This window comes from Schistocerca americana, chromosome 3 (genome assembly GCF_021461395.2).
Source record: "Schistocerca americana isolate TAMUIC-IGC-003095 chromosome 3, iqSchAmer2.1, whole genome shotgun sequence".
NCBI classification, from domain to species: domain Eukaryota; kingdom Metazoa; phylum Arthropoda; class Insecta; order Orthoptera; family Acrididae; genus Schistocerca; species Schistocerca americana.
Window position 1 is genome coordinate 618,361,915 of NC_060121.1, and position 144,179 is coordinate 618,506,093.

At 43.1% G+C, this 144,179-nt stretch overlaps 1 protein-coding gene across 1 annotated transcript; it reads right to left on the reverse strand.

Moving 5' to 3' along the window:
- Positions 1-21,355: 21,355 nt before the first annotated feature.
- Positions 21,356-95,841, reverse strand: LOC124606257 (ATP-dependent translocase ABCB1-like). The gene is made up of 20 exons (XM_047138234.1): positions 95,606-95,841; positions 95,356-95,500; positions 89,459-89,559; positions 85,601-85,897; positions 82,456-82,648; positions 80,422-80,646; positions 80,147-80,272; positions 76,045-76,248; positions 73,432-73,602; positions 70,586-70,790; positions 63,680-63,945; positions 61,521-61,625; positions 61,180-61,341; positions 52,584-52,787; positions 42,506-42,747; positions 37,168-37,327; positions 31,815-32,009; positions 30,101-30,307; positions 26,795-26,941; positions 21,356-21,556 (listed from the first exon to the last, which is right to left on the reverse strand). Exons 1-20 carry the CDS (start codon positions 95,839-95,841, stop codon positions 21,356-21,358), a joined length of 3,792 nt encoding a protein of 1,263 aa, XP_046994190.1.
- Positions 95,842-144,179: the final 48,338 nt, after the last annotated feature.

A 144,179-nucleotide genomic window follows, 5' to 3' on the forward strand; every position in this document is an offset into this window, starting at 1 on the left:
ATGAGGCCACGTTTAGATGCAATTGAAGCAACAACACGCGTAATAATCATCGATTGTCTCCGGAAGAAAAATCTGTTATCGTAGAAACCAAATTTCCAGGTTCTTTCTTCGATCACTGTTTGATGCGGCATGACTGATAATACACCGATGTCACCAGAGCTCATGACATCAGATTTTTGTTTAAGGAGTTGCTTGAAGTCTAAGATATGCAAACCAGTTGTGAATACGCGAAATGAACTGCTTAGTCGCATCATGGACACTGCTGCCCTCATTAGCGAACGTGCAGAGACACTCAGGCAAGCAACTGAACTCATTCTTCCAAGAGTGCAATCATGTACTGAAGTTGTCCGCGGGCTATTCGAACACTTGCTGCGAACTGTTCAACACCAGTAATGCGACGAGCACGGTAACGCTTGCGGTCAATATGTTACAAATATGTATTTTTTCAACAGATACTTTGCAAAACGCATATTTTAATGTTTGCTAATTGTTGTATATATATATACACTTGTAAACATGACAGCGTAATGAATAATACAGAAACTAAATAACAACGTATATTAAATGTGTTCTGAAAACTATTCTGAAGAGAGCACAGGTCCATATGAAGTTTTTTGCTGGGAATGATCGTTTCTGTCATATCCCCGGATTTTCGTGGGATACAAATCGTAATGTGATTATTACAAAATGAGTCTTTTTAGGCTTCAAAATATAAAACCCAACTTGGCGTTTGTTTTCAATTGGACGGTCATAGCTAAGCACTGATGACCTAACGTAATCGCCACCTAGGGTACAAGATATTTAACGTAATTACTATTGCTGCTCGCTTGATTGGCAGCAGTTTAAGCTATGCTACAATGTACCAGCCTAAGCAACATCTCTGAGAAAAATTTAGAAAGAGCGGATAGCTGTGGCTCGCTTCAGTTTAAATTATGAGGGCGATTAAGTTTTGAAACGAAAGTTTGATGTCATGCATCTTGTGATGAGAACAGCTGCTGACAAGCAAATCTAATAATCGTAATATTGTATCACATCATTGCGAAACTTAAGCTCATTTTCGGTAGTCTTCATATAACATTTGTCCAACGAATATTTGATGGTGACTGTATGTACACACGTCTTACCAACAAGACATACGGAACAGGTAATCCATAGGAACCAGCATTAAGAATATTGCTCATGTTGTTTACTAATTCCTGATTGCCGTACTTACTTATCCATTAACTTAATCTGGTAACATCAGGGCCTTCAGGACTTCATTTGACGTTACGTATTTTCCACGTGCGTCACTTTCAAACTTCGCAGTGCACGAAACGCAACAGGAACTAGCTGCGGCATGAGCTCGAATTTGTATTATAATTACCACCAAGTCCATAAGATGAAAGACACATACCACATGGTATATATTTAAATATTATTCTTGAACAATTTGACCCATACATGGTGTAAGGCAATAAAACTTCTTCATAGCATGCTGGAATGAAACAGGGTACCAGTTTATTACATTTAATTAATCCGTGTTTTAACCTAAATACGACAGCAAAAATATCTATGAAAACAGGTATGGAAGACTGATGTAAAAGTGCTGCCGTTCACCTGTAGCAACTGTCTTTAGGCTCCTGTTGTACACTACTGGCTATTAAAATTGCTACACCACGAAGATGACGTGCTACAGACGCGAAATTTAACCGACAGGAAGAAGATGCTGTGACATGCAAATGATTAGCTTTTCAGAGTATTCACACAAGGCTGGCGCCGGTGGCGACACATACGACGTGCTGACATGAAGAAAGTTTCCAACCAATTTCTCATACACAAACAGCAGTTGACCTGCGTTGCCTGGTGAAACGTTATTGTGATGCCTCGTGTAAGGAGGATATATGGGTACCATCACGTTTCCAACTTTGATAAAGATCGGATTGTAGCCTATCGCGCTTGCGGTTTATCGTATCGTCACAATGCTGCTCGCGTTGGTCGAGATCCAATGACAGTTAGCAGAATATGGAATCGGTAGGTTCAGGAGGGTAATACGGAACGCCGTGCTGGATGCCAACGGCCTCGTATCACTAGCAGTAGAGATGACAGGCATCTTATCCGCGTGGCTGTAACGGATCGTGCAGCCACGTCTCGATCCCTGAGTCAACAGATGGGGACTTTTGCAAGAAAACAACCATCTGCACGAACAGTTCGTCGACGTTTGCAGCAGCATGGACTATCAGCTCGGAGACCATGGCTGCGGTCACCCTTCACGCTGCATCACAGACAGGAGCGCCTGCGATGGTGTACTCAACGACGAACCTGGGTGCATGAATGGCAAAACGTAATTTTTTGTATGAATCCAGGTTCTGTTTACAGCATCTTGATGGTCGCATCCGTGTTTGGCGACATCGCGGTGAACGCACATTGGAAGCGTGTATTCTTCATCGCCATACTGGCGTATCACCCGGCGTGATGGTATGTGGCGCCATTGATTACACGTCTCGGTCAAAATGGTGCAAATGGCTCTGAGCACTATGGGACTGAACATCTGTGGTCATCAGTCCCCTAGAACTTAGAACTACTTAAACCTAACTAACCTAAGGACATCATACACAACCATGCCCGAGGCAGGATTCGAACCTACGACCGTAGCGGTCACGCGATTCCACACTGAAGCGCCCAGAACTGCACGGCCACACCGGCTGGCTACGTCTCGGTCACCTCTTGTTCGCATTGACGGCACTTTGAACAGTGGACGTTACACTTCAGATGTGTTACGACCCGTGGCTCTACCCTTCATTCGATCCCTGCAAGACCCTACATTTCAGTAGTATAATGCACGACCGCATGTTGCAAGTCCTGTACGGGTTTTTCTGGATACCATAAATGTTAGACTGCTGCCCTGGCCAGCACATTCTCTCACCAATTGAAAACGTCTGGTCAATGTTGGTCGAGCAACTGGCTCGTCACAATACGCCAGTCACTACTGGTGATGAACCGTGGTATCGTGTTGAAGCCGAATGGGCAGCTGTACCTGTAGACGCCATCCAAGCTCTGTTTGACTCAATGCCCAGGCGTATCAAGGCCGTTATTACGGCCAGAGGTGGTTGTTCTGGGTACTGATTTCTCAGGATTTATACTCCCAAATTGCGTGAAAATGTAATCACATGTCAGTTCTAGTATAATATATTTGCCCAACGAATACACGTTTATCATCTGTATTTCTTCTTGGTGTAGCAATTTTAATGGCCAGTAGTGTAGTTCCAGTGAGCGCTGTTTCGTCCACTCCAAGTAAAAAGTGTACCTTAATGCTAGTGCTGCATCATTCTCTTATCGAAAACACTTCCTACTCCAAACAACAACAACAAACGGTTCTTCTGTCTAGTTCGTACTGCCGTTGCTGAATTGGGTCTAACATACTGGCCGACTGCTTTAAGAGAAAATATTCTGCCAGAAATTTTTCACTTTGCAGCTGCATTTAACGCATTGTTTTTCTCAGGAACTATCAATATAACATTTATTTTTCACGTATTGTTTCTAATACAACATTCGGCTTCATACTCCCTAGCACAAGACCGAAAGAGGGAAGGAAAACTGTATTTTAAGTATCGATAAAGAGGACATTAGGCAGCGACGTTACAACATTCATCTGAGAAAGCAGGCAGCAGCAAGTCGACAATGGCATTTTTCTTGAAGCGTGCTGTTTTAACCACAAAACAACTGAACAAATAAATAAAGTAAAACCGCAATGGTCCTACAGATACCTGACCTCCGCTTCTCCCGAACAACAGCGCAATGTTGTAATTACTGCGCCATCTCGTAGGTTTCCAAGTATGAAAGTACAGTACTGGAGTACGGCCTGTTGATAACAGATGCCGCAAGCTTCTATAACTCACTTCAACTTTATTACTATCAGCATGACTCACGTACAAACTGCAAAACATGATAGAGAGAGAGAGGGGGGGGGGGGGGGCAGATTAAAATCTTAAGGGCCGTCAACCTGGTAATCTAGGTAGCGAAATCACCTGCAATCGGTCGCTCATATCGACTCCATCACACAGGTGCAATTGTCATACAGTTTCGAACACCACTGTTCCTTGAAGTTTAGCTATGGAAAATAAAGTGTTATGAAAACGGAGGCTAAAATTTATTAAACTTTTTGTAAGGTATGAGAAATTTAATCTGTGTTACAAAATACACTCCTGGAAATTGAAATAAGAACACCGTGAATTCATTGTCCCAGGAAGGGGAAACTTTATTGACACATTCCTGGGGTCAGATACATCACATGATCACACTGACAGAACCACAGGCACATAGACACAGGCAACAGACCATGCACAATGTCGGCACTAGTACAGTGTATATCCACCTTTCGCAGCAATGCAGGCTGCTATTCTCCCATGGAGACGATCGTAGAGATGCTGGATGTAGTCCTGTGGAGCGGCTTGCCATGCCATTTCCACCTGGCGCCTCAGTTGGACCTGCGTTCGTGCTGGACGTGCAGACCGCGTGAGACGACGCTTCATCCAGGCCCAAACATGCTCAATGGGGGACAGATCCGGAGATCTTGCTGGCCAGGATAGTTGACTTACACCTTCTAGAGCACGTTGGGTGGCACGGGACACATGCGGACGTGCATTGTCCTGTTGGAACAGCAAGTTCCCTTGCCGGTCTAGGAACGGTAGAACGATGGGTTCGATGACGGTTTGGATGTACCGTGCTCTATTCAGTGTCCCCTCGACGATCACCAGTGGTGTACGGCCAGTGTAGGAGATCGCTCCCCACACCATGTTGCCGGGTGTTGGCCCTGTGTGCCTCGGTCGTATGCAGTCCTGATTGTGGCGCTCACCTGCACGGCGCCAAACACGCATACGACCATCATTGGCACCAAGGCAGAAGCGACTCTCATCGCTAAAGACGACACGTCTCCATTCGTCCCTCCATTCACGCCTGTCGCGACACCACTGGAGGCGGGCTGCACGATGTTGGGGCGTGAGCGGAAGACGGCCTAACGGTGTGCGGGACCGTAGCCCAGCTTCATGGAGACGGTTGCGAATGGTCCTCGCCGATACCCCAGGAGCAACAGTGTCCCTAATTTGCTGGGAAGTGGCGGTGCGGTCCCCTATGGCACTGCGTAGGATCCTACGATCTTGGCGTGCATCCGTGCGTCGCTGCGGTCCGGTCCCAGGTCGACGGGCACGTGCACCTTCCGCCCACCACTGGCGACAACATCGATGTACTGTGGAGACCTCACGCCCCACGTGTTGAGCAATTCGGCGGTACGTCCACCCGGCCTCCCGCATGCCCACTATACGCCCTCGCTCAAAGTCCGTCAACTGCACATACGGTTCACGTCCACGCTGTCGCGGCATGCTACCAGTGTTAAAGACTGCGATGGAGCTCCGTATGCCACGGCTAACTGGCTGACACTGACGGCGGCGGTGCACAAATGCTGCGCAGCTAGCGCCATTCGACGGCCAACACTGCGCTTCCTGGTGTGTCCGCTGTGCCGTGCGTGTGATCATTGCTTGTACAGCCCTCTCGCAGTGTCCGGAGCAAGTATGGTGGGTCTGACACACAGGTGTCAATGTGTTCTTTTTTCCATTTCCAGGAGTGTACATTACATTTAGCACTGACAAAGAGTGTGATCGTCTGTATTTCGGGAATACCCCTTAAAGACCTAATTCGTTTTTCATTTGTGCTTCTTGTAGTTTAAGTGTAACTATTTTCACGGTGGCTTTGCAGTCTCGATGTGTCTACAAACATAAGTGGTAGCGCCTGGGTACGACCATTGTTCCGTAGAAAATCGCAAACATTTATCCATGGATGTATTAATTGTCTTGTCTCACTGTGAAATAACTGTATTAACAGCTATGGCGATTACTTTTGAAATAAATAACATTTACTTACCTTTTTCCCATGTCTCGTTTGCATTTGACTGCTGCTTATGGATTGTTGAATGATGTTCGAAATTCTAAGAAAAACAGGAGTAAGCTGTAGGTGAAGATAGGTAATATATGGTATATGTAATAACCTAGGAGGAACGTTAGTAACGGGAGGCCAAGAACGAAGTTATCAGATTAACAAGGATGTCAGACTGTAACGCAGTCTTTCCCCCTATGGTTTAGTCTACAAACTGAAATGGGAATGACGGAAATAAAAGATAGTTTTAGGAGTGGGATTAAAATTCAGGATGAAAGAATATGATAAGACCGCTGATGACATGGTTATCTTTAAGTGAAAATGAAGTAGAGTTACAGAACACGTTGAATGAAGTGAGCAGTCTACTGGGAATTAACCAAAGAAAGACGACAGTAACAAAGAGTAGAAGAAATGAGATTAGTGACAAAGTTAAATTCAAAACTGGGGAGAATTTTCGTACAGGGCATCAATCGGTTTCATGTTCTAAACAGATAATCCCTAAATTCTGAATACTGTAATTTCTGCGAAACTGCTAATGAGAAACGGCATTGAATTCATTTCTTTTAGACGTACGGTAGCAGTAGCAGAAAATACTATTGTACTAAAAGGTGCAGTCAAATGTAATGCCGCCTTCTTTTTCTTTGTGAATCAAGTGCGATTACATGGATGGAAAACCACAACACTGATGATTAACTTATAACTTTTCTATATGATCTACTTGCATTTCCGCAATTTTGAATCACGTTTTAACAATGTATTCCAGTGTGGCAAAAGGCACAGTCCTGCTTGCCGAATCCAACGACGCAAGGGCGTTTTCAAGGCCTCATCTTAAAAGTCAATCCCACGATGAGCTTCTTTTAGCAGTCCGAACAATTGGAAATCTGATGGTGCCAGGTCAGGACTGTATGGGAAATAAGGCAAGACTTCCCTCCAGTTTTCAGAATCTTTTTAGTGGTTAATGATTGGTATGTGGTCCTGCGTTGTAATACAAAAGAACAACATCCGCCATACCTTTTATTGGGCAAACTCGCTGAAGACGTGCTTTAAACTGTTTGAAGTTTCTAAAGTATTGGGCGGAACTTATTTTGCATCCCCGCTCCAAGACGTCAACCATAACAACACCCTCTGCATCCTGGGATACTATAGTCGTAACTTTCCCTGCCAGTCGCACAGTTTTTAACTTTTCCTTCTTCGGCGAGTTTCTGTGATACTATTCCACTGACTGCCTCTTTGATTCTGGATCAAAAAAATTAACATATGTTTCTTGTCAACTCAATTGCAATTGCTTTTCTTGTCTCTTTATTGTGGACGGTTAACATTTTTGGTACCCAAGTTGCACAAACTTTTGGGTATCCCAGTTGTTGAATAACTGTCATCACACTGCATTTACTGAGGGAGGCAATGAAACACAACTCGTCTTCACCTGCCGTTCACCGTGAATGATATCATGGACTCGCTGAATGTAGCCCAAAGTCGCAGCAGTGACTGGTCTGCTGCTGCGCGTTTCAATAGCCAGCCTTTTGCCCTTCAACTTCTTTACAAGCCCATCGTGTAACAATGCTGATACCCACTGCTTGCATCACTGCACACATTTTTCAGTCTTTCACGAATGCAAATGGGGTTTAAACTTCTGCATTCTAGAATTCTATCGGACAAGGCTGTCTATTACGAACATCGATGTCCACCATTTCGCAAGTGACTGCAGTACTGGTACTTGTTGATGCAGAAAGGTATTATGGCAGTGGATTGGAGAAGGAGCTTTGCGGAATAGCATGAAATTGAAATTTTTCATTTAACGAACCATATTTGAGAAAAAAAATGGGAGGCCTTACTTTTTGACCAACCCTCATACTGAAAAAAAGGGAAGTTGAAACGGATCTCTCCGTAATTAATCTAATTATGAAGAGAGACTATAGGCCGTTTTTGTGATAGCTTATTCACAAGTTCTCTGTGTAAAAAAAAGTACAATGTCTTAAACGGTTCGAGAAATTTCTGACGTGAGCAGTTCGCTGAATCACCCAGTATGTTTTTAAAAACAAAATTTCTTTAATTTCATATAATTGAAAGTGTTTTACATATGTAGAAAGTTTGGCTGAGGAACGGTTAATTTATTTTAAACACGTTATTGTGTATGCTGTAGTGTTCATGTAAAAACCGTCAAATGACGGTACATATTTGAAAGAGGGGACAGACAGTAATTATAAGCTTCAGAAGCCACATAGCTCTCCAGCCTGAAAGGAAGAAAGGAAACTGATTGTTGAACGTCATGGGAAGTTTACACAGTTTGAGTAAGTAAAAAAGAAAGTAATGGAGGAAGATTAATACATGAGACATACTTTCTGCGAAGTGAGGACGATATGCTTCACGTATCGTGGCGACAGATAGAAAAGCGGTAGTTTATTATTCCTGCGGGAATTTTTGCGAGCCAATAAATTGTACACATCGCTCCAACCCATAGCGAGTGTGCAATAGCCATTATGTCGACTAGGGAAAGATTAACGTTGTACAGAATGCAGAAAAGTTATGACTGAATGAATTCAGTCAAAGCCAGAGTAGGGAATTAGCGTTTCAGATCGAGCACAGACATAACGCCATTGCAGATGCCGCTTGGTAAAGTACCATTACGCATTAGGCCACAGAAAATGTTGAGTGTAGACTTTGGTCACTCCAACTTGCGTACTCATTGACCATTGAATACCAAAAGCTAGGATAATAACCTACACTCTACAAGAGAGTTTTTTTTCATTGGTTCAAAAAGTAAATTCATTCTCCACCAACTCAGTGCATTGACCAGCATCGACAATGTAGATTTAAATGAGCAGATGAGGATTTTAATAGTCATTCTTTCCTGTGATAAAAAATTTTGATGTGGAAAGATAACAATTTCAATAAGCGTCATTTCAATATGTCCAAAAATTAAATATTTTTCAAAAGTAATTGAACATGATTGTTGACCTCTCAAAGCAACAGTTGATAAATTATATGTAGAAAAAAAAGGGGAATAGCTGCTTGGTTTTTCTACAATAGATCCAAACTTTCACTTTTATTAATTCATGCATTCTAGGTAGGTGACAGCAGCATTTCTAATGCTTTTTGTTACGATCTACACCTGATATTAGCTGCCTTATCGAACCAGGGTAATATTTATTTAGAATGTCTGTCTTGAAAAGACAGTTCAGATGTTTCGTCCATTTGCGGGCTAAGTGGTAAGCTAGGTTTGCACACATTTGTGCACTCACTGTGCAGATACACAGGTCGAATGTACGACATCCTGAGAATTGAGGAAATAACTTATTGATTTTGTGATCTTGTCACTCGCCTGCAGTGGCCCATTCCTGCTTAGGAGACTGACATTAGCACCAACTAATCGAGCTTATGAGCCTACAACATCACATCACTGAGTTTTGCTTGACGTCAGAAATTCCTTGAAAGGTATCGAGTCATTCCAAGAAGCGATTCTTTATTCCAGACGTCGTAAGTATTATTATTTGAATAGAAACACATATGTAAAATATCCAGTCTCTGAGTCTGTAACTCACAGTGGACACTGAGAAGAAGAAATGCGGATGAGCAGGAAAATCAAATCCGTAATGTTCGTCTTTAGTTATGACTTACTTGACAAAACCACGTCGTTTACATATCTAGGAGTAACGCTGCAAACTGATTTTAAATGTTACGATCCTGTGGGGATTGTAGTAGGAAAGACGGATGCACGGTTTCATTTTAGTGGGAGAAATCTAGGAAAGTGTTGTTCATCTGTAAAGGAGACCGCAATTAGGATGCTAGTGCGACTCAGAGGCAGGCTGCTAGACTTTTTATCAGTAGGTGCAAACAACATACAGCTGTCATGGACATGCTTTGGGAACTCAAGTGGAATCCCTAGAGAGAAGATGGAATTTTTCTCGAGGAACACTGTTGCGAAAATGTAGAGAACCGGCATTAGAAGCTGTCTGTAGAACGATTCCGTTGTCTTCAACATACATTGCACCTAAGCACCTCGAAGATAAGGTACGAGAAATTAGGTCTTATACGGAGACATATAGATAGTCGTTTTTCCCTCGTTCTATTTGCGAGTGGAACAGGAAAGGAAATGACTAGTAGTGGTACGGTGTACCCTCCGCCACGCACCGTAATATGAATTGCGGAGTATCGATGTAGATGTAGAAAACAATGTATAAATCATTTATTAGCAATGCTTGAATTTAATTACCTTTAAGGGCAGTTCACTCCAGAGTAATTTTTATGGTGTGGGGTAATAGCGACCTCAGTTCCATTTGTGCAATAGATAGTACCTGTAAATCATTCGGTTAGCACGTAGTGTTTTTAATGTAGAGCTACCTTTCCGAAACAGAGTTGATATACGAGAGGCAATACGGAGAGGCAACATGATGCTTCAGTTCAAAGATCCAATTTACCGAACGTTATTGGAAAAACTTTCATTACAAGGGTTGCGCGTCAGGAACGTGGAAATCTGAATCGCTAAAAACGCTCTATAACAGGCAGTATATTCTTGGTGGCTCAGTGACTTTACATCACTATGAGGTTTCATTGTTCTGAGCGTCAGGTTTGGTCCTCGGAACTACTTTCTCAGAGATAATATCAATGCAACTCTTGTGATTGTTCGTGACCGTCGGAAAGGTAATATTTCGTACACACTCCAAGACGAAACAACGACGCAACACGAAGGAATTATCAGAAGGGGTCGGAAATCGGTAGTGTGAAGTACAAGTAGATGTACAGAAAAAAAATATTACTATTTCAGATTAATTGGCTGATTTATACAAGACAAAGAGCTTCACAAATTGTGAAGCCAATACCGCGTTAGTCCACCTCTGGCCCATATGCAGACTATTATTCAGCTTGGCAGTGAGTGATTAAGTCGTTGGACGTCCTCATGAGGTGTATAGTGCCTAATTCTTTCCAGTTGATCGAGTTATATCCTCAGACTCCCGATCAGGTTGAAGCATATTGCCCATAATGCTCCAAAAGTTGGAGAGAGTTCTGGCTGTCCTGCTAGCCATGTTAAGGTTTGGCAAGCACGAAAACAAGCAGTAGGAACTTTCTTGCTGAAATATAATTACAGTATGGCTTGTTATGAAGGGTAACAAAATGGGGCGTAGAATATCGTCGACGTACCGTTGTGCTATAAGGATGATGCGGATGACAACCAAAGTGATCCTATTATGAAAAGAAACGGCAGCCCAGACCATTGATCGTGGTTGTCGGGACTTATGGATGGCGACAGTCAGGCTGTCTGGTGCGCTCTAGGCACATCTTCGCTGGTTACCAGGCTCAATTTGAAGCGAGAGTCATCACCGAAAACAGTTCCGCTACAGTCAATGCAATTCCAGGCAGGGATAATCAGCGATGACGTGTCTGGAGACGCCCCGGAGAGCGGTGGTGACTGTCACCTGCCAAACGATGGTCTGTCCTACCATTTAATTTTATAGCAGGACCCATTTGGTTGTCATCCGTGCCATCTTTACAGCACAGCGGTACGTCGACGAAATTCTATGTCCCGTTTTGTTGCCTTCATGGTAAGCCATCCCAGTCTTACATTTCAGCAAGATAATGCCCGCCCGCACAAAGCGAGAATTTCTACCGCTTGTCTACGTGCTTGCAAAACCCTGCCTTAGCCAGTTAGATCGCCGGATCTTTCCCAAAGTGAGAAAGTTTGGAGCATTGTGGGCAGGGCCCTCAACTGTCTCTGGGTTTTGACGATCTATCTCGTCAATTTAGAAGAATTTGGCATTATAACCCTCGTGAGGACATCCACCAATCTATCAATCAGTACCAAGCCGAATAATTGCTTGCGTAAAAGCCAGATGTGGACCAACGCTTTATTGACTTGCTCAATTTGTGAAGCTCTTTCTCTTGAATAAGTCATCGAGTTGTTCTGATAGTGTAATCATTTGTTTCTCTGTACATGTACATCATATCTACCGGTTTCTCTCCCATCCCGATAATTCCTTCGCGCTGCGTCTTTTCTTTCTTTTTGTTCATATGCAGCGTCCAGCGACATACACCATCGTCATATGAAGCGATTTCTACTTCTGTTACATTGTAAATTTGTCGACTCCTCAATCATAGCTTACCTGAACTCAAAAAAGGCAACATATTTTGTGTTTCTTCGCTGATGGGGAGCGGAGACGCTTTTCTATAATGGGTTACAATTTCTAACACGCTATCATATCACCACATATGAGAAAAGAAGCCAGCAGAGGAAAATTACGTAGTTTTAGAATAGTAAGGAAGACGGGAACTACTTTCTCATAATGATTACAATATACAACTAAAATTCTCACCATGTAGTTTCTTATGTCACGTCCGCTTTAAACGAAGTCGCCAATCTGGCAACGAATTACCTAATTCCTGTAATATACTTGTTTGTAGTATCCGACCTGTAGCTACGATATTGATGAACATGACATTCTCTTGTCGCTGCCAGTAAAGCCCAAGTTCTAGACAATGTCAACACTGAGTCAGAGTAAGTCTTTCTAGGCGAGCAGATCATTCAACAGTGCGGGTTTCAGACGAAATCTTTCACCCATTCCAAGACGTATTACGATAGCGACTGCTACTGTATAGATGAGAAACTTATTCCTGTAACTAGGAGGAACGTTGTATATTCATTAAGTGTATGTGATTTCTTCATGACAGTCAATAGAGTACAACTGCATTCTTCATATAGCATCATCTCCCTACGGCGTGGAGAAGGATGAGAAGACGGTAAGATGGTTACTATTTCGAGATTTATGGACCTGCTTGTATTGAATTATGGATGCACTAACACTGCGCATGGTAGCTTGCATCTGTCATCTCAACTCATAATGAGTTCCTCAAAATTTGATCACTGAATTAAGGCCTTATCCACACTGTAAACTTTAATGGAAATGACTAGCGCACTGCATTACTGTCGAAAGGAATTGCTAACTGCCATTTGAGGCACTGTAGCAAGCTGTCGTCAACTTTTGAGTTTTCCCTTTTCTCCCAATTTATCTGAATTCCTTCACACAAGGAGGAGGAAATTGTGCATGTCTGTTCTTGTATCAAAAGTGAGACGTTTAACTCTTTCTCCTGCAGACTGTTAAAATGCATACTGATGTGGGCCACTTAAAAAAATACATTTTTGTCGTAGTCCACTGATAGTTTTCGATATTAATAATAGCTCAATATCTGTCTACAAGCAGAGCACTCTATCTCCGTGTACGACTTTGAATAAGTTATCTGGATGAGATGTAGTAAGATGTCTATAACCCGTCACTGTTTTCCATTATCTTCTTCGATACACGTGATCAAAAGTCTTTGTATAACGTTGGCGCAGAATATTTGTGTCATTATTAAATTATGGCTTCGTTCTCGTTAGTTTCACTAAAGCGCCACTGTCTTTTTCTAAATTTATTCCGTCATCTAATATACGAGGGTTGTCAAGAAAGTAAGTTCTGATCGTTCGTGAAACGGACACCACAATAAAAACCCAATGAAACTTTGCACAGATGTGTTGGGTAGTGTCTCTAGTATGAGCGTCGATCGCATCAAGACTCTCTTTTCAGTTGTAAGTACACTGTGAGCGAGTAAAAGTGCCTAGAACAAAGATGTCTCTCGCCAAGTAGGAGGGCCCACTGGGAGGCTTCGCCTTAATGGATGCAACCCACCTAACACTTCTGTCACGCACTTCCTTCTTCATGGCAATTCTCAGCCGTACTCTGCAGGGGCAGTGAAGACGCTCCTGCAGCCTTTTCGATGGGAAGTGTTCGATCACCTACTACACAGCCCTAATTGGATCGTTCTGAGTATCATCTCTGTTCACATGAAACGCGCTATAGAGCAGCGTAGAGAATTATTGGAAATCACAGGCGGCTGCCTTCTATGACGCTGGCGTTGGAAATTTGGTATAACGCTCCGACAAATGTCTAAGACGGAGGGCGACTATGTAGAGAAGTATCTGGAAAGTGTAGCTAACTCTTGCAAATAAAATGTTTCTGATTTTCGCTGTGGTTTCCATTTGGTGAGCGATCGAAACTTATTTTTTGGACAACCGTCGTAATATGATACTTAACATTTATCAATTTGCCTCCTTTCGTCTTGCCATACGAATTATATACAGCGAGGAGGCTTGTTCCTCTATAATTCTTGCGCAGGTTTAACAAGGGGAAGATCTAAGACATGGACAGCCGATTCGGCTCAGATTTGGCAGGTCGCTTCTGCAAAACTTAAAAATTAAAGACTTACGTATTGTGGCCTAACAATTCATCCCCATCCCCCCTCCTCGTATTTGAGAAAACTCTTCCTATAGTTCGTGACTCGCAATCGGCTCAGAATTTACGGGATCGATAGATAATTGAAAACTGAGTGTTTTTTCATCCCCATATATGGCGTCTGCAAACGCATATTTTCCTAGAATTCAAAGAAAGAAACCTTTTCGATTTCCACTTACTTAAACCACAGCCTAAGGTAAAAGCTATTAACCGAAAGAGCAGTTGGAGTAGTGGCCAAGGCATCTGGCTATGGAGCGGAGAACCTCTCTTGGATTCCCGGTTGTATTCTGCGGGGTTTCTTTATTTTTATTTCTCCTCATAAAAATTGGCAGGTGTAAGAATGTTAATAAGATAAGTAAAGCAACAGGGTATATCAACTAGGTAGGTAATAAATTTCTCAAACGTTTTGGTTTAGTAAGAAATTAAAACCTTAATCCTGGTCGCTTTACAATTACTCTTTCACTCACTCTGTTAATTGTTTTCTACATCCTTCGAACAACTAGATGAATGGTACTTGTCATATAAACATTTGAATCAAAGACAACAAAAAACATATAACGAAAGCAATCTTCTCGCAACAACATTGTTCCTTCCAAAGATTTGGAGAAAAACAAACTGAGTTTTCGTTTAAAAATATTTCTTTCCCCGGAATTAATTTGATGCATGCCGCACATACGATAGAAATCGATGCTGAAAGTTAATCATGAATTATACTTTGAATATTTATTGCATCCATTTGGCTTTGCAGTTCCCACTGAGTTTCCAGACCTTGACTATAATTTTGAGGTCTCGAAATAAGAACTTGACTATAAAAATTAAAATCACATGGCTGGCACACAGGTGTTGTGCGATGGCTGCAACTGTATAAACATGTTGGCAGTACCTCCGCCACCTGGACTCGTGATATCACTGGCTAGGCAGGCTGTTTATCCGAGTGGCAAGGAGGAAGGAGAGATCCATTACGGAGCGGTTACCAGGAAGCGCTGGGTTTTGATGCCCCAGCGTTGGATGGGTGGTCCGATGGGTGATACTGGAGCTGTGGATTTGCTGTGTGTGTTGTGGAATGATGACAATCAAACGAAAGATCCGGTAAGAGGAAAGCGAGGTCACCTTTCCTGTGTCTCTTCGATCCTTACACAGATTCCTAGTATGTTTCGGAGTATTAGAGTTCCAAGACATTCGCGATCTTAAACAAAAGCTGTGCAAGAGTGAAGTGATACAGCCATTCATATTACAAGATAGGGTGGTGTGCTACAAACCGCGGAGACGAGGCCAGCCACAAAATAGTTGCTCGTGACGAACTGATCCGATTATTGCTCAAGTATTTTCAAAAGTCTCCGGTGGGAAACCACTTGGACTGAATAAGACACAGGAGAAAATTAGCCAGCTGTTTGTGTGGCGTAGACTGGATGACGAAATTCGGAAGAGAGTATCCAGCTATGGCATTTATTCCATTAGCAAACTGCGCACACTATTAATATAGGCCATTTAGCACCTAAACAGTTAGAAAGTACGTTCCAACGCTTTACATTGAATCCGTAGGGCCACTGCCAATGTCTAATAAGTATGTTTCGGTCTGTGTTGATGATTTTACTAGATTCGTTTGGCTGTTGCCAACTAAAGGGACAACAGCTCAAGTAATGATTCAGAATTTATGAAGAATTTTTGGATCCTTTAGACCTCCCCTCTTCATAGTAACAGACAGTCTAGCCATTTCACTGTTAGTAGCTGTAAACAATTTTGTGTGGGGATGGTGGTACGGTATCTAGCAGCCACACCGTATTATCCTACTCCGTTGTAATTTGGTTCAAATGGTTCAAATGGATCTGAGCACTATGGGACTTAACATCTGTGGTCATCAGTCCCCTAGAACTTAGAACTACTTAAACCTAACTAACCTAGGACATCACACACATCCATGCCCAAGGCAGGATTCGAACCTGCGACCGCAGCAGCCGCGCGGTTCCGGACTGCGCGCCTAGAACCGCTAGACCACCGCGGCCGGCCGTTGTAATTTGCGAACGACGGTTACTGAGTAGCAAAAACCAAGGCCTGGGCCTGAGACCGTTCGCTCCCCTGTCACTTTTAATACCGCGCCATGCGGCACACAAATCCACACCGGCCAGGTTATTTCTGTGATATTAGATGGCCACTCCACTTTACAGTCTATGGTCATCAGAGGACGTGTTGCCCGAAAATAAAGATGTACATAAGGTGATTGCTCAGGGGAGGCTGACCAGATAAAATCTTAGATAATAGCAAAGGGGGGAAGCAACGGGAGAAAGTAAGAGCCACCAGCCAAGTTCTTACAGGGTCGGGGATGAAGTGTGCATTATAAATCTTGAGAGTGTCAATAAGGCCTCTGAAAAGATTATGAAGAAATAGTTGCCGGTTGCAATGGTCCCTTTAAAATAAGGAGATTTGCCACCCTGGTCACGGTGTTATTAGGCGATTCACGAACGGGTAAAGAGCTTAGAGCTCAACTCACTCAGATTAAGCCGGTTGCTAAAGGCTATAGGACTTTAGTACCGAAATAAGAGGTGTAAGGAAGGGGGCCGGGGGAGAGGAAGTATGTGCCAATGTTGACACTTTATGTAGAGGTCGCACCACGTCCGCCTCCTGGGCTCGTTAAACCACTAGTGAGGCAGGTTGTTTATCAGAGTGAAAGGAGGGTTGAGTTAAGAAGCGGTGACGGTCAAGAGCTGGTGTCTGATGCCCCAGCGGTGGAAGTGCGGTAGATAGCTATTCGGACGGATGACACTGAAGCTGTGGGTTGCTGTGTGTGTTTTGGCGGTCACTAGTCCAGCGGGTCGTGAGAAATGAGAGCATGAATGTAGACGACGTGGAACTAGCCGTGCTGTTCCTACGCTCCATGTTAAAGGTACTGATATTCGTGACATTCTGGGAGGAACAGTGGTGAGCTATAGCGAGTCCACAGACAGCGTCTGGGCTGTGTGAAGTTCTGACAGCGTTGCTCGCAGGAGGCGTTATTTACCAACTAGTTTTGGTAGTCAAGTTAACACATGTTCTCTGACTGTTATGCAATGCATGTGAAACTGTACGCTGTTTCTTATTATCTTAACTAAAAGAAGAACAGAACTCCTTTGATAATAACATGTGTTATTTCTGCGTTTTATAATAATCTGTTCTCTTAGGTAAGGGTGAGATACAAATTCTAGCAGTATATGAAACAAGATTTCTGGACGAAAATGTTACAGAAACTAAAAACCACAGGATATTTTAGGGTAAATCAGCGATAAAAAATTATGAAATGTATGCCAGTACTTGGTGCCGTCTTCTATATTCAAATAACTTTCGTAAAAAACGTTACAGAATTCAAACCCAGTTCAGAAAGACTCTTTCTTCACACAGTGAAATGCAAAAATAAACAATATACCATTGTTAATTGCCATCCTCCAATTAATGATGACAATAAGAAATATCCGAGTAAATTAGAAGCATTCTGGGAACTCTTGGAAGGCGAAATGTCAGAAATTCCAAAATCAAATGTTGTGATACTGCTGGGGGATTCTGACGCACAAGTAGGGAGGGAAAAAAACTTTTAGAAAAATGGTAGGAGAATATTAGCCCATAAAAGAACGAACAAAAATTGCACAAGACTATTTAATCTTTGTAAACAATTTCAGTTGAAGTGAATGTCAACTTCCTTCAGATAATTGCGAAGAAAAGCAAAATCATGGATATCTCCGAATATAATACTACTGGGGCATGGGGCGGGGGTTCAAGTTAGGTCACGTGGCTATTTCTCAAAGCCACGTTAAAAAAATAATTAATGTAAAAGTAACAAGAAAGAAGGAATTTGACTCCTACAGGGTGTTACAAAAAGGTACGGCCAAATTTCAGGAAACATTCCTCACACACAAAGAAAGAAAATATGTTATGTGGACATGTATCCGGAAACGCTTACTTTCCATGTTAGAGCTCATTTCATTACTTCTCTTCCAATCACACTAATCACGGAATGGAAACACACAGCAACAGAACGTACCAGAGTGACTTCAAACACTTTGTTACAGGAAATGTTCAAAATGCCCTCCGTTAGCGAGGATACATGCATCCACCCTCCATCGCAAGGAATCCCTGATGCGCTGATGCAGCCCTGGAGAATGGCGTATTGTATCACAGCCGTCCACAATACGAGCACGAAGAGTCTCTACATTTGGTACCGGGGTTGCGTAGACAAGAGCTTTCAAATGCCCCCATAAATGGAATTCAAGAGGGTTGAGGTCAGGAGAGCGTGGAGGCCATGGAATTGGTCCGCCTCTACCAATCCATCGGTCACCGAATCTGTTGTTGAGAAGCGTACGAACATTTCGACTGAAATGTGCAGGAGCTCCATCGTGCATGAATCACATGTTGTGTCGTACTTGTAAAGGCATATGTTCTAGCAGCACAGGTAGAGTATCCCGTATGAAATCATGATAACGTGCTCCATTGAGCGCAGGTGGAAGAACATGGGGCCCAATCAAGACATCACCAACAATGCCTGCCCAAACGCTCAAAGAAAATCTGTGTTGATGACGTGATTGCACAATTGCGTGCGGATTCTCGTCAGCACACACATGTTAATTGTGAAAATTTACAATTTGATCATGTTGGAATGAAGCCTCATCCGTAAAGAGAACATCTGCACTGAAATGAGGATTGACACATTGTTGGATGAACCATTCGGAGAAGTGCACCCGTGGAGGCCAATCAGCTGCTGATAGTGCCTACACAAGCTGTACATGGTACGGAAAGAACTGGTTCTCCCGTAGCACTCTCCATACAGTGACGTGGTCAACGTTACCTTGTACAGCAGCAACTTCTCTGACGCTGACATTAGGGTTGTCGTCAACTGCACGAAGAATTGCCTCGTCCTTTGCAGGTGTCCTCGTCGTTCTAAGTCTTCCCCAGTCGCGAGTCATAGGCTGGAATGTTCCGTGCTCCCTAAGACGCCTATCAATTGCTGCGAACGTCTTCCTGTCGGGACACCTTTGTTCTGAAAATCTGTCTCGATACAAACGTACCGCGCCACGGCTATTGCCCCGTGCTAATCCATACATCAAATGAGCATCTGCCAACTCCGCATTTGTAAACATTGCACTGACTGCAAAACCACGTTCGTGATGAACCCTAACCTGTTGATGCTACGTACTGATGTGCTTGATGCTAGTACTGTAGAGCAATGAGTCGCATGTCAACACAAGCACTGAAGTCAACATTAACTTCCTTCAATTGGGCCAACTGGCGGTGAATCGAGGAAGTACAGTACATACTGACGAAAGTGAAATGAGCTCTAACATGGAAATTAAGCGTTTCTGGACACATGTCCACATAACATCTTTTCTTTATTTGTGTGTGAGGAATGTTTCCTGAAAGTTTGGCCTTACCTTTTCGTAACACCCTGTATACCGACGGCATACTGGACGAGTTCAATTTTTTGTCGATTAAATTTTAATGGGGCTACAGATAAGGTTCCACATCGGCTGCTGTTGCTCGAATTGCATGTATTTTTGTTTTACATGACTGGTCGATTTCTGGCATGCAAGCCATTCTCAAGTGCTATGAATATGAATAAATGCTGTCAATGTGAGACAGCAGTGGATAATGTCCTATAAGGTGGAAATAGGGCACTCGTGTAAAATTAGTTAAATAAAAATATTAGAAAATAAAGTTAAATAGTTAACAGAGCAATCAGTTAGACCTGAGGTGAAGATGCAAAGGCGGTGTTGGTGTTTCTGGTGGTGGTGATGCAAACTGTCTGTGAACATCTGCGATTCAAGTAACTTCGGAAATGATTAGTATTAGTCTGCTTGTTATCCTGGTGTTTTAGTAATTAATCAGGTCACAGTTTTCTAACGCTTCTCGCAAAACAGGTAGCCAGGAGAACATGTTTGACTGTATTGTTGGGAAGAATAACAGGAAAGTGTATATTAAAAATAATTTATTTATAAAATTATATAAATAAGAAACATTTAATTCTAATCTAATACATACAATAAATAATCCTCAAAATAAATATAAAGGAAAAATAGCGAAAGATGAGATTTATTCAGAAGCCGAGTTCATATCGTTGGTTTAGAAATATTGTCACAGTGAGGGTGCACACGCTGATGTACCATCGTAACAATGTATACGTTAAATAAGCGTTCTTTATATTGTACTGCACGGCTTTTATGAAAGACATTTTTGTGTGTACCACCACAAGCTGCTGAAATCTTTGTTGTTCTGGAATGAGTTTCGATATCGTGCCATTATATAACAGACTTGAGAAATTTAAAATGATGTATGCCACCGCCCGCATCTCGTGGTCGTGCGGTAGCGTTCTCGCTTCCCACGCACGGGTTCCCGGGTTCGATTCCCGCCGGGGTCAGGGATTTTCTCTACCTCGTGATGGCTGGGTGTTGTGTGCTGTCCTTAGGTTAGTTAGGTTTAAGTAGTTCTAAGTTCTAGGGGACTTATGACCACAGCAGTTGAGTCCCATAGTGCTCAGAGCCATTTGAACCATTTTTGATGTATGCCACAGGTACATAATTCTAAAATTTGTTGTATAACTACACACCCTGTGCTTTGAAATTGAGTGGACTGTGGCATGCCATGACATTGTCTGTCACACATCTACTTACTTTCACAGGACTGAGTACGTATGTAATTTATTTTAAAATTATGAACTCGTGGTACAGACTATTTTAAGATTTTGAGGTGTGACAAATGATTACGTAATGTCGAAACTAGTTACAGACCCACTTACTTTCACGGTACTGAGTAGCCATGTAATATATTATGAAATTATGGACATGTGATACAGACTATTTTATGAATCTAAAGTCTGACAGATGTTGTCGACACATGTTGTCGAAACTAGTTGCACTACAATAAAAATTATAGCAGGTTCTGTCGGCATATACAAGAATGTTAAATGTGTTGAGTCTCCAAAGCACTCACTTTATACTGCACAATATATAACGACGTAGTAGAAGATCCAACATTACACTTCTTTACAGCTATCAGTGTAGATCAGACGATTTGGAAAGAATCATTCTGTATGAATGAAATGCATTTCTCTGCGAGCAAGTGGAGTATGGTCCAGTTTTTCAAGTTACCGTCCTTGGGAGACGGGATCTCAGTAGAGAAGTAGAAAAATAAATTATTAGAGACGACAAAGACAGAGGGAGGAAGGAGCTAATGTGCTACCGGCGGCCTGCCTGCAGGCTGTGCAACTTGTGGTAGATGCCCCGTCGCTCCAACAGCTCTGCGTGTTTCCCGAGCTCGGCCACGCGGCCTTCGTTGATGACACAAATCACGTCGGCGTCCTGGATGGTCGTCAGTCGGTGAGCGATGGTGATGCACGTGCGTCCCTCCTTCGCCTTGTCCAGCGCTTCTTGCACCACCTGTTGAACAAAATCAAGAGTAGTAAGGTCACTAAGATATCCCCCCAGGTTCCTGGTAGTCAACCCGTATCATGCCAAAAATACAACAACCACTGTTCTCATCACCAATAAATGGGGACCTCAGATCCTGTTATTAAATTTCTGATCTGGAGTAGCCACTATCTCATTGGCTCAGTTCAGACCATACAAGGAGCGGATGCAGTTCTCAGTGAAAACTACTGTACTGTCCACTGAAATACATTCCTGGTGTGGTATTATGCCACGCTCCCAACACACAAGACGAGAGCTATTGGCAAGATGAGGAATGGCAGAGACAAAGCTCAATAGGACTTACATACTGTGTCAGTTTCAGAAAAAGCTTTATATTCCCAATGTCCTCGGTAAGTCGCAAACAAGTTCGTCGAAACCAAAGACAATGGTGAGCCAGAACCAGATGTCTCTGCAGAATGAATAATGTCTTCTGAACCTCGTTCTTATGAAATGAAGATAGAGTGGACAACGGGAGATAGACGACGTTACGAAGTTTTGAGTTAGTAGGTTTTTACAGTGCCTGATTTGTGACGGTACGCACCGGTACACTGTACGGGTACCTCTGAACAAAAAAAAAAAACACAAATTTTGTGATGAGGTAAGATAAAACTTATTTTTGGCCAGAATAAATATTGTATTCGCACTTTTAAAATGTGCAGAAAAGCGTGAAAATAGCGCTTTAAGAAGTCTAAAATTCAAACGCCGTCCCTTGAAGGTCGCAGTACCAGAACCTCTTTTTTTTTTATAAATGAAGCACAAGGTTTTTACTAGGGTGAGCCAGCGGACATTTATGACTGCAGGGGACTACAAACTATCGAAGGGAATTTACTGTGTTGGCTGTGCCCACTCCGACGCACGCATCTAGACTTTGTCAAGTGCGGAGAAAGGAAGGTTAGGTTTATCGTCCCATCGAGAACAAGGTCATTAGAGATGTAGCACAAGCCCTGATTGGGGAAGGATTTTATTGAAATCACGGAAAACTTAAATCAAGATGACCCGATTCTGGAATCTGGAACCTGCGCGCAGTAGTCGAGCCTTGGTCTCCCTCTACAATTTTTACGCCACATGCTTTCCTCTGTTACCTAACAGGCGATTCCTTGATGTCTCGGGGTGTGTCCTATCAATTGGTTCCTTCATTTAGTCAAGTTATGCCAGAATACCTTTTCTCCACAATTCTATTCGGTGCATCTTCATCAGTTACCCAATATTCACAGCTCATCATCCGCATTCTTCTAAAGAATCACTTTTCAAAGAACACTGTTCTCTTATTGCCTAAACTGTTTGTCGCCCACGTTTAACTTCCACGTAACACTACACTCTCTACAAATATCATTACAAAAGACGTCTTGTTATGGCCGGTTTTCTTACATGAGCCGCCGGCCGAAGTGGCCGTGCGGTTAAAGGCGCTGCAGTCTGGAACCGCAAGACCGCTACGGTCGCAAGTACGAATCCTGCCTCGGGCATGGATGTTTGTGATGCCCTTAGGTTAGTTAGGTTTAACTAGTTCTACGTTCTAGGGGACTAATGACCTCAGCAATTGAGTCCCATAGTGCTCAGAGCCATTTGAACCATTTTCTTACATGAGCCGTAGAAGTCGAAGAGGAACCTCAGCCTTGTATTTTTTTTTTTTTCGTTTTTAATTTCACAGGAACCCACCAAAGGAAGTCTTGTGATGTTTTGAACAACATAGTAAATGGAACAGTACAGCTAGGATTCTTAAACATTTTTTATTCCTTTATATTCCCTTTCAAGTACAAGTCAGTACATAACACAACAGTCTATTTAAACTCCGTTTTCTTTCATTCCTTTTATGATCGCAGACTCAGACATGGGGAAGATGAACATTTCGACGTCATGTTAACTCTGTGCGTGGTTAAATAATCGAAATATTGACAGAAACGCAGCGACATGAACAAAATTTAACGAAAGTAAATGCTTTTGAATTAATCTAAGAAATTATTTTATTGTAAAGAAAGCGACTGAAAGTATTTGTAATGATATGAAGATCGTATATATTTTGCATGTTATAAAAATGGATGTAAATGTGTGTGTTTGAGTGTGTGTGTGTGTGTGTATGTGTGTGTGTGTGTCCGCGCGCGTGGTTGCATGTATCCCACATCTCCTAAACCATGAGACCAATTATAACCAAACTTGGCACACACATCCCTTACTGTCAGACAACAATCGCTGCCGGAGTAAGGACCACCTACATATCATAGTTCAGGAAATATGATGTCATAAACAATGAGATGCGTGAAAATCTGCTGGATTATCCATTGCGTTTAAATTTATTACTGCTATGCACTACCTCTATTCGTAATAAATTTCGCAGATATTATTCACATAATCCGCTAAATGCATCCACAAAATTATATCGTGGTACTGTAACACTATTATCGATATTTCATAGAATTGTCTTATCTAACTTCTTTGTCTGTTTTCACTTAACGTTAATTCTGTACCACCAAGCTCTTTGATGTAGCATCTGCATAAGTGTTTTATTCATTATTTATGGCCATTTATGTAATTGTAATTAATCTATGAATGTAATTTTAAAAGTAATATACCGTACGAAAATGAAAATGTTAAAATTTGACTTGTAATACTGTAACATGCGCAGGGAAAGTAGGTTTGTTATCATATAAAATTTGGAGGTACGTCCCCCCGCAACAGAACTGGGTAGGAGCGAATAAAAACGGTGGATCTGACGATCTAACTGTAAGGTTCCTGTGTGGCATGAGTCAGATGGTGGCTAGCAGCCAAAGTGTGCCCATCTTGTGAACTCAACGAGGCAAGAATAACTGCAAGATTGTATAATATAGCCTCGGATGTGGACATAATTAGGCTTATTATTCACGACATACTTAGGCTGGCTCTGTACTACGAAAATTCAACGCTAAGAAGAGAATTTTCAGAGCTATGTACACAGCAAGAGCCATGGATGCTTTTGCCCCCTTTTTTGAATAACGTATGAGGCCAATACTGCCACCACCTTTATCTCAAATTACCAGTAGATTATTGAATAACTGCATGGATCAGTTATGCGATGTCTTTTTCAATAATAAGTTTGTGTTCTGTAATCTTTGTGCTGAACGATCATATTTTATCCTTATTCGTTTATCTAGACAGGGTCCTATACCAAGTGCTATGATAATTCCGAGTATCCTATTTTATTGCACTGAAAAGTAGTTACTTCTTTTAACAAAATTTCTCAGACTTTGTGGAGTAGTAAAGTATACAATTATTTAGTGAGCATAAGTTTTGAAATACTCCGCAAAATTTTCATAAAAGGATAGTTACAGTTTCGTCAAAGTATAATTGCTAAGAGAAGTTTTAAAACATTCAGTTTAAAGATACTTCTTGTTGGAATAACAGTGGTTATTATTTCATGTGTTACATACTCGTCGTTAAGAATTTCCACTATCGAGTTGTGAGTTAAATGTTGAGCCTAGATACGAGTCTAATGATAGGCAGGGTTTGAGAGACGATGGTAAAAAGAAAAAAACTAAAATACTTCCACTTGACAGCTCGCTGCAGTTGTTAATGTGTTTATCTTGGGACTTCTTACTATTCTCCGCTACTCAAGTGAAGTCATACATTCTAATTACACCGTGCAATATGTAAACTGTATGGAATAGTTAATTCTTACCAGTTCCAATGTGCTGTAACAAACGTAATGAAGAAAACTGAAACTTTGCTTTGGTTTTTGTTTTAGAGAACTTGTCATCCATAATGGAAAATAATATAAATTTATTATCAACGTATAATTGGTGTTATTTTTGTTCTAAAGTGATTTTTACAAAAATCATGCAAAATTTGGTAAAGAGGGCGAGGCTAATAAACAATTGAGGAAAAAATTGCCACGATTAAGTAAGCCAAAATTCAAAAGAGAATCTTCGTTGGCCCACGGATGTGAGTACTTTTCACTACAAGCAATTTGATGAAATGTTATATGGCGATGAGAAGGTTCGCTGAGAAAGTTTTTAAAAACGTTTATTTCAGTTTCTTAGAAAGTAGGAGATCACGAAGTAATGAGGAGTTTGTGGATGAACTGTAGTCATGTTATGAAGAGCTTGGGCAGTAAATCGCAAGCTTGACAAAGTTATTATTGTATTAACCAATTTCCTATTCGTAAACTTTTCCAGGGTATATCGACGCTTAAACAAGTATATTGATAGTATAAAATACTACACACATTTCTGAAGCTGGAGTTAAATGTTTCTTTTAATAGCTATTTTTCATCGTATTATATCTAAATAAGTGCAGAAACGCTAAATATGAGTAAATTACAATTTTCTATAAACTCTCGTTGCACATTTTACTGTTATTATCATTTTCTTACTGTATTTGCGCCCAATTTGTGGAAGTTTGCCTAGACTAACATAAAATAAGTCACTATTAGAACGTTTCTGTTGCGTGACTTGTGCGTGATGTATGTGTGTGTGAGTTCAATGTTTTACCTGCTATATTAATAGTGATTTTAAGCGCATTCCGTCATTCTCGTATTTTGGTACATAACAGTTCCGTGTCAATTAATTTATCATCCCAGAATTGCTTTTTTTATGTGTGAAATCTTATGGGACTTAACTGCTAAGGTCAGCAGTCCCTAAGCAGTCCTAAATTATCCTAAGGACAAACACACACACCCATGCCCGATGGAGGACTCGAGCCTCCGCCGGGACCAGCCGCACAGGCCATGAGAAATGCTATTATTGATTTTACCAGTATGCATGTTATAGTCCCTTCTTCGACTGTCGTCAGTTCTTGTGCTGCTCAGATAACAAAACTCATCCAGCAACTGCAATGTCTTATTTTGTAATCTAATTTTACTAATATGTTTCGGCTACAGACCGGTACCATTGTTTTGCTTATGTTGATGTTCATATTATAGCTTCTTTCCACGACACAATATCACGAGTAAACCTTGGAGTTTTTATTTCGTTCACCTGAACTTTTAATTCTTGTTCCAAATGGATAAAATAAGTACATGAAAATTTTTAACTGGTCAAAAGGTTCTCAACTTGTATGATCAATGTCGAATAAAATCTCAAGCGTTCGCGAGGGCTAAGAGTGATTAAGTCCCTGAAGACTGTGATGGAGTTGGTTTATCGAAAGCTTCGGATTTTATCAGAATTTGAGGCGGGAAGTTAAGCGACAACCTGTAACCAAGGACTCCGTCGCCAGAGGCTTTGTAGCCAAAATGCTTACCTTCTCACTCTCAACGTCGAGTGCAGATGTAGCTTCGTCGAGCAGCAGTATCTTGGGGTTCCGGACGAGCGCCCGGGCAATGGCCACGCGCTGCTTCTGCCCTCCAGACAGCTGCGTGCCCTTCTCCCCCATGCGCGTGTCGTAGCCCTGCAAAAACACACCAAGTGCTACTAACAAAAAGTCCTAAAACAGGGGGTGCTCGTTCGGTTTCACTTGTTTCGTCACTCTTACGATACTTCAGGTGATGAGTAAATCAAGTGAGTTGTTGTGTTGTGGTCTTCAGTCCTGAGACTGGTTTAATGCAGCTCTCCATGCTACTCTATCCTGTGCAAGCTTCTTCATCTCCCAGTACCTACTGCAGCCTACATCCTTCTGAATCTGCTTTGTGTATTCATCTCTTGGTCTCCCTCTACGATTTTTACCGTCTACGCTGCCCTCCAGTACTAAATTGGTGATCCCTTGATGCCTCAGAATATGCCCTACCAACCGATCCCTTCTTCTAGTCAAGTTGTGCCACAAACTCCTCTTCTCCCCAATTCTATTCAATACCTCCTGATTAGTTATGTGATCTACCCATCTAATCTTCAGCATTCTTCTTTAGCACCACATTTCGAAACCTTCTATTCTCTTCTTGTCTAAACTATTTATCGTCCATGTTTCACTTCCATACGTGGCTACAATCCAAACAAATACTTTCAGAAACGACTTCCTGACACTTAAATCAATACTCGATGTTAACAAATTTCTCTTCTTCAGAAACGCTTTCCTTGCCATTGCCAGATGCAAGCAATCAGGTTACCTTGCATTCGGAAAGTGGATGCACTGAGCGACTGTATGCGACGTATAAATTATAGAGTGGAGCAATCAGTTGTTCTTTTTAGATTTTATCATGCAAATCCAGATTTCGGCTAGTAGCTAGCCATTCTCAATGTGCTATTTTTTATTCTCAATGCATGTATGTCCCTGTTGTTCGGGCATTGAGAATGGCTAGCTACTAGTCGAAATCTGGATTTGCGTAATAAAATCTAAAAAGGACGACTGATTGTTGCACTCTGTAATTTATAAGATGCAAGAAAGGTAAATGAAATACCGATTAACATCAGTTTTCATCGACGAAGCTTACTATCGGGCTGGAAGTGAGGAAGCCGAAGAAAAAAATGGCCATCAAGAATGTAACTACTTAGCATGCAATTCGACTCAAGGAGAAAATAAGGGAAACGTGATTACTAGTGTTAATTTATCCATAACATTAATGGCTGAGCTCTGTGGTTGTGAATTAAATTACAGGAAGAAATGGAGCAACCATCCAATTTTATTTAACTTTATTTATTAGAAGTCGGCATACTGAATGCTGTGGTGAATCAGTTTACTGGTGAATCTCAAAGTGTGGATGTTACTCCATATAAATGAGAAACAAGGAGCTATAAGTTGCAGACAAAAATGTAGTCCTGATGAAGCATACGTATTATGCTTACTGAAGATACGCGAAACCCTAAACGCGTCTCGGAATAAATAAATTTATACGAAGGTAGTCGGCTGATGTATTTTTGAAAGTGATTAGTAATAACAGCAACGAGGATGTGGAAAAGCAAAGTTGAGGGCGGTACACGAAGAGAACAGAATAAACGTTTTTAAGTCGCAGGAGTTGATATGAAGTGACCAACATTAAGCAAACATAGAATCCTTCTGTTGCAGAACGTTGGTCTAGAACCAAGTAAGAATTATCCCAAACTCTTTGTCACGAAGCTCACACCTACAATACTAAGTCATTAAATGACAGAAACTACAGCGCAGCTTTGACACAGAAATAAATAGCATGTTGCGTTGTGAGACCAACAGTATTTCCTCTACAACGTACCACTAACATGTGGTAACTAGATAGTATTTCACTACACAGTAGTCCGTAAAATATGACAATGCTTTTGATTTAGTGGTCCGTACGCGTATAGCCAGGTGTCACTATCATCTCATTTACTTATTTTAGTTAGAATGAGTGTACCCATATGAGGTCACTGTCAGAGTGAAGGGTCAGCAGAGAAGCAATTATCATCATCGTCTCTTCACTCTCGTCATCATCTACTTCAAAGTAGCCACATTTTCCTTCTGGTTATTTTGAGAGTTGTCATTTCTGCTTACGTTTTTTTATGTTCTCTTTTTGAAAAGATATTCAGTACTCTTTTTATGCCTTTATTGCCAGTGTGATCCAGTGAACTGCAACCTCTGATCCCTCTAACAATCTCACGGCAATTAATAACTATATCATACAATACATGTTACTTAATTGCTTACTTTGCAAGTAGGCTGTTTAGGTTTTTATGTTGGTAGCTCGACGTAGCGCTCGATATTAAAATCGCTAACTGCGCTGTTTGCAGTCTGTGGCTGGTTGGACTCATTATTGGATCTTATTTGCTAGTGTAGTGTTGGGCAGTTGGATGTGAACAGCTCCTAGGGTTGGGCAGTTGGAGGTGAGCCGCCAGCAGTGGTGGATGTGGGAAGAGAGATGCCAGAGTTCTGAGATGCTAATATGAGCGGACTATCTGGACATGTGTCCTTCAGAAAAAGGAAATTTGTTAAACTGGATGTCACGAACATATATATATTATGACTTTTGAACACTACTAACGTAAATATATTGTGTGTTCTCTATCAAAATCTTTCATTTGCTAACTATGACTATTAACAGTTAGTGCCTTCAGTAGTTAGAATCCTTTATTTAGCTGGCAGTATTGGCGCTCGCTGTATTGCAGTAGTTCGAGTAACGAAGATTTTTGTGAGGTAAGTAATTCATGAACGGTATAGGTTATTGTTAGTCAGGGCTATTCTTTCGTAGGGATTATTGAAAGTCAGACTGCGTTGCGCAAAAATATTGTGTGCCCGTTTAGAAATGATCAGAATAAGTAAAGAGAAAACAGTCTTAGTACGTTCAGTTTCACTCTGCAGTTTGAAAATCAAGTAAGGTAGAAGTTTTACCAGCACAGTCATTCTTTACATTCAAAAGGGGAAGTTTCAACTTTCGTACGTATATGAAACCTAGGAAACGCAGAAAGAAGTAAAGAGAGAAGTGTAGTTTCTTACGACATCTTAACTTGACGTTCATTCAAAAAAACATAAATGATCTTTTCTCACGTAATGAATCCTATTGAGACCTACTTTAAATCTTTTGTCTCACAATTTCTCAATGTCTACTGAGTCTGTTACGTCTTTCTCAATATTATTGGTTGAAATCATGGAAGTGATATCAGGAATGCACACGTTCCCTCAACTGTAAGTCGTTACGAACACAGGTAGCACGGCTGGTGTCCTCACCTGCGGCAGGGAGGCAACGAAGTTGTGTATGTTGGAATTCTTGGCTGCAGCGATAATCTCCGTCATGGGAACCTCCCTGGAGTTGTCGCCGTACGCGATGTTCTCCGCTATGGTCCGGTCAAACAGCACCGGCTCCTGAGACACGATGCCCATCTGCTCTCGCAGGTTCGCCATCTTCACCTTTGACACGTCTCGCTCGTCCACACGCTGCAACAGAAAATCTGCATTGAAGAAAATGTGATCCATACTAAATGAAGAGTCATGAAATTATCTGTGACACTTGTTATCTGAGATCGCCGAACCTATGTATGTAAAAGCGGTTTTACAGGTTGTATTACATGCCAAGATACGTGACTGTTATGTGACTTCAGATATTTGCCGGCCGAAGTGGCCGTGCGGTTAAAGGCGCTGCAGGCGCTGCAGTCTGGAACCGCAAGACCGCTACGGTCGCAGGTTCGAATCCTGCCTCGGGCATGGATGTTTGTGATGTCCTTAGGTTACTTAGGTTTAACTAGTTCTAAGTTCTAGGGGACTAATGACCTCAGCAGTTGAGTCCCATAGTGCTCAGAGCCATTTGAACCATTTTTGAACTTCAGATATTTTACTTTTATCTTTTCATGTAATGGGGAGAATGTGTGACGCCTTTGAAAACAGACTGCGATGCCGAATAAATGGTCATAATCTGTAATGCGTCGAAGGCCACCACCCCTCAGAGTATGTTGTCCCTCTTTATCTATGGGTCTTTGATTGTAATTTTTGTAACTGGATATGGTTCAAATGGCTCTGAGCACTATGGGACTCAACTGCTGTGGTCATAAGTCCCCTAGAACTTAGAACTACTTAAACCTAACTAACCTAAGGACATCACACACATCCATGCCCGAGGCAGGATTCGAACCTGCGACCGTAGCGGTCGTGCGGTTCCAGACTGTAGCGCCTTTAACCGCTCGGCCACTCCGTAACTGGATATGAATGGAACGTTTTTGAATGGAGTCCAGTTTATCAGATTAGGTGTTCACTCTAAGGTACGAGGGTTGTTACATAAAACAAATGTATTGCAGACTGAAAGAAAAAGTAATATTTGCTCTGGCATTGAGCGTATTGAAGCAAATTAGTTTTATCTAAAGAATATTCCAGACAGTGCACCGCAAAGAGAAAGACAGTGCAGACAGGTCTGATTTCTCTTGCATTATCCCGCTCAGCCACTGTTTTGCTTTGCTTTCCGAAAATAGCTGATGTAAACAAGTGGTAGAGCACTTGCCCGAGAAAGGCAAAGGTCCCGAGTTCGAGTCTCGGTCCGGCACACAGTTTTAATGTGCCAGGCAGTTTCATATCAGTGCACATTCCGCTGCAGAGTGAAAATCTCATTCTGATACAAACAACATTAAGAGATCTGATCTTCTTCTTTTTCTAGTTCCTTCGCATCGGCTCAGCGTCGACATGGTTAGTAAAAGGTTTGACAAGGTTAATTTAAGAGGTGGCCAGATACCGTTCCTATTGCCATCTCGTTACCTCCTAAGGCAACATATGTATATCCCTTCTGTCTGCTTGTCGCGTCATGCATGGGAAAGTGAGCGATGGTTTTCTAAATGTTTTCGAATATTGTAAGTGAGGCATGACTTGAGAACCAGACCGGTATTTACCTACTGGGATGTTGTAAACCGTCTAAAAACCACTTCCAGGCTCTCTGGCACACCGAGTCTCCTTTACTCACCACAACTCCAGCGGTGGGGTCGTAGAACCTCTCGAGCAGCTGTATACAGGTGGACTTGCCGCATCCAGAGGGCCCCACCAGCGCCACCGTCTGACCGGGCCGCACATCCAAGTTCAGACCACGCAGCACCAGGCTCCCCACACGGGTAGGGTATGCGAACTCCACACTTGAGTACTGCACCTCACCGCGGCTATCCTGTATACAAATATACTCTTATTGTACTGCTGTAGAACATAATTCAGCCAACCATCCAGAATTAAGTTCCATTTCCATTCCTAAGAACAGAAAGAGTTACAAAAATACCGACAACTAGCAATATATGTCGAATGAAACAAGTTTACTGTTAGCAGTCATTGTTTACTTATATCTACAACGCGTTTCGAAGATTTAAGTCTCCATCATCAGGTAGATTTACATGCATTAGTACGATATATGAGCGTGTTGTGTTACTGTGTTCGGGTAACTTGTAGCACTGTCTCCAGTTGTTACTGGCTCCTTTCTCCATCGTAACATATCACATGTAAACTGTCACATTTTGTTTACAAAATATAACTTTTTGCATGTGCTGTCTTACGACAGAGAAAGGAGTTTGTGACCACTGGAGACAGTGCCACAAGTTACCCCAAAATCGTAACACAAAATACAAGGTGGTCCATTGATGGTGACCGGGCCAAACATCTCACGAAATAAGCGTCAAACGAAAAAACTGCAAAGAACGAAACTCGTCTAGCTTGAAGGGGGAAACCAGATGGCGCTATGGTTGGCCCGCTAGATGGCGCTGCAATAGGTCAATTGATACAACTGCGTTTTTTTAGAATAGGAAACCTCATTTTTTATTACATATTCGTGTAGTACGTAAAGAAATATGAATGTTTTAGTTCGACCACTTTTTTCGCTTACTGATAGATGGTGCTGTAAAAGTAGTCACAAACGTATAAGTACGTGGTATCACGTTACATTCCGCCAATGCGGCCGGTATTTGCTTCGTGATACATTACCTGTGTTAAAATGGACCGTTAACCAATTGCGGAAAAGGTCGATATCGTGTAGATGTATGGCTATTGTGATCAAAATGCCCAACGGGCGTGTGCTATGTATGCTGCTCGGTATCTTGGACGACATCATCCAAGAGTCCGGACCGTTCGCCGGATAGTTACGTTATTTAAGGAAACAGGAAGTGTTCACCCATATGTGAAACGTCAACCACGACCTGCAACAAATGATGATGCCCAAGTAGGTTTTTTAGCTGCTGTCGCGACTAATCCGCACATCAGTAGCAGACAAACTGCGCGAGAATCGAGAATCTCAAAAATGTCGGTGTTGAGAATGCTACATCAACATCGATTGCACCCGTACCATATTTCTGTGCACCAGGAATTGCATGGCGACGACTTTGGACGTCGTGTACAGTTCTGCCACAGGGCACAAGAGAAATTATGGAACGATGACAGATTATTTGCACGCGTTCTATTTAGCGACGAAGCGTCATTCACCAACAGTGCTAACTTAAACCGGGATGATATGCACTATTCGGCAACGGAAATTCCTCTATGGCTGCAACAAGTGGAACATCAGCGACCTTGGCGGGTTAATGTATGGTGCGGCATCATGGGAGGAAGGATAATTGGACCCCATTTTATCGATGGCAATCTAAATGGTGTAATGTATGCTGGTTTCCTACGTAATGTTCTACCGATGTTACTACAAGATGTTTCACTGCATGACAGAATGGCGATGTGTTTCCAACATGATGGATGTCCGGCACATAGCTCGCGTGCGGTAGAAGCGGTATTGAATATCATATTTCATGACAGGTGGATAGGTCGTTGAAGCCGCAAGTTCACCGGATCTGACGTCCCCGGATTTCTTTCTGTGGGGAAAGTTGAAGGATATTTGCTACCGTGATCCACCGACAACGCCTGACTACATGCGTCAGCGCATTATCAATGCATGTGCGAACATTATGGAAGGCGAACTACTCGCTGTTGAGAGGAATGTCGTTACACGTGTTGCCAAATGCATTGAGGTTGACGGACATCAGTTTGAGCATTTATTGCATTAATGTGGTATTTACAGGTTCTCACGCTTTAACGGGATGCGTTGTCAGAAATGAAAAGTTCACAAAGGTACATGTAACACATTGGAACAACCAAAATAAAGTGTTCAAACGTACCTCACTTACCTAATTTAAAAAACCTACCTGTTACCAACTGATCGCCTAACATTATGAGCCATATGTTTGTGACTATTATAGCGCCATCTATCACAAAGCGAAAAAAGTGGTCCAACTAAAACATTCATATTTCTTTACGTACTACACGAATATGTAATAAAAATGGGGGTTCCTCATTAAAAAAAAACGGAGTTGTATTCGTTTGACCTATGGCAGCGCCATCTAGCGGGGCAACCATAGCGCCATCTGGTTTCCCCCTTCGTAGTTTTTTCGTTTGAGGCTTATTTTGTGAGATATTTGGCCCTGTCACGATTAATGGACCACCCTGTATACATATGCCATACTAACACATGTAAATGCACCTGCTGATGGAAGATTTGGTTAAAAATAAACAGTGATCGGTAACAGTAAATTTGTTATTTCATTCGACATGAATATCGGTCACGGTAAAGCCAAACAAAAAACGGTCGCATCTGAAGGAATCCTTGTATTACTCGATATTGTTACAGAGATCCAGGCTGTTGATAAAATCGCAGTTCATCAGTATAGTACAGTAGAGTTCATGTTTTGTTATTTAGCAATGTCAGAGTAGCAACTGGCAAAAGAAACTATCTTCATAGACAAATAGTGAGGTTTTCCTTTGAATTAATTAATGCAGAAAGACGAGAAAACAGAATTGCAAACGAAAGCGTGAGAGAAGAGCACAAGAGAAGCTTCAAATGACGGACTTGTTGCTGTTACCATATGTGACGACAAGAGAAAGGAGACAGAGTTACATACTTTAATGTACGACGGAATTGAAAATACAGTAATGCCAAACTGATCCACACAAGCTGTCATTTTAATCCAAAACTAAATATGCATAAGACAGTTTTGTGGTCATATGTCATCGTCACCTGCAGACTGCCAGCGAAATGTTTTCAGCCATTGTTCAGCAACGTTGGAACTAAGGAATCACTGCGTTCCTCTTGTAGCCCACTGGAAGAGTCCACCTAGTTTATATCTGAGCCCTTCTCACAGCAGTACTTCCAACTAGTTTATATTTGAGCCTGTCTTCCTTCTGTTGGATATAAGCACAGCAGTACTTACACTCTGGCTGGAATCACAGGTGGCCTTGTCGTATAATAACTACACACAAAACTTGCCATAAAAATAACGGTCAATGGATATACTGGCGGCAGGGGTCAGTATGCCCTTGAGCAGTAGATGACATTCACGGATCAGCAAAAACATTATGACCACTGTCCACCGCCTGACTGAATTCCACCTGGTGGAGTTTCGGGAACGTCACAAAGTAAGGGAAGCATGTAAGCGGAGCAGAAATAAGCGGGGAATGATTCTCCTGGGGAGCAGTTCGGGTTTTAGAAGTGTCTTCCAACGAGCGTCATCGCCCACAATTAGTGGAGGAGGCATTCGATGCTCCGGAGCGCCGCCAGTGTTTCGGGGCGGTGTTCCTCGACGTTCATAGGGTTCGACAGTGCAAGACAAGACGGCCTCTCTTTTAAGTAACTTGAGCATGGAGTGCCGGTGCCACATGTTGCCTTATCCGCTCCTATCTCGTATACAGGACCTGCCATATGCAGGCTGAAGCTGAACTGTCCCTAGTCGGTCGTATCCGTGCTGGTGTGCACAAGATCTATGCAACTGACACTCCAAAGACCGGCCGCATACATCTCGTGCTGTAAGCTGGTAATTTAGTGATCTTCAGGAGCAACACGAAAGCCAACACTCCCAACGTAAACTGCAGCTCTCCTCTGATAAACTGCACACATGGGCCGACAAATGACACCTGAAATTCAATGTGAGCAACATGCAGCTCTTGATATTGACTCGCCGCGACATTGCCGCAGCGCTGCCACCCATCACCATCGCAGGCAGCCCTGTCCCATGAAGTGATACGGTGCGATACCTTGGGTCACGCTAGACCCCCGCCTAGGCTTCAGGAACCAAGTCAACGATCAGCTCAGCAACTTGCATCTACTGTTGAATTTATCTTCCACTTTACCATCGTACCTTGGTATCACATTGGAAATGCTCCATTCTGCACTGTAATACTCTGCCATCGGTGGGAACAAGGCGCCGGAATGCAAATACAGATGCTACAGGAAGTGCAGAACCATGCACTGCGGTGGCTTGGCAGCCACCAAAGGCGGAAATGACTGAGACCCCACCGTTTTAGAGCGGCTGCGCGCACCTTCTACAAGAAAACACTGCGGTAGCAAAATGTGAAAATTCGGGTGCTACCCCAAAACATTCAGCGTACAGGATTGTCACAACATTTGTGATATTGACAAAGGACAGACTGTTATGGCTTGGCACCTAAGAACGAGCATATCGGAAATGGCGATGTTGGTCGGCGTGCTACAGTCATGAGTATTTATGGGAAGCTGTTAAATCACAGTAAAACCACGAGTAGGGGAGCAGGTACTCAGTGTCCACGCCTTAACACAGATCGCGCATCGGAGGCTTGCCTGCATTGTAGAGCACGATAGGCGGCAATCACAGGTAGACCTGACGGCAGAGCCTAGTGCTGATGCGCTCATCGCACATTGTTGAAGATGGGTATCAGTAGCTGACGAACCCTACATGTTACTTTCGTGACACAATGACATCTTCATCTACGGCTATAGTGGGTACGGAATCATGAAATTGGACTGTGGATCAATGGAAACGTGTTCCCTGGTCGGATGAATCATGTTTCTCGCTACACCAAGTCGATGGTCGTGTGCTCAACTGTCCCAAGTTCTGCTGAAAATAAGATGTACCATTCAGAACCGACGTCAGATATATTTGATGTCTCGTTTTGATCCTTAACAGTGCAACCAACAGTGTCTCCGTATAGTTGAGAAAACTTCGCATAACAGATTTCATAATGTCCACCTCCACCCTCTCTCCTTTTCTCTTACAGATTTTTTCTCACCTAGCGAAATTCTTACTTCTGAGTTTTTTTATGTTAGTAGAGAATGAAAAATTGTATTTCCTTACTGGCTGAAACGCTAGACACCGCAGTTTGGTGCAAGAAGTTTGAAAATTTTGTTATACACTATCAATATCACTGTGAAAATACAGCTTCTGCACGGGGGATAAATTGTACGGGAAGAAAGAGATTGGGTTCTACACAGTAAATAAATTTGTATAAATGTCCAGCAGTGTTAGCAGTGTTTGAAAGCTCTTACTCACCCACTTCTCGTCTGTGGCGTTTGGTGAATCTGTGATTCTAGGCTGTCTTTCCAGCAGGTGGAACGCGTTAGAGGCCGCCTCTATTCCTTTCTGGAAATTGGGAGCGAATGAGAGTATATTCGCCACCATACCAGTGCCCATGATTAGAGTCTGTGACACCCTGGAAAGAAGAGACGATTTTAATGGAACACATAAACAGGAAACGGCTACGTACAGTGTTGCTAAAACTGCAACACTCAAAACTAATAGTCTGGTATTTTTGTGGTGAGGTCTTATGGCATCAAACTGCTGAGGTCATCGGTCCTTAAGCTTACGCACTACTAAATCTAACTTAAACTAACTCAAGTTAAGGATAACACACACACACACCCATGCCCGAGGGAGGACTCGAACCCCCGACGGGGGCGGGCAGCGCGGAAGTAATAGTCTGAATGAACACAAATTCAGCAGAAGGGTGACCCGCAATAAGTGATTGAAGCTACAAAGAGAGACTCAAAACAGGTACTTCTTGTGCGAAAAAATAAAAAATCCCTCAGCGTAACGCCTAGTTTAGTAGACGTAAACTAAATGGAAACATGCAAAAGAGGCTGTAATATTTCCCACCTCCTACCTTGGACTCCCTCATGATGATCGGTGGTGCGAAACCGAATGAATGTTATGGCGTCTCAGTTGATTAAAATTGCTGTTTGTTAACAAAACGTACAGGTGACACCGTGGATAATTTGCACATAATAAATATTTTGCATCGCATTGCGCACGCAGAACTCAACAAAAAGTGTATCCTAACAAATTTCCTCCCGCTCGCAGTCTTGCAACTTCCAACACTTTTGAGAGGTCTTATCATCTCCTTTGAATCACAATTTATTGAATCTCCTTATATAATAAAGGCATTTTGACGAGCGCTAACATCAGAATTAGGAAAAATCCTTAGATAGAACATATCCTTTGAGGATTAGTGCTTCAGCGTACTGCATAGGATGTCTTTTTTTGAGGACACGTTTCATTTGCATACTACTCAGAACTCATTATCAGTGTATTGCATTAAAAATAAAATGACACCAAAAGCAGACTGACAGTCTTGTTGCTCACACGCCTAGGAAAAACTTTAGATGTGCCACGTTCCATAAAACCACGTGTCTGGTGAGTTCGTCAAATTCCAGCTTTGCCCACGGTTACCATAATACTAGCAGTAACGTGAAACAAGAAACAGTATTTGTATATTTTGCTGTCACATGTTCCTCAAACTACTGTGATACTTTTCTGTTACGCCGTCGCCAAGGTAGCCCCTGCGGGCCTGCAACACATCTAACACGACACAGGACCGAGGTTGCCTAAGCCCAAAGGCGTAAGCAATGGTAAATATCGGCTGTTTTGGAAACAGACATTCCGCGTACTACTTCCTGCAGAGGGAGTTAGTGATGGCCTGCAGAAAGTATTACTACACCTGATTGGCTGACCAATACTATTTAAATGCTAGAACCAACACCGGACGTCAGTTCACGCCGAATACCGACCTCAGGGACGTCCCCACGGAAGACAATTTCTTCGCCATCGGAACAGGACTTGGAGTTAAGTGTATGTGTGTTACAACGGCCTCTCGTGGGAAACTTAGAAGTTATCTTTTGTTGCCTCTAGTCGGAAATTCTTACTGGCTTTGTGATTGTGACTTTTCGTTGTTATTCAGTTATTTCCATGTAGACTCACGTAAATAAAAGTTGTGTTGTAAAAACGTTAGAATTGTCAGTTACAACATCTTCTAAACCATTTCCGTGTATACTAATCTTCTTCTCTTCATGTACCTAACTCACTGGAAGTTATCAATAATAATTTTTAATTTCCATCGCCCTCTATAGTTTTAATATTTTTACGCCACTTTTTTTACACATCCTGTGAAATCTTGATTCTACGTAGCATAATTCATTCATTTGTTTTAAAATATTCTTTACAATTCCGATATTTAGCTGGTTACTTTACTCCTCATGTTTGGTATCATTTCAATTTTTTTCCTTTTTTTTTTTCAAAAATATGGTTCAAATGGCTCTTAGCACTATGGGACTTAACATCTGAGGTCATCAGTCCCCTAGACTTAGAACTACTTAAACCTAAGGACATCACACACATACATGCCCGAGGCAGAATTCCAACCTGCGACCGTAGCAGCCGCGTGGTTCTGGACGGAAGCGCCTAGAGCCGCTCGGCCACCGCGGCCGGCCCTTGTTTTTTCCTGAAGTTCCTTGCTGACCTGGGACATTGTAGTGACCGATTTTTCTGAGTGCATCTTGCTTACACACAGAAAGGTACTATCGCCATCAGTCTTATTTTTGATCTGCATTCCATTTCCTCTTGGCTGCTATTATGACTGTTCCTTTATCCATTTCATCCCATCCGTCACACAAAAGTTACACGGCAGTGTTATTAATACTCGTACATCACAGACTCATGACTGCTTCCTGAGAAGGCCCACTTTAAGTTATTTGAAAAATCTGATCATACTATCTTTACTGTTGAAGTTGACTTACGTGGATTTGAGTTTTTATTCTTTCCTCTGGAATTAGATGGCAATGTGGCTCTGCAAACCATGAGAACCAACGGCAAAGAGCAAGTGAGGAATAGTGGGAGAAACTTTAAGGACGTCATACAATGTAAATCATTAACTAACAGAGAAAATGAATTCTTAACGACACTCTCAAATAGTGTCGATATAAGCTAAGTGATGAAACGTCGCGGGAAGCGTTGCTCAATTTGAATATGCGCTGCACATGACTCGCAAATAATGCCACTAGATGCGGGATATGGCGAGCTTGTAACAGTCTGTTACAGACACTTGTATGGTAAACGTGACAGCGCGTCGCGATTTAACCGAGTTTTAGCATGAGATACTAATCGGTGCAAGGCGCATCAGTCATAGCGTATCGAAGTAAATCAAGATCCGGATTTCCGAGGTCAACAGTGTGTATGATGGATCTTCAGCAACGCAGAGACGTTGCTTCGACACGTGTGAACCGACGCACAGGGCTACCAGAAGCGTCTGACGAGCAGGCGTCACGTCGCCTCAATCACAGTGCCATTCTGGGGCATCAACGGTCTGATACGAGCCAGCGAGCCAGATCGCCGTTGATTTGAATTGGGCGGGAGGGGGGAGGGGAGAGGGGGGGGGGAGGGCGCGTCAGGAATCCACTACTACCAGAACTACATGCAGGCTTCAGCAGCCGACGACTAGCGCCTGCCCGCAGCATTTGGTCACTCATTCATTTCATCTTCCCTACACGATTCGTGAACAATGTTTGCTTCAAATAATTGTTGACATCGTTAACGAACGCAGCTACTGCACTTCATACATTTTAGTAAACAGCAGTCCAGATCGCAATAAACCTCTTATTTTTAACTCTGGTTACCTATTTAGGTATATAAGACCATCCTCAAATCAGAGTTCCAAATAAGCATCGTGGCCAGTACCAGACGGTACTACACTCGGCTCTGTGAAGTGGCTTCTTACATCTGGAGCTAGGGTTTGAGGATGAACTTACAGGCCGAAACCAGAAACCAGAATTAAAAATTTATTGCGATCTGGACACCTTTTTATTAAAAATGAAGATATCTAATTCACTGTAATCCATTTAGCCTATTCTTATAAGACAGATGCAATGGATTTTGGGAAGACACGAGTTAACCTACAATAACAAAGGAAATACGAGTGGAATGACATCAAGTGACTACAATGTCATACACTATACCATCGCTGAAAAGTAAATCTGACACCACAGAAAACGTGCGCATAAGACCCAAACATATCATCAAGGATGCTAACTGGGAAGCACTAAGAGGGGTGTTTCAGTGTACGGTAAGTCCATCACGGTAAACCCGAAGCTCTAAAAATGTAAAGAAAATTCTTATTAAACTGTTCACACAAAATGTAATGTGCTCCTGCCCCCTATTTAGGTATTGTAAATTCACCATATTGGCTATCCACAAAGTAATATACACTACTGATTTATTTTTTACTCTCAAGCTCTCTAAACATACTTTCCACATACTGTGCTATCTGTGGAATAGGTTCGCCATATGCAGTTCACCTCCTGCATAATTCTTTCTGCTTGAGCAGGTTTATTTTCAGTTACCAATTCTTATCCCACTTCGTGCTTCTGTATAATCCACTGGATTTCCTTTTCTACAGCTTCGTTTGTTGACTGCAGGCTCGTGTACAGTATTACAAAGACTTGTTCATTATCTCCCGTCTGCATCTTACTTTCTGCCCTTTCTATCACACCTGGTTCACTCGAGAAAACCAGCTCATTCTTTCTCAGGATCTCTCTAAGGTCATTCATTTCGTAAGTTAATTAGTTTGTTCCACAGATCATTTGAACCATTCTTTTGTCTATATGATGTAAAACGAGCCAGTTTACAGGATATGTGCACATGATTAGTGTTAAGATTAATGGACGTACTATTATTTTTAACCCTACTCATGCAACTACATTTAATTTTTTTTAACTGGGAGATAATGCAGATATTAAAGCGCAAGAACTGACAGTGGCTAAACGTAGAGCAGTGGAGGCATCGATACCTGTTGGCAGAGGTCTTTCTAAAGTAGTATCTTGCATCTGTACTGGGGCACTGCAGAAAGTAAGATGTGAAACAAGAAGGGTCTGGAAGCTATACCAAAGCAGCATGACGCAAGAAGAAAGAGTCCAAAGGTTGCATAGATACAAATACGTTAAACAATTTTTTAAGGAAGAATTAGTGAGAACAAAAATGAAAGGCTGGAACAATTCGTAGAGACTAATTTAGAAACCGATCCGGGGGTTTACCATATAAAATAGTATGCGAGAAAATACGATAACCAACAGGCTTATCCATGCTCAAAACGAATAATGGGACGGTAACAGAAAGCTAGGAATAGTCAGCTGCCCAGCGAATGGAAACACTACTTTCTCACGATGGAGAAGAAAGAGAGACAGCTGATCAACGTAGGTTACCAGAAACAGTGATGGGAAGACTAAGAAACAGTAAACCCCTTCGCACAACAAGAAATCAGGCAAATTATTTTAAGACGTACTTGTCAAAAAATGTTCAACTGTGTGTGAAATCTTATGGGACTTAAGTACTGAGGTCATCAGTCCCTAAGCTTACACACTACTTAAAATAAATTATCCTAAGGACAAACACACACAACCATGCCCGAGGGAGGACTATACCTCCGCCGGGACCAGCCGCACAGTCCATGACTGCAGCGCCTTAGACCGCCTGGCTAATCCCACACGACAAGACGTACTTCTCACAGCCCGGCAGTTCGGAATTTCGCAGTCAGTTTCCGCCAGAGTGCAGCAGTGGGACTCACTTGAAGACGTTGTCATAGGGCATTCCCTCGTTGGCGACGAGCTGTCCACCGAACGCCATGGCGGCGGCGTAGGCGAAGAAGCCGATGCTGCGCGACAGCGAGTAGGTGATGGCGCGCAGGTGCACGTTCCGCTTGGCGGTGCGCAGCGCGGCCTGTAGCTCCTGCAGGTACTGCGCGTGGAACTGGCGCTCCCGGCACAGCCCCAGCACAGTGCGGATGTTGCCCACCGACTCCACAGCCACCTGCGTGCAGCACCACGCAGTTGAGGTGAGTCGGTTATAAATGGGGGTGCGGCCGTGACTGTTACAAAAAATTTGACTATATATGACGATAGTGTCTGTTCCCGAAAGAACAGTTGATGACCATGCAGCTTTGCTAGAAATGAAATGATCATTAAATGGACACCCTAGCTGCAAACAGGCGTTGATATACTTCATTGGGGACATGTTGAAAACATGTGCCCCGACCGGGAACAGACTCTACCGTCATATATAGATAAAATATGGCTTCCCGGCCATTGACCTTCTTGTGCGAACGCACACGCTATGCCCGAACTCGTACTGGACTTGGTAGATTAATCTGCCACTAGTAATGAGTACGATGGGCAAACATCTATTAGGCGAATGTGGGTCTCACGGGAAGCGTGCAGGTGATAAGTCCCTGCAGGCGCACTATTCTCTGTGCACTCGGTGGCTCAGATGGATAGAGCGTCTGCCATGTAAGCAGGAGATCCTGGGTTCGAGTCCCGGTGGGAGCACACATTTTCAACATGTCCCCAATGAAGTATATCAACGCCTGTTTGCAGCTAGGGTGTCCATTTAATTATCATTACAAAAAAAATTCACTATGGCTAAGGATGTTTCAGGAATTTATTGTCTGTCCACCTAGCAAACGCTAGCTCATTAATTCGCCCACACAAAATCGAAAATCAGCCATATTGATCGCTGAGGATCATTCTCCCCAAATTCTTACACGCAGTATTTCTAAAATCTCATCTACGCACCACACGGCCACGAGTCTCGCCCTACGTTGCCGACAAGTACCGGTTGACCGCAGGCTATCGCGTTTGTGCCTGTGTTCGATGTGTAACTGTCGGAAGTTTCATTGTTGTATGTCTGTTAGTTATTGTTCAGTGCTGTATTGAGTAGAACGTTGTGTAGCACAGTTTGCGAATTTCGATATGGCGGACTGAGAGGAGCAATGCGTCTGATTTAAATTTTCTGTGAAATACAAGGAAACCTTTACAGAGACACACTAAATAATGCAGGAAGCCTATTCTGATGCGTGATTAAGCCGAACTCGGTGTTATTAAAGGGCTCACAGGGCTTAAAAATAGCCGGGCGGAAGTTAAAGATGACCATCGATCAGGACGCCCTTCGACGCTCGTGTCAGGAACGCCGACGAAATTGTTTGTGCCAACCGAAGACTGACTGCCCGAGAGACTGCAGAAGAATGTAACATGTCAGTTGGATCAAAATGGTTCAAATGGCTCTGAGCGCTATGGGACTTAACTGCTGAGGTCATCAATCCCCTACAACTTAGAACTACTTAAGCCTAACTAATCTAAGGACATCACACACATCCATGCCCGAGGCAGGATTCGAACCTGCGACCGTAGCAGTCGCACGGTTTCAGACTGTAGCGCCTAGAACCACTCGGCCACACCGGCCGGCTTCAGTTGGATTATATCATGAAATCCTGTCATAGCATCTTGGTTCGCATCGTGTTGTCGCCAGGTTCGTCCCACGGCTCGTGAGTCAAGACCATAAAGGCTTTCGCCTCGCAATCCGTAATGAGCTTTGCGATGGCGCAAATGAGAACGAAATGTCCCTTAAGAGAATCATAACTGGTGATGAGATATGGGTCTATGGCTATGATGTTGAAATCAAGGTTATGTGAAATGTCAAAACCATGATGACAGTTTTCTTTGACTTTGAAGGATTCGTGTCACAGGGATAAACTGATAATCGATGATAGTATCGGGACGTGTAGCGATGCCTGCGAGAAAATGTGAGATAGAAACGGCCTCAAATGTGGCAAGACAGTTCATGGATCTTGCATCATGGTAACGCACCCACATATTCATTCCTGTTGGTGTGTGACTATTGCACAAAAAACGAAAGCATTGTTCTGCCTCATCCTCCGAACTCTCCACACCTAGCCCTGCGGACTTCTTTTTATTTCCAAAGTTGAAAACCCTGTTGGATGGACGAAGATTTGGAACGATAGACGAAATAGAAGAAAATTCGCAGACGGCGCTTCGCGCGATCCGGAGCGTTGTATCAATTGTAGAGGAGAGAATTTCGAAGACCATGAGCAATAAGAAAACCTAAGAGCCGAAAAATGTTGTGGATGAAGTGCTGGAATTTTATAAACACGCTTCGTACTGTAGCAAACCGAAAGAATAAAGGATTAAGGATATGGAATGAATAAATTTCGATCGCATTAACAGACAATTAATTAACTCATCGACAAGCGTTACAGCAACAAACAGATGAAACAAGAGAAATGTGTAAAGAAAAAACCAAATGAAGCGAAAAATATTGTAAGGGAAACTCATCAACAGTCTTGGGACAAATTTATAAGCTCCATAGAAGATGATATACATCGGAGGCAAATGCTAACCTATAATGTGGTTAAGCATCTAGATAGCGAGGAAAGAGATGCAGCAAAAAAAAGTAATCGAAGAAGAACGATGTTTGCTACTTCAGAGATATGTAGTCTAATAACTCCCTTGGAAAAGAAGAGGGAAATGATGAGCCTTTTTGCGATAGTGTTGATCCTGTTACCGTAGCGGAATTAAAAATACCGTTAAAAGAAATGAAGAATACGAAAACTACGAAGAAGACGGAATAAATGCAGAATTGTGGAGATATAGTGGCCCAATATTAAATCAGAGACTTCTGAATCTAATTAATAGATGTTGGAATGGATATCATATTCGAAGATGCATGCCCAAGTTGCGTTTATATTTTTAAAAAGTGCTAGAAACAGGTGTGAAAAATATAGGGGAATAAACGTTTTGAATACAGGATGTAAAATGTATGCAAGAATATCAAATAGAGTATGAGCGATCACAGGCGTTTTCTATTAGAGCAAAACAGCTTTAAAATGATAGATCCTGTACAGATATCAGTTTAACAGTTAAGCAGATAATAGAAAAAAAAGGGAACATAACATTGAAACTCATATACCTTTTACTGATTAGGAAAAAGAATTCGACCGGATAAATAGGGAAAAATTACGGGATATAATGACTCAAAGAGGATATCTGGAGCTCTTAATGAAAGTACCGTACTGAAAAGAATTTTTTATACACAACGATCAGCCATTCAGAAATGGAAGCTACAGTGACGAGTTACATATAACTCATTATGTAAGGCAGGATTGTAGCTTGTGTCCTATCTTGCTTACAATTTATGTAGATGATTTCGTTAGCGACTGGATATACAAAATTAACGGAGGCATTTGTATTGCAACAAATTTTACGCTTAAGAAGATGCTATTTGCTGGTGATCAGATTACTATATGTGTTACAGAAATTATGCGAGAATTATAATTTTAAAATTTTCATACATTAAACAAAAACAGTGGCCTTCAGAAGTAAGTATAATGCCGGAACTAAGATTATAATCAGTGATGCTATATTACAAAAATTCACAGGTATAAATTACTTAGATACATGTCAGTTGTAGATGTGAAAGTAATTTTGAAAACTATTTACCCTTGCTCCAGTAAACAAGCGGTACAATAAACAGAGGCGTACAAACTAAGACCACAAAAGAAACGTAGATGAAGTAATGGCTGTGCCTGTTTTTCTTTATGGGTCTCTGAAACACGGACATACACAAAAGCTGATAAAAACAAGACACAAGCTGCCGAAATAAGGTTCTTGAGGACAGTAAGAGGATGTACTCCTTCAAATAAAATTGAACATAAAAAAGTAAGACAAGAACTAGGAATAAATTCTTTGTAAGGAGAAATTGTAAACTATAGGAATGAGTAAGGGCATGTTCATACAATACCGAAGGCGCGGACCTCAATAAGAGTGTTTTACTATAAATCTAAGAAAAGAGGATATCCGAGAAAACCAAGGATACGATGGTGAAATGGGTTCTGATGTCGGGAGACCCAACTTTGCTTAATCCACGGAGTGCAGAACAAGAAGGAAATGGCGCAGAATGAAAGCACTTCAATTGGGTATTTAATGTTAACGCTGAAAGTACCTACTGCTAACACTCTGAGACGTTTCTTTTCCAGTGGGTACAGGAAAAAATCGTCTTCGAAAATAGTTTGGTCTGTCCATAATGCCACCAACATAGCCGTGTTATGGGAAGACAGACCCATTGTTTTAGAGAGGAGAATATGCACCGTCCTTAGGAACCCAAAAACCGGCGCTGGCGTCCCCAGTGGCGACCAAAACTGGCTCTGAACTCATGTTACATTATTAAATTATGAAACATATATTCGGTTCTTTCAAATAAACAATTTTAGATATAATGTTAGATCGTTATATAACGAGCATTGACTAAGAACGATGTAGCCAGCAGGAAACACAATAATGTAATAAACATAAGAACATGTACATCCAAATAGTATTCCACAAGCTACCAAACGATGTGTGGCGGAGGGTACATCTGCTCCCTCCTCCTCCCCCCCCCCTCTCTGTTCCATTCGCAAATGGCGAGTGGGAAGAACGTGTTTCGAAAGGCAAACTGCGATATCATCAGTCTATTGTTATGATATTCCATCTGAAGTTGCATCACCTGTCCAGCAGGAGCCGGCCGCGGTGGTCTCGCGGTTCTAGGCGCGCAGTCAGGAACCGTGCGACTGCTACGGTCGCAGGTTCGAATCCTGCCTCGGGCATGGATGTGTGTGATGTCCTTAGGTTAGTTAGGTTTAAGTAGTTCTAAGTTCTAGGGGACTGATGACCACAGCAGTTGAGTCCCATAGTGCTCAGAGCCATTTGAACCATTTGTCCAGCAGGAAGGTGTTGAGTGCAGCAGCAAGTCGCTGCAAATGGCAACAAGTCACATGGTCGTTAACGTAGCCACTGGACCTCGACGACCAGTTCTGGACATTGCTGCTCTCAGTATCTTGTTTATCCAACTAACCCATAATATATTTTATTTTGTACCGTCTACAAGAGTGATTTCGATTGCGATATTGCTCGCTTACGTCGACCCAGCTACTGACATAGAACTAGCTGTCTATCGTTCAGGTAAAGTTTCAAGTGCTGCAAGACCACAGCTGTGCTAGTCCATTTCCGTATGTATAACTGTCAAATGTACTACAACAGCCAGTCTATAATCCTGTGCAGTTTTTGTGAGAGTCCTGCTATCGCATACCGTGTTTTCTTTTGCGATCACTGTTTGTTTGTTAATGGAGACAGATAACTGCAGAGCAACTATCGTTAACCTGACAAGAGGAGGAAGAAGAACTGAGGTTTAGCCTCTACTCAACAAACACAGAATGGGCAAGGATCGGGAGACCAGCTCAGTAGCGTACTTTCCAAAGCAGCTGTTCTTACATTCGCCTTATGCGCTTTAGGGGAACCCTAAATCTGGATCGTCGAATTGGAATTTTAACTCCGGTCCTCTCTGCAACTCCTCGTTCGGCATTATCTGACGAATCTTCACAGGTAGCCACTTGACACGCTGGTGTTTGTTCACAAAAAAAAAAAAAAAAAATTTAACTGCAGTTCACTATGAAAATTAGCTGACAACGAGTGAATCACCGTACTTGACATGTGTTCGGGAGATTTTTACGCTGATTCGTAGTAAGTAGACCTTTTCTTGTGCTCTCCCGAACACTACAGTATACAAACATCAAACCAAAAACTCCCCAAATATGATCTCCTTTCGCTGCTCATAGCTCTTGCTGTTAACTTCAAACAAAGTCATCGATATAGATACTCCACACGGCTTACTTATCGGTTGACATAAACTCATTACTTGCTTCTCGTTATCGAGTCAGAAACATAAAAACACACAAACAGTCAAATAGAGAACTAAGATTGGGAAAATATATGTGGTGAATTGTATTTTCATATGACATTTGATCAGAAATTCGCAGGCTACAAGGCTAGTTGTACGTTATGATTATTCACTGAAGCATCTCGCTTATAATTCGCTCTTGTCCACATTCACAGTGCGTGTCATCAACATTAAATCCCAATTTCTCTTCGTATTGTCCGTGAAACTTTCAACTCCGAATCGTAATGTATTTAATGACTTCCGTACCAACCGGGTTTCGTTGTTTTCCAGGGAAAACAAGCTGTTGCTATCCATCTGCACAGATGAACTGTTTTGTTCTTGCACCCTTCGAATCCTCACCTTGTCGGGATGCGCGGAAAGCCGTATGAAGCTCTCCCTGGACGTCGTCCACTGTGCCGCAGGCATATGTGGATGCAATTATAAGCCTCACCACTTTTAAGCCTCACCTTTCAACCTCACATTTACGTCCATTTATCTGCGAACATTCTTTCAGTTAGGTAATAAAGTTTATATGTAGGAGAAGGCTTGAGACTTAATCAGTCTACGTGTTTGATTGGACCTTGCATACACGTGTCTAGTATAAGGTGATCTGCAGAAGACTGAAGACGCATATTCCTCTCTAGAAAAATGCAGTGCTGTTGATTATTCGCGGATTGTAGAAGGATATGAATCCGATTTTGTTTCGTGTAGAAATATTCCATTTTGTCTTTATTGTAACGATGTTTTAAGGTGCGAGTACTGTGAGGCTTGGTTCCCAGTGTCTGGGGCATTGCAGTTCTGTAATTACGATCCTGGTGGTACTGCATGTAGGTCACAACTAGCTACAGGCTTCTCTTTTAGAAGAGTTTGGACTTAGCTGGTTCCCATTACAGAAATCTGAGAGCTTTCTGAGCACAGTTGTCAGATTCCTCTCCACAGCGTATATTTTCCGCTCTATGAAGCTAGAACTGTCCTTTTTAGACAGGAATCTTCTTGTATTTGGAGTCAGCAGTTGGTTGTTAGTGTAGATATTGATGAGAAATTGAGCTATATTACCTCCTTGGGGCAGCTTTTTAGGGGGTACGCTCCCATGAATACGATATGCCTGGAAGTCAACTAAAAGCATACTATTTTGCCGAAGTATTCTGATAAAATCAGTGCATTGGAGGTCCATTAGCAGGTTGCAATATTTGACGTAAAGTAATCAAAAAATGGCTCTGAGCACTATGGGACTCAACATCTTAGGTCATAAGTCCCCTAGAACTTAGAACTACTTAAACCTAACTAACCTAAGGACATCACACACACCCATGTCTGAGGCAGGATTCGAACCTGCGACCGCAGCAGTCCCGCGGTTCCGGACTGCAGCGCCAGAACCGCACGGCCACTGCGGCCGGCGTAAAGTAATCGGTTCTGTACTTTGTCGTATGGTGCTCTCAGAGACAAGAAAGCCACAAAAGAAAGATATTGAGTTCCAAATGCATCCTCTAGGAACTGTATAAAGTTGTTTCCGCGTCGTAACCATTCCAATGTATATCTAGAGAGTCACTTATAAGTAGAATACGTAGAACTCTGTTAGTAATCGTGTCTTCTACCAGTTTGTAAGGATGTCTTAAAAGGCTAATTATCCTAAAGTTCTGGTTTAAGAAGAGCTATCACTCTGCACTATCACCATACCCTTGGTATTTGGCAGCTGCTCATATACACTCCTGGAAATTGAAATAAGAACACCGTGAATTCATTGTCCCAGGAAGGGGAAACTTTATTGACACATTCCTGGGGTCAGATACATCACATGATCACACTGACAGAACCACAGGCACATAGACACAGGCAACAGAGCATGCACAATGTCGGCACTAGTACAGTGTATATCCACCTTTCGCAGCAATGCAAGCTGCTATTCTCCCATGGAGACGATCGTAGAGATGCTGGATGTAGTCCTGTGGAACGGCTTGCCATGCCATTTCCACCTGGCACCTCAGTTGGACCAGCGTTCGTGCTGGACGTGCAGACCGCGTGAGACGACGCTTCATCCAGTCCCAAACATGCTCAATGGGGGACAGATCCGGAGATCTTGCTGGCCAGGGTAGTTGACTTACACCTTCTAGAGCACGTTGGGTGGCACGGGATACATGCGGACGTGCATTGTCCTGTTGGAACAGCAAGTTCCCTTGCCGGTCTAGGAATGGTAGAACGATGGGTTCGATGACGGTTTGGATGTACCGTGCACTATTCAGTGTCCCCTCGACGATCACCAGTGGTGTACGGCCAGTGTAGGAGATCGCTCCCCACACCATGATGCCGGGTGTTGGCCCTGTGTGCCTCGGTCGTATGCAGTCCTGATTTTGGCGCTCACCTGCACGGCGCCAAACACGCATACGACCATCATTGGCACCAAGGCAGAAGCGACTCTCATCGCTGAAGACGACACGTCTCCATTCGTCCCTCCATTCACGCCTGTCGCGACACCACTGGAGGCGGGCTGCACGATGTTGGGGCGTGAACGGAAGACGGCCTAACGGTGTGCGGGACTGTAGCCCAGCTTCATGGAGACGGTTGCGAATGGTCCTCGCCGATACCCCAGGAGCAACAGTGTCCCTAATTTGCTGGGAAGTGGCGGTGCGGTCCCCTACGGCACTGCGTAGGATCCTACGGTCTTGGCGTGCATCCGTGCGTCGCTGCGGTCCGGTCCCAGGTCGACGGGCACGTGCACCTTCCGCCGACCACTGGCGACAACATCGATGTACTGTGGAGACCTCACGCCCCACGTGTTGAGCAATTCGGCGGTACGTCCACCCTGCCTCCCGCATGCCCACTATACGCCCTCGCTCAAAGTCCGTCAACTGAACATACGGTTCACGTCCACGCTGTCGCGGCATGCTACCAGTGTTAAAGACTGCGATGGAGCTCCGTATGCCACGGCAAACTGGCTGACACTGACGGCGGCGGTGCACAAATGCTGCGCAGCTAGCGCCATTCGACGGCCAACACCGCGGTTCCTGGTGTGTCCGCTGTGCCGTGCGTGTGATCATTGCTTGTACAGCCCTCTCGCAGTGTCCGGAGCAAGTATGGTGGGTCTGACACACCGGTGTCAATGTGCTCTTTTTTCCATTTCCAGGAGTGTAATTGTTGAAGAGTTTGTAATGAATTTGTGTAGCGAAAGACGATCAGTGGCTCATCTACGCACAGAGCTTGCCAATACTATTAAGAAAAGGATTACGCTATACACATCGTACATTTATTATACGATAGAAACAAATTTAGAATTATTGTTTTGTATTTCTCATAGTTTTACACAAATAATACTAATTTCAGTATTCTTCAGGTAAAGTAATTTTTTCATCGAATTTATTTCGAAGTTTACCTGTCTACTTTTATTTCCAAATGAAGCTACCAAAGTTAAAATGGTTAATTATTCATTTTCAAATCAACGTAATAGAAAATATCGTCAATAGGGACGTCAGTTGTTATGTAAAATCTATTGAACTGGGAACCTAGAAACGACGGAGAGGCTTCGTCCCCGCCGTAGCCTCTGTGGTACACAACCCCCAACAGGCTACAGCAGTCCACTCAGCCTCCGCCACCCCACACCGAACCCAGGTTAATTGTGCGGTTCGGCCCCCTGTGGTGCCCCCCGGGAACGTCTCACACCAGACGAGTGTAAATCCAAATGTTTGGGTGGTAGAGTAATTGGTGTACGCATACGTGGAGACAGTGTTTGCACAGCATACGCCTACATAGTGTAACTGAGGCGAAATTAGGGGAACCAGCTCGCATTCGCCGAGGCAGATGGAAAACCGACTTAAAAACCACCCACATACTGGCCGGCACATCGGATCTCGACACTAATCTGCTGGGCGGATTCGTGCCGGGGACCGGCACGCCTTTCTGCCCGGAAAGCAGTGCGTTAGACAGCACGGTTAACCGGGCAGGCTCAGCCAGTAATATTACTTTCACTAAAATATGTAAAATAAGAAGTAAGCAGTGTTCACTACGATGAGATGAAATGACTCCAGTTAGAGCCGCCTTGACGCACATAATCTCACCAACAAGCTGTCCCACCTTCGGCAAGACTGTTGCAGCCGCGAGCAGTGGCCTACCTTGGTGGCCTTCTCCACGGACGAGGCGTTTCCCAGGAACTCGCCGCGCTGTAGCTTCCCCTGGATGAAGAAGACGGCGAAGAGCGGCGGCACGAACGCCAGCACGAGCAGGCCCAGCCGCCATTCGTAGTACAGCGACAGCGCCACGGACAGCACCAGCGTGCCCAGCGACTGCGTGATGGTGCCGATGCGCTGCCCAGTCGCCTGCACCAGTAAAAAAACACAGGGTTCAGCTCATCCGGCACTTTGTCTATGAAGCATACCTTACCACTGACCTATGCTCTACCCTGACCTAGTCTGCTTTCTGTGGATGCTTATACGATGTAGCGTATGTGGATATACACTATCAGTCAGAACATTATGACCACCTACCTAATAGCCTGTATATCCATCTTTGGCACGTATAACCGCGGGGCGCGTCGTTGCATGGAAACACTGAGTCGCTGGAGGGAGTTGGCACAACATCTGAAAACACAAGTCACCTAATTCCCGCAATTTCCAGCAAGAGTGCTGATGAGGTCCGACGCCACTTTCAGTCACATCCCAGACGTGTTCGATAGGATTCCAGATCTGTGGGAGATGGGGTGCCAGCACATCAACTGGAACTCGCCTCTATGTTCCTCGAACCACTCCATCACACTCCTGGCCTTGTAACGTAGCGCATTATTTTACTGCAAAATGCCATTACCTTCGGTAAACATGATCGCCATGAAGGGGTGTACGTGGTCTGCAACCAGTACGCGACACTCCGTCATGGTGCATTGCACGAACTCAACTGGACCCATGGATCCCAGATGAATGTTCACCAGAGCATAATGGAACCGCCGCCAGCTTGTCTCAGTCCCACAGTATAGGTATCAGGGAGCTGTTCCCCTGGAAGACGACGAATTCGCGCTCAACATTCGGCCTTATGAAGAAGGTATCGGGCATCATCAGACTATGCAACGGTTTTCCACTGTGCCAACGTCCAGCGCCGATTGTCACCTGCCCACTTCAGTAGTAGCTGCCGATGTCGTGGTGTTAACATTGGCACACACACGAGTCGTTGGCTGCGGAGGCCCATCGTTAGGGGTGTTCGGTACACTGTGTGTTCAGACACACCTCTGCTCTGCCCAGAATCAAAGGCTGATTTTAGTTCTGCCACAGTTCGCCGCCTGTCCCGTTTTATCAGTCTGCCCAACCTACGACGTCCGTCATCTGTAACGAGGGGTGGCCGCCCAACGCCACGGCATCTGGGCGTGGTCTCACCTTGGTTTCGCCACGTGTTGAAGACACTCACCATAGCACTCCTTGAACACCCGACTCGACAAATTGTGCAGTTTCCGAATGCTCGTGTCGAACTTCCGGGCCATCACAATCTGCCTCGGTCAAAGATAAATCTCGCATTGCCCTTTCTACACGCCGACAGCACTGATACTACGTGCACCGTGCGTACGACTAGCAATCACTCCTCGCCAGATGACTCTTCTGTCACCTGCACGGGTTTATATCGATACTAGGTCGGTGGTCGTAATACTCTGGTCGATCAGTGTGTAGTTGTTCGTAACTATGGAAGCAAAATATCTGCAGGAAAAATGTGGAGAGATCGGAAATGAAACTGTCGTCGGGATATCGGACAAGTTTGTGCGACCTTGTTGCGATGATGACAGACGCTTCGCCCAAAAACTCACCGTGATTTTGCTATCTGTCATGTCTCTGTAGACATTCTGCAAGCGCGTATGAATACCTGATATGCTCTGATTTTCCGCCAAAAGAAATTCAGTCACAGCTCTCTGCTTGGAGCGCACTTCCGATACAGACGTTATTGTAAAGGCTACGTATAGCGCCACCACCTACCGAAACTTCATGAGACAATAGGGGCAGAAGCGGGAACGATAAATTCCGCATTTTTTCAACCAAAATCTGCGGAGAAAAAATGTGTTGCATTGTTAACTGAAATCCTCTAGCAATTTTTCATTAAACAGAAACACATCTTACAATTCACGCGCTCCTCAAGTTCAGAAACTATTTCTTGATATGTTCCGTGGCATACTTTATTTCTGTATAACAGTTTTCATACTTTATTTCCATATAACAACTTGATACTTCGTTACGCACGATTAATACTGCTAAATACAATCGCTTTGAACTATTTCTTGGGTCCATTATCTATCAGATCTTGCTGCTATCGAGTAACTTGATCATTCTCGAGCATTTTCGACAATGATATATACACAATGATATATACACACTGGTGTGTCAGACCCACCATACTTGCTCCGGACACTGCGAGAGGGCTGTACAAGCAATGATCACACGCACGGCACAGCGGACACACCAGGAACCGCGGTGTTGGCCGTCGAATGGCGCTAGCTGCGCAGCATTTGTGCACCGCCGCCGTCAGTGGCAGCCAGTTTGCCGTGGCATACGGAGCTCCATCGCAGTCTTTAACACTGGTAGCATGCCGCGACAGCGTGGACGTGAACCGTATGTGCAGTTGACGGACTTTGAGCGAGGGCGTATAGTGGGCATGCGGGAGGCCGGGTGGACGTACCGCCGAATTGCTCAACACGTGGGGCGTGAGGTCTCCACAGTACATCGATGTTGTCGCCAGTGGTCGGCGGAAGGTGCACGTGCCCGTCGACCTGGGACCGGACCGCAGCGACGCACGGATGCACGCCAAGACCGTAGGATCCTACGCAGTGCCGTAGGGGACCGCACCGCCACTTCCCAGCAAATTAGGGACACTGTTGCTCCTGGGGTATCGGCGAGGACCATTCGCAATCGTCTCCATGAAGCTGGACTACGGTCCCGCACACCGTTAGGCCGTCTTCCGCTCACGCCCCAACATCGTGTAGCCCGCCTCCAGTGGTGTCGCGACAGGCGTGAATGGAGGGACGAATGGAGACGTGTCGTCTTCAGCGATGAGAGTCGCTTCTGCCTTGGTGCCAATGATGGTCGTATGCGTGTTTGGCGCCGTGCAGGTGAGCGCCACAATCAGAACTGCATACGACCGAGGCACACAGGGCCAACACCCGGCATCATGGTGTGGGGAGCGATCTCCTACACTGGCCGTACACCACTGGTGATCGTCGACGGGACACTGAATAGTGCACGGTACATCCAAACCGTCATCGAGCCCATCGTTCTACCATTCCTAGACCGGCAAGGGAACTTGCTGTTCCAACAGGACAATGCACGTCCGCATGTATCCCGTGCCACCCAACGTGCTCTAGAAGGTGTAAGTCAACTACCCTGGCCAGCAAGATCTCCGGATCTGTCCCCCATTGAGCATGTTTGGGACTGGATGAAGCGTCGTCTCACGCGGTTTGCACGTCCAGCACGAACGCTGGTCCAACTGAGGCGCCAGGTGGAAATGGCATGGCAAGCCGTTCCACAGGACTACATCCAGCATCTCTACGATCGTCTCCATGGGAGAATAGCAGCCTGCATTGCTGCGAAAGGTGGATATACACTGTACTAGTGCCGACATTGTGCATGATCTGTTGCCTGTGTCTATGTGCCTGTGGTTCTGTCAGTGTGATCATGTGATGTATCTGACCCCAGGAATGTGTCAATAAAGTTTCCCCTTCCTGGGACAATGAATTCACGGTGTTCTTATTTCAATTTCCATGAGTGTATGAACTTGGATGAATATGTAGCTGAAAAGTATTGCAAGCTCTCTGTTGAAACTTCATGTTGAAATGGATACACTATGTGATCAAAAGTATACAGACGCCCCCAAATATTAGGTGCATTAGGCTGCCACCTACTGCCAGGTACTCGATATCAGCGACCTCTATAGTCATTACACACCGTAAGAGAGCAGAATGTGGCGCTCCGGGGAACTCACGGACTTCGAACGTGGTCAGGAGATTGGGTGTCACTTGTGTCATACGTCTGTATGCGAGATTTCCACACTCCTAAACATCCCTAGGTCTACTGTTTCCGATATGATAGTGAAGAGGAAGCGTGAAGGGACACGAACAGCACAAAAGTGTACAGGCTGACCTCGTCTGTTGACTGACAGAGACCGCCGACAGCTGAAGAGCACATAATATGTGATAAGCAGACATCTATCCAGACCATCAAACAGGACTTCCAAACTGCATCAAGACCCACTGCAAGTACTATGACAATTAGGCGGGAGGTCAGAAAACTTGGATTTCACGATCGAGCGGCTGCTCATAAGCCACACATCACGCCGGTAAATGCCAAACGACGCCTCGCTTGGTGTAAGGAGCGTAAACATTGGATTATTGAACAGTGGAAAAATGCTTTGTGGAGTGAAGAATCACGGTACACAATGTGGCGATCCGATGGCACGATGTGGGTATGGCGAATGCGCGGTGAACGTCATCTGCCAGCGTGTATAGTGCCAACGTTAAAATTCGGAGGCGGTGGCTTTATGGTGTGGTCGTGTTTTTCAGGGAGGAGGCTTGCACCCCTTGTTGTTTTGCGTGACACTATCACAGTACAGGCCTGCATTGATGTTTTAAGCACCTTCTTGCTTCCCATTGTTGAAGAGCGATTTAGGGATGGCGATTGCATCTTTTAACACTCCTATGACGGAGTGGTTACACGACAAAAATATTCCTGTAACGGACTGGCTTGCACAGAGTCCTGATCTGAATCCTATAGAACTCGTCTGGGATGTTTTGGAACGCCGACTTCGTGCCACGTCTCACCGACCGACATCGATAGCTCTGCTCAGTGCAGCACTCCGTGGAGAATGGGCTGCCATTCGCCAAGAAAACTTCCAGCACCTGATTGAACGTATGCCTGCGAGAGTGGAAGCTGTCATCAAGATATGGGTGGGCCAACACCCTACTGAATTCCAGCGTTACCGATGACGCCACGGACTTGTAAGTCATTTTCAGTCAGGTGTCTGGATACTTTTGATCACACAGTGTATCTGCATTAGACAAAATATGCTGTAATGAATCACAAGCTATCAGTCTATTTTAATGAGACATTTAAATCTATCCCATGAACAGACATCGTCCACTGCCATACACGATACACATTCAACATACCTGAATGGAGTAGATAGTACGCTAATACGTGCTGCCGTGAGGGACAACGGACTTCAAACACTGTCTCCTATGTGAAGAAATGGTGAGTGAATAGAGGAAAGCAACTGCATGTTTTGAGCCAAAGTCATACCTGGGAATGAGAACAAGTGCGGGAAAAACTCGGAAGCAGTATTCAGATAACCCATCTTCGTAGCCGAAGTCGCTAAGCCTTGTCTGTCTGGTGGGACTCTACTAAGAAGTACTCGATTCGAAATCTGCTCATTTTCATCACAAATTTTTCACCACTGGAAAGAGGAGGAAATTGGGTGGTTCAGTCTTTCTGATCCCAGCCATCCCATGAGTTAAATTCTAAATGTTTCCGTAGTATTTCTGGGAGCGATGGGATTTCACACCGTTGATGGTGATCCTTCCGTGGGTCAAGAACGTTGACACTGGCAGCGCGCATTGAAAAGTGGAGTAGGTTCTCTCACCGTCTCCGTTCCTTTCTACAAAAAACACTGCACTAAACAATCCTCATCACAATGAGCCATATGACAGACGTATGAGTGTTCCCATTCATTATAGGGAGCAGGAAAACAATGATAAACCATGTCTATTCTGCTCTTTCCAAGGGCCGCATTTAAGGTAGTGCTCTGTCTCATATATCAAATATCAATACTAACCAGCACCGAACAGTAGTTTTCAGCAGGAAGAATTGATTCTTAATACTCATATTATCACTGACGACTTGAGACGTTGTGCCGTAAGGATCAACGGTCTCAGAATATTACTTACGTCAGGAGAGTTAAATAATTACGAAATCATATTATTACATTGTAAGACAAAAAAGAAACGACGCACCACGGAAGTAGTTAGATGTGATGTATATGTACGGACAAGCAAACGCTGACAATTTCAGAAAAACTGGATGATTTGTTCAAGAGAAGGAGCTTTGCAAATTGAGTAAGTAAGTATGTGGATGCAGTTATTCGGCTTGGCATTGATTGATAGAGCTGATGGATATCCTCCTGAGAGGTATCGTCCCAAATTCTGTCCAATTGGTGGTTAGATCATCAATAGCCCGAGCTGGTTGGAGGATCCTGCCCGTAATACTCCAGGCATTCCCAGTTCGATAGAATTTGGCGTGATGTCCCTCAGGAGGACATCCAACAACTCAGTCAGTCAATATCATGCTGAATAACTGTTTGCATAAGGACTAGACATGAGCCAAGGCGTTACTGACGCAATTTGTAAATCTCTTTCTCTTGAATAAATCATCCAGTTTTCCTGTAACTGTTATCATTTGCTTGTCTGTACACCTACTGATTTCCGTCCCGTTTAGGTAATTCCATCGTCACATCGTTTTTCTTTCTGCTAGAGTGTAGTTGTAACTATCGTGTCGCAGTATTGTACAAATTTTATATGTTCAATGTCTGCCACAGCAGGACTGAAAATGGGAAAATTTGAAAGTACCAAAATTGGATATACATACATTTTTTAACCTATAAACCATTAACCATGTTATGGCTAATATCTTCAGGTAGGTTTGAAGTACCGGTGAAGCCTCCTAGCACTTCGAAGTACCTTCGGCACATTAAACAGTGTGAAAGTTTATATGATAATGACAAGGGAAAGCTCAGTGTGCTGACCATGTTTAACCGCAGTGGTAAACGTGTTATTGCCTCTTTGTCCCCCGCTTCCTACGAATAAGAAGCAATAGTGCATTTTACTTCATTTGAGCTATTTTCAGCGTGAATGTAACAACCAAAGGATAGGCTGCTGATCAGAAAGAGCCATTACAACGTGATGTAAACTGAAACGATTGGAATTTAACTGAGTATTGCGCAGAATAATGAAATAAAACAAAATATTGCTCAGTTCTGATCTTCCCATCCTAGGAACTATTCCTCGCCTTCTATTTACCAAAAAATTTAAGTGCTGAAAGAAAAGAAGGACTTATTAGCCACGGTCAATTTTCTTAAAGTGAAGTACAAGGAGTCTCATTTCTGTGTGTGTCAGTGGTGTCAGTACTGTATTCTACGTTACCGCTCAAAATTAAGTGAAGTGATGCTGTGAAGATTAAGCGATTCATTGGTAATGGAGCAGTGCACTTACATCTTTACCTGAATTTTCATTTTTATATTTCTTAAACGCTTTTTATATCGACTTTACAAATGATTTGAAAATGTCAGAATTTCCATTCCTTCGAATAACATGTGTTCTAACGTCATGTTTTTTACCTGTTTTCTTTAATTTTAACGTTTCGCAGTTCCAGTCTACAACTGTCTATGATCATGCATCTCTTGTCAGCCATGCTGTAAACTACACGGCCTTTTTAGTATCCACATTAGAAAGATTTCGGGAGAATGTCTTAAGAGAAGACAAAAACTGACTACTCGATGCATACGTTCTGATTGTTGCTATCATTATCTGTCAGAAATTTAATTTTTACCAACATTATAACATTTTACTGAATGAAAAATAAATTTTAGAGTCAGTGAAAATATGTACGATATTGCAGTGCCTGTGTTGCTCTCAGTTACTATGCAAAGTCCCTCTGGACATGCATGCGTGCATGTATGCATGTCCAAAGGTACAGGTACTGCGGTGATTACAGCCGTCAGGGAATGCATTCAATGTATTCGCAATTGCGAATATGGACAACCATCAACTGTAGAATGAAATGACAACGAAAATTTGTGTCACACCGAGACTTGAACCCGGATTTGTCACTTACTGCAAGCGGTCGCCTTATCATTTGGCTGTACCTGCACGGTTCACTGCCAGACCCAAACTTCCATATGAAGTGAAACATCTGTCAGAGGCACTGCAATATCGCATTTATCCGCAGACATCGGGCAAGTTACTTTCGAATGAAATGTCTCACCTGTACAGGAATATATATAATGGATGTAGGACTACAGGTTGCCGACACATGGTTTACAACATATGGAAGTTTGGGTCTGGCCGAAAGTTGTGCATAGATAGCCAAATGGTGCCTGGCAGCTCAGAGTGTTCGATCAGAGGGCTGCCCGCCCTCTGTAATAAAAAACTGAGTAAAGGAATCTACGATCAATTTGAACGGATGTATTGTGACGTCCGCCGAGACCAAACGCAACGAACAGCACCGAACAAATGCAAAAAAAGAAAAAGAGCGTAAGGCGATCGCTCGTGATAAGCGGGAAATCCGGGTTCTAGTCCCGGGCCGGCAAAAGTTTTAATCGTCATCATTCTATTCGACAGCTCTAAGCTAATGGTGGTCCATACTCGTAATTGCGAATACATTTAGTGTACTTGGTATCAGTTAAAATATTTTTTGTTTCCTTGTTCTTATTATTATTGCTGTAATCAAAAGGTATTCTTTTACTCCATAGAGAGAATATTATGAGTAAATTCTTTGTCTCGAGTTAAAATCGTGACCAGGTTAAGAACAGAACTTTTCAGTGACGTATGCCAGGCGCTCTGATTCCTTGTTTTGTATATTCTTTTGCTGGCAGCCTCGTTTCTTCCCAAGAATAGTCTAGAGACAAGTATCTCAATAACAAAAAATAATTTTCAACGTTTAAAACGCTCATGTGTGCGGCAGTGACTGCGGCACTCACCCCTTGTATAGTGGCGGCGTCTCCGGAAAGCCTGGCGCAGAGCGCTCCGGTGCTGTTGTTTTTGTCGTCGAAGTACGCCACCTCCTGACGCAGCATCGCCGAAAACATCAGACCTCGAAAGCGCATCGTCAGCTTCTCTCCAGCGATTCCGTACACGTACATCTAGAGAAGAAAAAATATCGGTGATTTATTCGGTCCGTGCTGGTTCATTTATAGCAATATTAGTGTTTCCTCTACTGCCATCTGCGCTTCAGGTGCAAACCAGTTCATCTTTGACAGTAAAACACATTTTGCGTCTGTAACGGTAAAATAGTTCTTACGAAAGACGATTATTTACATACCTGAATGAACGTTACTAGTCCCATTATCACGCCGACGATGACGAAGAGCACGGAGAAGAAATTAGTGTCGCTGCGAATCTGTTCAGGGTCGTCTTGCCCAAGAGTCTGCAAAAAGAAATTTACGACCTTCCTTTACCACATAAAAGAAATATGCGAGGTACTAAACCTCTAGGTTACTAGCAAACAAGTTCAACAAAATGTTTTACGTCCTGTGTGAGCGTGCAATTTTGCGTCTCTGAATATTTAAAGTTAGATATCAATCTTTTCACATTTGATATCTTATCAAAATCTGACTAAATATCAGAGCACCTTTTTCCGACAATCCATCATTACTGCACCATCTGCAAAAAGTCTGAGGTGATTCTAAGCAGCCGGCCGGGGTGGCCGAGCGGTTCTAGGCGCTACAGCCTGGAACCCCGCTACGGCTACGGTCGCAGGTTCGAATCCTGCCTCGGGCATGGATGTGTGTGATGTCCTTAGGTTAGTTAGGTTTAAGTAGTTATAGGTTCTAGGGGACTAATGACCTCAGAAGTTAGGTCCCATAGTGCTCAGAACCAGATTCTAAGCATTGTCTTGTAGTAAGGACCCCAACTTAAGTTCCTGAGGCACCTTCGAAGTTACAGTTGTATCGATGTATATATAACCAATACATCCCCAACCAAATCACAAATTCCAATCATATCCCATTTGATCGTGTTTTATTTAAACAGTGATGGTGCGGTACAGATCCAACTGCTTTTCAGATACCACATGACACGGCACCTACCTCTCTGCCTTGATCTGTGGTTCGCAGGACGGCATATTAGAAGAATATGAGTTGGATTTCACACGGCCGATGTTTACAGAGTAGAGGGTGGTTAGCCTGGAGGAGGTCAATCTGTTCGACATACCTCATGTTGTGTGTGCTGTAGGTACGTTCTAGGGTGCTACTACAAAAATACACTGCCCAGTCACATTAATGTGACGATTTGTCGAAGAGATTCAATGAAGTTCTAGAGGGTACCATGCCGAACCCACTGCCGTGGTCAGCTGCGCAAAGTTTCTCAGTTGAGGATCTATGGCGCAAAAATCCCGATCGAGGTGGTCCCGCAGATTCTCGATTGGATGTAAACCTGGGGAGACTGGTGGCCAGGGCAGTACGGTAAACTGATGCTGGTGCTCTTCGAACCACGAAAATAGACTACGGGCGTGGGATACATCGCATTGTGCTGCTGCTGGATACCAGCGTGCAGAGAAAAAACAAAGTACATGTACGAGTGGACATAGTCCACAAGGCTAGATGCATACTTCTGTTGACCCATTTCACCTTCCAAAATGACGAGATCACCAACATAAAGCCACAGAAATATTCCCCAGATCACAACACTTCCTCTTCCAGACTGGATCAGTCCGACAATCCAAGACTGTCTGTCCGATGAAGTGTAACACGTGATTCTCTTGAAAAGGTAATCTGTCGCTGTTGTCAGTGGACATCCAGTTGCAGTATTGGTGGCCAACTCTAGCCTTCGTCGCCGATGAACACAGTCAGCGCGGGTGATGAGCCAGGCGCCTGCTGCAGAGGCTCCTTCGTTCATCTGGGCAGTCAGTTAATCAACAGTTGCGCGTCTGTTCGACCGTACACACCTCCGCAGTTGTCGCTCATGCCTGTCATCTACGGTCATGCTGCACCAGAGTTGTTTCGGTTGCAGTTTTGAAGAGTGCCATTTTTCCGTCCACAGTGTATTTTAACCAGTGGCAAGCGAACGGTTTACAAACTTAGCCGTTTCGTAAATGCTTCCACACTTGTGCTGAAAGCTAATTATCATGCCTTTTGGACGTCAGATACGTCGTTCCATTTCCGCGTTACGACAACGACTGCACTGTTTTTCGAGTCCCCTCCGTCGCGTTTTATATACCCACCACCGCTAGTGCTGCCACCTGCCGTCCGTGAGTTGTTATTGCAGGTTGACGTTGAACAAAGGCATTTACGTGACTGGGTCGTGTATATTGTACGATAGTTTTGTGCGGCATTTCTGCCAACTACCTGTGAAAACTCCATCACTGTACAAACTATACTTTTCCTACTGACGTTTTTGCTCTTAAATTGGAATTGTTCGTAACAAGTGTCATTTTGCAACACAATTAAAGCAACGCCAAGTAGTATACGAAGAACAGCTCACCCCGATGAGACTGCCGAAGAACACAGAGAAAAGTGGCATAGCGAACCCGCTGACCACTGACGCGACTGTCGCGACGATGAGCAGCCACCATTCTGGCCGGTTGACGCGCAGGATCTTCATGATGGTGGCGGCCTGGACCGGCTCCTCCTGGTAGCTCTCCGCCAGTCGCCGCTGTCCCTCCGTCAGGTCCTCGTCCTCTTCATCGGCGACCGTTGACGCCTCGCTGCGAACGCTCAGCATTCGGTCCGGTTTTATGCGTCCTTTCACTGTAAAATGTGAGCATACCAGCTACACCACAGTAATTTCGTAACAACTGAGAGATACAACTGTCGCTGCTGGTGGTAAAGATTTTGAGCATGCCTCTGTAATCTTTAGTTCCGAATGAAATTACAGGGCTACTGTATGGTAATCGTTCGTTTCAATGTTCTATATCTTCCAAAGTGGTACATGATGAAATATAATTGATGCATAAATAGAAACGTAAACTCATCAGACTTGCATTGTACCCACAGTTGGCGTTACGAGTGCAGCGCCTTGACAAAATGGTGCCAAAGCAAGAGAAGAGTTTTTGTGTATTGGAACCTGCGAGATGTGTACCTGTTATAACAAAGTAGTCAGAAGGTATTACTGAAAAGAACCGCCATGTAAACAGAGCGTTGTGCTCGGTATCGACAATTTAGGGACACAGATTGTCTGTGTTAACAGAAAAGTATCGGTCGATCCAGTCTGCCAGATACGACCGTGGAGTTTCACATGCATTCCAAGAAACTCAACTGTCCTTGCAAGCTACGAACTTGCATTCAATTAAAAACATTCATTTCTACTGTTACTATTTTGAGAATTATCACTGAAGTCTTAAGAGGTATAAACCAAACATCACGGAATACCGCAGAAAAATCCGGGAAGATTTTGCGACAACTGTTACATTTCAGACCGTAAATCTACAATTCGTGCAACAATCAAAGCCAGAAGACTGTGACCAGCGCCTTCAATTTTCATCACAATGTAAGGAGCACTCGATGATAAACATTTCGCTTCCAACCTGATGTTCAGCGGCGATACCTTCCATTTATCTGGTATGGTTAGCCACCACAGTGTGAGACTGTTAGCCACCACAGTGTGAGACTGTGGGGCACTGGGAATCCCTCTGAAATTGGGACGCAAGAACGCTATTCGCTGAAGGCTAATGTTTTCTGAGCAGTCTCATAGACGAGGCTGCATGGCTGTCTTTCTTGTGTGAGAGGACAATGACGAGCACCTCCTACCTTGATATCTTGCAGTTGCAGCTATTTCCACACTTTTTGGCTGATTCCGAGAATTTCATCTTCCAACAAGACGGGGCATTCACTCATTCGAGCTCTGATGTTCGTCGCTACCTAAACGACGAACTTCCGCGACTCTGGTTCATGGCGAAGTGGTGAAGTGATTCTCAGTGTTCCCTTGTCGCCCCAGACCGCTTGACCTAACATCTTGTGACTTTTTTCCTTTGGGGATATATTAAGGACCTACTTTACGTATCCTCACTGCCAAATGGTTCAAATGGCTCTGAGCACTATGGGACTCAACATCTGAGGTCATCAGTCCCCTAGAACTTAGAACTACTTAAACCTAACTAACCTAAGGACACCACACACATCCATCCCCTAGGCAGGATTCTAACCTGCGACCTGTGACCAGACCGCTTGACCTAACATCTTGTGACTTTTTTCCTTTGGGGATATATTAAGGACCTACTTTACGTATCCTCACTGCCAAATGGTTCAAATGGCTCTGAGCACTATGGGACTCAACATCTGAGGTCATCAGTCCCCTAGAACTTAGAACTACTTAAACCTAACTAACCTAAGGACACCACACACATCCATCCCCTAGGCAGGATTCTAACCTGCGACCTGTGACCAGACTGAAGCGCCTAGAACCGTTCGACCACAGTGGCCGGCCCTCACTGCCAGGAACACTGGAATAGCTCACAGACCGCATCAGTGGTGCTGTGATGACAATTGATAGAAGTCAATACATAAGGTATGGAACGGTCATGACTGCCATTCGGATGTTTGTCGTGTGGCCAGATGGGCACACATAAAACATATAGGTCTGAAAACCAATGAATTGTTTACGTTAACCCTGAATTCTGAAACGACTGTGTTTGCAACTGGTACAACTCAAACAATATGAAATAAGAAGACATATGACGCCTAGAAGCTGCAGTGTTACCGACTAGTTTCAATAATATTATTTGCTTGTGGTCGAAGTAGATGCGAGCGATTGTAATTACGTACCAAGAAGCATTGCACTTACGACGTGCACTATATATGAGATGGCAAATGCTCACCGTAGCTCGTCAATATGACTTCATTATGTCCTTTAGAAGAGAATACTATCGAAACTAATCTATGATTGAATGAAGCTTCTAGGTGATCAGTAAAGAAAGGACACGTTTTTCGTCACTCCTGCAGATAACGCTGCAGGAGCTATTATTATATTACTTGATATGAACTGCCTTAGTAGGCATTTAAGTGGACTGTCAGGATGTCTCTTCTCCCGACCGCTGCTGCTGTCCCTCCCCTCTTCTTTCGTTTTCTAACTGTCCAGCAAACCAACTTCCAGTCACTATGATACCTCCCTGTCCAGTTCCTTCCATAAATCAAGCCTGTGTTTCGATATCCCTCTCGAGCTTAACCCCGATAACACCCATTTCCAAGTACCTTTCCTATCCCACCCACACGATCCTCAAGAAGGCCCAATTAATTCACTTTCCATATACTCAATTGTCATTTATATTTCCCAAGTGCCGATACTGATCCACTGATACTGCATCCCACTGTGGATATCACTTTATTTGTGAGCAGATTTTATATGTTTTAATCTTTTATTACATTCTTGAAAATTATTTTTCAAATATTTCTAAAATCGTACATAGGCTGAAGACTGCTGATCGGGCAATGAGAATATCAATGAAAAGTGTATGGTTAAACGAAGTGATTTATTCGAGTTTCTAGAAGGGAAGTAAGTGAGTAGATTGTAAGCCTTTCCAGTAAAATGGCGTTGTGCGTGTGACCTACCGGCATCATAGTGAATTAGCCTTATGAAGAAAGCTTAGATTCATTTGTCATTCAGATCAGAATTGGACGAAAATCTATTCATACTAACTGATACGCAGGTAACTTCCTCCTCTGGGTCAGACTTCCTATTTCACAGGACAGACGTAATCTGGATTACCGGGCTGTTAGCCCATGGAGATACTTCTGGAAAAAGCTAACTGGGGATAGCTTCATGTTCTGTAAAATGTTAAACGATATTCTCTGTGAACAATAATCGATATGGCACGCATCTTCGACCAGTTTTGTTATCATTGAATCGTCCATGTTCATCCGTACTTAATGATTCAGAAAAATTTCAATAATGTTATTCCCCTAACCAAACCTACTAAAGCTTCCATTGACCGAAAACACACAATCCCGGCTCCAAAGTACTTCCCTGATCCCAAAAGACGCCATATCTCCAGCCGGTCGACCACTATAATAAAATGATTGAATTCTTCGACGCGCATCCTTCAGCGGATGTGTGATTGGTGCAGAGCTAACTGCTCCAAAACGAGGCCTAAGCTATCAACGTATGTCATTTCCTTCAGCAGTTGCTCTAGACACTTACGATGAACTCTGGTTCGATATCTCGAACCATTCACAAAACACTGGTATTGTGACTGACCATGTAGGTAGAAGTTGTCTCTTAAGCACACACCGGGAGAGAGCTGTTATTCGAAGTTGCGTATTTCATCATAGTACTTGTAGAAAACCTACGTCTACCTCTAAATATGCGACGTGTGCCTGAAAAGAAATCGAACTTTTGAAATAGCGCACTAGCCGGAAGAGGGACGAGCACTGTGGCTACTGAGCCCACGCGGAGGCAGGTTGAGACAGCAAACCACCGTTTGCCTTGTATCGCTGTGATCATTAGTCCAGATCACGTCTTCCGTGATTTGGACCGTTAGCAAGCGAGCTACAAAAAAAAATTACTCTGAGCTCTATGCGACTTAACATCTGAGGTCATCAGTACCCTAGACTTAGAACTACTTAAACCTAACTAACCTAAGGACAGCACATACATACATGCCCGAGCTAGGATTCGAACATGCGACCGTAGCAGCAGCGCGATTCCGGACTGACGCGCCTAGAACCGCTCGGCCACAACGGCTGAGAAGCAAGCCACAGCTGCTGAAGTAAGCTTGTGCACAATCTGTTCGTCAGATAAGTTCCAAACGGACAATCAAAGAGCTTGAAGAACAACGTATGCTTGTGTGAAATTTTGCTGTAAACTTGGCAAAACTTGCTTACCAAAACATACGAGAAGGACTGTATGATACTCACGTAGTGCAATGAGTGCTTTAACCGTTTTCAGCAGGACAGAATGTTGCTCGGAGACGGCCCCAAGCCTAGACGATCTTCGACATTAACAGATGATAACTATGTCGAGAAAGCTCGTGCTGTCCTTCGTGCAAATTGTCTAGCTGGTCTAGAAGTTGATGGCGAATCCTAGCTCGCATGAGAAATGTGCACAGGAAGAGGCCTGAATTGTGGGAAAACCAGACTTAGATATTGCATCGTGAGAGTGCGCCAGCTCCGGCGTCATTTTCTGTCCGCAGCTATCTAGCGAATCATCACATTCCCGTTGTGTCGTATCCACCGTATTCTCCGGGCCAAACCCGAATAGACTTCATCCCGATTCCCAAACTTAAAACCAAGTTGAAAGTACATCGTCCCCAAACCATGAAGCAGAGTCAGGAGGAGGGAGGAGAAGGAGATTAATGCTTAACGTAACGTCGACAACAAGGTCTTTAGGCCGGAGCACAGGCTCACAGTGGGGAAAGACGGAGAAGGAAACCGGCCACGCCCTTTCAAAGGAACCATCCCGGAATTTGCCTTGAGCGATTTAGGGAAATCATGGAAAACCTAAACCTGGGTATCCGGACGCGGGTAGCAGACTCAGGACAATGCAACAAGACACCTGCGCGCCATCCCAGAAAATGCGTTTCATGAGGCTCTCTAGAGCAAGAAGCAAGAAGCGATGGGAAAGGTGTACTGCCAGTACCGGGGAACATTTTCAAGAGAACAGTGCTTAAAATATTGTACAATAAGCAAAAAAGGTGTAGTAAATCTCACTCCCAGAGTAAAGACGGGGGCTGGGGAGCGAGCCAGCCCGCTTGTTATATTGGCGGTTTCCCCACATCCAACTACGTGTGTACTGGGCTGGTATCCACATCCCGCTTGAGATACACTCTACTCAAAGACTTAGAAAACGGGTGAACGTGAGATATGTACTTATGTGACAAAAATCATGTGATCCCCCTAATAGCATGTCAGGCCTCCTTTTGCCCAGCATAATGCACCAAATCGATGTTGGACGCACTCAACAAGTCGTTGGAAGTACCCAGCAGAACTACTGAGCCATGCTGCCTTTGCAACCATCTATAATTGGAAAAGTGTTGCCGATGCAGGCTTGTGTGCACGAACTGACCTCTCAAATGCGTGCCGTAATTGTTCGATGGGATTCATGTTGGGCAATCTATGAGGCGAAATCATCCGCTCGAATTGTCCAAAATGTTCTTAAGCCAATCGCGAACTACTATGGACCGTCACATGGTGCATTCCGTCGTCGTTTGGGAACATGAAGTCCATGAATGTCTGCAAATGGTCTCCAAACAGCAGAACATAACCATTTCCAGTCAATGATCGACTTAGTTGGACCAGAGAACCCAGTCAATTCCCTGTAAACTGGGCCCACTTTATTATGGAGCCACCAGTGGCTTGCACAGTGCCTTGTTGACAACTCGGGTCCATGGCTTCATGCGGTCTGCGCTACACTCGAATCCTACCATCAGCTCTTACCAACTGAAATCGGGACTCATCTGATCAGACCACGGTTTTCAGTCGTCTAGGGTGCAACCGATAACGTCAGAGCCCAGGAGAGCCGATGCAGGCGAAGTGCTGTTAGCAAAGGTCTTTTGCTGCTGTAGCCCATTAATACCAAATTTCTCCGCGCATTGTCCTAACAGACATGTTCAACGCACGTTCGAATGGCTCTGAGCACTATGGGACTTAACATCTGAGGTCATCAGTCCCCTAGAAATTAGAACTACTTAAACCTAACTAACCTGACGACATCACACACATCCATGCCCGAGGCAGGATTCGAACCTGCGACCGTAGTGGTTGCGCGGTTCCAGACTGAAACGCCTAGAACCGCTCAGCCACCTCGGCCGGCCCAACACACGGCCCGCATTGATTTATGCGGATATTTCGGGTAGTGTTGCTTTCCTGTTAGCGCTGACAACTCTACGCAAACACTGCTGCTCTCCGTCGTTAAACAAACGCCGTCGGCCACTGCATTGTTCCTGGTGAGAGGTAATGGCTGAAATCTGATATTCTCGACACACTCTTGACACTGTGAATTTCGGGATATTGAATTCCCTGACGATTTCCGAAATGGAATCTCCCATGTGTCTAGCTCCAACTGCCACTCCGTATTGAGTGTCTGATAACTCCCGTCGTGCGGGAATCTTCTCATATGATTCACCTGAGTACAAATGACAGATCCGCCAATGCACTGCCCTTTTATACGTTGTGTGCGCGATACTACCTCCACCTGTAATATATGCATATCGCTGTCCCATGGCTTTTGTCACTCATTGTACACAAGACACACAACTGATGGTGTAAAAAACTTTCTTTCCGGAGGAATGATGGCGTCAGGAAATGAATCCAGCCACCAAATGCCATTAACACTGCTAGAACCAGTAGGTCTAGATAACACTCCCGACCACAGTGGAAAACCAGGAAAAGAAAGGAGAAAGACGCACAACAGGGAAATCGAAGGAGTTAAGTGGGAAACAGTGTGTCGTACACTCACCACTATCACCTCCTGGAGACGTCGGTGGCTCAGATGATGAGATCTGTGTGGTGACCAGGTCGAAGTAGTTGCCGCGCTTCGCCATCAGCTGGTCGTGAGACCCCTCCTCCACCACGCGCCCACCGTGGATCACCACTATCTTGTCCGCGTTTCGGATTGTGGACAGACGATGAGCTACGATGATTGTAGTCTGGCCAAGACTCACCTGTCAAAAGAGACACGGTTATGCCCAACACACAACTCCGCAGTCATCTTCTCCCTTTTACAGTATCAATATATTGAGATCTGCCTCCTCTACTACTACTGTATCTTTAATTACGGCGTATTTTCATGCAAATTATTCGACCCCCGGTAGTATATCACTTTTAAAGAAGGTTGCTTATAAAATATGGATGTAGGAATTATTTTAGAAAAATTGGTGTCATCGTCGTAGCGTAAGGTTGACGTCGGGGATGATGATAATCGTGTTGGAATTGGCACGCTCAGCGCTCAACAGTGCAGTTATCAGCGTCCTTGCAAGATATCAAGAGACACAGCTCGTGGTTTGAATGATGTCTGTTTTCACAAGAGAAATTGCTGCCACCGTTCTCCAGAAAAACACATCAGCAAATTTCTTCGGAATGTCTGGCAACGTAGATACAAATATGTGGTTTGTATGTATTAAAATCAAGGACTTGTTTCGGAAGATGTTTTAATGGCACACTGCCTGTTATATGGACGGCTAACTACTTAAAGAGAACAAAGGGTCAGAGCCACTCATTCGGAGGCCATTGACTTCCTCTCCACAACACTTCAGGTCGGAAGCCCGACATTTCACAAAAATTCAAAATGCTTGTCACATTGTTGTCGTTGTCACCTAGGATAGTGGAAAGCTCTCCGGGCATACAGCCAGCACAGAAAACACATGTAGCCAAAATATGCTTTACTTGGAGTGCTGTTCCACAGGTTTCATGTGTTAGTGGATAATCCCGCCGGAGAAGGATATTGTGTTTCAATGGTCAGTGTCCCATTCTCATCCCGGTGACATTCATAACAGAATGGCATGAGGTTCATCACGCTAGGGCGGTTCATTTTTCATAGACCACAGATTGATGTTTACCACCCTCAGCCATTCGTTTTCCCCCTGAATCCTTCGACCTGACAGTGAGATGACGGCGTGCGTGAAGATGGAACACTGGGTCAAGTGCCTCATTATCACGGCTCTTACAAGCACTCATATAAGAGAATGAAAGCTTGAACTGTGTTTTTAAACTATCTATCACTGTCAGTAATTGAATTTATGGTATATTCCCCCTTCTAAACAATGTAGAAAGATATACTTTCAGTAACTGGAATAATATACAGTGTGGATGATCACAAATTCTTGTGTGCAAGTCGCAAAACATGATAGGAATTTTTTCTTTTGTGGAATAGTTCAGAAATTGCCACTAACATGACGTATGGGTTCTCCGAATGCCTGATGACGCTGCACACTTGTTTGTGACATGAGCAGGAGGCAGCTGAGTTTCTCGGTTGTATGTAGTCGTTACAAAAGTTATTCAGTTTCCACCTGTGTTATAGTTCAGAAACTGCTGGCCAGTGGCCATGTGGCTTCCCAATGAAACATAATAAACGTTTGTTGGTATGGTCAACGTCATTTTAGTTAATTATTTGGTATAATCAATCCAGCAGATCCAGGAAGGAAACAGTTATGGTTCATAATGGTTGAGTTCCGAAGAGCTCGCCACGACGACTTACACGTGGGCCTAGGTCATTCTATGTCGTCCATCAACCTTACACCACAGGGCATGAGTTACTGACAATGTTTTCACTCATGTAGCTCCCACGACAGACAAAGAACGAATTATTTTAATTAGGAAGGGTATAATACAGGGATGTGGTCTTTCACTCCAACTGTTCTGTTTATACAGCTAAGAAACGTTGACGAAAATAAAAGAAAGCTTCATAAATGGGGGGAGGGTAAATTCATGGTGAACGGATCTCGATGATAAGATTCGTTGTTAACACTGCTATCCTCAGAGAAAGTAAGACCTACAGGACCTGCTGAGTGGAATCAACAGCCTAGTGAGTACACAATATGGACTAAGAGCAAATCAGAGAAAGATGAATGTAATAAGGGGTAGCAGAAATGAGAACAGCGAGAAACCTAGCATCAGATTTGGTGATCACTAAGTAGATGCAGATAAGGAATGGTGCTACCTACGCAGCAGAATAACCCATGATAGACGGAGCAAGGAGAAAGTAAGAAACAGACGAGCAAAGAGGGCATTCCTGGCAAAAAGTGTTTGCTATTACCAAACATAGGACTTAACTTCAGGGTAAATCTCTATGAACGCACGTGTTGAGTATACCACTGTATGGAAGAGAATCACGGAGTATTGGAGAACCGAGAAAGAAAAGAATGGAAGTATCTGACGTGTCATGCTGAAGAAAGATTTTGAAAATCAAATGGACTGATTAGATAAGAAGTTGCGATATTCTCCACACAATCAGGAGACGAACATGTGGGAAACTTTGACAAGAAGGAGGGACATGGTGGTAGTACATGTGTTAAGATCTCAAGCAATAACTTCCGTAGCACTAGAGAATGTCGTAGGGGGTAACAGCTGTAGGGGAAGACAGAGACTGGGAAATAGCTGACAAATAATTAAGCACTTCTCGTTCCAGTAATATTCTGAGATGAAGTGTTTGAATTCGTGAAGCGTCACATCAAACCAGTCAGGAGACTGGTAGCAAAAAATAAGCGTTGCCACGGACCATGCACCAAATTTATAACACGTTAGAGACCAATTTTGGGATAGTGGTTTTGTGGGGTGAGTCTGAAGCAAGAAGTGGGCGCCACTCACCCTGTCCAGCGCGGCCTGCACCTTGGCCTCGCTGCCGGTGTCCAGAGCAGAGGTGGCCTCGTCCAGCAGCAGGATCTTGGGGCGGCGCACCAGCGCCCTGGCGATGGCGATGCGCTGCTTCTGGCCGCCCGACAGCTGGGCCCCACGCTCACCTACCATCGTGTCGTAGCCCTGCAGAATGGCAGAAGGGCCACATTACCTTTCAGGACCAAAGCGCCAAACAAGGTGATGAATAGATATGAGCCCAAAAAGGTCGTAATTTAAAGGGTGTGAAAAAAAGGTATGGGAACACGAAGAACACATTACCATCCCTAATATGGTGTATGATTACATTAGTATAGAAAACAGCTTCAAGTGGTGTAAGAATCCATTGGCATAGAAAACAGCTTCCAGATGTCTCGTAAGGTGGTTGCGTGTGTGTGTGTGTGTATGTGTGCGTGTGTGTGTGTGTGTGTGTGTGTTTATGGGACTTAACTGCTAAGGTCATCAGTCCCTAAGCTTACACGCTACTTAACCTAAATTATCCTAAGGACAAACACACACACCCATGCCCGAGGGAGGACTCGAACCTCCGCCGGGACCAGCCGCACAGTCCGTGACAGCAGCGCCTTACACAGCTTGGCTAATCCCGCGCGACGTAAGGGATAAATAGAGGTCTTGTGTGGTTCTCAAGAGAGACTTACGCCATAATTCTTGCAAAATAGTGGAAAGTTGAGGTAACGATGATGGAGCTGGATGTCGATCACGGACCCTTCTCTCTAAAGCAGACGTCAAAGGCCGGCCAGGGTGGCCGAGCGGTTCTGGGCGCTACTGTCTGGAACCGCGCGACCGCTACGGTCGCAGGTTCGAATCCTGCCTCGGGCGTGGATGTGTGTGATGTCCTTAGAATAGTTAGATTTAAATAGTTCTAAGTTCTAGGGGACTGATCACCTCAGAAGTTAATTCCCATAGTCCTCAGAGCCATTTGAACCTTTTAGACGTCAAAGGCACAATAATATTGAAATGACTGTAGTGGCCATGGGAGGTGTGACAGTTCACCATCAACCTCAGAGAACCTGTCTTGGACAATACGAGCTATGTAAATAAGGGCCCTGCGGTCTTGGAACATAGCATCACCGTTGGGGAACAAATGTACCTTGTGATCGACATGATGAGCTACAATGGTCACAAAACCCTTGGCAGTAACGCTATCTTGCTGAGTAACAATGGAGTCCATATAGTACAGTGATTCTGCTCCCCAGATCATCATGGATACACCGCCATGTTTTACTGTTTAGATGTAAACTCGGCCCGACTTTGGAAATCGTGTGCAACAAGACTCATCGGAACGAATGACTTTCTTTCTTTGCTCAATAGTCTAATTTTTATAGCTTCGGCACCCCGTTTTCCTGTTACAAGGTGGAGGTGGAGTGGGCCAACAGGCGATGCGGAGTAAACAACGTTTGGACTCCGTACGGGTGTCGACAGCTGGTCCCAAGTGTGCCAAGGCACATGGATTGAGTGTCGCCATTGTGGATGAAGAGGACGGGAAATGGTTGTCCATTAAAGTGGACAGATGTACGTATGTCGTTCTTTCGAACTTCTGAGACCTGGTGACCTTCCTAACCTAGGTTTAAGTCCTGCCAATAAGTGGTCATGTTGAAGAACACAGTAGATGTGTGTTTCGAAGTGCCACGTTTTGATAACATATTGATAACGTCTTTCACCGAAATACTTCTGGAAAAAATTCCTTCAAGGAACTAGTGTATTCATTTACAAAATTTCAATCTTATGAAAATTTGAGGTACGGAGAAATGATGTGTGTCTTGTGATGTGTTGTTAAAATCACCTTCTTGGCGCTGAGGCCAGGCAAAGGTGGCATGAGTAGTTTGGGAAGGTGGTCGGTCAAGGAGGAGGGTAAGTGTTATTAATTATTCGTTTGTCTCGGGTAGAATATGATAAAATTTGTGCGACAAGCAATAGGAGAAGGTAGAAAGCTATGTGTGTAGCTTTTAATTTGTTCACTGCTTATGAGTTTTACGACAGTGAAGTTCTCTAAAGCTACTGACCCTTTTTGCGAAGACACGTTGCAGCCATAGAAACAGTCAAGGTGCTGTTGTATGTGGTAAGGGAAGCGAGACAATGTTCAAAGATAAATTGATGTATGCCATTTAATTTTCCTCAGATTATGACCCGCAAGTTTAATTTTTTATAATTGTAAAATGTTGGAGATGTTGAGCAGATAAGGTCTTAACGGACGTTATAAGTTAAGTTATATATTGCTTTTTAATTATTAGTGGAAGGTATCATATTTGTGTCTGTTGAAAACTTTAAGGGTCCTGCGCTTCAAACGAATGTTTGATGGTCTAAGAACACAAATATTGGATATATAATTCGATAGTGGACACTCTATAATGCCTTTCAGTTATGATTATCAACTTTCTTGCTAGAGCACGGTGTAACTGTTCAGCCAATGTTGTTCTGTGTCTTGGTCTACTGAGTGTCAGTTTGTAGTTACTTTTTGGCTTTCAGTATACTATCAGTTCGTTTCGTTCCCCACAAATCCATGTCTCTACCCTATAGATTGGTATTACCTATTTCGGAAGCATCCTGATTTCTATTGGCGAGCTATACCTGCGGCAGCTTGGAGATGAAAGTGTGCGCGTTGGCCATCTTGGCGGCCTCCACGATGTCCTCCATGGTGCAGGTGTCCCGCCCGTAGCGGATGTTCTCAGCAACGGTAGTCTGGAAGAGCACCGGCTCCTGGCCCACCACGCCGATCTGCGAGCGCAGCCAGCCCACGTTCAGATTCCGAATGTCGCGGCCATCAAGCTCCACCTGAATGAGGGGGAAAAATGCATCGAACCAGTGTTCTTGTAATAGGTTCCTCGTTCAGCAGCAATGAGTGCGGATAAACTGGTATGACTCGTGTGCGAGTGTCGCTTATTGCGCCAAGTAGTGAATGACGAATTTTGTCAGCTATGTCACAACTTAGGTTTTATTTTAGCTCATGTACAACTTCTTAACCATTAAACCTTTACAACTAGACTACTGTGTCAATGTGTTAAACATTCATAAATATGAGTATACGACTTGTATTCAGGCAGCAATTATATTCAAATAGGGACTGTATTCAAACAGTGAATGAAACGATCGTAAGGCATTGATGGCCGCGAGTCCCCAATTGGAGAAGTTCCGTCGCCGAGTCGCAAGTCTTTTCACTTGACGACACGCTGGGCGCAATGACGATGATGAGGACTACACAACACCCAGTCCCCAAACAGAGGTCTTCAACTCGGTCGGGAATCGAACCGGGATCCGCTGCATGGCAGTCAGACGGGCTGACCACTCAGCTAATGGAGCGGACATTCGAAATTAATAATCATGATAGAGAGAAAGAGAACTACAGATTCTGTCTCTATTAAGTTTTGTCCCTAAGAAAAATATACGGCTGCAGAATGCCTTATCGCAAAACTGTTAAACATATTTATTCTAATAATTACACCTCCGGGAAAACAAAATGTTTTCCTTTTCCTTATTGTTTACGCATTATGGTGCCGCAAATAAATCGGTGGGGAGAGGTCTTCATGGTCCAAGATGCGACATGGTTGTACAAGCAGCCCTCAAGTGCTTTCCTACTGCTGGCCATAAGTCCGATGTTGTGGACTTAGCGCCTTCCAGACCGTGGGTCACCTGCAGACCTACTTTCAGCCACTGCTGGCCTTCTGCCTTAGAGGACAGCTGTTCGAGACCAGGTGGGTGCGGCTACCCGACCACCTCCACATGGGCGGGCTGCTGCTGCACGCCTACCCTCGCAAGGGCGGGCACTCATACTGAGGTCCGCCTTCCTCTATAAGGACCACAGCAGGCAGGGTTCCACGCCCTGAGCTGCTAAACTCCGTCCGGACGCCACACGTCCTGCAACACACACCGTACGTCAGCGTTCCTGACGTCACAATAGGCCTCTGGCCACCTAATGCCACAGCGTCTTCCCGCTCACTGCCTTCAACACACGCCGCGGAGGGCGTCGCCACAGCAGAGGATCGATACGAGTGTTGCAGTTTCTTCTTCAGTAAAATGAGTGAGCAGTCGTCTGTTATCATAGCAACAACAGCCTACCGGCTCAAATGAACCCTGCCACTGTACATGTCATCCACCTCGAGCCTCGACACCGTCTGTGTGTCATCTTCCGTGGACCTCATTTGTACGTCTGTAAACTTTTTCGCTCAAAAATAATTAACTCCGCTTGTCCTCGTGCTTCATTTATAAATCACACAAAATACTTTACGGTACATTGGTAGAAGCACTCGAATAATGTATTGTTATATAAGTCCTCCACGTGTGTTTATATGCTTTATCCGTAATAAAAATGTAAAAAATCCTCAGCCTTATCAAAATGACACAGGGAACGCCACGAAGTGGAGCGGTGTAGTGGTTAAGTCACAACACTTCCCCAACTTAAGTTTCTGTTGTTCCCGTTAGTTGATAGCGAATGCTGAGACCATTACCTTGAAAAGTTGATTTCACAAATTGTTTTATATGCAGGGCATTCGCAGCTGATGAAGGTCAATCAACTGACAGTTGATAAAACTTGGTTTTAATTTACCACACTACTGGCTTCGCAGATCACAACCACATCTTCACGTGCAACAAAAATTATTATATCAATCCATCGTAGGGGAACCCAATGTTGTTAATTAATTCCTTAACCAAGAATGATGGGTTCACCTGTGATCAATTAATGTAATAATTTTTGTCGCACCTGAAGATGCGGCTGTAAGCCGTAAAACCGTTAGTGTGGTCAGTTAAACAAGTTTTACCAGAGTCGGCGGTATTTTCATTCTTCAAGGCTGGTTTTCTTTCCCACCCTGGTACCAACGGGCTTCTACACCGACATCTACATACGTACTCCGCAAGACACCAGTCGGTGCATGATGGAGGTAGCTTGTACAGTTACTACTCGTCCCCTTTCCTGTTCCGCTCGAAAATGGAGCGAGAGAAAAATGACTAACAACTATCCACGTGCCTCAGTACGAGTCCTAATTTCTCTCGTCTTCGAGGTCCTTACGCGAATCCTATGCTGTCGGTAGTAGAATCTTTATGCAGTCAGCCACAAATGCCGGTTCTCTGAATTTCCTCAATAAAGTTCCTCGAACAGAACCTCTCCTTCCATCCAGGGATTCTCATTTGGGTTCATGAAGCGTCTCAGTGATACTCACGCACTGATCGAACGTACCAATAGTAACATGCCTCTGAATTCCATAAATGGCCTCTTTTAATACGACCTGGTGGGGTCTTAAAGACTCGAGCAGTAATCAACGGTGGGTTGCACTGAAGTTCTACACGCAGTCTTCTTTACAGATGGACCACACTTGCCTAAAATACTCCCAATAATCCGAAGTCGACCATTTGCGTGCCCTACAACCAATCAAATGAGCTCGTCCATTTCACATCGCACATGAGCGTTAGGCCCAGATACTTAATCGACGTGACTGTGTCAAAGCAGCAAGTCACTAAAACTGTATTAGAACACTAAAAGATGGTTTTTTTCTTATTCATGTGCATCAACTTATAATTTTCTACATTAGGAGGTAGCTTTAATTCATCACATCATATGGAAATTCTGTCTAAGTTATCCTGTATCCTCATACAGCCACTCAACGACGACACTTTCCCCTACACTTCGGCATCATCAACAAACAGTCGCAAGTTGCTACTCACCCTATTCCTCATATCGTATATAGGGAACAAAAGCTGTCCTATCACACTTCTCCAGAGCACACCTATGATATACTTGTCTCTGACAAACACTCGCTGTCGAGGACAACGTACTGCGTTCAGTTAGGTAAGAAGTCTTCCGGCCACTCACATGTCTGTGAATTTCTCCCGTGTGTTCGGGCCTTCGTTAACAGTATGCTCTCTGGCACTGTGTCAAATCTAGGAATGGGGAATCTGTCAGTTGCCCTTCATCCATGGGTCGCAAGATATAGGGCGAGAAAAGTGCATGCTGAGTTTCTCGCGAGCGATGCCTTCTAAATCGGTGCAAAGTTGTGGACTGAAGTTTTTCTGTCTCGAGGAAGGATACGGCCCTGTAATTTTGCGGATCCGGTCTTTTATCCTTTTTATATACAGAATTCGCCCGCATTTCTCTCCAGTCGTTTGAGACTTTGAGCTGGGCGAAGGATTCGCAATAGGCGCAAGCTACGTAAATGGCCAGTTCCATGTGACCCAACAGACATTTATTTTCAACACTTTCAGTTGCTTCTCAACGCCAGAGATGCCTCTATCTATGACCTCCACACAGGAGTCCGTGCGAAGGTCAAATAATGGTACGACTGTACGATTCTCCCCCGTGACTGACTTTTTTTTCACGTGCAGTTTAAAACTTGAGCTTTCCTTTTGTGATCTTGTATTGCCGCACCGAACTACTCATCTAGTGACCGAATAAAAGAATAGGACCACATTTTCTCGGGTTCTCGGTCGCTAATGACCTAGTAGTCAACAGGTCGCTAAGCCATAATACTGCTTCATTCTTTTCTTTCAGAAAGACTGAGTTTTAGGGCAAGACTAAAACACGATTGAGCGTCTACGTGCTACCAAAGTCAGGCGTACAAATAGCGAAGAAAGAGATTACTGTTTTGACGATACTGGACAAACTGTAATAATCACAGATAATTCCATTTATTCAACGTACAAGGTTAAGAAAAAGCATTTTATTTAAGTTGAAGGTACTCACCGCTCCGTCTATCGGATCGTAGAACCTCTGTATTAGTTGGATACAAGTAGATTTGCCACAACCTGAGCTCCCGACCAGAGCGACTGTCTCACCGCCTTTGATGGTCAGGTTCAGACCTTTCAGGATCTGAAAGATCAGTATTAATGATAGCAGGAACAGTATGGGGATTAATGTAATAGCTAAGTGTCAACATATATTTTAGAAACGAAAGGTTTTTGTTGTGAAGCACACTGCAGATTTCTCCTTTTTATGAACAAAATATGGCTTTTAGTTACCTTCACGCCTTTGCGGGAAGGATACTCGAAATGCACGTCGTTGAAGTGTATGGAGCCGTCGACTTTGTCCGGGCGCTCTCCCTCAGTGGAAATGCTGTCGATGAGAGATTCGCGGTCGATGACGGAGTACACCTTGGCGGCGGCACCCCTCGCTATCGAAAATGCTTCGATAAATGGCGACGCGACCCCGAACGACATGAAGCCTGTCATGCAGCCCATGAACACCTGCGGCAGAGGGAAAGGCACCTGCTATAGTGCTGCAGAACTCCACGTCAACAGTTCAATTGGTAGTGTAGTAAAACGTTAACTTACGTGAGATGGAAATAAAGTACAATTTGATTAAGGTTCATCTAATCTCCGGGTAGTAATATTTCGTACGTTACAGCAAGGACTTCCTTAGATACAACTTTTGATAGAAGCTGTGTAATTATAATGATTACGTTGGAATGACATGAAAGATTTTAACTTTCCTTTCTGTGTGCAAGCAACCGAAAGCCGAGGCCGTTTCTAATTTGTTTAACACTGAAGCGCGTATCAAACTCAACTGTACAGCAGGCAACAGCACTACCTTATCTTCTATTATGACTTCGTAAGGCGTTGAATCATAAAAACGAGTAAAGTGGCGTAGTGTGTCAGACACTGGATCCACATTCCGGAGGGGGCCAGTTCGAATTCCTTTTCGCTCATCAAGATTTAGGTTTCCTTTGGCTTCCCGAACTAGCTAAGACGAATGCCAGGCTGATTCCTTTTTGAATGACACAACCAGTTTCCTTCATCTTCCGTTCTCAATCCAAGTTTGGACTCCGTCTTTAATGACCTTGTTGTCGCTGGTAAAAAATAAGTCTCCCTTTCTTCCCCTTTTTAAAAACTCGTCTGCCAGACTGGTCTTCAGTTTATTAAATAGTGTTCGCAAATTCTTAACAAACAAATTAAAGCCGTCAGAGCTTCAGTGAAAGCAAACTTTCTAAATGGAGCCCCTCTAGTACACTGAAATTTTTTCTTTCGAAGCACGGTAGTCAAGTGATTGGACAAGATCTGAAATTTTGTTTAACCCTAAGCAAAGCCGTTGATTGCTTAAGTACACAGTACTCATACAAAAGTTATCAACAGCATATAGTAAATTTCAGTGTCGAGCTTGGACGTATTCCTCAAGGATGGCGTGGTATGTGGGCCGAGACTATTTGGGGCTTTCTATGCACGTGACTAAAATTTGATAAGGACGGGTGGTCCTCTTCTGCGGTCTGCCGTATTGCTCTTTCGAATATGTTACAAATAACTCGATATCGATGAGTGCAGTTGCTTCACAATACGAATATCTATGACGTTTTTTTTTTACCACACTGTACCATAGATGCAAGGTAGCCTGGTCATCTTGAATTTAGTAGGCAAATATTTTCCATTTCGTGTGTAAGTAGTTTTATGCTTGGTTCCTCTAATTTTGAGCGCTTTGACAACGCACATGTTTCTGTAAACTTTTAGTCTTTATGTTTCTGTGAACTTTCTCTTTACCTATCTCAATTTCTATTTACATTTTTCTCATCTTATTTTTATCCTGTATTTTACATATTTAATATTTTTACTTGAACTGCGATTATTCTCTCAATTTATATATGGTTTTCACATGTAAATTAATGTTATAATATACACTGTTTTCTATAGTTTTATTATTTTAGAAGTACTAAAGATCTTGTAGACACTACTGTTATGTGAACGTAGGCTATAGGTACAATAAGCAATACATAATTAAAATAACTGCACAGCCACTCACAGTGTAAGTTAATATCTCTTGATAGCTTATCATCATATGTAAATACGTGGCATGTTGCCTAATGTGCATATAATTACCTTAAAACGATTGATTATTCTCCCAGTATGAAAATACCTTTACTACGGTTTATGTTCAAATGTCCATCAACATTACTAGAAAACGATATATATTGAAATTAAATCTTCTCTTACTGTCCTGATGCAGAGAAAAATATAGCTAAGGATAATGGGATAAGATTTTTGTGGTCGTTCAGTCGAATAACTTACCGTGATCATGGTGGCAGCGTCGTACACCTTATCGTCTGTTTTGTACATGTCTTCTATTATTAGCCCCACACCGTACCAGAAGGCGAGTGCGTAGCTGGCATAGATGACAAACCACAAGATACCGAATCCAAGCCCATTCAGCAGATTCCTTCTGACGTTGAGCTTTTTAGCAGACAAAAGATTTTTCTCATATCTGTAGAGAGAATTAAAACAAGGTTTAGATATGATGTGAAGCCTACTCTTTTTTGTTATTAGCGGTCAGATGAATGTTTAAAATACGCAGATGAAGCACCGGTCATTATCCTGTAAAGGAACATGACACTGGAGAAACTACAGCGGCCCAGTTGGGAAAGTGTGGTAGGGAATTAGACCTTACTGTTTCTTAATTGTCGGACCATGCAACCGTGCTGCATGAAACCCGAGCAGACTGGTGTTTTGGATGTTGAAACAAGACAGAGATGTACGTTTAATTTAATTTTAGTAAAATTCAGTGAAGGTACTTAACGTTATAGTGCTAATGCCAATTACAAAATAACCTGAAACATTAAACTTAAGGTAATCTGTGAAGATAGTCTTCTCTAGAGTGGAAAGAGTTTGTTAACACTTCAACTCCACTACAGTATCCATGTGACATTCAGTGTGCTCTGGCAGGTTGTTGAATACATATGCAACCACGTAACCATCTCCATCCAGTATTTGTGTTCGCGAAGGTTGTTTTCGTTTCCAGTGCTATATACACTCTTTTCACTATTTTTGAAAAAAAACTGAACTATTAGTATTGAGAAAGATGGTTAATTAATATAAATATTTTAAGCAGTTACTTTTTTGGAAAGGAATTTCTAGAATCGACATCGAATATAACCGTTAAAACACGCTTCCATTCCCTAAAAGTACTGTAAGCTGAGTTTCCTTCATATATTATCCCATAACAAGTTAATATTCGACAACATGTAAAAGATATAAATTTCTTCATTTTTAAATCGTCTGTAGAGCAATAAAGCGTTCTATAAACAAAGCTCGCCTTAAGTGCTTAATAATTCAAGGCAGTTTGTTTACCAGTTAAGGTTATAATATTCAGTACTTCGTCCTTCTCTCTGTTATCTTCTGTTTCGGTGCCGCTATGTTCACCGCGTGAACGTGTAGATGATTTAGAACCACTTATTAATTTTACGTAAGACCAAAACCTCTTACGGTTTTTACTCAGATCGGTTAACAAAATGTCTCTCTCATTGCTCTCCTTATGCTTTCGCTTGTCAGCCAGGTTTTGACTTCTCTTGAATCTGTGACGATGCTCTCTTTGATTACGTAGAAGTTTTCTAACACGGCTATTAGATGGAGATGGTTCTTTTTTCATACCTTAAGACATTGCTCGGAACATTCTTGTTTGAGGCTTACTGAACGATACTTTTCAATTTTTTTCATGTGTGCTACACGTCGTAGTCCTCAGCACTGAATATTCGATGCTGACTGCCTAGGTGCTCTTAAATTCGTATCCTGTCACTCTCGTTAAGCAATAATATTTTCCTACCTTTCTCAACGTTGGTTGCAAAACTTGTAGTCATAGTATGTATCACAGCCTCATTATCATTCATACCTTCCTTTACGTCAAATGACTCTGTAAGCTCTGATCTGTTTGTTGTTAGGAGGTCGAAGATATTACCTTCACGAACTGTAATTATCCGCTCGAAGTAACTTTCGGACAAGCCACCCAGAATAATGCCGCACGAACCCCTGTCTCTGGCACCAGTTTTGCTGGCATGATTCTCCGAGTCAACTTGCCAAGTTGAAGCCACCCCCCTATTACAAAGGCAAAGTAAGGCAAATTAGTAAGGATATTCTGAAGAGAGCCTGAGAGGCAACACTTGAGGAAACAGGATGTCCGTGACGTACTGTTGTGCCGTTGGAGGTCCCACAGTCACTACCGACCTTAACATACCTGGTGGTTCCCCACATCTTGAACCCAGGGGTAATACCGCTGTGCCGGCGTCATGTTCGCTGATCACTGTTATCCAGGTTAGAGCCGCACCCTGATTCATCACTGAACGCAATGCGACGCCATTCATCAGCTGCCTATCCTTCGCCGTGACTTCGCCACTCCAGACGCTACCTTTGCAGTGTTAATGGCAGCCTACTCGTGGGACGGTAATTCCCTAGCTCGGCTGCTCCTAGTCTCTAATAGTGCGAGATGACACAGACCGTTGCAAATAGTCCATTAGTTGTTCTCGGGTGGCAGACGCAGGGATGCCATGGTTACGACGTGCTTGGTACATAATGAGAGCCTCTCGTACGGTGGCCAGACGTAGTCAACCGGAACCTTCACGACGTTTGTGCCTGTCAACACTTTCCCAAGCAATCTAAAATCGGGCCGTTGTTACATCTGGACGCTCCAAAAATCTGGACATTTCACGATTTGACCAGGCGGCCAAATTGAGATCCACAATGAGGCCTCTTTCGAAGTGTCAACAACCGGTATAGCTGCCTCACACGAAGTATGCGGCATCCTTTATACTGATCATTGCACGAACAACACAGGTCCACTCTGATGACCGTTGTACCAGTCACAGAGAATTGTGAACGCTGATCACTTAGACACGCGCCAACGCTGTGTACATCTACGAAGTTACATTGAGATTCGACAATGTTTTTTGGGTGTTCCTCCTTTTTTTTTTTTTTTTTAAGGAAGCGTAACCAGTCATGCATGTTCGACTTCCGGACGAGGTCTCCGCAAGAAGACCGTAGCAGTATAAATACCATAGTTGCTAATTCCTACCAGCAACCAACGCCAACAACATGACAACGACTAGCAGTAGCTTCTAAGAAATACTGTCGGGTTTACTCGAAGTGATCCAGTGGCAGACCCGAAAGTCATATGTGGAACGGGTCAGACGGCAAAGCCTAAAGAATCATAAAGAGCTGTATGTAACTCCGCTCCGCACACTTTGAAATTATAACAGTCGTATCAGTAGACTCCGTAGAGCCGTTCACCAGCTGGTCCATTGTGAAACATTGAGGAGTTGTTACTGAACGAAAAAACGCATCCTGAGATATATCAACAACAACTGAAAGAAAAAACTTCCAGTTACATGACTCTAAGCAAAGTTTCATTAGGTACTAATTAATGGATTATTGCTGAAGAGGAACCTACCTTTCCACCTCCTTCTCACGGCCTCCAAAGGCAATGACGGTCCTTACGGAGCTAAGCACCTCTTCCGCAATAGCTCCAGCCTGTGCGTACTTGGACATTTCTTTCTTGGCGATGCGCGATGTTGCGAAACCGACGATGCCAATGGCGATGACGCTGACAGGTAGGGAGATTAGGCAGATAAGCGCGAGTTCCCAGCCGCGGTAGAGGGCCAGGCCCACACTGCCCAGAAAGGTTACCACCATCTGGACGAACATGGGCACCTTCTCCCCAACGCCGTCCTCCAGCTTCGTCATATCCCTGTCACACATCAAGCAGCTCATTACATTTTATTTTTGAAATTTCTTAATGATTCTTTTGTAGTTTTATCCATTGTCATTATGTACACTATCTGACCAAAAGTATCCGGACGGCCCTAAGATGAGTCCGCAGCTCGTGGTCGTGCGGTAGCGTTCTCGCTTCCCACGCCCGGGTTCCCGGGTTCGATTCCCGGCGGGGTTAGGGATTTTCTCTGCCTCGTGATGACTGGGTGTTGTGTGCTGTCCTTAGGTTAGTTAGGCTTAAGTAGTTCTAAGTTCTAGGGGACTGATGACCATCGATGTTAAGTCCCATAGTGCTCAGAGCCATTTGAGCCATTTTGAGCCTTAAGCTGAGCTGACCACAAGATGTCGCCCGAGGCTGAGCCACCAGTGGAAAAGGTGCAGAGAATATTTTGTTGGTAGTAGGAGAAGCAGCAGAATAGGTGGGTCAGGAACACCCAGTGACTTCGAACGTGGACCAATCGTTGCACATCACCTCAGTAACAAATCCACCAGGGACATTCCAACTATTTTAAAGGTGCACGAAGCAGCATCCGTGAGGCAATGGTTTGTGGCCAATAACATTCTTGAAATGGACTGGCCAAACCAGAGACCCAACCTGAACCTACTGGTGCACCTTTGAGATGAGTTGGAACGTCGACTCTGCTGCAGACTCAAGCGTCCTACATCACTGCGTTCTCTAGCTTCGGTTCTTGAGGAAGAATGAGCTACCATTCCTCCAGACACACCTGGTACAAAGTGTCCCCAGCAGACTTCATCTTGGTCTACAACGCGTTGTTGTAAGCGTCTCTATGGCAACGCCTTTTCAAAGCTCTATAGGCGGCTTTTGTTTCTGCACACTACAGCCGTTTACCCTTCGCTATTTAAAGCTGTCAAGATCGCTGCCAGGTGTCAGGGATTTCCTTAAGTTGATTCGAGTGTAAGAGTGATTTAGTAGTAAGCAATAAGTGTGTTAAAACTTCATGCATGACACGACATTTTTTCGAGCAAATCGGTGTTTATGACGTCATATCTCCGGAACTATGAGTCGTACAATGATCTATTTGCGTAGGTACATTCAGCGAAATATCTGGATACTGTCAGTGAAATGTGTTGTCAGTGACCCTTGTATTAAAAAGTAATAAATTAAAACTTCATGCAAGAGGTGGCATTTTGTTACGCTTCTCAGTATTTGAAGCCATATCTATTGAAGTATGTGTCGTACAGCGATATACTTTTGTTTCTACATTCAGCGGAATATGTAGATACTGTCTGAAAAATGGGTAGCGAATAGATTTAGTAGCTAAGAAATGATAAATTTCGGCGTCATGTACAATGTGGCAGTTTTTCACGCCATCTCAGAGTTTATGTCGTCGTATGTCCTGAACTACGAATGTCTCCATGATATACTAATATTGTAGGTGGGACCAGTGTACTAGAATAGAGCAGTTCGTAGGCTTCACTGTGTGCACATGGTATGGCAGGCAGTAATACCTTCCGTATACAGTGCGTTAAACACCACACTGGTACACTTGAGTCATTTGAAAAGAAGAATGATCACTAATCGTCGAACCACACTACTCGCCTCCAGTCAGCTGGTGTTCAATTAATGTGTAGCTTTACATGCTGCTGTCAGCAGTGGTCTCCGGCGAAGTGGCCTTCTCCCGAAATGTTCACTCTATGTGGTTCTCTTCGCAAAGTACATTCGGAAACAGGCAGAAAATGTACGGCATTCGTTGGCGGCAGAATTCCTGTCACATTTTAAACCACGTTCTTTGAGAAGGTCTGGCGCTCGCTTCTAGTTCATATCGGTTAGGACCATTTTACTATAATAGCTCTTACGCCATGCTACGTGGCTGCGAGGTATACACCATTCCTTGAAGACACGTTGGACAGTCCTCGTCGATGCGCCAACAAAACCTCAGGTTCATTCACTGTGTGGGCATGGGCACTACCAAACATGATAGCTTCTTTCTGCCATCCTGTCACGTCTCCACAACGACCCACATTACGCGATAATTTTAATCAACCGACTAGCACGCACACCCGACTCAACTGCCAAGACTTACCAGTTGTACAACACTACAGGGCGCTACAGCGAACTGCCTGCTCTTCTAAGGGAATGAAATATATTTTTTCTGCAAGTTTTTATCTTATCATTTTAATAGTGATTGTGAAAAAACATTAGGATATTTAAATGGCAGACAATACAATGCATCTCAAGATTACAGCTACCTATCAAAGCCTTTCAAGTTAGTTTATCTTGTGTAAAAAGAAAATTAAAGTATGCATGCCTCTTAAAATATGTTTGTTTGTATATTTGTAATGGCAGACAAGACAATGCATCTCAAGATTACAAAATGATTCAAATGGCTCTAGGCACCATGGGACTTAATATCTCAGGTCATCAGTTCCCTAGACTTACAGCTACTTAAACCTAACTAACCTAAGGACATCACACACATCCATGCCCGAAGCAGGATTCGAACCTACGACGGTCGCAGCGGTGCGGTTCCGGACTGAAGCGCCTAGAACCGCTCGGTCACAGCAGCCGGCTCAGGGTTACAGCTAATTGCGAAAACCTTTCTGGTTAGTGTATCTTGTGTGAAAAGTAAATTGAAGTATGCATACTTACTATAGAAATCGATGAATGTATATTTGTTTGTGTGTTTCATATCTCCTCTTAAACTAATAGACTGATATCAACCAAACTTGGTACACACATCGATTACTGTCAGGGAACAGTCGCTGTGGGATTTCACGTCATAAAACGAGAGGCGTGAAAAACTGCTGCATCATGCCTGACGTTTAAATTTATTACTTCTGTTTTGCTAACTCTACTCGCAATAAATTCGCAGACAGTTTGAGACAGACACACGTCAATCGATTTGGCATTATCATTTCAGATATGTTCAATAATTTTCAATAAGTGAACTACTATCTGCGGTGGTATGTGATTGTTGCAGCATTGAGCATTTTAGTAGCTGTTGTATTATGCTTTCTCGAGCTGATTTCGTAACCTGCGGATTCTACAGTAAATAGAACTGCTCAGTGGAATGAACAGGTAACTTAACAAATAATCTGTGTTACAAATAAAAGAGAGCAATACAAAGATGAGCAGTAATGTCGACGAGCAGTAGAAAGATCGTTACATGTTACACAATCAAACAAAATGAAAAATAGAAACAGCAAAATAAGGCAAAGTAAGTGAAAGAAGTCGACTGCAGAAAGAAGTGACACGATTAAACAAAATAATGTAAGCATGAGAGTCGTCAGAAGGCGGTTGTTACTGGTGAATACAGCTTTCTTCCATAGAAAATGTTTACTGCCTGCAGTTCATTAGCTTCACACATGCTTTTCGAGAGTCTCATGCTAGATTACCACAACTACTTTTTCTCCTGAACAACAATCCTTTTGTCCTATACTGTATTAAATTCTTCGCAGATAAAGATTATGAGACAGTTTCCTCCAAAAGCCTGCTGGACTTTATGGCGTAAGTGGAAGGACAAAATTTGGCACGCACAGTGAACGGTGGGAGGCAAGTTATTTCTCCAGTACTTACTCCGACATGCGGCTAGCGAACTCCCCAGACTGGTGCACGTCGTACCACCCGATGTCCTGACGTAGCGCCGAGAGCAGGTAGAGGTTTCGGATCCGGTGAATCTGCAAACGGCAACATGAGATCATGACATATCGCCAGGTGCGGCGTACAATTATTCAAGAAACATCGTTGCTCTCACTACTCATTTTTGTTATAAACGCTAACAAAATGAACGTAGGAATACTTTAATTATAATAATGTAAATAAAATACAAATAAAATATCTTTCCTGTGTAGCACTAGCTTTTTATTCTCGTAAAGTAATGAGTGCTGTCGACAGGGGAACACAAATTGATTCCATGTTTCTAGCTCTTTAAAAACAGACACAAACGTTCTCGGACGCAAAAACATTTATTTTGATGGTAACCGGTTTCGGTCAGTTTTTGACCATCCTCAGACCCTCATGACGCGATGATAGTCGGTGGCGGTGAATGGAGCGGATGATGTAATTCCCATGAATGTCAACTTATCACAGCAGTGAGTAGTTGAAGTTCGTGGCGTTACAACACCCGCTCCATTCACAGCCACCGACTCCCACCGTATGTGTGAGGGTCTGAGGATGGTCAAAAACTTACCGAAACCGTTTACCATCAAAATAAATGTTTTTGCGTCCGAGAACGTTTGTATCTGTTTTTAAAGAACTAGAAACATGGAATCAATTTGTGTTCCCCTGTCGACAGCACTCATTACTTTACGAGAATAAAAAGCTAGTGTTACACAGGAAAGATATTTTATTTGTATTTTATTTATATTATTATAATTAAAGTATTCCTACGTTCATTTTAGTTCCGTCGTCCACCTACGCTCAATGGAGCACGTTATCATGATTTCATACGGGATACTCTACCTGTGCTGCTAGAACATGTGCCTTTACAAGTACGACACAACATGTGGTTCATGCACGATGGAGCTCCTGCACATTTCAGTCGAAGTGTTCGTACGCTTCTCAACAACAGATTCGGTGACCGATGGATTGGTAGAGGCGTACCAATTCCATTGCCTTCACGCTCTCCTGACCTCAGCCCTCTTGACTTTCATTTACGGGGGAATTTGATAGCTCTTGTCCACACAACCCCGGTACCATATGTAGAGACTCATAGTGAGACTCACATTCCCAACTTAATGTCCACACACTACATTCGTAGTGCTCCAGCCCACTACACTCATTACTCGCTGCAGACAATCTTACTGAGTCCCATAAGAGTTCGGGCAGTGAGTGAGCATCCGCACAGAAGAAGAAGTTTGGTCGTGGATAATCTGACTTGTTGGTGATTGACGCATGTCTGGAAATCAGCGTGTGGCTCCTGGTGGACATGTTTTCTTCCTGGTGTGCGCGGAAATTCTCTGACAGTCCTCTCTATAGCTGTCTGTTTAGGTTGTCGTGTACCTGCCCGTGCGGCTGGTCCCGGCGGTACGAATAGCCTTCTTCCTACCCTGATTAAAGACAATTAAATCAATACCTTAAGCTGTCCGCAGGCGTTGATATACACACATCAAAGGGGACAGTTGAATATGTGTGCCCCGACCGGGACTCGAACCTGGGATCTCCTGCTTATATGGCAGACGCTCTATCCATCTGAGCCACTGAGGGCACACCTTTTTCAGATTCATCACAATCAACCGGGATGATGGTGTGGCTTATGTTGCTTTCGGAAATGGGGTAGTAGTGCTGCGGAATCGGTCGTCAAATAAACAACTTGACACGTGTTGTGGTAAGATGTGTGATTCCTATGTTCTTATTTCAGTCCGCAGTCTCAAAGGGAGTGATAATGATGTCGTCATTATGTGCCGTTTGCCTTCTTATCTTATCTATCGAATGCTTCAGAAGCATAACCACGCATTCATTGGTCGTAATAACGGTTAAAGAGATAACTTCATAATCATTCTTCCGATTTCAACATTAACGCTAATTTTTATTCCCAGTTGGCATGATGGATGTAGCTGAACCGTAATTGATCTGAGTCCATTATGATCTTTTTAATACAGCGTAGAGCATAGCTTAATAATACTCTGTAGGTTGTAATCGATACACCAATCTGACTGAATATTAGTACAGTTTTACTTCTTTCCGCTTTCTCATAGGTAAGCGCGTCATCAGAAGTCAGGCCGCACCTTTTTGTAACACCCTGTATATTGAATTCAATAATTTTTTAAATCTCATTTAAAGTGGATCTTCTTTATCTGTAATGAAGAAATTTTTCACCATCCGGCGGACGGCTTGCTGATTAAAATTGTCTGAAATGGCCTTCCTAGAGCTTCTGGGCCTTTCCTCATTAGGCGTTGAAAATGTCGAGGATTCATCTACCTGGTCGCTTTGAAAATGTCGAGGATTCAGCTACCTGGACTCTTCCCAGATCTCCTGATCGCTGAACGGAGGTAAATTATACACAATTTGCTTCTTCCATTCTGTTCAACGTGGATTTCAGTTTGAATGGAGCGTCATCAGAAGAATGTCTGATATGAAATTAATGCAGGATGTTGTGTCAGTGTATGGTGTGAACAATAACGGTGCATCTGTATTCTGGTTCCAAATGTTCAAACAGTATGAACGTTAATTTGACTTATCTATAAGAGAATATTGGAAGTCGGAAGGCTAGAAAATTGTGGAGATACGCAGGAAGACCTGCACAGGACGATGCCTTGTGAAGATATTGGAAGCCTTCTGTTAATATAATACGATGTGCCACAAGTAACGGGAAGATGCGTTATTTTTTGATTGCCGAAAATTCACTATAGACAGTCCTGCCTGTTAAACGTGTGGAAGTATGCATATTGAGCAATATAAAGAGAAACGACCACACAAACTAATCTTGTAAAGGCGGATGACAGAATGAGATTCTCAGGAAGTGTAGTCCACCCTTAACGCAAGCAGCTTACAAAAGCATCGTTCGACCGGTACGTGAGTACCACTCCTCAGTCTACGACTGATAAAGGATATGGAGAAGATCGAAAGAGGAAGAGCTTAGTACATCGTCACGTATTCGTTAAGCAAGTGCGAAACAGCTAGGGAGAAGGTATACAATTGCGCGCAGACAAACCGAGGTTCAGGTTTTGCCATGGTTTCCCTAAATCGCTCTAGGAAAATGCAAGGATGGTTTCTTTGAAAAGGCACGGTCGATTTCCTTCCCTTATCCGAGCTTGTGCTTCGTCCCTGATGACTTCGTTGTCGACGGGAAGTTGAACTCTGATCTTCCTCCATTGTTTTCTCAGTTCTGCGGCAGACACTTCAAGAGAACCGTTCTGCTTCACAACGTGATTTGCTGTTAAAATTTCGAGAGCGTACATTTCCAGTAGAGTCAAACACATATTGCTTCCTCTCACATATGTCATGTGAACAGAGTCTCTTTAGTAGCATTTGCCGCATCGTGCACAGTCCCCTGTTTTTATGATTTGGCAGATTTGTTTTGTTATTTAACTTTGTGGCCGAATGTCCCTGCAGTTGCTACAGTCGTAAATTAACCTAAGGAAAGGCAGTCGAATGCACCAGGTGTTTACGAATACTGTTAACTTCGTTCTGTGTGTTATCATAATTTAACTGTTTGTGTGTCTTATTGGTGGAGGTTGGAGACCAGATCCATAATTTGTATAAACGAAATTGGAAAATCGCTAAAAAGTCCGGTTGAGTCGTATAACAGAGCAAAAGTAATTTAATCCGGCGTGCGCATCCGATTCGGATTTTGCTATCTCCCTGTCTCACTAGTTAGCACACTGAGGGTTAAGCTAAACGAGCAGGTCGTCCCGTTAAAATACTGGAAAGGTAACCTTAGAAAGATTCGAGCTCCTACGGAGATATGCCAGTAATCGTTGTTCCGAAGCACGCATTGACTTTAGAAAGCAGGTACACACGTCGTCCCACGCAAAGACCATTGCGCAACAAGAGTGGCGCATTGTCAGAAGAGAGTACGTGTTCTGAGTTTCTTGCAGACAGAGTTCTGCTGCGGTACGGACAACGGATGGGTCACAGTGTGCGATTAAAATGGCACGGCAACTGGAAACGTCCACAAAAGTTGAAGTATGCGGGACAGTACTGTTCTTGTGGGTAAACTATCTAAATCCCGCACAGACTCACTGGGAAATTCTGGTGGTATGTGGAGCAAATACATATCGACTCCAGCCTTAGTGAAATGGCGACAGTTTAACCAAGACGGCATAAACGATAGTGATGCTGATCGGAAAGTCCAAATTTTGCACCATGTGATTTCCATCTTTTCGACGGGCTAAAAGAACATCTGAGGGAAAAGATATTTTCCAACGTTCAGACAGCGGTTCTGGAATGGCACAATGTCCAAGGAGCAGATTCCTGTCATTGAGAAATCCAACGATTAGTAGGCTGTTGACAAAGGCTTGGTCACTGCGTTGAGAAATAGTGTCACGTATCTGTGTCACTTTGAAGTGTAGTGTAGCATTCAATAAAAGTTTATTAAAACTAAACTAAACTCCGTCCGGACAGGCTATGTAGGCCCAACAGTACTGACCGGCAGCCATGTTATCCTCAGCCTAGAGGGGTCCCGGTCGGGGCACAAATTTTCAACTGCCCCCGTTGATGTATGTATATCAACGCCTGCGGACAGCTTAAGGTATTGATTTAATTATCTTTAATCAGGGTAGGAAGAAGGCTATTCGTGGAAAATCTGACTTGTTGGTGATTGACGCATGTCTGGAAATCAGCGTTTGGCTTCTGGTGGACATGTTTTCTTCCTGGTGTGCGCGGAAATTCTCTGACAGTCCTCTCTATAGCTGTCTGTTTAAGTTGTTGTGTCCCTGCCCGTGTGGCTGGTCCCGGCGGAGGTTCGAGTCCTCCCTCGGGCATGGATTTAGGTTAAGTAGTGTGTAAGCTTAGGGACTGATGACCACAGCAGTTAAGTCCCATAAGACTTCACACACATTTGAACATTTTTTGTCCCTGCCCCGTCAGGTTTCCGTCCCGCAATCTCTCGCGGCCCCTCGGACAGGGATAGCCGGCAGCCAGTACGTCGGAAGTTTGTAGCTGTCTTTTCTGTTGATGTTGTGAGGTTGCTTAACGATTTCATTCACCTCTCATATGTTTCGTTGGCGCTTCCACGGTTCCTTTGCCAGTAGACGCCCTTCCTAAACAGTATAGGCTGTCCACAATCACGGTGTTGTTCAGCTATCGCCGATTTATTGTGCTGTCCTAGTCGCACGTGCCAGGCGTGTGCTGAATGGCCTCCCTGACTAGCCTATGTCGGCAGCTCTCCGCTCGTACTCCTGTAGTATTAAGATCGTTCACTGCATTCTTGGTGGAACCTGTCACGTCGTGGATCTTGACTTCCGTGCACACCAGGAAGCAAACATGCCCACCACAAGCCAAACGCTTATTTTCAGACATGTGTCAATCATCGACAAGCCAGATAATCACCGAATAGCCTTCTTCCTTAGGTCCCTCTCTCTTCATGACTAGCGTCCTTATATTCTAGGGCGGATAAAGATATAGAAATATGACGTACTGACACCGACAGTTTGCAATTAATAGAGGCGTCTTTCCTCCAGTGCACCCACCCTGAGGAAGGCCGTGGTAATACAGTAAAAACGTCCGTTTTGTAGTGTATATATTTTAAATTATTCTATCTTTTATGCTATGACGTGATGAAACATGCAGAATAATTTCATTCGTTTTGACACCGTCCGCGGAAGTCTAAGTAGTTATGTCAGTGCGTAAATTGCTATTTAAATTTACCTTATACCATTCGCAACATAAGCAGGAAAGGTGGAAGTGACAGTAGCACAGAAAGCAAAGTCCACTACTCAGAGCAAATATGCTCAAGGGGAATAGATGTAAACCTGCATGTACCGTCTAGATGTAGATGTAGATGCAGATTCGAAGAAAACAATCAAACTAACCTGTGTGTAAGCGATGTAGTTGAAGCACGCGACAGCGACGTAGGTGCAGAGGAGTGTGGCTGCGCCGATGATGCTGTTGTTGACGGCGAACGTGTGCACTCCGTCGAGGAAGCGTTGGGTGAGTTCCGCGTAGGAGAAGTTGCCGCTGGTGGTGGTGGTCTCCTCGGAGTACATGACGCGCAGTACGGCGTCCGTCAGCGTCTCTCCCGGGTCCCGGCGGTTGCCGGCCATGAAGGCTGTGGCCGCCGACACGATGGCTGGACCCAGCTCCGACCCGAAATCCACCATGATGCCGGTCAGGTCGCCGAAGAAGAGCACGTTCAGCGGCTGGCACACGCCGCTGCCCACGGCTCCCACCAGCCCCACAAACATCAGCAGCTTCTCCCACGCAGTCGAGAACCGGTACTGTGGAAAGACACCGTGTGCAGCGCCAACAGCTTCGTAGGCTGACCTTCCATTTAAACGCTGACAGTAATCCACTGTCATGTAGGGTGAGCCCGAACTACGTTGACAAAATTTCAGAGGCTGCTCAGGGATATTTCTTCAGTACTATGGCATAAGGGATGGGTGGTGTTACTCCAGTCACAGGCGTCACCAGCGTGGAATTAGTGAGTGGGTGGGGGAGGGGGGGGGGGGGGGCGGAGAGCGACACACACACACACACACACACACACACACACAATAGATGAGTTACAGGTCACAAAAGGGGATGTAACGGGAGATCCACTTGAAAAAATTAAGACCTAAAATCACTTTCTGGAGCATTCTGAAAGCCTCAGTCCATACATTTCAACTGGTACTTAACACTTCTGAAGCGTGCCTATTTGAGCCTGGATTAAAACGTATTTTGCTATTACTGAGTATAAAAAAGTTATGTAACATTAAAATTTAAATTTACCGGCGGTGTGTGTATGATTATTACGTATTAACTCCCAAACAACCATAGAGATTATTTCATATAGAATACTTTTCCAAAGTAAATTCAGCTTAATATTTATTGTAAATGTAAATAAATAGCCTATTACATACACGATTTAATTCAGTTTATTTTTCAAACATAAGAAATAACAGAATGAGATTTTCACTCTGCAGCGGAGTGTGCGCTGATATGAAACTTCCTGGCAGATTAAAACTGTGTGCCCGACCGAGACTCGAACTCGGGACCTTTGCCTTTCGCGGGCAAGTGCTCTACTGGCAGAACTAGAGCTGTGAGTACCGGGCGTGAGTCGTGCTTCGGTAGCTCAGTTGGTAGAGCACTTGCCCGCGAAAGGCAAAGGTCCCGAGTTCGAGTCTCGGTCGGGCACACAGTTTTAATCTGCCAGGAAGTTTCATAAGAAATAACATTTAAAAACGCGAAGAACTATGAAAACTAGGAATAAAAATGCAAGAGTTGGATTGTCATAAACGATAATTAAGTGCATTGTAAAGAGCATAAGGTAAAATAATCTTACAAAATTCTTCGCATAGTAATCTAAATACATTTCTTCTGTTGTCAAAATTGTAATATACTCGGTAAAAAATTTTTACTTATAATAATTCTTTGGCCTTTTTTACAAAATTACAGTATTAATCAATTGCCTTGAACTCTCTTCAAGGCAAGTCGTCTCGGCGCATGCTCTGAATGTAACTTTATTATTTACTAACACCGGACAGTGCGTAATTGTCGCATAGTGTTCGATTGTTTGCTGTCTGTCTTCTGACCAATCCTCCTACAGAATTAGAGCAAAGCCAAGCAGGTTCACGCTAATCTCTCCTGCTCCTTTATCACTCACAGTCGTACCAACACAGCTCATTAAAACTTGTAATATTGTCTTTTTAGTGAATAATGTAAGCGGATTTGATTTACTGGCATGTTAGTAAATCCTGTAAATCATTAAAACCTTTTAACGAGCGTAATTAGTTAAGCTTGGGTTTATTCGTTTTAAGGTGCCATTTTTTGTCAACTAAGACTCAAAAAATTGAATATTTTCGAAAAATAATGCGGTGACATGCCACCGTCTCTACCCTTACACTCTTCGGCATTGACATCCAAGATCTCAGTCACCTTTGTTTCTCCAGAAATATGTGTATTTTACTAAAAACAAGAAACGTTTGTTTCTCTAGGGACATTTGTTCAAAACTATCGAAATCGGCAATGCTTCGCAATTGCTGAATGTGTATGGGAACTGGATATACATCCTTTAGCTGGGGTATTCCAGGGAATTGTTTCACAACGTAATTTTCGGCTCCTCTCTACGATTCGCCCACTTTGAAGCCATGGAACTCGAAATTACAATAAATCATACACAACATGAACGGAAAAGACTTCTTTGATTTTCATTTTTGGTTTTTAATTGTTTTTCATTCATTTAAAAAAATTTTGTACGCAATAAAATTAAAATACTTCAAAATATACAAGTTTTCGTTTTCTAGATGCTGTGTGGTAAGACTATCCACTGGTTTTCTGAACTGTCAGTTTATGAAAGGGGACTTAACAGCTGACCATGGTAAAAACACTCTCATCGTAAATCGATAACATCTGGACGCACAGCCTGCAGCATTCTTTACTGTTACTGCAAACGAATCGGCCCAGACGATAGTTTTTATGAGGCACTAGCAGCTGTCTCGAGAGAGATGTGTGTGATACCTGTTGCGTATGCTATGAACAAGGATTCGCTTTGTCCGGATCCTCGGGTAATGTGACATTATGCATGCACGTACAACACAGGTTGCCCACGTTCTGGTAAGCAAACCACCAGTTTCCGATCCAAAAAGACAGGACTCGGTGAGTCCCTTGTTTATCCGCTTTATCTGGAGCTGTACTAGGGTCAGTGTGCTATAGTCAGTTATTAGGAGTAGCGGTCTCTCGCTTTACATATTTTATGCTTCCTGTCTGTATTCTGATATGGTTCTGGGGATGGGATTAGGTGTGACTGTGTGATGCACATCTGGACTATTACATACAAGCCTCACGTGGGTAAGTTTAAATGTATTTGTATGTATGTCATTATCGACTATCAGACACAATGTATCTCTCCCACGCACTGTACTGTTGCTTGCGGTTTACATATAAATGTAGATCTCGTCAGACCCTGATTTCTAAACAGGCTATGTACTTCTTGGCCGGAACTTGTAATGTTCAGTGTTCTTAAGAAATAAAAAATACCTGTACATTCAGTGTGCCACTCTGAGTCAGATGGACGGCTATAATCTTCGTTTCCCTTCCCTCAGGCCATCCTCTCTGATTTTGAGCTTCACTGTTCCCTATATGTTGCACATATTGTTTGTAGCACCACGTTTGTAGCATTTCTGAACGAACCAGTGACGTGGTGGACGTGTGAACAGTAAAGAAGAGCACTTCTCAGTTACGATCGCTTTCTTTTCCGTCACGCAGAGTGAGCTCGCAGCTGCAGAACATTCGTTACAAACTAGACAACCACCCTCTCATGTGAAGAGAAAAGTACGTCACCCATTGTAATAAAATGGTACGCCTGTAGCCGTCCTTTCCATATTATTTATTATATAGCTAATAGTTTCGGTGATTTAATACACCATCTTCAATCCTTAACCGACGGTGAGGGGGTGAACTCCTATGGTATACATGACCCCATCAGTGCCCGACATCTGTGAACTGGTTTCCATAGACTATTATAACAGCAATTTTGGTGTCTGCTATCATCAACTACTAACTTATAGGACAAACATTCAAAACAGAACGTCGTGAGAGAGCGAAACGAGAACGACTAGTAGCTCAGATAAGAAGAGAAAAGAAAATTTTAAAATGTAGTGCTACAGAGTAATGTTGAAGATTAGATTGGTTGATCATGTAACTAATGAGAACGTTCTGAATCGAACTGGGGAGAAAAGAAATTTGTGGCGCAACTTACGAAAAGAAGGGATCATTTGAGACTTAAAGGAATTGTTGACACTGGAGGGAGGCGTGAGGTGTAAAAATTTTAGAAGAAAACCGGGGCTTGAACACAGTAAGCAGATTAAAAGGGACTCACGTTGAGGCAGTTGTGCAGAGATGAAGAGGCTTTCACAGGATAATCTAGCACGGAGAGCTGTATCAACCCAGTCTTCCGACTGAGTGTCACAACTTATCTTTCACAGATTCATTAAAAATATAAAAAAAGGGCGCTGGTAGCTTTGAGATAGTAACAGTTAGCAAAAAATTAACAAAAACATATAATCAATGAAAAACTCATTTTAAGAGAAATTTGTTTTCAACTTCTGTCATTCTTGTTACAGAACCCGACACTAATTCTACTGGAGTAAATAATTTACATATTGTTTGCTTACCAGTTTAATGAAGGACACACTAGGGATTTCTTCCGTTTTTTCTGACTTTTCAGGTTCTGTGAATTCCCTAGAACAGTAAATATTAATTAGGACATAGTTTCGTCCTATAAGAACTTGCATTACTTTTATGTAAGCTACAAACTATAAAACATATAGTCGTAGTGACTCAGCAGAGATCTATGACAGCTAAAATAGAACATCAACGTGAAGTAGGAGCAAGAGATGTAATTAAATGTAGAAATTACAAGGATTATGGTTCAAGTTGCAATAAAGATTATTACGACACACTAGAAAAAATTGCAGTTTGAAAGCCAAAGATAAATTTTAAAACACTTGCTACAAACAGATATTACAAGACGAGCGAAGGCAAGAATGAAGGTTGAACAAATTCTCTATAACGTTTAAGACAGTACTTAGACATAAAAAAAATACTTACGCATCAAGTGCCCCAGTCTTGTTGCCTTCTTCGTCCAGGCTCTTAACCCTCACCACTTTTATTGGCTCCGGATCACTTTCCTCCTTCTTGACCTTCATTCTTGTTCAGAGTATATAAATCTGAAAACAATCCATCCACCGAACTTGAGCAATTACAGTTTTATTACGTTTGCCGTATAACCTGTTTCAATTCTCATACAGTTATTTGATTTAAATTATGAGACACGTACAACTGCAGTTACCGTGTCTTATTGTTTAAGAAGTTTTGTAGAAAACATTTCAGTAACCTATCATTCTTGTATATTTTACATGCTCTACCGAGCGAGGTGGCGCAGTGGTTAGACACTGGACTCGCATTCGGGAGGACGTCGGTTCAATCCCGCGTCCGGCCATCCTGATTTAGGTTTTCCGTGATTTCCCTAAATCACTCCAGGCAAATGCCGGGATGGTTCCTCTGAAAGGGCACGGCCGACTTCCTTCCCCATCCTTCCCTAATCCGATGAGACCGATGACCACGCTGTCTGGTCTCCTTCCCCAAACAAACCAACCAACCAACATGCTCTAAAAATAGCATTCCCTTTTATTTGCTTTCGAACTAAACTTTTCCTGTTTTCCATGATTCAATGTGCTCTTTCCAAAAAGTGCCCGAAACGCACAATGTCAGAAACACCTTCTCCACTTGTGATTATTACATAACAAGGGACTTTTACCTTTTAAGAAATGTATCATCGCCTGCGTCAAAATCCCTCGCTTCGGTCATCTTGAGTAATCTTGATTCTAAGTCCGGGGAAGTCATGTAATTTTTCTCCTACTGTGTCTGTATTTCGAAAGCGAGGTGCGTACTACCACACTTCCAGTTACTTCTCGTCGATATAGCCATTTTTGTTTACCAGTAGATCAAATTCTATAGCAAGTACCCTATTTCTTAGGTGCAATGCTTCTCTTTGCCACAGTTTACTTACGGGTTACGCAGTATGTGAATTCTCTCATTGTTGTCTGTTCCTATTGCACGTGTATTATTTTTCTGAAAATATTGTGCATTATTATAATATATGGTTATAAGAGATTATACGTTATATGTAAATCAGCACCTGGCTTGCCTTTTATTCACAGCGCATTGGTACAAAGTTTTAAGAAATCTCGACCTTTAGGGGATCCGTTTCCAGTGACAAGAGCTTCCGCTCAGAAAACGCTTTTATCAGAATGGAAACAGCGAGGAAGGTCGTGATCTATGCATCGATAGTTCCGTTGGGAAGTGGTGAAAATACTTTGTCATCTAGTAATGTGTAATCACTCATCCTTTCGGAATGGAAACGGCATCTGTATTTACACGTTCAAACTATATCGCTAAAGTAGTCCTTCAGGGCGTTCAGAATGAGCTCGATATTTGTTGTTAATTATTATTTCTTACACAATATTCTTGACTTGCCTATGTTCTCTATAAAGATCAGTGGAATATATTTGCTGTGATGTCCATTACCTTCTGTGTCGCGAGAAGCTGTATGACCAGTACGGAATTTAGCCAACGATTTAGGGGCCTCTGCCTCGACAATAAAAATCTCTTTATTACCTTGCCTGATATTTTTCATTTTCACTCGTTGAATGCATTGCTTTGTCTATCCTTGAAAGAACATACATTGTTCCGATTTCGAGTGTCGGTCCAGCACACGGTTTCGATCTGCCAGAATGTTTCATATCAACGGACGCTCCGCTGCAGAGTGAGAAATTCATTCTGGTTTTGTTTACGGTTCGTATAATACAACTTTTTTCCTATTTGTCGTCTCAACTGAATATCAACAAAATCTTCAAACCCAACTTCCGTCATATCCAGTATCCAGCATGAAATGAAATACGAGACTTTAATATAATCTCATTTTTATCAGCCATGATTGATAAACACTTTTCTTGTCTTGGTAATAAGAAATCAAAGAAATGAATTTGACAGTCTCGCACTAACACCTAGTAATCAACTCACACATGAAAGGAAAAATAAATGTAATTCTTGCTTCTTTTTCTAATTGTAAGGATTTTCCGTCCTGTTTGCGCCCGTTGACTTATGCAGTATCTATCGGGTAATTGCAAAAGAAAGCTAACCAATACAGCAAGAGTTCAATACAAGAATGAGACAAGCAACTTTCTTTTGAGTCAAATTTGTCTTTCGCATGCTGCAAAATACATCCCTTCCTATCTGCAACTGCGTTGTCGACCTAACTTCTCATAGTGACATTTATATGACAGGTCCGATGAATGGTGGTAGTATCGACAAGTCTCAGCGGTTGAGAATAACTGATGTAAGGTACACATCATTCGTGTAAACAAAGCTGACACTCGACGCTCTGGCCCATGAGAGCGACCGTAAATGGCAAATGCCTGTACGGTCACTCCCATCAGCCACCGCACCGAGTGTCAACATTGTTTAGGCGGTTTTTACGTGTTCATCTATTTGCATATTGTCGTAATAGAAGTGATAATTTCGGTTGTGTTTTCGTAAGAATGAATAGTAAATGTAGAACACTGACTGTTCATCATCACTGGTTATTCTGCGATATCAGGTGAATCTCATAACGAAACGAAACAAAACTCATAGTTCTAAATTTCACATTATTCTAGTCCTTTTTAGGTAGCTCTCGCCAGTAATACGAGTATTAACATTCAACTTAATTACTACATGTTTCAGTGATCTAGAATGCCAGATAATCACTCATACAAATGCAGGAAAGCTACGTAACTGAAGCGGCATTTTGATTCTACATTAAGCTTTAATTTCGTTTAGTGCTTTTATTATGATTAATGTAACGTGTCAGATTTCATGTTTATGGTTTCCATACGATCAAGCACTATGGCACCCGAGCTCTAATCAACAGCTTACTTAGCTTAAATAACCTTCTATTTACAGGCACTTCATATGTACAACGCTGTATAGTGAAAATTATTTTTTACCCTCTTCATTCGTGCCACTGAAGCAATATTTTATTTCAGTTGCAGAAACAATTTTTTTTGAGTCATCAATCTTCGGACTGGTTTGATGAGGCCCTCCCGGAATTCCTCTCCTGTACTGAACTCGTCATGTAAGAGTAGCACTTGCAACCTACACCCTCAATTATTTGCAGTATTTTATATTTACAATATTTTGTATCACCAGAATCTTTTACATATGCCCACCTCTGTGACATCATTATATGTTTGACCACAATTGCCACATAGCTTATGATTTAGTGCATCGGAAATACAACCATCTGATCGTGATGCTGCTGAGCCTGGTAGATAGCTCTTGGGAAAATATTTTTTGCAATAAATAAAGCTATGTATTTGTATTGCGTTTTAGCCTCATTTTACACCACAGTCCAATGGAACTACGAATAAAATAAATTTTACTGCTGTATGTTATTCAGTTATTTTCTTTATTTATATAAACATTATTGTCGTTGTTAATGACGTAAAATGAATGACACTACAATAACATGCAGCTAAAATTTTTGGTATTACCAAATGCAAAATATTTTAATAGCCGTTATTGTGAGTGAAATAACGCCACGGTTGCTTCGAGTCAACCGACTGAAATCTAAATCACATCCCAAACAGTTTTAGTTGTAATCAATTCACTCAACTTTAATTTGGTGGTTCAGAGCACTAAGTAGTAGGAATGAAGGTGCACAACATAATCGTATCTTACCGGGTACCGAGACAATCGCCGCTAGCAGACTCTAAACTCAAACTCCTTGCTTGTCAAATGACAAATGCAGTGTGTTTTCACGCTCATTCCTATAAGAGCAGTGAAAGTGACGTAATATGAAGATGAACCAGCAAATCCCGCTCCTTTAGTCATATCTGACAAGTTATCAGAACGGATAAACCATTTAAGTCGTCATATGACGTTCCTCCCACGTTGCACTGGACGGATTTATCACTGTGTGGTCGGTTATCACCTGTTATCACAGCTGATACGAATTGTCTCATGAAGGTAGTTCTTGGGGCCAAAGTCAAACGCTTTATGGGGTACAGTTTTAATGGTTTAGTCTGTCACTCTTCACCATTCCTCAGGGTGTTAAAAGTCTCACTGACCAAAGGGACAGATAGTGCGACGGAACGCCGGCTGGAGTGGCCGAGCGGTTCTAGGCGCTACAGTCTGGAACCGCGCGACCACTGCGGTCGCAGGTTCGAATCCTGCATCGGACATGGTTGTGTGTGGTGTCCTTAGGTTAGTTAGATTTCAGTAGTTCTAAGTTCTAGGGGATTCATGACCTCAGAAGTAAAGTCCCATAATGCTCAGAGCCATTTGAACCATTTTTTTGCAACGGAACCCACAACAAACATATTTCCTGTAGCACCCAGGTGTCAGAAACGCATACTGATTGAGCACTAAGAACCCATAAGCACTTCAGTGGTGGAAAAAGATAAACAAAAAGTACAATCCTCAAACATCGTTACATCAAGTTGACTTGAGGTGTCTTGTGACACGCTGGCGTGTATTGAGCCAATAAGCAACATATAGCCCTGAAGTATCTGCTTGACTATCGCACTGCATAAAATGGAACGCTGCACATGGTAGGAACTGCGAGACATGCACTTTCTTTACGGTGCAGCTGAGCTAAGGGCAATGCAGAACCATGTACCCTCTTTTCTACTCGTAATTATAGTGTCCTCTTATTTCCTTTTACTATGAGTATCTGGTTGCGCCTGTTAAACAGATGACCCTGTAGGGACTTGTCTGTCTATCGAAACATACACTGACATGACCAAAGTCATGGGATAGCGACACGCACATATACAGATGGGGGTAGTATCGCGTACACGAGGTGCAGAAGACCACTGCGTTCGCGGAGATGTCATTTGTACTCAGATGATTCATGTCAAAAGTCTTCCGACGTAATTAGGGCCGCACGACAGAAATTAACAGGCTTTGAACGCGGAATGGTAATTGGAGCCTGACCAGGGGATATTCCATTTCGGAAATCGTTAGAGAATTCAATATTCCGAGAGCCACACTGTCAAGAGTGTGTCGAGAATACCAAATTCCAGGTACTTCCCCTCGCCACGGACAACGCAGCGGCCGACGGTCTTCATTTAACGACCGAGAGCAGCGGCGTCAGCGTTGAGTTGTCAGTGCTAACAGACAAACAACAATACGTGAAATAACCGCAGTGTACGACGAACGTATCCGTGCTGCGAAATTTGGCATTAATGGGCTATGGCAGTAGACGACCGACGCGAGTGCCTTTGCTAATAGCACGACATCGCCTGCAGCGCATGTCCTGGACTCGTGATCATATCGGTTGGACCCCAGCCGATTGGAGAAAGGTGGCCTGGTTGGACTTTCCCGACTTCAGTTGGTAAGAGGCGATGGTTTGGTACGAGTGTGGCGCAGACCCTGCGTAATCATAGACCCAAGTTGTCAGCAAGGCACTCTGAATGCTGGTGGTGGCTTCATAATGATGTGGGCTGAGTGTACATGGAATGGACTGGGTCCTCTGGTCCAACTGTACCGATCCTCGATTGGCGATGTTTATATTCGGCTACTTCGAGATCATTTACGTTCATGGATTTCATGTTCCCAAACAACAATGTCACCTGACCACAACTGTTCGTGACTGATTTGAAAAACATTCTGGACAATGATTTGGCCCGCAATGAGTCCCATTGACTCATTTATGGGACATAAACGGGAGATCATTTCGTGCGCAAAATCCTGCACCGGCAACATTTTCGCAATTATGGACAGCTATAGAGGCAACTTAGCTCGGTATTTCTGCAGGGTACTTCCAACGACTTGTTGAGTCCATGCTACGTCGGGCTGGAGCACTACGCCGGGCAAAGGGAGGTCCGAGGCGATATTAAGAGGTATCCCATGACTTTTGCCACATCATTGTACGACTCCCTACCAAAAACAGCAACATTAACACTTTGATCACTACTTTAGAGTAATCTGAACTTTCTTACCGTAGTTTTACTTGTCTGAATATTTCTTAGGCTATCGTGCTTCGCCCGAAGCGTTTAGTGGTCAACTAGCGGTTCCTGTATCCAGAAACAAAGTATATACACTTCAATGTTACCTGTAAATATCGTTCTGATACGACAATTAATTTTTTGCACTAAAGCACAGCAATAGCACTCACCAATGGGCTAGCAACCAATACTTACTCAACTTGAGAATTTTCCTCCTAAAAAGCAATAATTCTACTTGCTAACACCGGTCGCTTCGTCCTGAAGATACGAACTTCGAAGGTAGTGCTCATTCAACTTAGAACAGATAATGAATTTATAATTCCAGAAATGTAGCTTTCTTGTACCAAAATGAAATTATCAAGATCGTAAATGACTTCCTTTTCAATCATTACTTTACGAACTACGCAAAAATACGAAGTTTTAATCGCCATCAGACTGAAATTACTTTAATCTCGAGCCTTTTACTGAACGAATTCTAACAAATGAAATTTAAGCATGTACTGTAACAAAGCGACCATCAGAGTTATGTATCGCCACTTAGTTACGTTAAAAAAACCACACAAACATTGTATTTCGCTGTTGTTGCTCTTCTACACCGTAAACATTAATTTTAACACAGGATTTAAGCAGAGTAATGATAGGTACTTGATAAAAGATGTTAAAACTACTTAGAATTAGATTTCAGTATTTTGAACACAAAGTACTTTTCACCACAATTTATGTTAAGCTGACTTTCTTGTATGTGAATAACGAAATAAACTGTCTTTAGCGTACCTTAACAGGAGTGCTGTAAAAATACTTTTGTAAATTCTTCACGTATCTTATTAATTAGGTAGACCAGATTACATAATATCTACGTTTGGGAAACGTTATTGAAGTATTTTTTTTTATATCTGTCATATTGATCTGGATGCAGGATTGTGGGTGATCAATAACTCGTAGAAAAAGGATACCAGCAGCCAATTCATCCTTAAAGTTTTATTATTTAAGCAACCTGTTTCATCATCAACAAGTGGAGACAACACAGTTGCTGTCGTGTGTTTGGAGTGTACATGTCGAATAAATAAACGTCCCCGCTAATGAAGCGTCGAAATTGGTTGCTAACATAATATTTTTTAGGAAGAATGACGGCTGTTGGTATACTTCTTTCAGCGAATTCATGAAGTTAGATGGTGTAATTCATGCAACAGAATATTCTAGTCTGGAAAATTCTTGCTTCCACTGCTAGAATTATTTATTAACGCAGAAGTGCTGATTACCGCCTGCTGATTACCTCCTTCTTCCATAATTTGTGCCAACATTATCACTAATATTTGTCTCGCAGAGTACGTCAGTACATGACCTTGCCCTAACACTACTGACAGGTTTGTATGCGTATTGTCATATCGCTGGCTTGGTTGCGGAGTGTCTTTGCGAGGGGCTGCATTTTGCAGAGTCGAGCATGGTACACGGAGCTGCTACGTTGTGTTGTGGGTAGCTCTGCATAGGAAAGGCATTATTATGGAAGTTCAAATGTGGCTGCCAGTGCTATTATTATGAAGTAACGATTTATGGCTGTGGATTCAGTGAAAAGTGCGTAAAAAAGTAATTAACTATGAGCAACGCTGCCGACAGCTTATTTTGAGTATCTGCCCGTTTGCGTATCGTACCATAAAACGTCAATCATCGGCGCTGTGTTTGGCCTCCCAGGATGAAACTAATATGAATGAGTAAAAATAGTTTACCGCAAAGGAGAGCAATCAAGTGCCAGTGTCTTGTAGCGAGCGTAAAAACATGCGTTCGGTCATCGCGTTTCCGCATCATCAAGGATCAACCGCGTCGCGACGGTTACGCGCACGCTCGTACGAGCGAGAACTGTGAACTGTAAATTAACTCTTATGAACAGTGTTATATTATTGCAAGTGTCAAGAAGGACTGGTAATAGATATCTGTGTGTACGTGACGCGCGTAAGAAGTTTCGTTCGACCATTCGTTCACCCGCGTCGTGTCGGTGACGCGTACGCTCGTCCAAGTGATAATCGTGGACAGATAATCATCATCATTGCCTGTGTATTTATCGCCGAATGTTCGGCCAGTGTAAGATTGTGAAATACGTGTGACGGCGTGAAGTTCAATAGCGACAGACATTAACATGGTCAAGAATGCTACAATGTAATAAGGGCATGATAATTATGAGCTCTCATCAAATCAGCAAGAATGTTAATTGGCATCAACACTTACGACTTAGAGTGTAAACAGTGCAACCTGCGATTTTCTTATTGTCTCAGAATATATTTATTCATACCAGACGTGGAACAGTGTCGTGTTTGGTGTTAAACCCGCCTGCATATTTATATACATAATTTCAAGCAAGCCAGCAACAGTGTGGAGCAGCATTAACGTGACCGGCGCGGGAGTATCAGGCGCGAGGTGTGGACAGGGCACACGGTCAAAACGAGAACAGTTTAAGGGTTCTCCACCAGTTGCACCCCCGGGCGTGTTACGGGCTATTCTCCACAGTTTCAGGATATCTGCGGTAAACTTCGTTCCCCGTAACAGGAGTTCACAAAATGGAAAGCAACAAGACCCACCTACCAACCATATTTCGACATTGTCCACTGGGTCTCCCTGCTGTGCATTTACATTTGCAGAAAAGGCTCTCACGAAAATCAACGAGAAACAAGCCTAATGGCTTACTCATTTCTTTGGCAAAATTTTATGTTTCTCACAGCAATAAATTATAACATTCTAAGGAAGACGTCAGACCATACGAATTTTTTTTATACTCTTAATTTCAGAGCAACAAAATAAATGTGCAATTCCTAATGCAATTATACTTTTAGAAGGTTTGTTCACATCCCTCGCCGTACAGTCATCAGTATATAGCTGTTAATGAACAAAACCAGATCTTGACAACACATAAAGTAACACTGTACGGTTACAAATAGTCCAGTAGCTCAGCGAATGCACCGCGAACGTTTTCCTGCACGATGATGTCTGCGTTAACACACATTTACTTCAATCAACGCTGGACTGGACTACTGGTATATTGATGGTACGCAGACCCAATGCAGGCAGACCATGGATGATGCGTAACTTTTGTAGAAGACGTGCTGTTGTGTTTTTAGGAAATGCGCGAGGCAAGCATACAAACAATTGCCGCTTACGATTTTACAGTGGTTCGTGACCACAGTCACGTAATACTTTTTAAACAAAACTTCCATCATTTAACTGCATATATCGTTTATTATACTGCACAATCATGATTTCGGCCTTTGCCCACTTCCAAGTATCACAATGTTGGGCAGGACCAGACGTCTATAAACGAAGTCATTGGAGAAGTACATTAAGCTTGGTTATATAAGGCAAGTGTCACAGCATAAAAACCAGAACATTTTCACAAAGTGTCTGGCATAAATAAAACAACCATGTGTGACATACACTGAATAATTGTGCCATAAAATGATCACCAGAAAGAGTCATTCCATGTGTAGGCGTCACTGCGTCATGCCACACTGTCGAATTTACTAATGTGTTTGAAGCCAAAGTGAGCACCGTAGGCTGAGTTCGGAGTTCACCACTGTTTGATATGGAGCTGCTTCATCGTTTGCGTTCGACCAGACTACAGGCTGTGGGAAGAGACGATTATCCTCTTCAGCTTGAGTCTGTACGCTGGGCTCTAAAGCAGCAGAATGAAGGCCTCAATTTCCTAAAATTGTGATGTTTACGGAGGAGGGTTAATGTACTCTTAAGGCACGTGCAACTGACGTAACCTCCGTATAAAGGCAGATGAAAACTCACGTGCAACGAGACTGCCAGTCGGTCGACGCAGTAATTATTTGATCGTCATACTGCAGAATATGCCTTCAGTGTTATATAAGAGTACTAGACTTCTTGAGTGAAGGTGCTGACACAGCTCTGTGCCGCGAAATTGAATTTCACAGTACAATTGCTTTCTTTCCCTCCCAGTGGTGCTTTGTCTTTCACACGTAGTGTGGCCAGAGGACGTGGTTGTAGCGTTTGGACCGCAGCAACTCCGCTTCGGGCTTAGAGGGAGCGGCGTGGTACAGAAGAAGTTAGTCAGCTGCCCCGAGTCATACCAATATCATCATCTGTAGTGTAGGCCAGCGCCGCAACCGTAGTGAAAATGGCGGACAAGCCTGTGGCGGGTCGTCGTGCCCAAGGATCGGCGCAGCATCCGGCGTCTTTTCGTACTGAGTGGAATAAGCTGCACTGCTTAGAACTGTCAACAGACCCAGCAGCCGCGGTGGAGTGGCCAACAACTCCGTGGCACGTTGCCGGTGGTGAGGTCTCGGGTGACGGGCAAGTTTGTGGAAGTAGGCTGGTCCTAGAGAGTTGCACATTGGAATGGAATGTGCTGCGACTGGAACTTCAGCCGCCGCTAGAACCCACGGTATATAGAGGCGGACGAGTCGTGGGGCGTCGCTGGCCCTGGTATGGCGCACGGTCCGAACTTGTTTTGTGTGTGACATGATAGGCCGAAATTGTTGCCGTGGGCCGTAGTCGGAGCGACGACACCTGGTTGGAGGCCAGCAACCGAGACGGAAGTTCAGCTGGAAAGTATGCTGAGATGCTGGGCAGCGTACGCAGCCAACAGTCAGTGCGGGTCACGAACAATATTTCATGGACATCACCGGGGCCAGTGAAGACGGCAACCGAAATCAGGTACGGAGAAGAGTGGCTTTGTTATAGTTGTAGTTTTCAGAGCTCTAGGAGTGTGCTTTAGCGGCCAATTACGTTTGGTGGGCAGCTGGCAAACTGTAAGAGAGAGATTATTGTGCGCCGGGTGCTGTTTACGGTGAAGGCCGCAAGCGGCCAGCATATATGTTTTGAGTACGATGTTCATTACAAGTCCAATGTTACACGTCATGGCCATGTGGACGCAAGTGTCTGATTTGGTATTGTGTCTTATATCCACGCTGAGGACTTTTTCTATCATTGTACAAGGGAAAATTCTGCTTTCTTTTCGTATTCACAGTAAAGGCGTGTTCAGCTGTTGTACATTTATGTCAGTTTCATGAATTTTGTGTTGCTATTGTTGTCAATAGGCTAGTCAGCGTTAGTAGGCCTGTAATTGTAGTAAACTACTGGTGGAAGTCCTTGGTAGTAGAAGTAGATCCTGGTTCGACTTTATTCATTTATTGTGCTGTGTCTATACGATTGCTCAGTTGTAGCATACTACGTTGGTGAGTGACAATACTGTGCTTTCACGTCTGTTATTCTTGGTTGGTGTGTCACAGTATCGGAAAAATATATTTCAGTTGTATATGTATTCTACTGCTTAGAAATTTTTTTTCTTTATTTTATCGTTGTGTTACGCCCATTTTTTTTAACATTATCTCTGGGCAAAATAGTAGTGATTTAATATTAATTGGCTAACGTTCTATTGACATCATTATGTTGAAAGCTGCCTGTGTGTGTTTTCCTACCTGTGAATGACTGCCTGTGTGGTGTAACTTTTATGTTCGTATGGTGTTGTATGCAGCACTTGATTTGTTAAAAAAGAGGTTTCGGTTCTGTGATCTTCCAAGGAGTGTTTATGAAATTTACGTAGACTTCTTCAAATGTCATTTTCATGGGTTTCTGAGCATTTTCAAACTGTGAATACTACGTATGTTTTATATCGCTTCAAGCGCAGCAAAAGGTCCATCCTACCACATCTCGAAATCTGCGTTTCTAATGTTTTTCTTCAGTTGTACAGGAACGGCGTAAAGGTGTGTACCGTCAAGACTCAAGCACTGTTGTATGTAACCGTTAATAACAGTGTTAGTACATGCCCTGATCTAGAAGTGCCATAACTATACTACTTCTGAATGTAAATATTAACTATGCAAATTTCCTCAAATATTTGAGATATAATTATTCTAAACTAAAATTAACGAACGTTGAATCATTAATAATTAAGTCCAAAGAGTAGCTGTCTGCGATACAATGAATTAATGCCTCATCAAAATTGAAGAAATTGCGATTCACAACTGTCTTGTATTAAACCTGTATGCTGATAGAAAACGCAGCTTTTGGGTTATATGAAAAATATACAAATGAGCGCTGTTCCCGGAGTCTACCTAAAAAAATTCGTCTGTGCCCTACAGTTGATTCTTATCTGCACAGTGGACAACGCTGCTCTGCCCTGCTCTGCTTTAATGTTTGAAATAAAGCCCTTAGCTGCAAATTCCTGAAAGAAACCACGAATAGGAGAGAGCCGTAAGATTTACTATCTGCTTGTTCATAAGTATTGATATATTACAAAGAATGCAGCTAGCTGGTCACACAATAGTGCTTCAGGAACGTTATAAGTTTGACTTACAAATAGGAGGAGGAAAGCTTAACGAACTGATCACAAATAAAGGAAAAGGTTGTTATTCAAAACTGAAATTATGCTGTAGCCGTTTAAACACAAAGAATTTGAATCACAGTCATATGAGAATTGTAATCTTCAGATCTTGTCACAAACAATGAAGCTGACACACATAAAAATTAAAGAACAGTCAATATTCAAGTTTCATAAAATTTTCCCTTCTTTACTTTTCCTTAGAATAAATTTTAACCAAAATTGTAATGTGAAGAATAATTACAAGAACACAGACCACATGGCTGATAATTCTGAAATGCAAGAATTCTTTGAGCAGTGACAGAAGACACAGAACACACTATACATTTCCCATCTAACATGGGATACACTGCAACGTCAGTACATGTTCTGCGCTAAGTTAATGGTGCTGATTTTGAACGATTAAGCCTGCTTCAACATTGATAATACCCGTAAAGGACTAAAACAAAGTTAAGATTCTTTTATTCTCAATCATATGCATTGATTTCTTCGACCCTCAGTATTCACTCCATGTGAATTTCCAACACGTGATTGCTTAACAGTATTAACCGATGTTTAAGTTGATGATTCACATCGTTTGAATTCATTCGTGATTGGGGAATCCGTAAAAGAAGTATAGTTATCAAAAATATTATACACCATTTTCCAATCGCGTATACAGCTAACAAAAAAGCTTCAATTGCCCCACAATCATTCTTTTACCGGTTCAAGAACGACTTCGTCCCTGAAGTTCGAGAATTCCAAATTGAACAGTTAAAACTGAAACCCGGAAATCTGAAAATGTTATTGCTTTTCGACACTGCTTCAGCTCAATCCCCTAATTTTGGTAGTGATGGTGGACTCAACAAGCGTTTTTGACCCTCCTGGCTCTACATCGCTGATACAGTCTATGGATCTAAGAATGATTCTTATTTGTAACCGCCTTTATAGACGCAAGCAACTTGACGAACATATGGTATCCTTCAATGCAGACAATTGAGAAGACAATACGGGATGTCCCTGTATCTTGACCAACAAAAATAACTTTTCAAACAATGGAACATTCAGGATGGAATAATGACACTATTATGAAAAGAACAGATTTCTACTAACTAATAGTGGAGATGCTGAGCTGTAGACAGGCACAACAAAAAGAAGAAGACCTTTCCGCCAAAATAACTTTTCCAGAAGTAGAAACACATGCACACATTCACACAGACACAACTCATACACACATGACCACTGATTCTGGCAGCTGAGACCAGACTGCGATCAACTGTGCATTGTGGTGATAAGGAGAAGGCTGGTGTGGGGAGGAGGAGGGGCAGCAAGGGTAGGGGTGGGGGATGATAAAGTGCTGCTTGTGGGAGCATACAAGACGAGAGACGAGGTAGGAAGGGGGAAGGGTAGCTAGGTGCAGAAGGCTTGTAGCTCTGGAGTGAGAGCATAGAAGGGGATAGGTGAGTGAAGGACAGTGACTAACGACAACCGAGGCCAGGAGGGTTGCAGCTTAGTTTGTAGATGACATAATTACTTTCACAGGAAGTGCGGCCTCTGATGGGATAGATGATGCTTGTGACTGGACTTAGATGATGGTTAGAGGATGTACGGGACCAGTCTTACATGTAAGTCTACTACATGTATATTATCCATGAGGTAAGGGGTTGGGAGCAGGAGTGGATAGATGAGGATATTGTAAAGTTTTGATGGGTGGAGGAATACCACTGTGGAAGGAGTGAGTAGGACTTCCTCATTGCAGAACATGAGGAGAGGTACTCGAAACCCTAGTGGAGCATGGTATTTTTAAGTTATTCCAGTCCTGGATGGTATTGAGTGGATTGAGGGTGAGGACACCTTATCTACATTCCTCCAGAACCTTAGCACCTTCTCTCTCATTCGCTTGAGGTGGTCCTCCTCAACCCAACAATCCATCTACCTCAATACTGACCTCCACCTCAAAGACTGCTACATCAGTGTCTCTATCCATACCAAACCTACCAACCACCAGCAATACCTCTACTTTCACAGCTGCCATCCATTCCATATCAAGAAGTCCCCTTTAAACAGCCTAGTCACCTGTGGCCATTGCATCTTCAGTGACAAGCAGTCATCTTTGAAACATACCAAGGCTTTCACTGAGGCCTTCACAGACCAAAATTGCCCTCCCAACATTTTACAGAAACAGATCCCCCAAGTCACCCACCACCTCCCAAAGTCCCATCATCCAGATAAAAAGAAGCATTCCCCTTGTGACTTAATAACATACACTACTGGAACAACCTGGAAACACATTCTCTGCCAGGGTTTCAACTACCTCTACTCATGCACTGGAATCAGGAATGCCCTACCCACTATTCTTCCCACCCCTCCCACAGTGGTACTCCACCACCCACTGAACCTACACGTTATCCATGTCCGTTCTACTCCACTCCTGCTCCCAACCCCTTGCCTCATGGCTCATATCCCTGTAATATACCTAGATGCAAGACCTGCTCCATACATTCTCCCACCACGACCTGCTCCAGGCTGGTCACAAACAGCACCTATCCCATCAAAGGCAGGGCTACCTGTGAAAGCAGTATCCACACGCTACATTCGTAGTGTCCCACCCCAACACACTCATTATTCGTGGAAGACATTCTTACCAAGTCCTGTAAGAGGGACATGTCCGAAAGAACAGACACCATATCCATATAAGTTTATACACTACTGGCCATTAAAGTTGCTACACCACGAAGATGACGTATTACAGACGCGAAATTTAACCGACAGGAAGAAGATGCTGTGATATGCAAATGATTAGCTTTTCAGATCATTCACACAAGGTTGGCGCCGGTGGTGACACCTACAACGTGGTGACATGAGGAAAGTTTCCAACCGATTTCTCATACACAAACGGTAGTGGACCGGCGTTGCGTGGTGAAACGTTGTTGCGATGCCTCGTGTAAGGAGGAGAAATGCGTACCATCACGTTTCCGTCTTTGATAAAGGTCGGATTATAGCCTATCGCGATTGCAGTGTATCGTATCGCGACATTGCTGCTCGCGTTGGTCGAGATCCAATGACTGTTAGCACAATATGGAATCGGTGGGTTCAGGAGGGTAATACCGAACTCCGTGCTGGATCCCCACGGCCTCGTATCACTAGCAGTCGAGATGACAGGCATCTTATTCGCATGGCTGTAACGGATCGTGCAGCCACGTCTCGATCCGTGAGTCAACGGATGGGGACGTTTGCAAGACAACAACCATCTGCACGAACAGTTCGACGACGTTTGCAGCAGCAGGGACTAACAGCTCGGAGACCATGGCTGCGGTTACCCTTGACGCTGCATCACAGACTGGAGATCCTGCGATGGTGTACTCAACGACGAACCTGGGTGCACGAATGGCAAAACGTCATTTTTTCGGATGAATCCAGGTTCTGTTTACAGCATGATGATGGTGGCATCCGTGTTTGGCGACATCGCGGCGAACGCACATTGGAAGCGTGTACTCGTCATCGCCATACTGGCGTATCACCCGGCTTGATGGTATGGGGTGCCATTGGTTACACGTCTCGTTCACCTCTTGTTCGCATTGACAGCTCTGGACATTACATTTCAGATGTGATACGACCCGTGGCTCTACCCTTCATTCGATCCCTGCGAAACCCTGCATTTCAGCGGGATAATGCACGACCGCATGTTGCAGGTCCTGTATGGGCCTTTCTGGATACAGAAAATGTTCGAATGCTGCCCTGGCCACCACATTCTCCAGATCTCTCACCAATTGAAACGTCTGGTCAATGGTGGCAGAGCAACTGGCTCGTCTCAATACGCCAGTCACTACTGTTGATGAACTGTGGTATCGCGTTGAAGCTACATGGGCAGCTGTACCAGTACACGCCATCCAAGCTCTGTTTGACTCAAAGCCCAGGCGTATCAAGGCCGTTATTACGGCCAGAGGTGGTTGTTCTGGGTACAGATCTCTCAGGATCTATGCACACAAATTGCGTGCACGTCTCTCAGCATTACGCGCTGCGAAAGGTGGTTATTCAGGCTTTTGACAGGCGGCCACGTTAATGTGACTGAACAGTGTATATGAATCAGTCTGTGCATCAAGCTCACCTAACGTAACATTTGAGTATGTGTTGTGACATCAGTCTGTGTAATCCTATTATTCAGTGCTGCTTAATCGTTACATTAGTTGCTTTTAGTTACACTGTACAGAATTTTTTATAAAATTAAAGTTCTTTTATTTTACCACGCACACACTGTATGTTATATTCCTAATTATAGCTTCAGATAACTAGTTTAGAAAATAGTCCCATAATTTGGACTTTGAATAATATGGACTGAGGCTCGCTCAGTTATTCCATTTAATTGTAACCTCCGCTACATTTAGAAACATCACTTCCGGAATCTTCTTCTTCGTCACCTCTTCAGCTATTAGACGAAGTTGCCTGTTACGGTACCCGTCGTTGCGGGGGTCTTCCTCTATCTCTTCTTCCTTGGCACTTATAATTTCTAGTCTTTAAGGGGGTCTGTCACTCTCTGTTCTTTCTAGGTATTCTTTACATTTTCTCCCATACTCTAGAATTTTATCATTTGAACAAAAATGTTTTCGATCTTCTCTAATATCTTGTTTCATTAGTCTGTCTTCTATTGTGAAACCTTTAACTCGTCTGAGGAATTCCATTTCTTGAGCCTGAAAACGGCTTTCTTTCCTAATCACCCAGGTCTCGCTTCCATAGGGCAGCGTGCAGGATGTAACTGTTTTGTAGAATTTAATCTGAATATTTTCCCTAGTTTTGTTTATAAAGTTTCTGTTAATTGTTCCACGTACCACGTTAAATTTACTAAGCTTAATTTCTGTATTTTTGCTGAAGCCATATGTCACTTCACATCCTAGATAAATGAAGTGGTTTACTCGCCCTAAAATCTTTTAACCTGCCCCACTTGCATGTTTCAGTAAGTGTAGTCTTTTCTGAAGGTCCTAGTCTTTACCTGCTAGGATCGCTGCATCGTCATCATATAGTAAGATATTTAAAGGAGTCCTCCTGTCTAGGTTTATACCGTTTTGAAATTATGTTTCCCGTATATATACTATGTAAATGTTATACAATGTTCGGGAGATGCAATGGCCTTGTTGTGCTCCGTCGCTAGTTGGGATCACACTAGTAATTTTTCAGCTGAGGTCTAGAGTGACAGTAATGTTCTGATACAAACTTTTTATCGCATATATTAGAAGTTTTGTATATCTGTGATTACATATTCGTGTAGTACGTAAAGAAATATGAATGTTTTAATCGGACCACTTTTTTCGCTTTGTGATAAATGGCGCTGTAATAGTCACAAACGTATAAGTACGTGGTATCACGTAACATTCCGCCAGTGCGGACGGTATTTGCTTCGTGATACATTACCCGTGTTAAAATGGACCGTTTACCACTTGCGGAAAAGGTCGATATCGTGTTGATGTATGGCTATTGTCATCAAAATGCCCAACGGGCGTGTGCTATGTACGCTGCTCGGTATCCTGGACGACATCATCCAAGTGTCCGGACCGTTCGTCGGATAGTTACGTTATTTAAGGAAACAAGAAGTGTTCAGCCACATGTGAAACGTCAGCCACGACCTGCAGCAAATGATGATGCCCAAGTAGGTGTTTTAGCTGCTGTCGCGGCAAATCCGCACATCAGTAGCAGACAAATTGCGCGAGAATCTGGAATCTCAAAAACGTCGGTGTTGAGAATGCTACATCAACATCGATTGCACCCGTACCATATTTCTATGCACAAGGAATTGCATGGCGACGACTTTGAACGTGACCTGTTAATAAGTTATTATTACTATTAATACATCTCATTTCTTACACTTTTCGAAGAATCTCGTAATACACGACAGCAAATGAGTCATTATTAGTAAATGTAGCTTACAGAAAAACAGAAAGGGCCAAAAATATTTGTCTGTACAGCATCACCTTTTCCACCCTCAGAAACATTCACATATCATACCATTTCGCCCAGTTAACAATAATTACTAACAGCACAGCAGAAGGGTTCCCTTTTGACAGAGGCGGTAATACATACTGTCATTTCTTTTGTAGAAAACTTGTTTTTGGCTGTTAGGGTTTGCAGTTCGTGAGTGAATATTCAAAGAAGAAAGTCGTAGGAGATGTAAATGTGGTCTGCGGCAGTATTTCTTGGGTCATTATTGAACGTCTTTTCAGTATCAGTGTACTGTTCCAGTATTCTAGAAAGCCATATAATTTGGTTTCATTGGAAGTGCATTGCTCACGTCGTACGTCACATCCGGCGCAAGGATTACAAGCGAGTCATGCAGGCACTATCACAGTCTGACGTTGTAACGTGTCGCTAAAACGAAAATATGATAACCATGTCTGATTTATCACATTTGTGCGAGTCATCATTAGGCAACAACTGTAAAATCACGGAAAGGGGTGATAAATAACGAGAGGATGTTGAGTTAAATTTTCTGTCGTCGCAGCCATTACAGAGAATGAGTAATTACACTTAAGTGCAAATTACACATAAATACACCGCCTTGAAGAAATACCTACATGACACCTCATATGTAATGCGAGCACGACCAATTGATCACTTCAATGCGGAGGCGAATGCTTTACGGGAATCGTCGAAATGCTGCGAGTAATGACTATAATGAACAAGGGCCACTACATCAGTAGTGTGTGTGGATAAGTTAAAAATACGAGTCTGATGGAAGGCGTGCAGGAGTAATCAGTGCAGACGCGCTGACCAGTGTGTCAGGACGGCGCAGTGGTTAGTACATCTGCCTCGTATGCGGGAGACAAACGTGCGAACCCGCTGAGGCACAAGTTTTCAACTTTCCCCGTTGATTTAAATCAATGTCCACTAGCAGTTAATGTTATTAATTCCTTTCTGTCTTGAGAATATTTTTTTGCAGTCCTCAACAACTTTGTTACCCTGTTCAGTCTCAAGTATAAAGAATGTGACGGTTGTAAATAAATACTGTTATGAAATTTCTTTGACTGTAGAAGCAATAATATAGTTGTAAGAAAATGCACAAGGTACTCGTTCGTTAACGCACTATTTACAACAAGAACTTTGCAATTTCACGTGTATTCACGCCCAACGTTTGGATACATCGTTGCAATTACGCTGTGAATCAAAGTTTTCGTTTACCTTTCACAAGAGTTCAATGTGACCTCCAGTGCACGCACGAAAAAGATTCGGAGGATAGACAAACTTTTCCCATAGTTTTAAGAGCAAGTCTGTAGGCACTGCATTCACTACTGTTCCTATGCGTCATCCAGAGGCATTGGAAGGAGCGGCACATAGGTGGAGACTTCGTAGAGTCGACTGGACGACACTTCTATAAGGGCCGGCGAGTTTGCTCACACCTCTAGAGCACCTGGGAAAGGTAGAAAATGCACTATGTCTATCCCATTCTTGACAAGGTGCATCTTTTGACACGAGCTTACGCAAAGACGCGTCTGCAAGTGCCGAAACGTGGAAACTAAAAACACTCAGTCTTCCACTGCGCTTCATTCAACACCTCTATACCGAATATTCCGTCTGGATCAGATTTATGCATTATATGGCTATAAAATAACCAGAAAAATGAATTTCAATTAACGATCTAGGAAACAAAATGCCATACACATTGCCGCAGAATACAAGAACAGGTTATATGAACGCGAGGTATCAGCACTTTCTGACACGTCCGAAAGAAGAGATACCACGCATTCAAAATTGATTCACTTCGATGGGCAACCACCTTCTTCACTGCGGATGCATCACTACGTCTGACTTCCTGTGGGAATCCCAAAGTGGCGAGCATGGAGGACACGGACAGCGTCTGCGAATAGATGGCGCTAGGTAGGAATTGCCGAGAGGCGTGTCGAGGTAGTCCACGCAGTTCCAGCAGACACTGCGTCCGCATGACACACCGGTTAATGCAGCTGCCTAGTAAGTCAAGTGATCTGCGGCGGACAACTGCTCTCACCTGTCGACGTCTAATTTCCCAACTGTGAGCTTGGCTGTTAGATCACCGTTCACGAGCACTCAACCTTCTGCAACAGACACTATACGTAAATGTATGTTTGGCGTCACGTTTCCCCCACGTGGCACAGACACTTCCGCCATCCATGGCCCGCCGCACGCTGGTGGCATTGGGTTCATTTGTTTGCCACGACTTGCTGTTGAAGATAAGTTACTAGAGCCGTACTCTCTCGCGGTGCAGGGTGGTTTAGGTCTGTATCATGTCCCTGACATAGCTGTAGCCCTTTCCATTGGCTCTTTACATTGAGCCAACATAGTCCTTCGATGGAGGCCCTTGCACCACTCTCTCTCTCAGCATCTATCGAGCTTTCGGAAGTCCCACGGTCCTTCTTTTATTTCCCCCACTTTTTCCTCGAACTGAGCTATGACTGTACTGTGATACTGCCAGTCCAGTTGAGATCCACGAAGACGATCTATGGTTTCCTTCAGCAGCACAGGTCATCGAATGTGGTTGAGGAGAAGCAACCCCACGTCGGCTGGCGTGCCGTTTGACGATCGGTGTGCGCTCCTTATCTCGACACTGATGTCCAGTCTGCATGATACCATACTGTCAATGGGAAGCAATTATACCGGTCACGCCTTCACAGGATTCACCTCGCAGACACCCCGTTTTGCGTCGCCTGTGATGTTTTGGACACAGACCACCACCGCCTAGTGTGCAGATCGGCAAGAGGTGTCTGGGTCTGGTGCGACAGATATTGTGTCTAATTACCCGCACGTCTCCTCCTCAGATATCTACTCTGATGCTCCTCTTTCCGGACGCGGGATACTTCCTGAAATCGGAGACGAACTCTGTGAAGTGGATTTGTGGACACGCAGCTCACTACTTGTTTGCGGATGGAGAGAAAAGTATCCTTGATTTCTGGCAGTTCCTCAATGAACGCCATTTTTCAGTCGTCCGCAATCCAAAATACATTCAATTTTTCTCCAATTTCCTTAGTAGCGTCTTCCTTAACCCACCCCAAAGCTGGGATGTTCCTTTTATGGAGAGTTGATCAGCGCCTCTTCCACACTTACAACCGATATATTCTCTGGTCATCGGAATGTTCTTTTCGGAAAAACTACACATCGATAGTCTCACTGACTCTGACATCTTGCTGCGCCTTCCTTCTCGTGACGCCGGTCCTGCTATTCTTGATCGTTTTAATGTTAAAATAAACAAAAATAAGACAAGTAAGAAAAGGAAAATAAATAAACGATGTTCATTTTACCTCTACTCCATGTTCCCTTCGCTCTCCTTGATTCCTGGAGGGTGGGAACGGGACATGGTGGCCAGGCCTCGGGTTGCGACCCCTGCCCACTTTGCCCACCCCCCTCCCCCACCATCTGGGCGCCGGGAAGGTTCCTTTAAAAGAAATAGTAAGCAGGCGATCGCTGGTTCGAATCCCAGTCCAGCATATATTTTCTCTCGCAGCCCCTGATTCGGCGAAGAACCCGACGCAGCTGACATCAGTAGTCCCTTCCCTTTCAGTTCCTTTCTTCTCCTCCACCCTAAATTTAAATAACAAGAATAGGTGTCGCTACTTACTTTGCTGGGTGCCGCACGTGCAAAACGGGGAATAAGACCCTACAGTGAGTGCGAGTTAAAAGCGAGCGTCAGGTAGAGTGGATGAAGTGATCAGTGAAGGAATTAGGAGCGTGGAGACCATGATTAGGTGTCCATAAATACACAGATAGCCACACTTACGATGCTATCTGAATTACAGAAAAACGTAGTCCTGTTCCCACATTTGCCACGGTGACATATTTAGATGCAGGTAACTACAAACATTACATTAGTGTTATAGTCATAATAACAGTAGCTGTAGGATATTTACAAAACAAAATGTAGTTCTAACTTGATAATGAAGCATAATGTTGCTCTGTTAAGGCACTGCACTGGGAGAAAAGATTCTAGATCTTCATAGCCTGAGCCATATTTGGAGGACTGCTTAGAAATAGAATAGTAATAAAACGTAGGCGACTAGCCTTGAGGTGTAGATTCGAAGCCACACTTTCGGGACGATTCGACTGCGACATCAACATTTCTTCATAGTTTCTGTGTATTATTTTATCTCACGATAATTTAGGTAGACTTTTTCAATTTTCCGCAAAGTTTGTATCTTTTACGGAATTCGAACAATCCATTGGCAGAAGAACCAACAACTGCATTACATCTTACTTATTTCTTTATTTTTGTGTCTCAGTCGCAGTGATTGAGTAATAGTGACTAGTTTCGAAAGTGACCGTTGATTATCGAACCATTACTTGAGTGGATCTGAAACGATTAAGGAAGAAACATTTGCACTTCTTGAATTATTCACAACTGTTCTACATCTACATCTACATTTATACTCCGCAAGCCACCCAACGGTGTGTGGCGGAGGGCACTGTCATTACCTCCCTTTCCTGTTCCAGTCGCGTATGGTTCGCGGGAAGAACGACTGTCTGAAAGCCTCCGTGCGCGCTCTAATCTCTCTAATTTTACATTCGTGATCTCCTCGGGAGGTATAAGTAGGGGGAAGCAATATATTCGATACTTCATCCAGAAACGCACCCTCTCGAAACCTGGCGAGCAATCTACACCGCGATGCAGAGCGCCTCTCTTGCAGAGTCTGCCACTTGAGTTTATTAAACATCTCCGTAACGCTATCACGGTTACCTAATAACCCTGTGACGAAACGCGCCGCTCTTCTTTGGATCTTCTCTATCTCCTCCGTCAAACCGATTTGGTACGGATCCCACACTGATGAGCAATACTCAAGTATAGGTCGAACGAGTGTTTTGTAAGCCACCTCCTTTGTTGATGGACTACATTTTCTAAGCACTCTCCCAATGAATCTCAACCTGGTACCCGCCTTACCAACAATTAATTTTATATGATCATTCCACTTCAAATCGTTCCGCACGCATACTCCCAGATTTTTTACAGAAGTAACTGCTACCAGTGTTTGTTCCGCTATCATATAATCATACAATAAAGGATCCTTCTTTCTATGTATTCGCAACACATTACATTTGTCTATGTTAAGGGACAGTTGCCACTCCCTGTACCAAGTGCCTATCCTCTGCAGATCTTCCTGCATTTCGCTACAATTTTCTAATGCTGCAACTTCTCTGTATACTACAGCATCATCCGCGAAAAGCCGCATGGAACTTCCGACACTATCTACTAGGTCATTTATATATATTGTGAAAAGCAATGGTCCCATAACACTCCCCTGTGGCACGCCAGAGGTTACTTTAACGTCTGTAGACGTCTCTCCATTGATAACAACATGCTGTGTTCTGTTTGCTAAAAACTCGTCAATCCAGCCACACAGCTGCTCTGATATTCCGTAGGCTCTTACTTTGTTTATCAGGCGACAGTGCGGAACTGTATCGAACGCCTTTCGGAAGTCAAGAAAAATAACATCTACCTGGGAGCCTGTATCTAATATTTTCTGGGTCTCATGAACAAATAAAGCGAGTTGGGTCTCACACGATCGCTGTTTCCGGAATCCATGTTGATTCCTGCATAGTAGATTCTGGGATTCCAAAAACGACATGATACTCGAACAAAAAACATGTTCTAAAATTCTACAACAGATCGACGTCAGAGATATAGGTCTATAGTTTTGCGCATCTGCTCGACGACCCTTCTTGAAGACTGGGACTACCTGTGCTCTTTTCCAATCATTTGGAACACTCCGTTCCTCTAGAAACTTGCGGTACACGGCTGTTAGAAGGGGGGCAAGTTCTTTCGCGTACTCTGTGTAGAATCGAATTGGCATCCCGTCAGGTCCAGTGGACTTTCCTCTATTGAGTGATTCCAGTTGCTTTTCTATTCCTTGGACACTTATTTCGATGTCAGCCATTTTTTCGTTTGTGCGAGGATTTAGAGAAGGAACTGCAGTGCGGTCTTCCTCTGTGAAACAGCTTTGGAAAAAGGTGTTTAGTATTTCAGCTTTACGCGTGTCATCCTCTGTTTCAATGCCATCATCATCCCGGGGTGTCTGGATATGCTGTTTCGAGCCACTTACTGATTTAACGTAAGACCAGAACTTCCTAGGATTTTCTGTCAAGTCGGTACATAGAATTTTACTTTCGAGTTCACTGAACGCTTCACGCATAGCCCTCCTTACGCTAACTTTGACATCGTTTAGCTTCTGTTTGTCTGAGAGGTTTTGGGTGCCTTTAAACTTGGAGTGAAGCTGTCTTTGCTTTCGCAGTAGTTTCCTAACTTTGTTGTTGTACCACGGTGGGTTTTTCCCGTCCCTCACAGTTTTACTCGGCACGTACCTGTCTAAAACGCATTTTACTATTGCCTTGAACTTTTTCCATAAACACTCAACATTGTCAGTGTCGGAACAGAAATTTTCGTTTTGATCTGTTAGGTAGTCTGAAATCTGCCTTCTATTACTCTTGCTAAACAGATAAACCTTCCTCCCTTTTTTTATATTCCTATTAACTTCCATATTCAGGGATGCTGCAACGGCCTTATGATCACTGATTCCCTGTTCTGCACTTCAAGAGTCGAAAAGTTCGGGTCTGTTTGTTATCAGTAGGTCCAAGATGTTATCTCCACGAGTCGGTTCTCTGTTTAATTGCTCGAGGTAATTTTCGGATAGTGCACTCAGTATAATTTCACTCGATGCTCTGTCCCTACCACCCGTCCTAAACGTCTGAGTGTCCCAGTCTATATCTGGTAAATTGAAATCTCCACCTAAGACTATAACATGCTGAGAAAATTTATGTGAAATGTATTCCAAATTATCTCTCAGTTGTTCTGCCACTAATGCTGCTGAGTCGGGAGGTCGGTAAAAGGAGCCAATTATTAACCTAGCTCGGTTGTTGAGTATAACCTCCACCCATAATAATTCACAGGAACTATCCACTTCTACTTCACTACAGGATAAACTACTACTAACAGCGACGAACACTCCACCACCGGTTGCATGCAATCTATCCTTTCTAAACACCGTCTGTACCTTTGTAAAAATTTCGGCAGAATTTATCTCTGGCTTCAGCCAGCTTTCTGTACGTATAAAGATTTCAGCTTCGGTGCTTTCTATCAGCGCTTGAAGTTCAGGTACTTTACCAACGCAGCTTCGACAGTTTACAATTACAATACCGATTGCTGCTTGGCCCCGCATGTCCTGACTTTGCCCCGCACCCGTTGAGGCTGTTGCCCTTTCTGTACTTGCCGAAGGCCATCTAACCTAAAAAACCGCCCAGCCCACGCCACACAACCCCTGCTACCCGTGTAGCCGCTTGTTGCGTGTAGTGGACTCCTGACCTATCCAGCGGAACCCGAAACCCCACCACCCTATGGTGCAAGTCGAGGAATCTGCAGCCCACACGGTCGCAGAACCGTCTCAGCCTCTGATTCAGACCCTCCACTCGGCTCTGTACCAAAGGTCCGCAGTCAGTCCTGTCGACGATGCTGCAGATGGTGAGCTCTGCTTTCATCCCGCTAGCGAGACTGGCAGTCTTCACCAAATCAGATAGCCGCCGGAAGCCAGAGAGGATTTCCTCCGATCCATAGCGACACACATCATTGGCGCCGACATGAGCGACCACCTGCAGATGGGTGCACCCTGTACCCTTCATGGCATCCGGAAGGACCCTTTCCACATCTGGAATGACTCCCCCCGGTATGCACACGGAGTGCACATTGGTTTTCTTCCCCTCTCTTGCTGCCATATCCCTAAGGGGCCCCATTACGCGCCTGACGTTGGAGCTCCCAACTACCAGTAAGCCCACCCTCTGCGACAGCCCGGATCTTGCAGACTGAGGGGCAACCTCTGGAACAGGACAAGCAGCAACGTCAGGCCGAAGATCAGTATCAGCCTGAGACAGAGCCTGAAACCGGTTCGTCAGACAAACTGGAGAGGCCTTCCGTTCAGCCCTCCGGAATGTCTTTCGCCCCCTGCCACACCTTGAGACGACCTCCCACTCTACCACAGGTGAGGGATCAGCCTCAATGCGCTCAGCCGTGCCCTAAATATGTGCCTTCTATCCGCTAAATTACGTTTCGCTAACAAATGACTCCCGTATTGTAGGCAGTTACATTAACGACACAGAATATTCGAAGTTGAACTGTTTTGAATAACACAAAATGTACAAAAGTTGTTACGTTAATCATTTCAGAACCGCTCAGGCTATGGTTCGATAGTTAATGGTCACGTTCGAATCTAGCCATCATTAACCCGAATTGGCAGTGCAGCTGAGACAGAAAAACAAAGAAATAATAAGACTATCCGATGATAGTGTAATTCAGACATCATCTTAGTTATATGACTCGGAAGGAATAAACGATATTTATATGAGAGAAATGAGAGAATCTAACAAAAGCTACAAATAACAGAAAGGCTACTCGTTTCGATGGTATTGATATTCACCTGTGGAGGTATGGAAGGTCATTCCTACATCCATAGTATCAAATTTTTAATAAATGTTGGAGAGGTAAAAAGATACCAAAACATGCCTAAATCCAGAGTAAAAGACTAAACAGACTAAAAATGTCACGGAAAACCTAATATCTTGAAGAAAAACCGGTATTAGAAAGTGATGATCAACTACTGACTATGTTTTTAAGATACAACAAGCTACAGAAAAGAGGCGAGAAGCAACGGGGTATATCATCTTGTCTTTATAGATTTTCAAAAGGCATTTGATAATGTTAACGAAAGAAATGCTATAGGGTATGACAGCTAAATGAGGTTATTCATCACATCTCGTAAACACTATTAAGAGTGTGCACACGATCACCAAAATTGTTACAGATATGGCAAACATAGTTACCAAGTCAATGAACGTAAACAAAGGAGCAAGGCAATGGTGCTGTATTTCTCCTACACTCTCACATTTATACATTGATAAAGTTACTAGTAAATAGAGAAATTGTGAGTAAAAAAGTAATAGTTACTACACTTAATGCAATCACATATGCACATGACCGAACACTGGTTGCAGATAATGAAGATGACCTTTAGATGGAACTCTATTAGTAGCAGTAGATAGCCTCAGAACACAACCTAAAATTGGCTGTAGATAAAAAGAATGTGATAGAATTTCAGGTCACACAACCAGTAAGATCAAAAGTAGTCTTGAATAATAAAACGATGGAGCAAGTTAAACATACAAAGACTTAGGATGCAACATCACATATGAATACAGTCACGACATGCACCAAAAATTAAATAAATTTACTTCGATATGTGGATCGACCCCGGGAAAAGACAACATTCCATTAGAACTACTGATAGCCTTGGGAGAGCCAGCCCTGACAAAACTCTACCATCTGGTGAGCAAGATGTATGAGACAGGTGAAATACCCTCAGACATCAAGAAGAATATAATAATTCCAATCCCAAAGAAAGCAGGGGTTGACAGATGTGAAAATTACCGAACTATCAGTTTAATAAGCCACGGCTGCAAAATACTAACACGAATTCTTTACAGACTAATGGAAAAACTGGTAGAAGCCGGCCTCGGAGTAGATCAGTTTGGATTCCGTAGAAATGTTGGAACGCGTGAGGCAATACTGACCCTACGGTTTATCTTAGAAAATAGACGAAGGAAAGGCAAACCTACGTTTCTAGTATTTGTAGACTTAGAGAAAGCTTTTGACAATGTTGATTGGAATACTCTCTTTCAAATTCTGAAGGTGGCAGGGGTAAAATACAGGGAGCGAAAGGCTATTTGCAATTTTTACAGGAACCAGATGGCAGTTATAAGAGTCGAGGGGCAAGAAAGGGAAGCAGTGGTTGGGAAGGGTTGTAGCCTATCCACGATGCTATTCAATCTCTATATTGAGCAAGCAGTAAAGGAAACAAAAGAAAAATTCGGAGTAGGAATTAAAAACCATGGAGATGAAATTAAAACTTTGAGGTTTACCGATGACATTGTAATTTTGTCAGAGACAGCGAAGGACTTGGGAGAGCAGTTGAACGGAATGGACAGTGTCTTGAAAGGAGGATATAAGATGAACATAAACAAAAGCAAAACGAGGATAATGGGATGTAGTCGAATTAAGTCGGGTGAAAAAAATGGTTCAAATGGCTCTAGCACTATGCGACTTAATTGCTGAGGTCATCAGTCCCCTAGAACTTAGAACTACTTAAACCTAACTAACTTGAGGACATCACACACATCCAAGCCCGTGGCAGGATTCGAACCTGTGACCGTAGCGGTAGCGCGGTTCCAGACTGCAGTGCCTAGAACCGCGCGGCCACTCCGGCCGGCAAGTCGGGTGATGCTGAGGGAATTAGATTAGGAAATGAGACGCTTAAAGTAGTAAATGAGTTTTGCTATTTGGGGAGCAAAACAACTGATGATGGTCGAAGTAGTGAGGATATAAAATGTAGACCGGCAATGGCAAGGAAAGCGTTTCTGAAGAAGAGAAATTTGTTAACATCGAGTATAGATTTAAGTGTCAGGAAGTCTTTTCTGAAAGTATTTGTATGGAGTGTAGCCATGTGTGGAAGTGAAACATGGACGATAAATAATTTGGCCAAAAAGAGAATAGAAGCTTTAGAAATGTGGTGCTACAGAAGAATGCTGGAGATTAGATGGGTAGATTACATAGTTAATGAGGAGGAATTGAATAGAATTGGGGAGAAGTGGTGTTTGTGGCACAACTTGACTAGAAGAAGGGATCGCTTGGTAGGACATGTTCTGAGGCATCAAGGGATCACCAATTTAGCATTGGAGAGCAGCATGGAGGTTAAAAATCGCAGAGGGAGAGCAAGAGATGAATACACTAAACAGATTCAGAAGGATGTACGTTGCAGTAGGTACTGGGAGGTGAAGATTATAAAAATTTGCAGTATAAAGCCAGGGAAGAAGCCCAGCTGAAGTTTTACAAAACCATAACAGTACCAACCATTAATTATTGAAGCGAAGCATGGATAGCAAGATAAAAAAGAAAGCATAATGCAGGCTCAAGAAATGAGATTTCTACGAAGCGTGGAAGAGGAGATCGTTAAAGAAATGAGGATGTATGGAAAGATTTAGGTGTATATAATATAAATAAAAAATGAAATAAAACATGATAAAATATAATGAATATGGAAACCGTATGATTGGAGAAAGAGTCCCAGTATGGGCTCTCAATTATAAGTGCATTGGAAGAACAAACTAAGGGAGGCCGTACCACAGATGAAATACTGCAATTGTCAACGTGCCTAATACCTGAAATGAAGAACATGTCGTACTTGGCCAGCTGTGCCAGGCTATGGCATCAGCACCTGATGTAGGTCAGCCGTCCGGCCAGGAATGTCCGTGGTGTGCTGTTGTGGCGAGATGGGCGTATTCACTACTGACGTCTTCACAACACCTCCCTTCCGAGGTCTGTGGGCTCGACGCCCACACTCACCACCCACCGGATATGACATGTGCGATAAATACGAACTGCTGGAGAGTAATAAAGGGGTTCTGCTGTCATTGAGAGGCTCTTGACTCAACCCGACTCACCAGAGAACACCCACGCCCCTACAAGTGGTAGCGGTGGAGATGGCTCCATCATTGGCAACGCAGATGAGAGTAAGTTGCAAACATGTGCATTCTGCAACCACTCGAGGGCATCTTGTGTCTATAATTCCTGGGTTTGTCGTCTTCCTGCTGTCCTATTTGATACATTTTGAGCTTCATTATGTCAGAAATAGATTTAGTTGTAGTATCCGGGAAGGTCCCAAGTAACAGGCCGATGAAAACGTATGCATGCGGTGTTACCTATCAGCTCGTGTGGATCCATGTAGCGAGCCACATGACGTAGTATGATGTACACGCCGGCTAAGAGGGATCTGAGGCAGGCAGTGTAAAAAAGTGGCTGAGATGTGGTACATTATGGGAATTGAGAAAATTTAGATGAATATAGACAATACTGCAGGCTTAATTTATTGTAAAGAGGGAATTGTGATATTAAGAGACGATATCTAATTGACTTCCACTGCCAATGAGTGCCTGAGTCGTGTGCAATGCACTTCAGTTTCTTTTCGTTTCTACACAGCACTCATTCTGCTTCTGTTGCTAATTCCGTTCTCCAGTGAGCTAGTCGTAGGTCGTGATACAGCGCCACCAGAACAGCAACAGATCAGCGTCCACTGTAGTGTGTTACTTTTCGAGTTTTGTGTCTCCTCATCATTCAGCGCTGACTCAAAACAATGGGAGCTGAAATACCACGGATCCGAGATGTGTCAGGACCTGTAAGAACATCTTCACTCCGCCCCTGGCCCCTCGCAGTTTTCTTAGCATGGTAACTGTTAGAATTAGCGTAAGAATTATGGGAGTCATAATGGGTTTCAGGAATCTATGTTGAGGAAAAAACGTTATGTAGTAGGCGTTGAATTTGAAACTTCCCCTTAGAAACATTTATGAATTACTGTGCTGATAAACCTCTTACGTTATTTGATTTTCAAACAGCTGGGCAAAACTGAACTTACTCAGACATTTCTCTCTTTACTTATTCTGCTCATCACTAAACTGACATACAATATTTTTAGCGCAACGCAATCTGACTTTCAATAAGACTTAGGATGCAACATCACATATGAATACAACCACGACATGCACCAAAAATTAAATATATTTACTTCGATATGTGGATCGACCCCGGGAGTAGACAACATTCCAATCAATACATCATTTCAAAGCGGTGAGTTACCCCAGACAATTATTCCACAAGACGTTATTGACTAGAACTTTCCAAAATAAATCAAAAGGTTAATTCATTTGTTTCCGAGATTAGCAGTTATAGGAAGAGAAAATGAGCTAGTCTTAATTATTTGAGAAGCACAGTAATATGCATCTTCCACTTCAAGTTTTCATCGGAATGTACACCCAGTAATTTTGACAATTTACCCTATTTACTGACTCCTGCTCTTATGCTACATCAGTTGTTGATATTACTCTTTTTGTCGTACAGAACTGAATGTATTGCTTCTTTTTTTTTTTTCAAAATTTAGGGAGAGAAAATTTTCTGAGAACCTAATAATAATGCTCTGAAAAACATCATTTACAAGTTTCTGTTTGTCGAATGTTAAATGGAAGGTCTGTCACACATATATATATACATATATATATATATATATATATATATATATATATATATATATATATATATATAAGGACTAGCAGTAGACCCAAAATTACCTTTGTGACTCTGTAATCACTAAATTTTTCTACCCTTTTAACATTGTTTGCATTCTGTTTGTTAGGTACTATTACAGGTATTCCAACATTGTTTAAATGATTCAGCGCAACTTTTTGCAACTTGTTCGTTAAGTATGATTAAAACCAGCTGTGCGTTAAATCATCCTTTCCATAAAAAGTAATTTATTATTAGTGTGTGAAGTTATCCACGAAATCAAACACCTTGGAAAGATATTTTATCATTTAAGGTAAGTACTATTTGATGTGTGAACATATACTTTGTTAACAGCATTCTTAGTTTACCGACGCTTCTGGAATCCAATCTGTGATATCGCAAGTAAATCGTTTCTACTTAAGTGTAAGATTACTCATGCGTAAACTACTTTTTGTAATATTTTGGAAAAAGACGTTATTAAAGAGTCTGATACGGTAGTTGAAAGCTTCACGCTTTGCTCTTTTAATAGCCAAGACACGTCTCCTGTAGCATTTTTCTATCTGATGATATTCACACTTTTACAGCTATACACCTATACACTTTTACACATACTGCGCAGTAGCTATTGTGTGTTTAAACGTTTCTTTACAGAGACTACATGCCATGGAGTATCTCTCCAATGATTAACTTCTCTATTAGGTACTTACGTATTTAGTGCTTGGTCAACTATTTTAAACTTCAGTCGTAGCTCCTCTACTTACATCCGCCCAGAGATGAATGTTTCCAGCCCCCTCATGAGTTTACAGACCATGTAAAACATTGTACTAGTTTGTGTTATCCATTGCACTCTGATAACCGCTGGTGGTACCAGCGCCTCATGGTCATTGGCACCAGTATCAGAGTGGACATCCTCAAGGAGGTCTGGTTAGATTTGTTGCCATCAAATCTAATGTATTTCCTACATGGACTTCCAACCTTCCTGTTCTAGACAGTTTTCAAAAAACTAATTTACCATTTTTCTGCAGGGTGTCTTGCCACACCCTACATTTGCAAAACTGTGACAATCCCACTTTATTATTCGATGAAAATTATCTCCTCTAATGATGACTCACTAGCGAAATGAGGTTTCTTCATTTTCATCAGTTTCATCTGAGGGTCAGTCTGTTGGTCGGTAGAAGGATCATTTATAGGCTGAAAACTTGGCCAGATAATTTCACACACCGCTTCAATTTCAATCTCGATGGCTCTGATTTTTTGCCTGCTGCGAAAATGTTCCGCTCCCATCAGCCCATCATTTAAATATGCAGTTAGATTTATCCCAGAAAATGTCGAAATGGTCTGTTAAGTGCCTAGCTTGCTTTTGTTTTTCATAGTATTATGTGACTGACAAAGGTTTTTGGGAGTGCTTTACTCTTTCAGTGTCCTGCGAATGGTCCGGCAGCTGATCACAACGATTTTAATGGTCTCGTCCGTTTGAGGAGTAAGGTAGCGTTTGCGGCTGGCGGCGTTTCTTTCGGTGAAGATGTTGTCGGTGGTATTCCCCTTGTTATCGCTTCTTCTTCCGAATAGAACCACGAGTTGCAGAAAATCACGTGCGACTGATAACAGCTCTGTTCTGTCCTGAGGTCGACCTCGTGATAATCACATGACGATGTGTGATTGTGATGCATATTACTTTTGGCGAATCCCGACTAATCGGTCTCCAAGATAACAACAGAACATCAGTACGACAAGGTATAGCGAATATAATGTTCTCTTCGCAACTCATATACATAACAGATAAATATAGGCTCACTGGAATTTTCTAAAATGTTATCTGCTTAATATCCCAACATGCATATATGAAAATAACAGCAATGTAACCATAAAAAATAACATCAACGTAACTATCAACAGACGTTACAGCAGGGATACTATGAGCTACACAAACAGCTCCTACGAGTAATTCTGTAAATAAAATCTGACAGTTTCTATTTAGAACACGTCATCCATGCAAACGCATCTTATTATATGGAACTTAAGGATATATAATTGTTGGAGTATGAGACTGTATCAAACATATTCCCTTTACCAATTAACATGAATACGAGGGTAGTTTTATTACGTTTAGATGTAAGGTTCTTCCGCAGTTAATGTAGAAATACGATGTCCTGTCGACATAATTGTAAAGTCAAATGAGGGGAAACATATTTGGTCGCGTATGGTAATACTGATATTTCCTCTATTCTCCACCTGACGGAGGCATAATTAGCTTTGTCTTTTTGCTACTTTTCTAGTGAAAACTGAGTGTCTGATGAAATTCATGAGAGGAGGATTACGCTGCTACACACACACACACACACACACACATATATATATATATATATCAAAAAAAGGTTTGATCACCCCAGTTCCCAGAACTCCTGAATATAGGCTTGACTGTGGATATTGTTTCACAGACAGAGTCCCTTTGACTGTTCAGAGATGTCACTAAACCCGCCCAAAGATGTAAACAACATGCGGAGTATGGATGTAGATGTAGATGTATTAGACGGAGGGGGCCCGACAGCCGATTAGTTCCAGTCGTTCCACCAGGAAGGAGGTATACGGCTCGTCTGAAGTTCAACCATGTCTAGACGGTCAATATCGCGGTGGCATCGCGTCCGCATTGTTACTTTGTGCCAGGAAGAGCTCTCAACAAGGGAACTGTCCAGGCGTCTCGTAGTGAACAAAAGCGATGTTGTTCGGCCATGGAGGATATACTGAGAGACAGGAACTGCCGATGACATGCCTCGCTCAGGCCGCCCAAGGGCTACTACTGCAGTGGATGACCGCTACCTACGGATTATGGCTCTGAGGAACCCTGTCAGTAACGCCACCATGTTGAATAATGCTTTTCGTGCAGCCACAGAACGTCGTGTTACGACTCAAACTGTGCGCAATAGGCTGCATGATGCGCAACTTCACTCCCGATGTCCATGGCGAGGTCCATCTTTGCAACCACGACACCTTGCAGCGCGGTACAGACGGGCCCAGCAACATGCCACATGGATCGCTCAGGGATTGGCGCCACGTTCTCTTCACCGATGAGTGTCGCATATGCCTCCAACCAGACAATCGTCGGAGACGTGTTTGGAGGCAACCCGGTCAGGCTGAACGCCTTAGACACACTGTCCAGCAAGTGCAGCAAGATAGAGGTTACCTGCAGTTTCGGGGTGGCATTGCGTGGTCATGGAAAGCGCCGTTACAGCTGTACGATACGTAAATTCCATCGTCTGGCTGATAATACAACCAAATCGGCAGCATACTGGCGAGGCATTCGTCTTCATGGACGACAATTCGCGCCCCCATCGTGCACATCTTGTGAAAGACTTCCTTCAGGATAACGACATCGGTCGACTAGAGTGGCCAGCATGTTCTCCAGTCATGAACCCTATCGAAAATGCCTAGGATAGATTGAAAAGGGCTGTTTATGGACGACGTGACCCACCAACCACTTTGAGGCATCTACGCCGAATCGCCGTTGAGGAGTGGGACAATCTGGATCAACAGTGCCTTGATGAACTTGTGGATAGTATGTCACGACGAATACAGGCATGCAACAGTGCTAGAGGACGTGCTGCTGGGTATTAGAGGTACTGGTGTGTACAGCAATCTGGACCACCACCTCTGAAGGTCTCACTGTATGGTGGTACAACAGGCAATTTGTGGTTTTCATGAGCAAAAAGAGGGCGGAAATGATGTTTATGTTGAGCTCTATTCCAATTTTCCGTACAGGTTCCGGAACTCTTGGAACCGAGGTGATACAAAACTTTTTTTGATATATATATATATATATCCCCTAGGACCTAGACTTAGAAACTACCTAAACCTAACTAACCTAAGGACATCACACACATCAATGCCCGAGGCAGGATTCGAACCTGCGATCACAGCAGCAGCGCGGTTCCGGACTGAAGCGCCTAGAACCGCTCGGCCATACCGGCCGGCAGAGAGAGAGAGAGAGAGAGAGAGAGAGAGAGAGAGAGAGAGAGAGAGAGAGAGAGATGGTTCAAATGGCTCTAAGCACTATGGGATTTATCATCTGAGGTCATCAGTCCCGGAAAACGATTTAGATAACTTTACAGTTGTTACACTTATTACAGACCTCTTAATACGGAACGTGGGAAGAGTGCGTCTTGCTAGATCAGCTGTACTACTCGGATAGGTATAATGCCTTCTCTTTTATTGGACAAATAAAAATTATTTTCTACACAGATAATAAATCCTGGTTATTGTCTTTCTCCTTGTCACTCGATGCACTTCACATGAAGAATGTCCATGTTTTTCACATACTACAGAAAAAAATATTAAGTCTGTTTTACAAGTACATTCACAGGGAAAAATACGCCAGGAAACGGCACATAGCCCCCTGGACTGTTTAAGACATTTACATGAAATATTATGGCTTGACAGGCCACGTACGTCGAACTGGCACAAGTTCACATCGTATATTACATATAGTCCCATCAGTTTTCATACATGAGCACACTGAATTGCAGTTATAGGTTTTACATTACTTCAGGTTGCAATGTTACATAAATTTTATATTGCCTTTATTGTAAAACGGCTCTTTGGTCATTGCAGAAAATATATGTATTATTGCTGTGTTTGCTAGCGGTGTATTTTACTATGATGCGTCGTCAAGGTAGATGTAGTCCGAAAAATACATTGTCGACTTCCCGGGACTATATTTGTCTTTGCTCCTCCATCTGGCTTACGGGACACTGGAGAAGCTAGGATTAAAATCACCCCGGAGCCTTCAAACTACATCACCTGATGTGTGTTGTGGAAACTAAATTCGTATGTTGCTGTATTCTTTCACAATCGTCAATAGAATGTTATCAAATATATGGGATTGTTTGTAATTTAAGAAAATTAATTGAAAAAATCAATTCATTAATGAAGTTTACAAAATTCCTTGAAGATCATCAACTCAGTCCAAGATTTTGCGTAAAAGTTGTCACACGTTTGAAAAATCGTATACTTGCCGTCAGAACCTGTTCATTTATACTGTTATGGATAAACACGAAGTTTGAGTGAAAGTAAATGTCGAGTTTATGTAGCAAATTAGTAATGCTTTCGTCGAAATTAGAGTCTTCATTCTTGATTTAGAATATCACGCAATATCGAAGGTAGACGGCTCAGGCCGCTCGCCGAGCCGGAACGCACGGTCCGCAGTTGCAGATGTAAGCGGCTGCGAGAAAGGAATGCAGAAAACCATGCCGCTCACCCCACTATGAAGTCCAACCGCAGTTCCCTCTGGAGCTCGTACAATAAAATTGCATGAAAAAACAACAAGCTTAACCAATTCACACAGATAAACTTTACTAGCCTGCAAGGAAGGGAATTATCATTGGTTCCGATTCACACTTGACTCGCACGTAGTTTTTAGTGTTTTAATATTTGTGTGTGACTGTGTTATCACTACGTAGTCTAGCTTAATTCCGGCGGATGTACCGTAATTGATATTGTACACTGCATCACAGTTCACTGTATATCGTGTCTATAAGGGCTCCACGTGACTGCATTTCATTACGACAACATTCCGTTATATTTTATTGCGCGCAGCTACGGCGCAACGATTTCAAAACGTTGATGCAGTCCTTGCCATAAGGTTTCATACTGCTCATGCTTTCCTACGCAACTTCATTCCTACATCAGTTTTGCTTGTTATGTTACTTAGTTCTATAGTTATTTAATAAATGAAAGTCTTTTCATTCTCGTAAAGAATTTGAAAGGTATTCACAGAGCGGATCTTTTCATCACTGATCACGTTTATGCGAAATGTTTTTTAAGTCCACTTACAGATTTGCGCGTTCATGTACACTTCATGTTTAGCGTAAATCAAGTAGGCACTCTCATTTTTTACGCATTTTAATGTGGGCACTATCGCACTTGAGCACAGTCTTTTTACAATTTCATTAGCCACATTTAGTTTGCGTTTGGAATACATCTTGTCAAAATTTACAGTTGACGCATTCTTACATTACTGCCAATTACAATTATAATTTGTATCACAGAAAAGTGTCCTCTGCAGAAAGTAAGACCACTTGTTCGCACTGGACTGCAGCGTTGTTTTCATTCGTACAGATTCACACCTTTGCCCTCTGCCTTTAACATGACAGAAGGAGGCCCCATATGCATGTTTCCCAACAGGAAGCGCACGCGCGAATGCCATTGTGTATATCCACTACGTTGCAACTCCGTATCGTGGGGCTCCACAAGCAAATTTTACCTGAATTATGTGTGTATATAGTCGTAAGATACAAGATCTATCATAGGAATGGATATGTGTTTTCTTTTCATGTAGTGCGACATTTAAATGAATTGAGAGGAAGAAAATTAAAGGAAACAAAATCAAAATATCTAATAAACTGAAGTTGACCACTTACATTGCACTTTATCAAAGTATTTTCCAGAGAGGCTATCACAAGTAAGGACACATATGCATGTGTTCACTATCAGGTCGGTTACCATTAAGCTTAAGCTACCTGCACACAGGCCACAGTGAAACGCAAAAGAAACTGGTATAGACATGCGTATTGAAATGCAGAACATGTAAAAACGTAGAATACGGTATTGCGGTCGGCAATGCCTATATAAGACAACAAGTGTCATTAGACTGGTTACCTTTGCAACAGTGGCAGGTTTTCAAGCTTTAAATGAGTTTGAACGTGATATTACAGTCGGCGCACGAGCGATGGGAAACAGCATCTCTGAGGTAGCGTTGAATTGGGGATTTTCCCGTTCGACCATTTCACGAGTGTACCGCGAATACCAGGAATCCGGTAAAACATCAAATCTCCGACATCGTTGCGGCCGTAAAAAGATCCTGAAGGAACGGGACCAGTGACGACTGGAGAAAATCGTTCAACTTGATAGAAGTGCAACCCATCCTCAAATTCCTGCGCATTTCAATGCTGGGCCATCAACAAGTGTGACAGTACCAAACATTCATCGAAATATCATCGATATGGGCTTTCGGAGCCGAAGGCACACTCGTGTACTCTTGGTGTCTCGTTTTAAATTGTATCGAGCGGATGGACGTGTACGAGTATGGAGACAACCTCATGAATCCATGGACCCTGCATGTCAGCAAGGGACTATTCATGCTGGTAGAGGCTCTGTAATGATTTGGGGCGTGTGCAGTAGGAGTGATATGGAACCCCTGACACGTCTAGATACGACTCTGACAGGTAACACCCACGTAAGCATCCTGTCTCATCACCTGCATCCACTCATGTCCATTGTGCATCCCGACGGATTTGGGTAATTCCAGCAGGACCGTGCGACACTCCAAACGCCCAAAATTGCTACAGAGTGGCTCCACGAACACTCTTCTGAGTTGAAACACTTCCGCTAACCACCAAACTCCCCAGAAATGAACATTATTGAGCATATCTGGAATGCCTTGCAATGTGGTGTTCAGAAATGATCTCCACCCACTCGTACTGTTACGGATTTATAGACAGCTCTGCAGGATTCGTGGTGCAGCTCCCTCCAGCACTGCTTCAGACATTAGTCGAGTCCATGTCACGTCATGTTGCGGCACTTCTACGTGCTCATGGGGGCCGTACACGATATTAGGATGGTATACCAGTTTCTTTGGCTCTTCAGTGTATATGCTACGTCGAGGGAATGACTTAAACGAGCTTGTTCCTTAACTGACTTCCCAGTCTCCCTTCTGACAGTATGCAGCTTCCTCCTCGCACAGAGAAAATTGAAAGACTTGACGGGAGTATCAATGAACAAAAAGTATTAGAGAATAATGGGAAGCATACCTAAGTACATACGTGGAAGTAAAATCGAAATGTATAGAATAGTAAATACAAAGCAGCCAACGTAACAGCGCTTTTAACAGTAATATTAGTAAATTAATAATGGTAACAGTAGAAGTAAGAGTATAAATGTAATGAGAAACACCTATACAGTTTGCGAATTTGAATTGCAAGAGGCGCATTCCAGTAAAATGTAAAAAGGATTTGTATACAAAGAAAGAAATTAAGCAAAAAATTAATGTATTCCTGTTGAATGTTAGAAATTAGGTAATTTTATGTGGGAATAATTTTATGGAGATCTTTCTGAATTGAAAATGAATGAAAGATAAGTTCTTGTCTGAAGTGGTTCGTGCACATCAGGGTACCCACATCCATGGCCGAGGTCACTAACTGCACGCTTGTCCGGTGGCTCTCGACGCGAGGGTTAAGCCCGTTCGTATCTCGTTAGCTCTGTAGCTCAGCGTGTTCGGTCAGAGGGACGGTTGCCCTCTGTAACAAAAAAAATGAGTGAAGTATTCAAAGAGCAACTAAATGGAATATCATATGACGTCCACTCAAACCAAATGGCGAGAACAATAACGATGAAAAAGAAGGAAAAATTTATGGTGGTGGAAAAAATTTCCAGTGCCAGTATTTGGATGACGAGGGGAGGAGAGGTGTTGGCATAACGTTCCTGATAACCAGACTTTGCGCCAATGGTCTGGTTTAAATACCAAACTTTTCCGCATTGTCTTATGGCGTGAGGTCGTGTCACGCGGTTGATGGTGATCCGTCCGTCAGATGGGGAAGCTAAGCTTGGCGGCCCCCTTGATGCCATTTGCGAGACGCAGGCTATGTGCCGGCACCGCGTTTCACCTTGTCCTGTCTGTTATTACCGTATCACCATACAACACAAACATTAGGCTACACTCCACACACACACAATAGACATATGTAGTATTAGAAAAAGTTATACTGCAGGATGTTGCAAATAAACAAACATCAAGATTTCCAGTAACATCGTGATTCTGAGAGCAGTGTCATATGACAGTTTGCCGGAAACTATAAAGCCATTAGTGATGGAGCGAGTATTGTGAACCTTTGTTTCTATGTTACCTCTCCGAATTCTGAGAAACAATAGCAAAGCGTATCGCCTCGTTCTATTGTTGCAAGCATCGTGAATCAGTAGTTCACTCAAGTCCCACTCAGTTTTCGACTTATGGTAGTTATTGCAAAGAAATTCTTACATAATTCATACCGGTATTCAACAAATTCAAATGTTCCAAACAATTCAGCTCGACTTTTAATCAGTCGAAGTAAGTTGGGAATTATTACATGGGAAGGGCTCAGCACAGATGACGCGCTGAATCTGCAATTAGAAACATCTGAGTTCTTGTAAATATAACTGCCAATTGAGACCATAACAGGTACAGGGTCCCCATATTGCATTTATGCTCTACATAGAGCAAAGACTTACATGCTCCACTTGTAAACAAATAATAATCTTGTTAGTTTTTATGACAGTTCGACAGTTATTTCTATTTTAGTGTCTTTCAATAGTAAATTGTTGAAGCTAACTCATTAAGCTATCTTATGTCTAGTTTAGTTGTGCTCGTCCCTTAAGTGTACTGTGTATAGAATACTACCGTTTCGTGGACTATGTGCTAAGTTTGCACTGTTCATCTTTTTCACTGTTTCGCACATATTTTCAGCGTTTGACTTACGAAATTCATAACCTAACACCAAACCTTATCGTGACAGGAATACGCATTTCATCTCATTCAAGAGAAAAAATAAATCATGTATTAAAATAAATCACATCTGATGATGGACCCACAGGCTGAGAAATGCATCGTGTACTTAATAAACACGGAAAGTTGTGACTGAAGTGGTCTTTTAGTTCATACCTCCAATGTACTACCTTTCTTGTTTTGAAACAGAGAGTTTATATTAGTGAGAGAGTGTTTGTGGCCAAGACATTATAAACTTTTTTCTGCGTTGCTGGTGACTGCTTATCTGGCTAGTACTTGTTCATATTCAGCTATCGTTTCGTGTCCAATCGACAAAACAGGTTTCAATCCCAGATAGAGCAGTATAAAGCGGTTGGTGTTCTTGATTAACAGTACACTTACTGGGAATGACTTTACCTAATTAGGCTGGTGACAGTCTTTCATTTACGTGACTACAGTTTTTCTTTACAACTTCAATACTAAAGGTTCAGTCCCCAATATTGTAACAACTGTTCCCCGTCAAAACACACTCTTTCATGTAACGAATCACACTCCGATTCCTTCACATTACCACACGATCACGGGCAAACCATAAATTCCTTTCGAAGAAGTAACGTTATTGGTACTTGCTCTCGTGGTAATAGCCGATAGTGCTGTAGGGGGACACTCCTTAACAGTTAAGCTGTCCTGCAGTGACATCTCGGACTAAGAATAAGTCTTTGTCTGGTAGTGCGTAAATTCTGTGTTTGACTTCTTGTGGGTGAATTTAAAATAAAGCGAGAAAATGAATTCGGTGTCTATATTTCTTGCACAATTGCATAATAAGAATGAGGCTGCTGAATTTATACCACAGACGTACCGCCATTAACAGCGTCACAAGTGTTCACGCGGCGAAATACAATGAAGTAATTTGCGACAATAATGCAAGTCTGATCACCACGCGTCTTACACCACTATCTTCCCTCCACCTGCTGTTCTAATACAGGTCAACAAAATTTCGTATTATCACCAGGATTCGAAGCTAATTCCCAGTGAGAGCCACAGTAATGCAGTGTGTTAGTTGCACCAGCTCCAGAATGACATGTTCCTAACATGAACTCACATCGTTTTATGTACGTTTTCTGTGTGTTTTTGTTAACATCCATCTGTCTTCCTTTTTTAAAAAAACCGAAACTCCGAAATTAAAGTAAATGGACGTAATACAGCAAGTTACCTTGGTCATTTTCTGTACGCATGTACTATATGCAGTCTGCAATGGAGTGCACCTTCTTTCAAGTAACTGTAGTAATTCGGTACTTCTTTTCATATATTGAAAGTTACAGTCTTTTTCTTTGCGTAACACCTAAAATATGCAGTCGACTACGAAAAAATCACAGAATCTGTAGAAACATAGGTAATCCAATTTCAGTTTCTCTGAATTCGGGCAACTCTCTCATTCGAAGGCCCAAATGTAGTGATGATGCATAGTCCATAGTACCTTACACGCAACTGATGTGATTAAGCCTCTGACGTATAATCTTATCGATATCTGACTGTCGGTCTCTACAGCCTTATTCTGAAACAGAAAGAGCAACAGTCGCTTGTCATCGACGATTGACAGGTCATGATAAGTTGTTCGTTTGTCATCGACGATTGACAAGTCATGATGAGTTGTTCATCCATTTCCCTGTGAAGTTTACCTTCCTTCGTGACCTGTGTATGATTTGCCTACAGTGTATCTGTTTAATGCATCTCGTTCGTCTTTGCTCCAAAAGCCACCATATGGTACGTGACGAAGGTTATAAATTGTACTAGCAGAGATTAAATTTCTGTAATTTTAGGACAATAGTTACTACGTGCTGTGCATATAGTAGGAATTATGTATCTGCTATTGCCTAAGATCTTCCTGTAACGTCTCTCGTTGTGGATTGTTTAGAATTTATGTGACGCTTTCGCGTTGAATTATGATCGTGTGACGAATCACACAATTCCTTTTTTGAATTTGTCTATCTCTTCCATTGACACAACTGATACGACTGAAGAGTCGCGCAGAAAGATGTTCCTTTGTCGATAAATTACGTCTCCTTAGGATTCTTCCAACAAAAGCGAGACCGACATTTGCCTACCATTTGAATAATAAGGGTTCTCTTTTACCTCCCGGAAATACAACAGATGTTGTTTTGGCTTCTGCCATAATGTCCCCATTGGGAAAAATGAAGTGAGTTCTTTGTCTTATGTCTAACTGCATACATTGTCTTATAGTATTCTTAAAGCATATAGTTTTGTTTAGTAGGTGTTATTATCGAACTAGATGGACGACTTTACGAAAGTCAAGAAACACTAATCGTAACGCATCCTTCCTCCGGGATTTCAATATTATTGAACATTACTCAATTTCATCTTATTTCAAGTAACCTTACCACTTTCTTTTACATACTATCGTACAAAATTGTGTTAAGTGCCATCAGAATAAAAATTCATCTCTCGGCAGATGAATTAAGATTTCTTAGTTACCCCACTCTGTATTAAACTGAACTTTTTTTTCAACGTTGCGGTAGCAGTTCTTCTTCCTAGCCTTTGTCCAGTATCTTTACGGGGTCAGATTATTCATTTTTCGAATTTTGAGATGTTAATGGCAGAGGGTGGCAGCATGCCCTTCTGTCGCCAGACCATCCAAATTTCCCCACCCACCTCCCCCACGCCACCACAACCGCCAAATCAGGTTGAAATTTATGTACCCAAACTGTCTGCGTCTAGATTTTAGCCACTGTGAAAGAATGCGAATGTTCACTAAATGATTGTGAGTCGTGTAACTGAGACGGGACTTGGGCACCAGCCTGGTAACCACTTAGTTGGATGTGGGAAACCGCCTAAAAACCACATCTAGGCTGGCCTCGTGGTTAATCTGTCTAGCGGATTCTTTCCTGGAGCGTCTTGCTTCCCGGTATACCGAAGGTGTTCCCGCGCAGTTAGAGTGTTAAGATAACAGTTATATAGTGGATATATATTTTCGTTGTTAATAGAGGAAAAATTCTGTCCACTATCTAATAGGATATCTACCATCTCCAAACAATGTTCGTGTTATCTTTTGAAAAGATAAATAAAGAACTGCGTAATTCCAACCACCACGACCGAGAGTTCGAATTTTTCAGTTTCAGGTGTAAGATTTATCCTAAGCACAAAATTTAAACTTCTTCTGGCATATATAAACATTTCATCCCATAGCCAACGCCCAACTTCGGACAATTTCTGCTGTAGTGCGCCAATCTCCG

What these genes read in the sequence shown, in the direction of transcription:
- LOC124606257 (XM_047138234.1), bottom strand. Translation starts at nt 95,841, where the DNA reads ATGACAGTGGATTACTGTCAGCGTTTAAATGGAAGGTCAGCCTACGAA. An exon ending in GTCTCCAGGAGGTGATAGTG is followed by an intron (nt 63,946 to 70,585) that starts GTGAGTGTACGA and finishes CACATTTTACAG; the next exon opens with TGAAAGGACGCATAAAACCG. An exon ending in ACGCCACAGACGAGAAGTGG is followed by an intron (nt 32,010 to 37,167) that starts GTGAGTAAGAGC and finishes ATTTGTATACAG; the next exon opens with GATAGCCGCGGTGAGGTGCA.